We start from the raw sequence: 144179 nt of genomic DNA on the forward strand, positions 1-144179 counted from the left end.
ATATAATAACTGTAAGGAATCACAATATTATTTTCCCTGCCCTTACTTTCAAGACCTGTGCAAACATGTAAATACATCGGGACTGGATTGTCTATGCAGTTGTCTAATGACACATTGGCAATTAGTTTAGGCCTCAGCTTGTTAGACGCAATGGCCCTGCTAGTCAGCAAGTGTAAATCAATATAAAATAGGTGTTGAAAATCTGACGCATAGATTAAAGAGAGCTATATCTGAAGCCAAGAAATAATCTCTGGATATAGCACTGCCTGAATAAAAAAACAGTTCTTTGGATTAAATCTTCAGTCTGCAATGCTAAGATAACTTTAGAAAAAGAAAGCATCAACCTTGTTAAATAAACATGTCTGCGGTAGAGAGACCAGAACTTTTAAATAAAACAAAATAAATCTGTGAGCCAAACAAAAATCTCTTAAGAGGCAATCCAGAGTACTTTTTTTCAAACAACTTTAAAGTTTCTCTATATTTCCCCTTTTCTTCCATTTTCTAATCATGATAAGGAGATGATTGTCTAATACCAATATCAGAGCATGGCAGATAGATAGATGAGATATTACACTATAGACATGCCTGTGGTTTGGCTAAGGTCCACTGTTTTTATAAGAGCTTCAGCTCTATGCCTTTCCGTATATGACTTAATTGCAAAATGTTTGCAGGTGTAAAAGTCTGTACATAAAATTCAATGTTAAGATCTAAATGGGGCATCACAAATCCTTGGATAATGGGCCATGAAACTAAAATGTGCAAGCAGAGACTTTGCTTCAGTCTCAGCTCTTCCAAGAACCTGCAGCGGCAGAAATTATGTCCACCAAAAGTTCACTGCAATAACTGAATCCACGCCAATGCAGAATGCCAGCAATGCTTCATGTTCAAGAAATAGGTTAGTGCAAATACAGTGCAAATCATGCATGGATATATTTATGTGTATTTATTTACATGCATACATAATATACACACATGCATGCATAGAATAGATATATATAATTGTAAAGAATGAATATATATACTTTGAAAAATGATGTCTTCATCATCTTGGTAAGTTTTCAATTTCTCTTTACTATAATTTCAATGTAAATCGTTCTGACACTTTTGACTTCATAAGCAGTCAGACCAATGAGGTTAAATAGCTGATTTTTGTTGCCCACTTTACACAAGCTGGTGAAGGATGATGCTGGTAAAAGGGTACGTGGTATTCCAAAATACTGGAAAACCAGAGGGATGATGGATGAGTTGTGAAAGCCCAACGCTCCCAGAAGAAGCAGGCAAGCTGGAAGGTGATCAGGAGTCTGTCGAGACAGGTCTCTGCAGCTTTTTGTGTGTCTGTGGAAAGTTTGGGTTGATGCTATACAGCTCTGTGTATCCCATTGCGAGACAGATGTAAGGGACGAACATCCTCTAAAGCCTTGTGAAATCCTCTAGGATCTACAAGTGACATGAGGGATCTTTCTCTCCTGAGATCAGAGGGAGCTGGGGATGGGATTTCGCCCATGCCTGTTGCTGTCACTATGGGCAGCAAGTGGTTCAAGTGGTCAAACAGAGTCAAAAACGTGGACTAACAGAAATCACAAAACCTGGTGATAAACAAAGGCTGTGTTTGTGATGTACAGCAATTTTGGAAGCATTGGGTGTTTCAGTTTTATGGCAATCCCAGCAGTTTCAGAGCAGCAGCTGGCAAGGTTTCCCCTTGGTGAGCACGGTGGTTGTCTCCTGGTTCGACAGAGGAGCCAAAGCAAGAACCAGCCCTGCCATGTCCCTGCGCCAGAGCCAGGGCTGGGGCAGGCTGGCTGCCCTGGGCAGGGCTGGTTTCCTTCCCCTGCAGTGTCCTGGGAAGCAAAATGACTTTGGGGAAGGGAGAAGGGAAGTCAGTCCTCCTGCTTGAAAAAGAAGAGAAAGCTTGTCTCCCCATGCACATGGTCAGCCAAGATATCTTCTAGAGACGTTAGCCAGCCCCCATTTCCTGACTCGATGAGGCTGTTGAGGTGGCTGTCATTGAAACCCTACTCTGTGCTTCATTGTGTTTCCCTCCTGAGGAGGCAGAGGAGGATGCTTCAGCGTGGTGCAGTGTTGTGGGAAACTCCTCGGGGTACATATGGCTCTGCAAGCTTTCTCTGTGAGATAAGGGGGGCTCAGCAGCAGGCAAGAAGCAAGAAATCAAGGAGGTATCAGTCCCAGGCTGGCCATTCATGGCCGGAGAGAAAGCCAGGGCCTCAGCTGACAGCGTTGAAATATGTCAAAGCTTCCTTTTGCCGGCCCAAAGAGGTCGGGGAATTATAGCCCCATGGCAGGAGGATTTGCTGTCCTCCACAAGAAGTCACTCTGGACAAAATAAAACCAGCCTCCTTGCCAAAGAAGCCAAGGCAATTGAGAAGGGCAAAGGAAGCTCCTAAATGTTTGCTTTCTGGATTTTGACTGCCAGGCCTCTCAGGAGAGTCTGGACTCCTCACAAAAATGCTCGATGGGAAGAAACTCCCTAGGAAGGGATTGTTCTGTTTTGTTTTGAACTCAGAAGCCTCCACTTGACCTGGGAGGCTGCCACCTGCCACCTAAGGAAAGCTTGAAGCCTTCCTACAAAGCGTGGGGTAAAATCCTACTCTGGGTGTACAGAAGGCCTTCAGAGGCATGACTTTCCCCAGATATAATCTTCTTGCCACACTATATTTTGTGTTGAACATAAACTGAGTGGTTTGGAGCTTTTAATGACAAAATTTTATGGAGGTTTCTCTGTCCCCTCCCATCCCCTCTGTGGCTTTTACTCCAGGTTAACATGAGGTTTTCCCTGGAAATCACTTTCTATGGGTCCTATGTGTCTGTTATAACTTTTTTTTTTTTTTTTTGGTCCAATGACTCTTTGTAAAAAAAGATACATAAACAATCCAAAAAGGAAATGGAAAACTGGTTTCCTTGCTTAGAGATAGGAGACCTCCTCACTGGCTTGAGCATCTCCCTGTCTTTCACACTCCCTGTTGTTCCCTAAATCTTGCGTTTTAAGCAGTACATCCTCAAGGAGAGAGGAGAGACTGTTTTTCTCCTATTGTTCATTTCTCCTGGTCCGAGCCTTAATGTTCCTTCCCATGAGTATGCCCTCCCCACTGGGGATGCTGGACTCGTCTCGGGCTAGAGCAGCATTGATGCCCACCAGTCCCTCTGCACATACCCTGACACTGGGACGCTGGGCATAATGTGGGCTTGCACGCATCCAGCTTGGTGCTGAGGGCTCGTGGCTGTTGTAGTGGGGGGCTCAGCAGTGTTGGTGTAGGAGCAGTGTGTGATGGCTTCAGTGCTTGCTGCCTGCTGCAGACACCCTCAGTGCCGCAGTCTGCAGGTTTGAAGGTAATTTCATGGAAATTCTGAGCTCCTAAGTATCAAAGTTATTTAACGGCTGTTTTGTGGATATCTCCTTGGGTTTATCACCCAATTTTTGTCTAAATTCTCTTTTAAGGATCTGAGTGCTATTTTGGAATATTGCTGCTAAACTGTCCTTGCCTCAGTTTCCTTAAGTATATAATGGAGGTTACAATTTTTTCCGGCCTCACAAGTTTATTGTGATGATGCATATGTTTAAGGCACTCAGCTTTAAATGAGGCAAAATGAATCTTCTATGTGTTTCTGATAAATAACCTGGTTATTTTGCTGGTTTACTAAAAGATACTGCTGATCGAAACCCTATAGCCTGGATCAGCAACTGTAGGAGCCTGCAGATGTATTTTGTATGCAGTGCAGTAAAACAGAACAGGTACAGTGCTGAGACTGCTAAAACTCTGGTCTAAGTACCAGCTTCTTTAAAAACGTCTTCATTAAAGATCAAATCTGAGACAATGTGAGAGATTGCAATATGCTATGATGAAAATTTCCCCTCTCTATAGAAGGAATAAAGCTGATTTGATTTATTAATCCAGAGATACAAAATAAACACAGACTCTGTTGTCTACTATTTGCAACTCCCACAACTCCCAAGGCCACAGCATGAACTGCCCTTAAAGTTGACTAGCACTACAAAATGCAAACACAGAAACAGGCAAAAACCTATAGGCAGAACTTGCCCTTTTTTTTGCTTAGTGGGTTGGCAATGGAAAATCGCCTGTAAGACGCACCACAGCAATTCAGCTTCAGCATAGAGCTGGGAGCTTGACCTCTTCAGGTCATGGTGTACGAACTGTGCCCATGTCCTATTTAACTGATGTTCTGCTTACCACTCTGTTAAGCACCAGATTTGGAAAGTCTCCAGCTGGTGTGGAAGAAGGAAGGGAGTCTATTTGCCCCTATTCATTCCCCTACCGCTGGTGAGAAGAAGGCAGGATTTGGCTCTCTGTTGGGATTTTAATCATTACTCTTCAAAATGGGTACAGAGCATTTATAATTTTCTTTCTGCCTGTCACATGCTAAGTGACATTAGGGCTGAACTGTGAGAAGAGCGAGGTAGTGGTGAACTGCTCTGCTTGCAGCCCTGCAGTAGACACTAACTTGTTTCTCGTTCAGCAATGCTCCCCCATTGCAAACATGCTGGTGACAAATTTTTAAATAACATGTCAGTGAAAGGATTTGAGTTACTCCATGTTAAGCACATCCTCCTTTTGAATTATAAATATTGTTTTTTCCCCACTCCCATTCCCAGTTTGCCCAACAAAGATGATCTTTATAGTTTTGAACTATGGAAAAAAATTGGACTAGTGAGCCAAAATAGTTCTGGCTATCAGTCTTCCAGTTTTAGATAACAAATACTATGCTCATAACCAGCACATGTAAAGAAATGTATTGACTAGTGATGATTCACAGACAGAACCAGACTGCTTATGGGCAGCTTGTGAATGCAAGGAAAAGCTGAGTTTGTTTAACATATTAGTGTGCAGATGTTATCTCTACAGATAGATAAGCTGAAACTCATAAGGACTAAATTGCTAGCCAAGAAAAGACAGAAAAATGCAATGGCAGGTCTGGGGAAAGACTTTGGATCTGCTGTCTCCAAATCATTAGCTCTACCAAACAACAGTACCTCCCTCTAATTAATTATTCATTGTTAAGTGTGCAGAAACAGCTGAGCAACAAGCACATTACACTAAAAGATGTCTCCTTGGCATCTTTTTGGTCATGCAGGATGTGAGTTAATATTCTTCCATTTTGGCATTGAGAGAGCCTGTATATGGTAAAGAGCAGCTGTGCCTGGTCTTCATGAGTGATTAAAGGTGAACAATCAATTTATTATTTTTGCTACAGATCTTGTTGGCAACCACGCGAGTCGTGAATTGCCTAGTTGTTTTTGTCTCAGTACATGTAATGTTTTCAACATGATAAATAACTTTATTCACATACTTACCTCTTTTCTGCCTTAGCTCTGTTTTGCTAAACCATCACCTCTCTTTTCAATCTTGTCTTTCACAGGGGAAAGTTCCAGACTCTCTTTTCATTCACAGAAAAGAGAAGGGGAAAAAAAAAAAGCCTTTGATTGTTTTCCATCTATATAGATCTTCACATCACTAAAAATAAAGACCTGGACTGTGTCATTAAACATTTCCTTTCTGCTTGTAAAGACTCTACCTCCTCCCTCTTGGTATTTGCCTTTAGTATTGCATGTTTGCAGCTTCCCAGGCCAGCTCCTATGAGCTATGGTCTCAGCTGCGTGTGTCCCTCTGAGTCTGGCTGTTTCTCTGGGTATGCCAGGTGCCTTCAGTGGGGATGCTCTGCAGCCATATAGTGTGTAAACGCAGAAGCACTTCCCCGGCAGGAGGTAAAGGCCACCTTCATTGGGGTCTTTCAACTCATCCAAGCAAGGAGGGGAAGGCTTAACGTGGCTTCAGGCAGCCTGGATGCTGCTAACTTTGCTGAGTCACAGGACGGCGCGATGGCCAGACGCTCGTGAGGCCTCCAGAAGGATTGGGGTGCCTTGTGCTCACAGTCACCCCTGAAGCAGCTCTTTAAGAACGGCACAAATAGTCTGTGTCTCAAAAGCTCCTGCCTTCATATCTAGTTTATTTGTGTCTGTCTTACACACAAACACTGAATAAACTGCATCTGCCCATGAGACCTTATTGCTTGTCCCTTTGCTTACATAGCAGTCTTGCTGCTTCAGCAAGACTAAATATTTTGAGCATTTATTTGGTCCAAGAATTATTTGTGTCCCACATCTCCATCCATTCTGAAACAGCTGTCCATGAGTCAGTCCGCTTACTCTCAGCCCTTCCAAAATCCACACATCAACCCCCTCTGCCAGCAGAGAAAACATGTCCCCGTGTTGCCCACCGCTGTCAGCTGCCCAGATTCCTGCACACATAAAATATCTCATGTGGTGCGCTCCCAGGTACACAAAGAAATGACACGCATCCTCAAATAATGCCCATGGACAAAGTCCAAAGGTTTCCTTCTTTTTCACCATCCTCCTGTCCCTGCGCTCAAAGCTCTTGCTCCAGCTAAGTTCACTGACCTTGCCAAAATCTTTCCTGCGCTTCCACCCTTGCTCAGCTCATGCTTACCTTCTTTTTCTCCCTGTCCCACTCTTTGCCTCCCAAAACCAGAGTCCCACTGCTGCAGGGCCCTTCTGGGAAGCTCCATTTGTAGGGCACTGACAAGCGCTATGCCATGTAGGCTCCGATTTTGGGTTGCCAAACGTTCTTTACCTGGGCTTCTTCACCTATCTGAGCTTCTTCACCTCGGTTTCATCCTTCGCAACTGCAAACAACATTTCAGGCTGTAAAACAGTTAGTGGCAAAGGGGATGGATGGCATCTCGCTGGAGTAAACCAGGAGTTACTCTAAATCTGGTGTGTGCTGTCTGAGTGGAAAAAAACAGGCCTGTGCACAAAATACTGCCGAGCATGAAAGTTTAGTGTGCTGCGCCACTGTGAAAACCATGACCTGTGCACCTCATGTGATAGCATTGCTAAATGAGCTTTGAAAATAGAACATTTTTCTAGTGGCCTCTTAAAGAATGTGGGTGGCAAAACAGCGACAGTAATCAGCAACGTTAATTGCAGTCACACATCAGTTTTCATTGGCGTTTACCAACTTTCCATATAAAAGACATTGTTACGCTTGAAGGCTGAGGTCAAGTTAGCTAATCATTCACAGAGTGTTTACTTTCTCCCAGGATTGTCTAGCAAGAATTGTACCTTATGTTTTAAAGCTATTTCAAGCAAAGAGCCTAGAGTGAAATCATTTAATTGATTTAAAGATCTTTATAGCTGACCTGCCAATGAAAGTGATTCAGATAACTAGCTGGTGTGCTGTCTGGTGAATTAGCCTTGATTCTGTGTTACACTGATTGATGTGGGGAGTACCTCTGAGGCATTGATCTGCCTTTTTCCAAAGCGTTGATTTCAGTGAAACAGCGTTACTACATATTTAAAGCCATCCATTACGTCTGTTGCTAAAAATCATGGGACTGTGAGTCAGTTGTCTCGGATGACTTATGGTTCTGTCACTGATTCACCGAAAATGAATGTGTATACTGCACCCAGCATGAACCGAATGAAAGCTCAGATGCAAAAAGCAATCTAAGCAAAGGGCCAGGGGGTTTGTCACTGACTAATTAGGGTAAATTATACAGCTACAGTTTTATAAAGCTGTTTTATACGGCTGTAGAGTTTCCAGTTACCCTGCGTACTTGTTCAGAACGGACTAACAGTTCCTTTGTAATCCTGTGCCAAAGGTTATCTAACTGTACAATGAGGGAATAATGCATTTTCCCAGCTGAAGAATGTACAGGCATAGTAAAGTGTTTTGAAAGGAGTATTTTAGTCGTGTTACAGTGAGTTTGTTTTTTCCAAGTTTTGGAACAAGACTTTAATAGATATATGGGTGAAATTAGACTTTCAGTCACAACATGTCTCTTTATAGGCCAGATACAGAATGGATTAAAAACCAGACAACTATAATTTGTGTTTAACTCTATGAAGTGGTAAAAGACTGTAGGGAAAACAATTCGTGATTCAGCTTTGTCAGTAAATTATACTTTTTCCAGCCTCATTAACGACCCATACTAGCTAATACCACCTTCTGCAGACAAAGGTAACCTTGTCCCAACTTTATCATCCAGCCATTAACAGTGGTCGAAGGCTGGAGAACTCCTGCCCCTGGCACACTTCCAGAAGCTCAGCACCAAACCTGGCTGCTGCCCCCGCGGAGGAGAGTGCTTTAGCTCAAGACCATCACTGTGGCTGGGCTTCCCTTCTTCAGGGTCTGCTCTGGCTCCTGCCTGCCACCCATCTCCCAAACGCCCGGTGCTGCCTCCCAGCAGTGCAAGAGGGGCGAAGCTGCCCCGGGCAGGCAGGGGAGCCGTGGGTGGCAGCAACAGCAGCGGCACGGAGGCAGCTCTGCAATGTCGTAGGCAGCGACCCGATGCCAAGGCGCTCCTGCATCTGCCCCTGCAGCTCCTCCGTGTCTGGGGCACTTACTGCTGGCTCTCTGCAGCAAAGTCATCATTATTTTATTTTTTTAGATGCACTGGTGCACAGCCCAGCTTCACACATCCAGCAAAATTAATTCCTTAGGCTCTGCCTTACTCTAACTTGCCCTTAGGGAACTAGTTGGTTAGTTCTTCATACTTCATTGTGCAACACTGTGGTTACGAGCATTTAGAGATGGAGAATAGGGACAGAATTTACATCACATTTTGTAGAACTGACTCTTGTCAGGACCCAAATAAGGACAACCTTTCTCATCCCTTGAGGAGTTCTTGTCACACACTGTATCTTTGCTTGCTTCCATGATGATAACTACCTGTGACTGTGCTGTTGGCTTTTACATACCTGCTGTACGGACCACCATGATCAGTGGAGCATGTCCTCCCATGCCATGGAGGAGCAAGGGGATCTCTGCTAGAGGTTCTCTACACTGAAAATCCCCAATGCAAAGGGGATTTGAGTTTGCTTGGGATCCAGGGCCAGTTGGAAGGACTGGCTTCAAGACAAGCTGCCAGGTAACTAAATGGGCACAGCTGAAACTTCACGTGCTTTCTTACTCAATATTGTGACAAGAGCTTTCCTTATATGTTCATGGTCGACCTTCACTGATTGCCACTGCCGCTTTTGGGTTTTCCCAAGGCAGTGTGCATGTTGCTCTTGACACCACTGTAGCACTGGTAGAGAACTGGTTATTTACAGCCCCTGTGCTCACCTGCTATTTCGCAAGCATCAGTCACTGAACAAGTTCTGTGATCAGGCTGTTTCAGGAAGAAAAGCATTGCTACTACACGCATCCATTTGTGTCTGGTAGTCTTGAGTCAATTCCGCCTCTCTGATCTTCTTTTCCCTACACCTTATTTTTAATGCATTTTTCTCCCCCTGTTCTGTCCTCTCCCTCCCAAACCTCTGTTCCTTCATTTCCAGAGAAAAGCAATCACTCACATCTTGAATTAAAAAAGATATGTTTCTAATTCAGGCATATTCACCTTGCTCATTGCCAAAAGTCATTATGCAAATCATGGAGAAGTTGGAGGTTCAGAGCGAAAAACAAAAAACAATGCTGATGTTACAGGAATCCTTTATGACAGGAAGGGGAAGTAAACCTACAGTGTGCTACCAGCTCTCAAGACTGGCAGAGAAAACGGCATGAACATTCATGTCTGCTCTCAGATATTTCCTCAAGAATGCTTGAAAAGAAAATTATACAGGACAGTGCCTTGTGTTCACACTGGGCTGGGAAATGGACTCCAAACTGCAATGGGAGAAGAGTGGGGAGTCTTTATGCCCTGTGGTTCTCCTTCCTGAATCACTTTGGCCACAAGGATACAAAAGGCTTTGTTTTACCCAAAAGAGGAGGAGGGGGAAATCTTTGAAAAAGGCAAGTTTAAGCCAACTATGCTAGTTTTAGTACCCAGTGCAACGCACAATGCAGGGCTTTGTGCAGACTCCAAGGAGAAGAACATATACATGTATTTAAATGGGAACTGAAAAATGCTCTGTCAACTAGCCAGGAGCTGGGATTTTTAGGGATCAATTTCCTGAGTGAGTGTAATGGCATGAGAACAGTTAGAAGATGATTCAGATCAACATGCTGACCAAAGCTCTCTGGAACAGAGGCTTGACCTGGACAGTTGATCTATAGAGTAGATCTCAACTGAAAGAGATCTCTTTGTGAAGTGTGTTTGGATAATGAAAGCACAAGCAGGAAAGGATCTTTTTTAGGTTTTGTTTCTCCTGGAAACACTCCCTTGTAGATGTCCGTCTAGGTAGACATACTTCTGGGATGTGCTTGTATCAGTAGTTACCCCTTCCAGCTGCTTATCACTGCCAATTTACTGGACGAGCCACTTGTGGGACTGTTGTTTATTTTCCTCATGGAAAACCAGCTGGATTACATTCATTGTTCAGCTAGTTGGTCTGAGCTGATTTTCATCAGCAGCTGACTGGAAGTGTGCTCCCATAAATTGCCCTGCCTGTAGGGTGGTTGGCAGTCACTGACAGCCAGAATAGCAGGGGAAAGAAGGTGAGGACAGCGGAGTCGAGCAAGAAGATCTCAAAAAGATGTAAACCCACCAGCCAAAGCCTAGAAACCCTATATTCCCTCACTTCACTCCACCATGGTAGCTCCCTAGACCCTAGTGTGCCAAGCTGTGAACCGTGAGCCTTGATAATTGCCACAGCAAACGGAGAGAGATTCCTGGGATCTAGATACTAGGGAGTTAGAGGAACACCCCAATTTCAGCTTGGGACAAAGTGGAAAGAAAGATGGGATACACAGGCAGAAACTGTCTTCTGCAGTTCCGTAACTCTTCTGCACAACTCTTGCTTGCATCAGCAGCACTGATACATCATGAATAATGGTAGGCATCTTTTATATGGGAACACCTTTTGTATAGCACATCCCTCACCTGTCTGGAAAGTATCCTAAAATAAGTGACAGACACTTTTGAATGAGCCACTGCTCCAGTACTCCTCTTGAAGATGGGTCATGGTACAGCCAAGAGCAAAAGATGCCTGGGTCCAGAAGGACAGGCCATTCAGAGCAGTCATCTGGCTCTCAGGAGAAGGCTCTTCATACTCAGCAGACAGTAATAACTCCATTTCTCTTCTGCTTCAGGCATATAAATCCAGACTAGGAGAGCAGTGCAGAAAACTCATGCACCTCATGTTTCCTGTTGGGTAGGCAGTCCTTGTTCTGCATGTTTGGATCATGTTTATGCACTGTTTAGGGAATCTTTTCTCTGGATTTCATAGTGAGGACTGTGTATGTGAAGCCTAGGGCTTGGCATTCCTGAGGTCTAGCCAATGTCTGGCCACAGGTCCTCTGAGAGCGGTTTGTTTTGTTGCAGGGTCATCCCTCACTGCATGATGAAATGTGCTTCTACTGCCTTGTGCTGAACACTGGAGTTTCTAGACACTGGTCCTACCATGGAGCAACATGTTTTCAACAGGGAAAACACTGGGATTCAACTAAAAGTAGAGCATATCTCAGTGGGTGATTACAGTCATTTACTTTCCACAGTATTTCTTCTGTGCATACAGCAGTCCTTGTCCCTGTGAAGCTGAAACATTAAATAGGCTAATGAACCACTCCCGGCCTTTCCTAACATGTAGGCACCCCTGCCCACCACATCTCCCAGCAGTTAACCATTGTCAGGGAGAATTGGCTCCTTCGCAGAGAGCCCAGCAGAAGGGAGGCCAATCTCTTCCCAGTGTGGCTGAATGAAAGAACCTGCTCCTTACCCTCTTTGTAGCAGCAGGGTGTGTGCATATCAGAAAGAGATAAACTAAGCTGGCAGAAACTGTCTTCCATCATTTCATAACTCTCCCATGCAATTCGGCTTGATTGCAACCATCACCACTTCAGTCATGCCACCGGATTGCCACAGGAGCTGAACGAGAACATCTCCTTCCATGTGCTGCCCACCTCGGGAGTGGGCTTGGCTCCTTCGCATTGCATGGAGCAGTGACAGAGTCTGTAGAAGGAAAGCACTGAGGCCACTGATCCACCTGAGTGCCAGTGGTGTCCCCCACCTTGTCTTTACACCAACAAATGCTGACTCCTCTGGGCCAGAGTGCCATTGCACTACTTACTCACTCAGTAGCTACACCACCAGCTAAGGTACCCATGGGAAATAGTATTCTTAAACCCTCTGTCAGCTGCTCTTCCTTCCCAGGCTAACATGTTGCCAGCTAAACTGTCTTGAAGCAAAGCTGAGAAAAACGTGTGTTCTGCACATGTATCTAGCAAATAAGCAAAAAAAAAAAAAAAAAAATTAAAAATCTCTAAGTTCCATCTTCTCCCCTCTGCCTGTGGAAATCTGCCCCTGATTTCCATTAAGTTTCTCACAAATATTTGTAAATCAGACGGTCAGTCCTCTGAGATTTTGTGGTCCCCTGGTTTGAGTAACTTGAGGAGCTAACGTCAGACCTGTAGACCTTGTTAACCTAGCATATAAGGAGGGCCTCTATGAGGTTAACTCCAAAATTTGTGCTTAGATGCTTTCCATAATTTTGAATTTATGCTTGAATGGAAATTTTAGGCTGTTCTTACACAGCTGTGCACCTCAAAGGCGTGTATACACAAAGCCCACACTACCTACCTGCCTTTGCTTCACTTTTAGACAACCTTCTTCCTTGTATCCCTCTTAGACAACCTTCTGTGGCTGATAGCAGACGGACAAGCTGGTTGATAGGATTTATCTTTCTGCCTTTAAAATGCTACGGTTTCAGTGAAAAGTAGCCCAGGCAACCAACCGTATCATCCCATGGGGCTGTATTTACACCATTAAACACTTACCCACTGTAGCAAGTGATCCTTGCTTCCTATCACAAGGTCCACCAGGGTGGTGATTTTATAATATGAAGCTGAGGGCACATCCCATGGGGAAACCACAAGAGCCTGAGGGTTCAAAGACAGCAAGGATGATGATAAAGGCAATGCAAGGCATCTGGTTTGGTCTCACCCTCACTGCCAGTGGGGAAGGCTACCTGGGGCAGGTGTCACCCGCACCATGCTGGCTTTTTGTCTCGGGCAGAGCTGGTTAGATTGGTCCATAACAGATCCTGGGAGAGAAGTGTTTTTGCTGTGTGGGCAGTCAGAGGTTCATTGCCTCAGTTTCTTCCCTGGATGGTTTGTATTTAACAGGACAGACGTAACCCCAGAGCACAGGTGGAGATCAAACTGTGCAGAGTCTATTCTACAGTCCTCTCTCTCAGGGACAGAGAAGACGCAATCCCTGTTTTTTGAGCTGCTTAAAGTAATCACCCCTCATGGTTTTTAGATGCAGAAACCAAGTGCTATGTTACAAAAAAGCCCACCCTGTTGAAGATGCCTTTCACCAAAAGCTTTTCCTTTCCTACCTTTCTGCAGTTGGTTGACAGAAGGCCTTAGAGATTAGCTACGTTCCTGTGAGCTATTTATACTGAAATATTTTGTGTTGAAAGATGTAAGCCCTTTGTTTCCTCTGTATGTACACAGTGATCCCTGAGGGCACGCAAATCCTGCTTTGTTTTGGATCAGATACACTGTGAATTACTCTTGTAAAATGCCCTGAGTGCACTTTTATGAGTCAGTCTCACCTTTATGCTTCCACATGTCACCAAGCACTCTCAGATGTCTGTGCAGCTTTCCAATTCCAGATTACCCTACTTAAATCAAGTCTAATCCTCACTTGGGATGAAGTTTCCAAAACATTTTCTCCAAAACAATATTTCTTGATAATTTTTCCAGGCAGAGAAAGCATTTAGCTCCCTGGTTGAGCAAAATAAGAAAACCCTCCAGTAACATGATGGGCCAGTTTGGCTGGCTGATGTGTTGGATTAGGCAATTCTTATATGTAATGAATCCCTCATATCCTAAATTAAATGCATGGGGCCATACAATATTCTCTGCTCTTGTGAATGGAGAAGGACTATGTTTCCCACACATCCCAGGTGAGAGGATCTGAAAAGGAAACATGGAAATGACAATGGTACAAAAATCCAGGCAGGCAAATATACGGATAGATCTCACCTTAGACATCCCTCCCCTTCCTCCCTGCCTGTAGCAGAATAGCTCGTCTGCTGGAGCATATGGTCAGGCTTGTGATGCAACCTCACAGAGGGATCCTGGCACAAGTGCCCAGGTAGGGATTTTTCTGTATGTCTCTGCATTGTGGCGACCACCTGCAAAGATGGGGATCTGAACAACCAGCCAGCTCCATACCACGCCAGCTTGATAGGACTTGAGACCCTCTGACCAAAACTCTCATGGGCTTTTCAGCCCCATAAGCAAGGACTCTGTCATAGGGAAAAAATCCAGAAGTATGAAGTCTAAATATTGAGTTTAGAAGAGAAGTCAGATGACAAGACAACATGGCCTTCCTTGTCTCCAAGCCAGAACACTTCTCATCCTCCCCTCAACTCTGTGCTGAATCTGACAAAACCAGAGGCAATGGGCACAAAGTGAAAGAAAGGACAATTCAACTGACCATCACGAAACACTTTTTTTACTGTGACGGTGACTGAGCACTGGCAGAGGTTGCCCAAGGAGGTGGTGGAATCTCCCTCCTTAGAGATATCAAAAAAACCACCTAGACATGGTCCTGGGCAACTGTCTCTAGATGGCCCTGCTTGAGCAGGGCATTAGGCCAGATGACCTCCAGAGATCCCTTCCAGCCTTCACCATTATCTGTGATTCTGTGAATCCACTGGAAAGGTCCCTTCCCCTGCAGCCTCCCGCACGCTGTGTGGCAGCAGGGAAGCTCAACGTTGCAGCCCTCTGTTGCAGTCTCCAGCAGGCAGTTTTATGTGACCCAGTATGACTCACTGGAGTTGCAGGTCAATGGCCAAATTCTTCTTTTTGTCACACCCATTTAGGCCTGTGGGCTGCAGTGAGTGGGAGGGTAATGGAACTGGTCCAGATACATTTTATTAAGCAAAAATGCATTTTAGTCCAAGCTGTTACAAAAGTGCTCAATAAACAAAGCACACTTTAATATGATGCCTTGAAAAGGTCACCCAAAACTTATTCCTTTGGGAAGAGAATTAATTTAAACAAGACTTGATTAAGGAATAATACCATCCTAAAGGGGATTTTGCTTTTTCTTGGACAGCATAGGTGGCCATCAGTTGCTGAATCCTTCCTTGGTTGCACAATTTAGTGGTACAAACACAAAATGCTGTTATGTAGTGGGCACTATTTACACTGCTAATTCCCCTGAATTATGCTACGGTTTTAATCTAAGTGCTTCCACACTTCACTGGCACTATGTTTTTAAGAATTAAATGTGAAGGCCTGTCTCTTCACCTTAGCTTTGATTAGAGCATTTTATTTTCCGTTACTTGCAAGTTATCAGTACCACAGTTATTAGGCATGCTGCAGCCTTAAAAGGCTTCTTCAGATCAACTCAAAACACCCTGAACATTCTTCCATGTTTTTATGATATTCTTTGGAGAACCTATAATGATTATTTTCCAGATTGAGACAGCAATACATACCAAATGCCCCTACCCATCCCAAATAAAAATATCAACCAAACAAAAAACCTATCTATAAATGAAATTTCATTATATGGTCTTTATGAAACTTTTCCAAGGCCAACACATATGAGGAAGGATAGCAGATGAATCTCAGCCGCACTGTAATTTTATTCTGTTCTGTAAAGCAACAGTGCTGTAGGAAGAAATGTCACTATTGTTACACATGTTGCTGCAAATTAACAAAAGTTAATTCTAACCAATAGGTTTGTTGTAATTGATTGTTTTTACACAGAACTGTTCGAAGGTATTGCTGATTTTTTTGAACCAAACATATTTATGGAGAGTAAAACAAAAGATATTTGTGATTTGCAATTTTTATTTTACTAAGTGGAACATTCACACTCTTTAGATTTCTGATTTCTATTACCAAAGTGAAATCCTCCACTTTTAAAGATAATAAAACATCTAGCTATATTTATACAGAACCTAGAGAACAACTCCACATTTTTTCTCTGCTATTTCTGTGGCTTCTTCCTACCTCATGTGCTGCATAGTCTCCTCAGTCTACCAGCCCTGACTGCTGGGATTGTGCCTGGCATTAAACATTTAACAGAGACCTTTTGTTGCTAACTGCATGGTTATGACAAATGGCAGATTGTTAAAGCAGGATCTGTGTTATCAAAAGTCAATCAAGAGCATGCCAAAAACTCTGGATCCTTGTGCAGAATTCATATGTGGAATTGGAGAAAAAAGACAACTCATAAACACCTGCCAAATAAAGACAAAAAAAGGTTTCATGTGCACACAGACGTGTGCAACTGGAACCAGCAAGTGTGTCACCAAGTGTGTTCTTGTTTACTTGCTTTTGCTAGAAAAAGAGGCAACCTTTAAAAGTTGACGCCAGTGAGGTGAGCCCTGAGGACTCATGGAAGGTGTCTTATCTCCCTTTAACAAGGTGGAAGAGAAGAAGAGGAACAAATCCAAGGAAGACAGTTGAACATGGAAAGCTACTGGAACAAATTATGAAATAGCCTGTGAGCACTTGGAAGATAATACGGTGTTAAGAAACAGCCAGCATGGTTTTGTCAAGAGTAAAGCATTTTAAGAGAATTTAGTTTCTTTGACATGGTAGCTCATTATATAGGGTTCGCGTGGCAAGGTTTTGGCAGCGGGGGGGCTGCAGGGATGGCTTCTGTGAGAAGATGCCAGAAGCTGCCTCTCATGTCTGACAGAGCCAATGCCAGCTGACTCCAAGATGGACACGCCGATGTCCAAGGCCGAGCCCATCAGTGACGGTGGTAGTGCCTCTAGGGTAACAGAGTTAAGCAGGGGAAAAAACTGTTGTGCAACTGCAGCTGGAGAGAGTGAAAAAACGTGAGAGGAACAACTCTGCAGACACCAAGGTCAGTGCAGAAGGAGGGGGAGGAGGTGCTCCAGGTGCCGGAGCAGAATCCCCCTGCAGCCTGTGGTGAAGACCATGGTGAGGCAGGCTGTCCCCCTGCAGCCTGTGGAGGATGATGGTGGAACAGATATCCACTTGCAGCCCATGTAAGACCCCACGCTGGAGCAGGTAGATGTGCTCTGAAGGAAGCTGCATCCCCTGAAGAGCCCAAGTTGGAGCAGGCTCCTGGTAGGAGCTGTGGCTCAGGGAGAGGAGCCCACGCAGGAGCAGGTTTGCTGGCAGGATCTGTGGCCTATGGGGGACCCACATTGGAGCAGTTCATGAAGAACTGTGTCCTGCGGCTGGGACCCCACACTGGAGCAGGGGAAGAGCATAAGGAGAAAGGAGCAGCATGTGATGGACTGACCGCAACCCCATTCCCCTGTGCTGCTTGAGGGGGAGGAGGTAGAGGACTCAGGAGTGAAATTGAGCCTGGGAAGAAAGGAGGATGGGGGGAAGGCATTTGTAGTTTTGCTTTTATTTCTCACTGTCCTAATTGGCAATAAATTAAATTAATCTTCCCCAAGTCAAGTCTGTTTTGCCCATGTCAGTAACTGGTGAGTGATCTCCCTGTTTTTATCTCAACCCATGAGCTTTCCATCTCATTTTCTCCCCCTGTCCTGTTAAAAATGGGGAGTGAAAGAGCAGCTTGGTGGGCATCTGGTGGCCAGGCAAGGTCAACTCACTACACTCATCCAGCTGATGACAGGGAAGTGACTGAAAATTTATTGCATTTGTAATAAAACTTTGGGTAAGACTTCACTACAACATTCTCATCAGGAAAGCAGGGAGGCATGGTCTAGACAAACCTACTATGAAGTAACCACAATATTCAGTGGCGTGACTCAGAGCCGGGTGCAATAATTGCTACCCAGCAAGGATGGCAAATCAAATACCCCCTCTCAGTTAGTGATTTATATCACTGCAAAACAGAAATCCAGCTTACAGAGCAACTGTCATCAACCTGTGCAGGCAGGTTCAACAGTCAAAATGATCTCATTAAACAGAAAGAACAGCCTGAATTAATTAATTTATTGCACACTTAGATAGGAGAAATCATAGCCCAAATAGGAAAAGAAGAGAAGCTCACAAGGCAGCAATAGTGTAGAATAGGATCTACAAACTGAATATGAAAAAAGTATGATACTTGGGCAACTAAGCAAATGCCACCCTGGGACATATCAGCAGGAGAACTCTCAGTCAGACACAGGAGGCAAACTTTGCTAATCATTTAGCCCTCCTTGAGTTACACATCTATAGAGATACCCTTCAGCACATCTGAATTCCAGTGTTCGGTGCCAGCTTTGGATACTGCTGTTAAAAAGATGTAAAGAAAGCAGAGAGACTTGAGTGAAGAACTATGAACATGGCAAGCACTTAAGGAAACAAGATTTATGAGGAAATCTTTTAAAAATAAAGGCTTTTTTTTTTTTTTTTTTGCTTTTCAAAAGACTAAAAGGGCAAGATAACCAGTGGAAATGTCACAGCAACACACAGAGAATGAAAGCCCCAAAACTGCTAGCCCTCCTGTACATGGAAATGTTATCAAGTGTCACACATTAAAAAGAAAATTTGTTCTCCAAGTTCCCTCAGTCTATGATAAGAAAGAATTAACAGGAAGGAAAAATAGAAAATAACATCTTAAAGTAATGTATCTCAGAAGACATTACCTAGAGAACCCCAAACTCTATTGCTGAAGGATTTTAAAACAGAATTAAAAAAATACCTTGATAAGGGATGGCTACATTTACTTGATCCTTTTTCCAAAGAGGCAGACAGATTCCCATTTTGAGTCCGCTTCAACTCTAATTTTCTATAATTTGATATGAAAACACAAGTTCTGTTCTTTCCACTAGAAGCTGCTTGGCAGCCTTCTCATTTTAAGGGGAAAAAAAAAAGGAATATTTGGAAAATGCTGAGAATTTATTGCCAACTCTGGTTTCCTGTCAATAGAGTTTCTTACTCAAAGCCTTGAGGCTAATAGCCTGTTTTTTCAAATGTATACAGTAAGTCAGTACTTCCAGTAGTATTTTCATCTAGCATCTTTTTTAATCCTTTTTTATGCAGCAGTGCAGTGCTTTAGGTACAGCTTTTATATGGTTACAAATTCAAGAAACTGCCTGAGCTTCTCTAATCCTCTTTCTATAGGAAGCTGGCTGAAAACCTTTTTTCCAGTGTCTTACAGGGTCACACCCCCTGTTTTCCAGGATATCTGCACCTCCCTTCTCCATGTTCTCCTGTGATGGTTGTGCCATTTTTCTTCTACAAATAGTTGCATCATCAGTAGATTGAGGACAAAGCAATAAACAGAAAAAGACATGTTCAGCTTCCAGAGTTACTCGGTTGTAGTGTCTACTTTGTACAGTGATATATGCCCGTCTTGAGCCCCAAGCCCTTGTCAGCTGAGCTACCTGCTTCCTCAGTGGAGTTTCCTAGACTTAAAACCATCTTAAATGCAGCTAAACTTTCTCAAAACCACAGCTATCCCTTGCATTTATCCTTAAAGTGATAAACAGTCTGAAGAACACAAAGCTGACTTTTATGTCAGCTACCAGATGCCCTCACTTTTCTTTTTTTTTTTTTTTTTTTTAATTTTCTTCCTGCTACTACATCCCTCCCTCTTATGATCAGGAAAACAAGATATCTGTCCCCATTCAAAATAAAAAAAATGATTGAACAAAGTACCTGATACAATGTTCAAGTTTTCCTCCTAACTGTAGGCACCTCAAATCTTTGGTCAATCATTCAGGCTAGGAGAAATATGTTGTTCCTTTTCCACTTTATAAGCAAACCTCCTATATTAAGGAACTGATTTAAGTTTAAGTCTTTAAATAGAAACACATATAATGACAACAATGAATCACATTGTTATTTAACTGCAGGAAGGACTTTGGGTGTCACACCATGAGCAAACGTTTATCAGAAAAAGGTGTATTAAATTAGTGGCTAATCCTAACCTTAAATATTTAGCAGATCTGCAGACTCACTACCATGCCTCTGTGCCCTGGCTCAGCGTTTCTGCAGTACCAGGGAACGTGCTAACTGAGGCCCCTTAAGATTATTCCAGGGAGGTTTGATACTTTGCCAGGAAAACTCTTGAGTACATAGCTGCTGGATGTTGGCAATGGGCATGCAGACGATGTGGCTCTAAAAATGTCTAGTTCAGTACACTGCAGCTGCTGGAAGAAAAGGACACTTCCCCTTTTGGTGAAGAAAGTTCTGTTTTGACAAACTTCTAAGAAGAGGCACTGGCAACTGCTGAACCCAGGACACTTTTGGTACCAGCAGCTATCATGAGCCACGTTGTTTGGGGGTTTTTCTCCTTTGGGCTTTTAGTGTGCTGTTGGCTCTGTGTGATCATCCAGACAGGGAGTACCAGTTACTCTGCAACACTGACAGTGGCTGGTCCCCAACAGCCAGACACTCCTTTGAAGCCACTTGGATATAGGTGAGGCTTCATTTTCTGCAACACCTTCCCTGGACAAGCAATTCTGATAAGCTACTCTTGCAAATTTGCATGAAAGATGGTCCAAGCCAAAGATGTGGATTGTCTCATCTAGAAAAAGTGCTGAAGGATTTAACTTCACCTTGAGGCTGGTTTCCAGCAGCCAAGGTTACAAATCTTGTCTTTTGGGGGTAGAACCTACTAGATTCCTCCATCACCTGATTGGTTAGCACACAAGCTTGTCATTACATGACCTGTTGCCTGAGCTTATGAAGAGGTGATGGATCAGAACTGTGCAGGCCTCCTGCAGGTAGCCCAGGAATCCTTGGGACCCTTCCTGGAAAATCATCACACTCGCAGAAGAAAGAGCTGAGGTCTGGCTTTCATGTCTGCATCTGGAGCTGTTGGCTCGACCAAGACTGGGGTTAAGCTAAAAACACTGACTTGATGAAAGGTCAATAAATAATGGGTCTCAGGCAGCTCAAGTCTGTTTTCAGCCTTTGCCTTGAGCTTCTAATAGTGACAGACAGAAAGGACCCAGTGCAACTCCTTTCACCATTGAAAATAAACTGCTGTAAAGCAGCTCCACAGCTGCCCAGGGTGGGGGTAGGATCTGTCCCTTCTCCCAGCCTGCATCAAATGCCACAGATAGAACATGAGATTAAATTTGGCTCCTGTGGGCTTTTGTATCTTGGAAATAATGACAGTGGTAACCCAGTAGGAAGAATCAGATATGCCAATGGTTTTGTAGACAAAGAATCTAGTTTTTGAATTTGTCTATGCTACATAATACTATTTTTTAAAGCATGTTCCCCTATTTACTGTAATTCACAGTTTTAAATAGTGCTACAGACAGAGTTTGATGCTCTTCACAATGTGTTAACTACTTGTGGTCAAGGCTTCCTTTCTGAGTTAAGAATTTCTTTCAGGATTTATTTAAGCTTCTAACGAGATAGCTTTGAAGTTCTCTCCAAATATGGCTTGAGATATCATGTTTGAAAATTGACCATAAAAATTGCAACAGATTTTTGTCCTCTTTTAAATTCTGATAATTTCTAAAGAGCTGCTTCTGAAATGAAAATAACCTATGATGTGTGGGACAAACAAAGCAATAAATGCATTCCAGTAGGGAAAGCACGTTAAACAGGAAATCTTACATTCAGCAACAAATGTTCTTCGTGTCATCCCTTATCAGTTTGCTCAGGGTCTTTTTGAGCTGGAGGGACACAAAGTGGTGTACAGGCAGTCTCTTCAGATATGGGGCCTAGAGCTCCAAATGGTACGTTTCAATACATTCATACTATTCTCCCAGAGTGAAGTCGGTATTAGTCATCCTGCTCAAATCTCTGACCTTGTGGCTCAGATGTGTTTGTCACCAAAGGTCAGGCAATCCAGTGAAAGCTTCATGATACAGGGTGCTATTTTCTGGTGGTTAGACTCTTCCTTTTTGCAAGGCTCCTTGGTACCACAGACCACGTGTAGGTGGATTACTACATTCAGGCCTTTCTACAAAGTGTATCTACGTGCACTCAGAATCTACTCATCCCACAATACTAATATTTGTGTTAGCTCCAATACTTGTAATTAGTAATAACCTTGAAGTATTCAAGACAAACTCTGGCCTTGATCCCCTATCTAGAAGATGATAGGGAATGTCTTCACCATTTCAGTAATGAGCATTTTTGCCAAAAACTGTCTCTCAAGATTAATTTGTAGTAAACTGTAGCAAAGCAGGGTTCCTAACCTTAGCTCTACCCAGCAATAAAATACCAATGCTAAAGAATAATAATTAGCTATGTTTGTAAAGCTTTGCTACACGCTATTAAACACCTGTGTCCTTGCATCCATAGATGTTGTATCTCAGTGCTGTGTGATGAAAAGCTGAATTAAATCGCCAATTATTCTGGCAGGCACTTACAGAGTTCAATGAGGTAACAGGGCTAAACACAACCTTGCTGCCCAGGCTTTCAGAAAAGCTGCTTTTTCAATTTGATACTGCTGGTGATCAGCACGCTGGGCCGAGGATACGGGAAGCTGCAGCAGTAAGTGTGCACATGTATTTCACTACAAACTGTGGGAGCTCATGCCCACAGAGCTGTGATCACTGCTAGGCATTACTAGCTATGTAGTATACTGTGTAGTAAACAGAAATGTGATATAACAGAGTACTGTATCTTCTATCAAGGTTATCTTAGGATAGAAACTGAAAGGACTTATGGAATCATAGAATGGTTTGGGTTGGAAGGGACTTCAAAGATCATCTAGTTCCAACCCCACTGCCATGGGCAGGGACACCCTCCACTAGACTACGTTGCCCAAAGCCTCATCCAGCCTGGCCTTGAACATTTCCAGGGATGGGGCATCCACAACCTCTCTGGGCAACCTGTTCCAGTGCCTCACCACCCTCACAGTGAAGAATTTCTTTCTAACATCTAATCTAAATCTATTTTCTTTCAGCTTAAGGCCATTACCCCTCGTTCTATCACTCCATGCCCTTGTAAACAGTCCCTCTCCATCTTTCCTGTAGGCCCCTTCAGGTACTGGAAGGCTGCTATAAGGTCTCCCTGGAGCCTTCTCTTCTCCAGGCTGAACAACCCCAACTCTCTCAGCCTGTCCTCATAGGAGAGGTGCTCGAGCCCTCTGATCATCTTCGCGTCTTGTGCATCCTAGCTAATAAACACAACTAGGCATTTTTTTCTAGTGCTACTGTTAAGAGTGGTTTCTATTGTTCCTTCTTACTCGGCTTGGCCTGTACTTTTCGTTAAAGTGGCAAGCCTTAGGACTTTTGTCTAGGTCTGTTCATTGGATACCCCCCAAGACAGCCCTGAGAGTCTTCAATGGTTGTGACATCCCTGTTTTTCTCAGCACATTTACCTGAATCCCTTCCTGCTCCAATGTGTAGCTCCCGATCTGGTGCCCCTGAATCAAGTCCTATTCACCAGTGAGCTCTTCCCTTTTCAGTGACAACTGGAGCTAGAAATAGGCTGTGCAGCCACGCCCTGTCAATAACCTTCATCAATGTTTTCTGATCTAAAGCCCACTCTTCTGTAGCTCTGCCAATGCTGATCTCCCATTTGTTTAAAACACATTTGCAGGTTTTAAGTGAGGTTGACTTGCTCATATTAAACCTGAGGTGTTTGCTCTATTAGATACTTGTCTGAGCATTAAGATGTGCATTTTAAACGACCATTGTTTTTCCAAAATTGCCTTTGATTTTTAATTCTGAAAAATTATTCTCCAATTTTTTTTGGTAGAGGCTAGTTTGTTCAGTCTAGCAATGACATTAAATGTCTTATGTACTAGTTTCCTGTAGACAAAATCTCGGAATTTTCCACACCTAGACCTAACCCAAATCATCCCTTGCTTACTACCAAAACTCTATTTGTTCTTGCAAGATATATCTTTGATTCTTTTTGAGAAGAGCACTAAGTCCATCTGCCCTTTGGGCATGGGATCACTCTATTTACTGCTAACTGATACAGTATCTCAGCCCTTCTCCATATTTGATTTCTCTCTTGGGTTTTTAAAACTCTTAGCCTGCATCCCATATCCAGAGGACATACTGCACTGTAGCATTTCAGACCGACAACTAGTTATTGTGGCTAGTTAGATAAAGCCTCCAGAGTTCACCTTTTTAAGCAGTCTTGGCACCCTTCATTGTTCACTTTATTTTATGGTGGTAAACCCAACGTTGCTGTGATCTACCTTATGCCTTCTTATGCTGGTTTTCCTTTGGGCCCGCTACTTCCAATGAGCAGAACTTATTTTTGACTCCTTAGCATTATGTTAGTGTCTTAAACTTCCGTCTAATCTCAGGTCCCTTGTAGCTGTTGCCCCATTATATTCTCTGCCACTACAGAAAAGGGTTTGGCTTCATCATCCCTGCAGGTTCGTTTGAAACAGATATAGGCTGCTATTAGACCACCCCTGAGTCTCTCTTGCCAAGACGAAACAAGCCCAGCTCCCTTACCTTCTCCTTGAAGGTAATGTGCCCTAATCCCCTACCTTTGCAGCTCTTTGCTAAGCTTTTTAAGGTTCTTGACACCCTGATAGGTCCAAAACTGGTCCCACCAGGGATGAGTAAAGGAGGTAATAATTTCCCTGGATCTGCTGGGCACACTTCCCCAGATGTATCATAGAATCATAGAATCATAGAATGGTTTGGGTTGGAATGGACTTCAAAGATCATCTAGTTCCAACCCCACTGCCATGGGCAGGGACACCCTCCACTAGACTACGTTGCCCAAAGCCTCATCCAGCCTGGCCTTGAACATTTCCAGGGATGGGGCATCCACAACCTCTCTGGGCAACCTGTTCCAGTGCCTCACCACCCTCACAGTGAAGAATTTCTTTCTAACATCTAACCTAAATCGACCCTCCTTCAGTTTAAACCCATTACCCCTTGTCCTATCACTACACTCCCTGATAAACAGTCCCTCTCCATCTTTCCTGTAGGCCCCTTCAGGTACTAGCAGGCTGCAATTAGGTCTCCCTGGAGCCTTCTCTTCTCCAGGCTGAACAACCCCAACTCTCTCAGCCTGTCCTCATAGGAGAGGTGCTCCAGCCCTCTCATCAACTGATCAACTGTATCTCAATGTGCAATTTGCACTACATGTAATGACAGCAGACTATTGCCTCTTACTCATTCTGGCATTGACCACAAGCCCTAGATCCCGTTTCATCAGGTCTTGGCTGTTCAGTTCCCAACCTGTGCTGATGAATGTGGTTATTCCACCCCAGGCACAAAACTCTGCACTTCTCCCTCCTGGATTTCAGAAAGTTCTTGCTGGCATAATTCTCATGTTTCTCAAAGTCCTTCTGGGTTAAAGCTTTGCCACTTGTTATATCAATCATTTTCCCTCACTGAGCACCATCTTGAATTTGCTGCAGGGTGCACACCCCTGGTCTCATCATCCAAATCATTGATGAAGACATTGAACAACACCAGACCACTGTGACACTCCACTTGTTACTGGCATTCCGCTGGATATTAAGCCATTGATTATTACACATTCTCACCCTGGCAGTGCAGCCATTTTTCAAGCCACACTCATGCATCCCATGCTTTCTCAACTTGAAAATAAGAATACTGTGGGTGACGATGTCAAAAATGTTACCAGAGATGATGTATATTATAATCACCACTGTCTCTCCATTCACGTAGCCAGTCTTTTCATCAGCAGCCCTTTTTCAGTTGTTAGGAATCTCCACTAATTGTCATGTTTTGCAGATGATTGATAGACATCAACCTGGCAATCACTCATCTCCACTGGTTTCACTAGCTGGATGATTCCTACAGCAAAGAGCCTCTCTCCTTTTCACCTTAGGCTGAGGAAAGCTTTCTTGGAGGTTGTGGTGGGTTGACCCTGGCTGAGGGCCAGGTGCCCACCAGAGCCGCTCTATCACTCCCCTCTTTCATTAGACAGGGGAGAAAAGGTATAACTAAAAAAAACTTATGGGTCGAGATAAGGACAGGGAGAGGTCATTCTCTAATTATCATCACGAGCAAAACAGACCGAATTTGGAGAGGGAATTCATCTTATTTATTACTAAGCAAAACAGAGTAGAGGAATGAGAAATAAAACCAAATCTTAAAACACCTCCCCCCACCCCTCCCATCTTCCCGGGCTCAACTTCACTCCCGGCTTCAACCTCCACCCCCCTCAGCGGCACAGGGGGACGGGGAATGGGGGTTGTGGTCAGTTCATCACATGGTGTTTCCGCCGCTTCTTCATCCTCAGGGGGAAGACTCCTCTCATCGTTCCCCTGCTCCAACATGGAGTCTCTCCCACGGGCTACAGTCCTTCACAAACTGCTCCAGCGTGGTCTCTTCCATAGGGTGCAGACCTTCAGGAGCAAACTGCTCCAGCGTGGGTCCCCCAAGGGGTCACAAGTCCTGTCAGCAAACCTGCTCTGGCGTGGGCTCCTCTCTCCACGGATCCACAGGTCCTGCCAGGAGCTTGCTCCAGCACGGGCTTCCCACGGGGTCACAGCCTCCTTCAGGTGTCTCCACCTGCTCTGGCGTGGGGTCCTCCACGGGCTGCAGGTGGAATCGCTACACCCCCTCATCCTTCCTCCATGGGCTGCAGGGGGACAGCCTGCCTCACCATGGTCTTCACCATGGGCTGCAGGGGAATCTTGCTCCGGCGCCTGGAGCACCTCCTGCCCCTCCTTCTGCACTGACCTTGGTGTCTACAGATGTTCTTACATCTTCTCACTCCTCTCTCTGGCTGCAAAAGCTCTCTCTAACTGTTTTTTCTCTTTCTTAAATATGTTATCACAGAGGCGCTGATTGGCTTGGCCTTGGCCAGCAGTGGGTCCGTCTTGGAGCCGGCTGGCATTGGCTCTATCAATCAGACACAGGGGAAGCTTCTAGCAGCTTCTCACAGAAGCCACCCCTGTAGCCCCCCAGCTACCAAAACCTTGCCACGCAAAACCAACACAGAGGTATGATTTGGATCGCAGTTGGTCTCTCTCTACTCTATCCTGTGGTATCTTGAGAACTCCTTCATTTTCCTTTTGCTTTTTCTTTTTGTTAAAAATACAATAGTTATGTTTTCTTTATGGTAATGCCTTCAAATTTGTTAAAAAGCTTTCAGAGTTGCTCTTGAGTTTTAACACATCAAAAATTTCAGCTGCTGCGAGAAATAAGGTTTCCTTTTGGCACCCAATTTCAGGCAGATAGAAGCTGAAATGTTGCTGAAATTTCTCAGTGTTTTCCACCTACCCAGAGGCTGCCAGCAGAGGTGGTGCTTCACCTACTGCAACTCTTCATCAGTGAGAAGTATTTGAGAAGCATTCAGGGCTTGAGATGTTTGCAGGCGCTGTCCTCTGTTCAGTGTCTAACTCCAGTTGGATGTATGTGATGATAAAACCTACAGAGGACCCTGCTCAGTTCCTCTGGATACGCATAGGCTAAAAGGGGACAGGGTGTGAGCTCGACACCCAGACCCTTGGCTGCTCACACACTTAATTGCTATTTTGCTCCCTGGCTCTGGTCTGGCCTCTTCCCAGGAGCTGTCACCAGGCAGTATGGAGAAGATCATGCTCCAGCCTACGCAGCCCGCCAAGGCTGTCCCACCAGGCTCTGCATCCTCCTGCACACTCATACAGCCCCATGCATACCCTAGGGTATGCAACACATCCCTTCAGCTTCATCCCATAAAAACATCACTCTTGTGGGTTGCAACACCTCCCTTAGATTATTTCAGAGCCTTTGAACTCAAAAACACGTGAAAAACACACAGACAAAAACAAAGATCATGTCTTAGGACCACAGGGACACCACTTGTAGCACAGGAGAGCCAGGACCAAGTGCCATACGTGTGTGGGGTCAGTCTGCTGCAAAGGACTGCTCCTAAGACATGAAGCCTGAGCTGAGCCACACCACTTAGTAGGGTCTTGGCCATTTTATATGTAGCAGTATGGACACAGCATCTGTTTGAGATGCAGCTTGTGCAGGCCAAAACTTAACACCAAAGTGGAATTTTTTTGTGACTCATTTGATTTGCTAATCTGAAGCAGATTTACCGTGTCTTGTTAAACAGGGAACAGCCTTTAAAGCTATTAAATGGATGAATTTCTCATTCAGCACTGGCTGTTTGATTCTGAGCAACTGTTTTGAAATGGCTGGTAAAAAGAGCATGTTGAGTTTTGCTGCAGGAGCTGCAATCAGCTTACCTATTGCTCTCTTCTCCTGTCCTTACTCCCTCTGTTACTTCATCTTAGGGCAACACACACAATCTTTGTCAAAAGATGCCTAAAGCAACCCCTTAACCAGACTGCAATCAAAAATTGCTGTTTGTGTCCTCTCTCCTCTGTGGCACCCTCTTCTTTAAAACTTCTGTAAGAAGTGAGCCAACCTCTGTCTTCTCTGCCTGAACACAAGAAGTCTCCTGAGGTATTTGTTTCATAAATGTTTGTATTTTATGTCCAGGAGCCCAAGACCATGAACGTGGTCCAGGCCTGTTGGTGTGGTCAGCTCTGAGTACACGGTGCCAACCAGCAAAATCACTTTGTGCTTCTTTGACTGTGGGTTCAAAGCTGTAAGAGCAGCATTTATAACCAAAAACTTTAGAAAACAGCTGTAGCCATCTAACAGATAGCAAGTGATACAGGTCATTTAGGGCCTTGCAGAACCAGACTTTCTCTTAGTTAATTGCTTGGCTGTGTTATTGCTATGTAAATGTGTGCTCAGGACAAAAGGACATATACTTTTAAGTGCGTTTTCAGGCAGAGGGCACATGTCATTACTACGTTAGGAAGATTAGACAACGATCAGGCCATTTACCAGCTCTTCCTTATCAGACGTGAGGACACAGTTCTGACTCGTACTTGCTTAGCTGTTCCATGAACCGATAGGCATCGGCCAGCCTGTTTTGCTTGAATTCAAGCCATCTCAGCCCTGGTAGGTTCAAAAGTTCAGTTGAGATGTGAGTTGGATGTTCCTTCAGAAGCTGTGAAAAAAGGAATGGGAAGGATTCTGGTACACTCACATGTATTTGTGCCTATATATTTGTGTGTACAGCAACGCCTTGGCCAGACTGAGTGGAAGAGGTGAGGGGGGCGGAATTACTTTCCAGATTTCTACCTAGCAAAGAAGCTTCTTTAAAAATATAATAACCAAAGATGGGAACTAAAGGGAGAGAGGGGAGCAGTTGTACTTCAGTTTTGGAGTAATTTTTCTCAGCCAAATAATGACCACAGAGAATCAAAAAGATGTCAAATTGCATTTGGTGCCTTCTGCCCTGGTCAGTACAGGAGTGGCAGCATGTTGGCTGATGTGACCAGCACCAAACTGTTTGGAATCAGGAGGTTTTCTGGTGGCTTCCAAGTCTTGTTATCTCTTGCTTCAAATGGCCTAATTTATCAGAGCACATACGTATACCCAGCACCTCCCTGGTCACACCTTTCTGCTAATGAACAAACTACTGCAAAGTCTGTTTTTCATAAATGACTTAAAGTCTCCTTCACAGTTCTTGTGCAGCCCTCAAATGATTCTCTTTGAATGTCCCTAATGCTCTGCCTCTAGAGTGGATGTGAGCAAGGTTTTCCTTGTAATGCTCAACTATGTAGAATCCCCATTTTCTAGCATGTGAAAGCAGCTTTTATGAAAAGACATTTACAACCTAAAAGTACTTATTTAAATTGGTCATTGAATTTGCAGAGAGGACAGCAGTTGCAACTAATGGCCAGGTTCTACTCACTCAGAGAATGAGGATGGAGAGTCCTGGTACCCCAAAGCATTGGCCAGGCAGATTGAGGGAGGATTACAGATGCAAGAAGTTGTAGAAGACCAACTGTGGGCATAAGTTGGGCTCTGTTAAATTCTCTACTCAGCCAATGCTTCAGAAATTGATTTAGCCACCTGCGTAGCTTGTCTTCTTGGAGGTAATTTTGGGAAGAAAAGTAAAGATGCTACTTCAAGAAGCGCAAATGGCAAAGGGTAGTAGTTAATGCTGAAGGCAGTACTTTCTAACTGGTTTAGCCAGAAGAAACCCTTTCTGATAAATGCAAAATTTCTTGTTGGGAATGGGGAGCTTGGAGAAGGTTGCTTACCTCAGAGAGAGTTGAGAAAAATCCCCCTTCATTTACAACTTTGCAGCATTTCATTTCTTCTGCCTCTGACAGCTGTGTAGGGTTACAGCACTGCTTCTAGTTCACAGTTAAAACAGGTGTCTGTATGTCCTTGCCTGCTCATAGTTGGCCATGAAAAGAATCAACATAAATAAAGAAAAAAATAATCTCTCATGCCAGCTCAGTAAAGCTACACCTGTAAGGGAACATACTGTGTTTATCTGTATGTTTAACATAGATCCCTAAAGAAACAAGCTCTATGCACTTGTACACATGTGTTTAACAGGTGGACAGGTCTGAAGAGCGCAATATTCCTCCAGCAGGCTTAAGTAACCTTGTGCAAGGAGCTATCAGGTACCTATAAACCCAATTCTTTGATCTCCCAGCAGCCCCAAAGAGTCTTCTGTTTAGCCCATTGGGCAAACAAGAGGGCGGGTGAGTAGCTGGTCACCACTCACGTCCTGCTGGGGCCATCAGCAAGCACAGGGCTCTTCACGGGCCACGGGGTACGGTGCTCTTCTGCTTCTTCTGCCCAGTAGTAAGCAGGTGACAAAGAAGTGAAACACAAAGAGCTCATCTGAATAGACAACTTGAGACTACATCAGGACGGAATATTAGCAGCAGTGCATTACTCTCCGATTGTAGTGAATGCGCAAGCTGAATTCACCCAAATCTCTTTAGTCTGAAACGTGGGTACCACCGGGATCTTTAAAACCCCTGTTGGGTTGCCACCAAATCAGGAAGCACTTTGCCACTTGGTGTGCATGAAACCACGGCCATCCTGGGAAGAGGAGTTGCTCTAGATCCTAACTGAAACCCCAGTTGGGATTTCTTCCCTTTTGTCTTAACCTGTGCAAGTTTCAGAGAGTCCCTGCTGGCTTAATCTTTGTATAAAAGATATTTGTATAAAAAAAATATGGCTTTGAAAATGGGTGCTCTCTTCATGAGTTCTTGGTGTGAGAGACAGGTTTTAGTCTAGAAGTTGCAATTTGAACCTTTTCTGCCTGGAGGAGGAGTGGAAGTATGCGGCATATCCCCTTCCAACTGTAGCAGGGATATGAAACTCTCTCTCCACCTTCACAATGACATCTGTGAGCTGCAGAACAAAATTCTTCCTTTTTCCTGTCTGGCTTGATGAATTTTCATTATTTTTACAGAATGCATTAGCTCCAAGAGGAGAAATTGCAAGCAAAATGTTGTGCAATGGGTATATAACCACCCTGTAAATTGTGGTTAAGACTTTTTTCTGGTAAGCAGAAGAGCTGTGCTCAAACACAACCGAGTAAGTATGGTATCTGAAACCAAGTCCCTCAGATGCCTGCGTTATCTGTGCGTTACGGACTGTGAGGCAGTACTGGAGAAAGCACTCACTCACCATAGGTACTCATCTCTTAGAGACAACTCATAGTCAAAAACCTTATGTGGAAATAAACATAAATTCTATTTTAGACCTTGTCTCTCTTGGCTTTTTCTTTTGGATAGCTTTAATATTTACCACTCATCATGTTGACTTCTCAGAAATCCAGTTCTTAGGCACTTAGTTGTCCACATGCATTGGACCGAAAGCCTGAGTGGTGAACACAGGGCTGGGCAGCCCTGTCACTTCACAGCTAAGTTCTGCTGTGAATTTAGCTCATAGATCCCAATTAACAGAACTTTCTGCAAAAATGTTCCCTTTGGTAAAACATTACACCAAAAACCTCCCAAAGAGACATACCTTTTCAAAGCAAAACAAACAAACAAAAAAAATCCGCTCCATTCATCATATGAACTTACAGATAAGACCTGGTCTTCTGAACGTATTAAAAAAAATGTACTTCTTTTGCAAATGGCAGGAAGTTCATACTGCAGGAGCAACTGAATGACTCACCTCACATCTATGCTTTTGCTGAACCAGATAAACTGCCAAAAGCAGTTCTCAAACTGGAAATAAGTACTTATGTGGGGATATGAATAATATTAGGCAAATCTCTGACAAGGGCATGTGAATCTGCGATCCGTGGTGTTATTTATTTATATTTTTTATTGAGGTCAGTGCCCTTGGTTCAAAGCTGCATTGGATAATTTTTGGAAGGACAACAGATCCGTATGGCTACATGTCAGCATCATCAGGGGATCCAAAGGCAACAACAAAAGGCTGTAGTAGAATAAAATTCCCAGTGGATGGGGTGTGATATTTGATGGGTCACACAGGGAATTCTTTTGACATGAACCAGCAAGCATTAAGTTTATTTTTCATAAAACATGTAGCTTAATCCAAAGTTATCCCTTCTGTATTGTTAGCAAGAACAAGGGAACACCCAGTTACTTTTGCAGTGACTAATAATATTACCACTGCATGAACTTAAATAGTGTGCAGAGATCTTTCTAAAGAAATGCACAATATTATTTGTAAAAAAATAATGCTGTCCTCTTAGTTTATTCAACTTTTTTCCTTCTGTCTTGCTGCAGCACAACCACTGAAATTTCCTGTGTTAATGCTGGCTGGCATGGCAAGAAATATAATGTCAAAGGAAAGAATTGTCTCATAATTAAAATCTGTTTCCATAGCATTGATGTAGAGGGAATTGCTACCCTTCAGTGGACTTTGGATCATGTCTCTAATCTGGTGGTTCTTCATTTGCACCACCCTCTTTCCCCTGGAGCCTTGTAAGCATTGATTAGTTAATGGCTTTAAAGTGCTATTTAAATGCTGAAATATTATTCCTGCCAGGTATTAGAACACATAGGCAGGTTTCTGCTCAGCACATACGATTAGTCTTTCTCTAGCATGGCCGTATGCCATTTCCCTTCTTTGTGCAAATGTGTCTTTGTGTGTGCGTTACCTATGATAACCTAATTTAGTAAAACAAAATAAAAGAGTAAATCAAGGCCTCGTTTACTTTAGCCTTAAAAATCTTGGGGACCTATGCCGTGATCTCAAGTGAAAGCCACAGACAGTGCTGGAGAGGGTCAGTGCTTTCAGATTAGTTTGAACAGCCCGCTCACTGGTGCAGAAATGGACATCTATGGCTGGGCAGCCGCTCCCTATAGAGATGCTCTTCTGAAAAGGACAAGTGCACACCAGCTGCATAAAGCTGGTTTATTAAATAAAATGATATTTACTGTAGGAGTACTCATTAGGTTTTCAGTGGGCCCATGTGGGTGGCAGCTTGTCTTGTCTCCCTAGCACAGTGGTTCCTAAAGTACACACGTCTGTACACGTACAGATACCAGCACATGAGCCACTCAGCGGCCATGGGAATGCGGTGCGAGCGGTCGTGCAGCCCAGCACAGGGTGAAAACTCACTGAGGCTGTGGCTGTTGCATTGTCAGTTGTGCCGCCCTGGAAAATGAAGCCTTGAAATTCCTGTTTTCCCTACCTGTCTTCTAAGTAGACTTTTTCAAGCAGAGGGGAACGATGTTCCCCAAGCTTTCAGCTGTGCTCCTTTCTGGCACACGGCAGGATTTGGCTCCCCGAGTACAAACTTTAGCAATTACATCTTGACATAGTAAAATACTTCCTAACTTGGGTTTTTGGAATGACTTCATTTTCTTTTGCAATCCACCAATCACCGTGAAAAGACACTGTAAATCACCATGTTATTCTCAGTCATAACTAGCAAAAATAGCTGGGAAGAGTGCTTGAGCTAGGGAAGGCTCAGTTTGGATGCACACATTCCCAGGCTCTCCTGCTCACGTGGGCTGGCAGCTACTGACTCCTGGGGCTTCTACCTGCCTGTCTCCAACATTTTTGAGGATCCAAGACCGCATGTGATCTACATGACAAACAAACTGCAAAGGTCAAAGCAAAAGAAAACACTTCATTCCAGTTCTCCAGTTCATTCCAGACTCAGTACTTGCTTTTACTGCAGAAGTCTGCATTTACTGCACAGGGAACAGTTCATTCCATTTGAATCTCTGGAGCTTTCAGCCCCTTCCCCAAAAAGCAGCCAAGCACAGCAGACTGAAAAACACTGCTTGAGGATGGGCCAAACCACACAGTTCAGACACTGACCCAGATCTGTTTTCTGAAGGACTGAACGTTTCTGAGCTAGGATTTTGTTTCATGACCAGATGAAGGAAGGATTAATCCATTGGAAAATTTGTCAAGCCCATGTTCTTGTTCTAGCATTTGCACTTGTTCCATAACTTAGGTACACTGAGCTAGACAGATCTTCCACAACAAACAGAGCAAGCCAGTGATTTGATGACATAATTTTGAAGACATGACTTCAAAATAGGCTCAGTTGCAAGTTAAATTATTTGTGACAGTTGCAGTGGTTTTCTGGCCTCACAATTTAAAATGAGTATGAAAAAGGTTAGACCTTTTATGATTCAAAAAACAAAACAAGCACTCACAGAGCAGCCCTGCCTTAGAATGACAAAAATTTCTCGTGTTGTTTTAGAAATACTTTTCATCCTTGCAGACATTAACTAATCAAAGGTAAGACAACATGATAAGAAATTTCCATTATTCTACACTTAGCAATACTTCAGAGTTATTGCTGCACAATATAGTCTCCTGTGGTGAAAAAGGAACCAGACTTCCAGGCTTGTTTTTCCAACAGCAGCACTTTCTGACTTAGGTGCAGAAGCTGGGTTAGGAGGAGAGAAGCTAATATGCATTTGAACAGCAGCTTTTATAGACTGGACTTAATAAGCTTACTATTGTATAGCTGAGAAAACAGAGGCAGAGAGTTTAACAGAGTTTCAGACTTTCAGGAATTTCTGAGTTCCTCTTCAGGCCGCTGCATGAGGGAGAATGATAACATGCTGTGGATTTCATTAGTTTGTGTCACACGGTAACCTGCCATGAAAGTGAGGTTGTTAAGTGAAATCACACACATGGGGTAAGTGTGCTTTACAGAAGAGCCACAGAAAAAGCAGCTCAGGCTGCCACAGTTTAACCGCCCCTGAGCGGGTGGCTACACGCAGAACTGTGTATATAGAGATATTCTTTACTCAGCAGGGTAGGGCCTCTTTTTGGAATAAACGATTAGCTGCGCTTCTTGCCAAAGAGCTGTTCGCCGGGAAACTTAGGCAGCACTTGCAGCACCCGCTGCACCCTCTGAACTTCGTTAGAAATGTGTGAAGGCATTATTTTCTTTCTACTGCAATTAGAGTTCCTTCCTAGTGGTCATGTCGGTGTATGAGTGTAAGATTTTGCAATTCAGGATCTGGTAAAGAGATTGATTTTTACATAGTAGGGCATATTTATCCACACAATTTTGACCACCTGTGCCAGGAGCTCGCTGTTGCGGTCCTTTGCTCAGCGCTTCCCAAGACTGCCTCTCTTTTGGTCTCTTTTGGCAAACCCCTTGCACACACTCACCTCTCCCCACCAAATTGTGTGAAACCCCTTCTTCTCGGCACGGTAACGCTCTGGAAAGCCGGGAGGCAGGTCTCATCCGTTCACTGCTCCCAAAGCTGGCCCGGGATGGGGATGCCGGAGGCGAGCCTCCCCCGGGCAGGGCTGCTGGACCTGGAGGAAGGGGGGACCTGGGCTTGCGGGTCTGCGCCGGCGTTCCCCGCTGAAATTTAGGGACCTTGTGCAGACTGGGCAACCGGGGCGTAGCCGCCGCAAACGTCTGCGGGCTACGGAGGGGGGAGCCCTGGGGCACGGGGAAGGGCGGGCGGAGCCCCGGAACGGGTGGCGGTCCGCCCCGGGCTCCCGTCGGGGAGGAGGTGGCAGCGGCGGCGGCGGGCAGCACCGCCCGGCGGGCGGGGCGCGGGCTATAAATCCGCCCCGCAGCGGCGGGCGATCGGCGGTCGGAGCGCGGCGGTAGCGGCGGAGGAGGGAGAGCGGTACTGCAGCAGGTAAGGAATGGTCCCTCTGTCCACTTGCTTGCTTACCTACCTGCCTACCCATCTGTCTGTCTGACTACCTACCCATCTAGCTACGTACTCATCCATGCACCTACCTGTGCATCCATCCACCCACTCACCCACCGCTGTTGGCCTTGCATCCCCTCTGAGGGTACATGCTTGCATCACCCTCCTCCTTTCTCTTTTTCTTGTAAGTAAATCCTTTTTCCCTTTCCCCCTTCTTTCCGAGGAGGGATTTGCTGGCTGCTGGTGGAGGAGTGGGTGGCTCTTAGAAGGGTGGTGGCTGTGTGCTGGTGGAAGGGAGTAGCGGATGGGGTGCCCGAAGCCCTACCCTGGCCCTTCTCAGTGGTGAGAGTGGCTATTGGGTACTGCTGCCATGGTTTGGGCTCCCCTGGCAGCAGTGAACAGGGCTGGGCTGGAAAACAGCTGTGAAATGAAGGCACATACTTCTTCTACAGAAGTTGACTACTGGCGCTTGTTGCTTGTGTCTCCCTGCTCTCACAGCTCTGTGTTGGATTTGGAGCAGAGGACAGACTTGACTGTTGTCCAGCCTTTACTAGTCAGTTGTTTCAGTGTTGTTATCGTCCTCATATGTGATGAGAGGTGCAGTTTGCTGTTGGTGCTTCCAGGCACTGCTCAGGTTCAGAGCGCTTCATGGGAGTGTTTGCAATGGAGCCACAGCTATGTGGTGAGTCTGATGAAATAAGTGATTTCAGTTCTGCTAGGGAGGATGTTTTGGTTAACGCTTTCCACTGTGTTATGGTTTTCCTACAAAATGCTTGCAAACTGGCATCGCTCGCTGTTTTATGAAGACCACAGTGCCTGATTTTGTACCCTACCCCCAGAACAGGACTCCCTTTAGGCTTTGGATAGAAGTATTTACCAACTATGTTATTTGGATGTTTTTCTCCTCAGTTGCCTGTTTAAACAGGAACTGTATTTTGAATGTAGAAAATGCAGTTGTGTCGTAGAAGAGGTCAAAGACAACCTGAAGCCTTTTGACCAGATTCTCTGCAAGGTGTTGCACTGTTTTGACTTCCTCTGGCTTTTCCTCAACTTTTTTATTGTATGTCCAAGTGTGTCAAAGATAACACAGCTGCTGAAAAACCCACTGTTCAGGGCAAGCAATGGAAATAGCCTGTAAACAGGAGCTATCAAATGCTTTGGGCAAACACGTGAGAAGCCTGCTTTGCTGTTTTTAGTCTTGGCTGTTACGGGCATAACTTACATCAAAACTTCAGCCACTGGCATTTAGCTAGTGCACTTTGAACGTGGCTCTGGGAACATGTGTTTTAAAACTTTGTACTCTTTTAACCACAGCCTAATGTAGTTTGACATAGAATGGCTGTGTTTTTAACGCAAGTACTTGGGTAAACAGCAGGCAGCTAATGCTGTACGATGTCCTGTGCCCAGCAAGAATTTAATGACTGTGGATGAAATGGTAAAACTCAGGAGTAGGTGCAGCAACAATGACGTTTTCCTTAAAGGTTTGTACAGTTTCCTGATAAGCTCTGTGCCCTTCATGAAGAATAGTGCATGAATGTGTTCAGGAGGAACTATGTGTTTTGACATGGAAAATACAGATGCAGTGAAAACAGGTTTTAATGTAGTAATGAGGGGCTACTTAAGTTTCTGTAACTAATATTTTTCAGTATAAACTGATCAGATGCCATGGCATAAGGGTTTAGGGAACTGGAGACTACAACATCTGAATCTGAGCTCCTTGTGCTGCAGTTCAGCAGATACCTGAATGGGCTGGATTTCAACTCTGAAATGAAAATTTCTACAGTCGGTGGACTGAGAGATGAACTCATCCCCTTGAGAATGGGCACTCTGCAAAAGTGTCTGGCCTTGAACCAGGCTGAGGGAAAAGGGTCTAGAAGGTCTTGACAAGCTGGGGTTTTCATTTCTTTCCGTTAAGAAAAAGCGTCTGTGTACTGATTCCCTACAATCATTGGCCATTTTACCCAAGGTGACAGCAGGATAGAGATGCCATAGCTGTCCACAGAATTTGGCAGCAGCCAAAGAAGTTACACCCGCTGCTGAGGGAGCACCGCCACATGCGCCTGCCTGGGTTTGGGAACCAGCGTCCACACCACCAAAAAACAGACTCCCCTGCACAATGGCTTTTTTGTTCCTGCCAAAATAAAAAGGAGTGCTAAAACCGTGACACATCATCCGGGTAGATTGTATGAATGCTCAGTAAAAACAGCAGGATTCCCCAATTTTCTTTACTCCAGTGGGAGATATTCTGCTCTTTGAATATTCTTTTTTTGCACCATGACAGTTACCTGGGGCGATCACAGTGGTCCTTAAAAACACTTACAAGCTAGTTGAGTAATTTGCTCTGGTAGCTCAGGTGGGATTAGCAGTGAACTGTTGTGAAAAAAATTCTTTGATTCAGATTTTTAAACCTAAGCGATTAATTTGTTTGACTGAAGTGCAACATGCATCTTCTCATGACCAGCTTAAGGGATTTTGGCAAACTTTTAACTTCCCATAGAAAATACTGTGTTTTCACTTAACCTCATTAGAGCCTGAGAATCTGTTGCGCAAAACGTGGAGCATATATGTAATGAGACGTTTCCTGCTTTTATTGTCTCAAAATAGACAAAGAGTGAAAGAAAAGATACAGAGGGGGCAAAACTGGCTCGAAGCTCTTCAGAATGAAGACAACTAGAAACTGTGAAACTCTCAAAAATAATACAAATTCTAATTGTGGTGGATCAGCAACGTTTACATCATGCATAGAGCTGGAAGCTTAACGCAGCAAAGCCCTGTTTGCTGTCAGGGGAAAGTACAGCCTGGGAAACCCACGGCCTGGACCAGTTCTGTCCCAGCAGTATGCAGCAAGAGTCACTTTCTGTAGTTACTCTGGTTTGACTGCTTGAAAGGAAAACCCTCCGAAACCCGAGAGATGCAACTGCTTGATATTAATAGTGAGGAAGTGCTTGGTTCTTGAAACCAAGAACAACTTCCAGCTGACACACTGTTTACATCTAACTTCCACATTGTGTCACAGCACCTAGAAATCTTAGCCGCCAGTACAGAAGAGCCCACATTGTCCTGTCACTCTTTCACTAAATAAACAGTATTGCATGTAAACTGCCCTTTAGCTTCAGCTTTTAGGTGTAAATTTGTAAGTTTAGCTCATGTGCGATGGTCTGCCCCTGCAGCCTTCTTGGTGAAGAGCTCTCCTGGACTGTTGTGTGGGGAGCAGATCTCCATCCATCGGCAGGTCAAGGAAGCAATAGCTACCCCTCTGCCATCTGTCAAAAGCTCTGTCCCAAAAGTTGCAATTAAATGACTTTCTAGTGTTGGAAAGTCATGGGGAAATATTCTGGAACCGTTTAAAAGTCTGAGAGTAAGGCTATCCTTTTTTTCAGGTTTGGTGGCATGTGTTGCTACAGATGACTAAAATCTGGGTTAAGCTTCTTGGAAATCAATGGCTATGAATATAATGGCTATTGAGCTTGGTGTTTCTCTCAAACAGTGGTGTGTTTTTTCCTCTCTGTGTCACTTCCAGAGCCCTGGTAACTTCAGCGATGCCAGTCAGCAGGAGGTAATCCCTATTGTTAATTCCCTTTGGCTGCAGAGATGGAGCAGCAGTAAGGAACCGTTCAGAGCTGCTCCTGAATATGTGATCATGAATTGTTAAAGTGTTATTACGACATAATTAAACTCAGTATTGAGTGTCCATGAGAATCAGTACCTTTATTTGCCATTTAATCTAGCACAGCAAGTGCTCAGAGAGTAAAGCCTGCATTACCCAAGTTTCAGACTCAAATGTGCAAGCTCCTACGTTAGACGATGAGGGAGACGAGTTTCATTTCACTTTTAGCTAAGGGCTGCTGCAGGATCAGGCCTGTTTTGTTTCCCAACTGGCATGAGAGTGTTGTCTTTGGATAATGCCTAGCGGTTTGTTGTCAAATGGGGTGTTCGCCATGCAGAGGTGCTCCGCAATGTGCTTGCTGATGCACAGCTGGACTGCCTGTGCTGACGAAATTTTCCACAGCTGTATCTGTTTGCACAAAGCAGGATGTATGACAATTTTACTGCTCTTATTTTGTGTGGCTGATCACGTTTCCTATGTTTCTTTTGGGTTTTGTGCTACTTCCTTTCAGTTAATTGTCACAATTTTAATATATCTTTTTCATCTGACAGGTTTTTTTTTCCCCCTTGATAGCTGGAAGTTGGTCAGTGCAGATCTTCCTTTTCAAGCTCTGTTTTTAAAACTGGATATTCACTTCTTTTCCAAGCCTTTAACTGGCTGCTTCCTGTCTGAACTAAGTATAGCTTCAAAAGTATAGCTCTTTTAGTTTCTTTTCTACCATGGATGTAGCAGGCCAGTCTGCTAGTACTGTATGGATGACGTAAAAATTAATGGAAAGAGCAAACCTTAGGAGCTAGTGCAGCATGACAACCTAACCGACTGGAAAACAAATCTTTCCATGTGCTTTCAATCATTCCTTGGGGTTTTTTTGTGTTGCTTTTTTTCTGTCCTTGCCATTTCACCACTCTTCCAACTTGACTTCTTTAAGAAACTCTGACGTTTTAGGAAACAAAAACTAAGTGCTAAGGATCTTAATCTGTAATGCTCCTGACAAAGACTCTGTAGGTGGAGGCACTGGTGTTCAAAGCAAAAGTGTAGTAATATATTTTACGTATACATGTGTGTGTTTATTGGTAGGCATAAGGTGAAATGGAAAAGTAATCAGCAACGTAGAATGCAACTTTTAAAGGAACCTTTACTTGTGAGCACAGTAAGCAGACATCCAGACAGGAAATGCACTGGAGGAAGGAAGGATTGCTCTTGCTGTGGGGTTTTCGTTTGCTTCCTTCGAGAAGCTTATGTGTACCTTGGCAAACTAATGATGTAATTTGCCTATAGTCCTAGAGTGCTCTAAACATTTTGTATGTATTGTGTGTAACATATCCCTGCTAAATTTTAAGATGCATTTGTGTCCTTGGACAGCATTGTGACATACTGATTTATGTGACTATTGTATGAAATAGAGGCATTGCAGAGTTTTATGATGGCTCTTTATATTTTGGCAAATTCAAAATACTATTTTTTCCTAGATGATATAATTTAAGAACATTGTATTTTTTTTTTTCATGTGAAATGTAACTTCATAAAGGTGTGTATAAAATCCTGATCTTAAATAAAAACTTGGGTATGCATAACTCCAGCCCCTCTTGTAAACAAAGTCTGGAAAGTGGTAACTGTAAGTACTTTGTAATAGATGCTGACCTGGAGCATGGATGGGTAAGGTTTTGAAAAAAGTCAGCTGAGGACGAAGAATTGCTTTTTGCCCACTTTGAAGGATTTTGAAAGGCCTTATTTTGAGAAGCAAGGAGTATTCTGGCACTGCACGGTGCTGACTTAGACACTCCCTCCCCAGTCCCATCTGTGCGATACAGGCAGGAGCGTGCTCAGCCCTTAGGAAGATCATATTGTAGCTCCAGGTGCTGAGGCTTGCAGGCAATGGAAGACTGTTATCCAAATCTAGTCCCAAGTAGTTGAGCATGTACAAATGCTTAAATTTGGGTAATTTTATAATGGGAAGAATGAAAGATATGTCCGTAACACCATGGCCATTTGTGCAAAGTTTGAGTCTGGATTAAGATCTAGAACGCTAAAGTTCATCCTAGAAAAGGGGACTGGGGAGCTCCCAGGAACAAAATAATATCCATAAATTATACTTTCCTCCTCAGGACCAAACAAAAATCTCTGATACTTGTCATGGAAAACTTCAGCCCAGACATTTTGGCAAGGGTTATAAAGAGAACTTGTAACAGCAATGAACAAGCAATTTTAATAGGTAGTAGAACAAGTTGTATATGTACTCAGAAGCTGTAACCCGTATAGTGTAGCCTAATGAATAAATATAAATTAAGACACATCATCAACCTTAGCTGTGATGTTTTGTAACTTAAGTACTCATCTTTGCAACATCACATGAAAATGCCGAACACATAAAAAGAAACCACTGTATATTTGCAAGGGTGCAACCTAGAGAGTGGGTAACATTCCTCATCCTCTGAGTGTACTACGAGCCTGTCCCTTCTGGAATAATCTTACTGTGGTTTTGCCTCTCACTTGCACAGAACCACCCACTTTTTGAAGCAGTTGCAGCTGGGCAGAAGCTATGAACTATTAAAGCATGGCAGATTGAGAATAGGTGGGGGTGGGGAGCATGGCCTGTCACTGCTGAGCTGCAGGAACAATAGCTTGTTTCTTGTCTGTTTAGACTGCAATCTTTGTGGCAGAAACCATCTCTTCCATGTTATGAAATGCTTAATGCATCTCTGCAGTATTCATTATTTAATCTGCCCCCAAAGCCCAGCCTAACACCTAGGTGCAAGGCAGGTGTCAGGATCTGTACCAATGCGTTGCCTTTAATCTCTGCTTAAGACCTTTATGTTTGCAGTCAGTTGAGGGAGGACTGGGATGGACGCAGAGCAGGACGTTGAGAGGATGCTAGGAGGGTGCTGGGGCAGTGGAAGGAGACAGGCTGGCTTGGTGGGGTGAGAAAACGAAGCCTGGGAAGGCAGCTGATTCCTCTTCTTTCCACCCTGTGTTGCTGATGCCCACAGCCTCGAGTCCTTTCAAGCTAAAGGATGATATTGGCACCAGTACAAATGGGAATCGTGTGTTTCTAAATAAACTAGGCTTCCACTCACATACTGGATTTCTTATGAAAGCTCTGGGGTCCCCAACCTCCACCCTGTGCCATTGCACTCTGCAAGGACTGAGTGGTGGCACTTGAGGAGGCGGGTTGGGATGACAGCAGTCTTTGCAGCTAAAAAGTCCTGGCAATCACTAGTATTTTTAATCTCTAGAGCAGCTTCACATTATTGGAGATAACCACTTTTCACAGAGGTATGACCAGAAACAGTTTAGGTGCCAAAGCTAAAGAAGCATGAATTTCAGAGAACTTCATTAGGATTTGTAATCTGTCATTCATGGAGTTGTGGTATTATAGTGTAGGTAGTATTAGAAAAAAATCCTTAAGACATTGCAAGCTCTCCATTTCCCTGCCAGCTAGGAATAGAATAGCTGCTCATTACATTGGGGAGTGGGACGATACAGGGGTGTCCAGCATAGGGGAGATGGGGACAGCAGGCATGTCCTTTGGCTAGCACATCAACCCTTCCCACAGCCAGTTTCTACTGCTGTGAAGCACAGGAGGATCCCGAGCTTTCCAAGGAACATTCCTCATTGTATCCCACAGTGAGAGGATTGTGCAAACTGAGTTGCAACAGTTTTCTTGCTCAACATCTGTGGAGTAGACAGAAGGGTTGCTCCCAGCTCTCTTTGTTTTGATGCTACTATCAATGTGCAGCTGCCAGAGCGTATCATGCGTGTGAAGAGTAACCAGTGTCTGGTCTGAGGAACTGGTGGTTTAAAGGCTGTGTCTGATCCCAAAGCGATTGCAGCTGAACAGCTCTGCATCCGTACAGCCACCGGCGCCAGTGGCACAAGCGAAAAACAGCCAGAACAAAAGGACTGGAGGCAAGCCTGGAGAGCTTGTCTTTCTAATGGCACGAGAATGCTGAAAACACAGGCGAGCGTAGCTGCAGGACACGCTGCGGACTTGCACCTGCACGTTGTTCCTGGGAGCCCGGTGGAATCAGCTGCTGGCTCTGTCCTTGCAGTCATCTCCATGCGGTTTCATCCGCTGTTACTTGGCACAGGGCTCAAGTTCTTGGCTAAAATGTTTCAGTTTCCTAATCAGATTGATTAGCACATAGCATGAGTCTGAACTTAAAAATGGCTAAAACTTTAAGCCCTTCTTGGTTTTTGGCTTTGAAAATCACTGTTACGCTGTATTATGCTCTTAAAACCTTTTTTTTTTCTTTTTTTTTTTTTTTTCCCCTTCTCTTTCCTGGACACCAGCCTGAGCTCTTATTTTCAACTAGAGCCTTCAGTAAAGCATGCTGGTGGAGCAGCTCACAAAGGGGGTTGAAAGGAAATAAAATCAAATTGGTTAGAAACAAACAAAATAATTGAGTATCAACAGTGTGCTGTGCCTGAAGAGGGGTGGGTGATGGCGATTCACGGGGCGTCTGTGAATCGGAGACCACCAAGCAACGTAGTTGTTGCAGTTCCCAGATATTATTGAATTTAATGCTTTAGCTCCTGATCTTTTCTGATTTGAAACTTTAGGTTATTTAAGGCTTATGCTCTTAAGCTTCCTTTGTGTCAGGTTATTAACTTTTAGTTGCAAATTGAGATAATCACGTCTAACCAGAGTCTAACGAAACCCAGAGACTCCCAAGTAGTTGAGTGTCTTCAACTTTTGACACTTGCTGCTCAAATTGTTTAGTCAGATGCTATGTAACTTAAGTCATCTGTTTTGTTTTTTTTTTAAAGGGGAGGAACTTCTACTAAAACCTCTTTCTTGATGTATTGTGTAGAACTATGTCAGAAAAAAACAGTAACTCAGTACACAAAGGACCTTGTGACACCACGGTCTGTAACAAAGTGCGTAAACAGGGCTTGGTGTAGGCAGATGCTTATGCATGAACTCTCTTGAATGCTTGTAAAATGAATAATTTTCGAATTAATCATGAACAGGAAGATTAGATCTGTCAAGTTTATTGGGAAATATCTGAAATGTAAACTGCACTTAATGAGAGTGCACGTTGCGGACCGTAACCATACATGTGTGCTATTAGCTGATGTCCACTTGTCTCTGTAGTGGAGACAAGTTTTGTCAAGCTGCTCTCCAGTTTACAGTAACCATCACTTTTTATTTTAGGACCAGTCAGACTAGTTTATAGCATTTACTGTTAATGACTGGAAGGGGTCTGACTGACCATATGTAAGGCTGTTTGAGCAGCACAGTAAATTTCCTTGCTTCATTGTTAGAGGCTTGAGCTGTTAGGTTATTTTTCTGACCTGGAACTGATGGGGATCTTTGCTAATCAACTTCTGCAGAGCTCTGCAGACATCTTAGCTCTCTCCATCCTTGCCTCATCCCTGCTTTAATAGTGCTTCGAGCTGCTGCAGATGTACAAAACCTCAAATTGCCACCTCTGTCCTTCCTACCTACTTTGATGCCTGAGCTCTGAAGACACTTGTGGCTTTCAAGGGATAAAGTGCAGAGTGATGTGCCTGGCTTGGAAACACTTCCCATGTGTGGCCCCAGAGCTCAAATCTCACGTGGTCCCTCTCTCCAAAGAGGGCAACACCAGTTCTTGAGAGCTGTAGCCATCAGTGCCCATGGCCTTCACCTTCCTCTCTTTGCCATTAGACGCTCATGAGTATTTAATCCCATGCATAAAGTGCTTGCTCAGCCTGCAAAGATGGGAATGCCATCAGGCTGCTCTGGTGAGGTTACCCTTCTATATATTAGTACTCAAAAGGAGAATAATCTCTGCTGCTAGTGTTTAAACAAGCTGTTTTGAGGAAATTGCCTTCTTTATGAAACATTCAGGCAGGAGTCTTTTCCTGTTCTTTGTTTTCCATGATAGGATGTAAATAAAAAACCATGAGGTATGAGAGCAGAGGTAAATCCTGTAGTGCTGGTAGCGGTTCCCCTCACCCCCAGCCCATCATGGACATGAGACCATGCTTGATGATGCACCTTGTGGCACAAACTTGGACAACTATATGTGTGTCTTCAGCAGAATAAAGTTTGAAACAAGGTATCTTTCAACTTCTTTAGCTTCTGTGCTTGGAATGAATTAAGTCATGTATATTAGGATTACCTGATGTTTGGTACTTAGGATTGCAACATTGCTTGTGTCCGAGGATGGATGCCCTGATGTGTGGCTTCTTGGCTCCTTTGTTGGGATCCCTGTTGTGCAATGCCAGGCTGCCCAGCCATCCTGTATCCCCTGCTGCCAAAACAAGTCTCCAGCAATGGCTGTCCCTCCAGCGATGATGCAGAGGGACAGGGATGATATTCTGAACCTTTAAGAGCAAAATAATCAGGCTCAGTAAAATGATTCCTGAGCTACCAGCCTTGGTTATGACACTTGTTCTGGTGGTTTTGGAGCAGTGGGTTTGGGCTGGAATGGGTACAGAAAATCATCTTTGAATGAAATTAGTGAACAAAGTATTGCACAGATTACTTCACTCCTCCCCACGTCCCCCTTGTTTCCTAGAAGTTGGTTTCCTGCCTTTCCCGCTAGTTGGCAAAGGTACATAATATGTCATCAGTTTTAAAGCACTTTGCCAGCTGCAAAGGTGCCTTAAACCTTTATTTTTTTTTCTTTCAGAAGTATGATTGTTTTAAAACTTATCTTCTGAGCAGCAGTTGTAACCGATATCTGGGTGCAGGGTGGTGGGTGCCTGCTGGGTGGAGATGGCTTGTTCCGGAGAGAAGGACTTGGGACCTCTTAGCAGGCTGAATTGGCCAAGTGAAGTGCAAAAAAGTTGGTTTTATCCAAGTTGGCAACTTTACACTACTGCTTGCAGATATAAATGAACTTTGTCTTTTGAAAACTTCTGTGAGGCAAGTGCTTTGAAATGCGTATAAAGGAATGCTTGTATGGTTATCTGTTTAGGAGAGTTATGCAGTTACATTAGCTTCGAGCTACCCCGTCACGTAAGGGAGGGAGCACAAAGCACCTATTTAGAGATTATAAAATTTGTGCTGAACATGGGTGGTACAAAACCATTTCCCCAGCATCTTTCCCTTTGGAAAATAAGATGTTTTTTACAGCGCTGTCAGATAGCAGGGCTTTGTTTGCCAGCTCTGGTGAACAAATAGCATGTTGTTGTGCCACCTTATCACAAGGTTGTTTCTTGGTAGGAATGTTTCAGGTGTTTCTGATGCAGAGAAGGAAACCCCAGAGCTTGGAAATGCCTGTTCTGAAAACATTATGTGGCTCCAAGATCTGGTATCTTTCCAAAAGTGAGAACTTGGTACATGGTGGGCTTTTGTTCAGCAGACTTCATGGCAGTCGCGTAATCTGCTGCTCAGCACTTCCTACTGCTGGTTCTTTCGGAAACATAGAGCAACAACTTTGAACTACTATGAAAACAGGATTGTTTTTTAAGGCTATAAAAGGCATCCATCTTGTTCTTCTTGGCACAGGGGTTTTTTTTTTTTTGGTCATTTGTAGTCAATGCTCTGAGTCCCTGAAAATCTGAAACTATCCCGTGTAAACAACTTTCTTCCACAAACACTAGCTGTGGCTTTGTTCCCCAAGCCGCTTCTTACTGGAAAACTGCAGGGGGTCTGGCTTCTTACTTTCCTCCCCATAGGCAAAACATGGAAAAATCTCTTGTGCTTCTACTCCCTATTGCAGAATTAGGTGCAATGTTCAGCTGTTACTTCTGTCTTAACAGAATTTGCTGAATTGCAAAAAAAAAAAAAAATAAAAAAAATTCTATTTGATTTAAGTTCAATTGCATGTAAATATTTCTGACCTTCAAATATTGTAGCAGCATTCATTTTTCCCCTCTGCCATGCACAATTGCTCACTGTGTAGAATGGCAGATTACATAGATGGCTGTAATTATGAAAATATGTAACACTGTTTCTAAAATGTCACTTGCAGTTGCTTGAAACTTTGGCAAACTTGTTTTTTGCTTGTTCTTTGTGATTAAAATCTGTTAGGGGCAAAACTTAATGAAAAACTTGGAGAAAAGGGGTGAATCAGAGTGACTGCTGGAGAATTAACTCTGTCTTGACTTTCCTTACTATTTCAGTATCTCTGCCTTGTTGTAAATTTGGATTACAAATTACTAGCAATGAGGTCAGTTTTCTTCTTGTCCCTATGCCTCAAGTCGTGGGGCTAAATTCTTCAGGTGGGGCTTAATTCTTTACCAAAAATCCACTCAATTACATAGCTAGCAAGAAGGATTCCTAAAATCTGAAGCTGTTTGCACGTGCATGGACACCAGTGCCTTTTCAGCATTAACTTTTTTAATCCGTGTGTGCCACTTCGTAGCTTCCTGCAGCATCCAGACATCCTGCAAGCTTTTGCAGTAGAGTATCTTTGCCCAGGGAAAGGCGCAATGAGTTAACCCATGGGTCAAGGTAAAAATGCTGCTGCTGGCACCACTGGCTCCTGAATGCTCCTGTGGGCTTCAGAGCCCCTCTTGAGCACCTGGTCACTTATGTAGGCAGGGTTGACTGGCTTAAATCCAATTTAAGTCAGAAGGTGGGAAGTCATGGTTTAAAAAAAATAGAGCTGAATTTTGTTCTGTAGTTTTATGCTTATCTTCAGGAAAATTGTTAGTAATTAAAATCTCTGCAGTTATGCTTAGTCAATTCCTAAACACATTTCAGCCTTTTGGCTTGCTTTATGAGTATACTTACTCATATGCTTCACTTGATAGTTCTAAACTTTTCTTAAAAAGTAAATAATTGATTTGTTTTATAGTAGTGTAGTTAATACCTTTCCATTTTTGTCCAAAGATGCCCAAACCAAACATGACATGCGTTTCTCCAGCAGGCCAGAGGATATGTAACAAACATACTTTGACTCTTGTATTTGTTGTCTTGCTGTTAAAACAGTTCCGGTATCTATTGAGAACCATTTCTGGTCATTTATCAGAGCTTCGCAGGGAACAGCCCTCTGCCTCTGGCACCTTGTCTCTGCTGAGAGAATGAAAACACGCCGTTATTCTTTTTAACTCCCCATTTGGAGTGATATGGTCACTGAACTGAGATGCCTCTCGGTCCAAATGCAGAAGATGCACTGTGCCAGCAGCACAACCTGCTGCTCCATCTGCCTCAGCAGTCACCTCTTCTGGGGTTGTAGTGGGTACTTCAGCGTAACATTTTTCAGCATTTAAGTTAAAGATAGTTGTAACTCCAGTTTAGTTTAAACAGAAGTGAGAGCAGGAACTTGGGGTCTGCGCACTCGGGGCGATGTGACTGTGCTGGGGCTGCCGTCTGGCCAAAAGATTTCTGTGGGCAGTATACATTGGGCATCTCTGATCTCGCTCCACATAAATAAAATGTAAAAAAGAATTTACTCGGCTTTGCGGTCGCTCAGGTTTGGCCATATTCAGGTTCCCGGTCAAGCTTCCCGCAGACGAGGGCTGGGTATCACGATGCTGATCCTGTCCTAGAGCAGGATATAGCAATATTGTTCCTTACTTTGGCAGTTCTGAAAATAGCATTATAGTAGACACCTTGCTGGTATCCATTTAAAGAAGTACTGGTTTTACTTTGCGTGTTTCTTTGTTCGGATCAAGGAAGGTGTTTCTGTCCCAAAGAATGGAGGACATTGATCTGAGAGTAAAATGGTGCTAATGAGTGTCCAGTTCAGTTTTTCTACAGTAAAGATCTGGGGGATGGAGAGGGAGCCTCCATAAACAATTAGTAAATAAATTCAGAGACAAGTATTCAAGCTAACTTCAGAAGAAGGTGGTTGTGCAGATTTGGCTGTGCCCCTTCCACCTGTGAAATGACAGCGTCCATGGCTCTGCTGGCCCCTGCCCCGTTTCCTTCAGGATTCTCCATTTTAAAGCTGCTAAACTTTTGTTTGATCTTGCAGCCTTAACATGTCTTTAATCTCATATTGTGCAAGGAGTGTGTATATAAATAAACTGGGGAGGCATTTTACAAGAGATTCATAACCTTCTTGCAAAGATCTTTTAAACTATAACCCGAGACAGTGGGTCGGTGGGGGGTGGGTGGAGCAGGATCTCATTCCTGTATTTAATCTTTGATGCAAGCTGAGAACAAATCTCTTTTCATCTCTGCAGATATCAGCTACTGACCATGTCAACAGAGTTCCAGGATGCTCACCTTGCAGAGGTGAAACCTCTGGTGGAGAAGGAGGAGGTAATTATTTTACAGCTTTTTAGTGCTTGTGTGGTTTATTTCAGGGCTGCTGTTGGAACTGCACGTGTGTTCTTAGATTAATTCTAACATATCGTGTAGAAGAAACAAGTAAGAGGAACTGGAGATGGAATAAGAGGGTGGGTTTTTTATGATACGAAACTGAACCTTAGTTATTTGGTCTTTCTCAGTCTTTATTTTTACTTTTCTCTAGTGTTAATCTGGTGATGACACTTTTTTCTGAATAATGACAGCTCTGTGTGTCTTCAGCTATTTTGAATGGTGTCAGTTGGGCGATCTCATGTAGATCCATCTATACCTATAGATTTCTCAATGTAGAGATACAAACTTTGCTCTGTTAGCTGTCTTTCAAGGAGGCACAGAGAGAGCCTCAACTTTTCCTCTGGGCACATCTGGGTCCGGAGGTACGACTCTGCCCCACGTAGTCCTCTCCTCACTCAGCCGCGCTGAGCTGTGAGTCACAGCCAAACTGCTACCAGCTCTGTAGCCAGCTGCGTGTGCGCAAACCGCAGCCGTTCCTCCGGGTTGCAGCATAGAAACATCTTCAGCCTTTTTTTTTTTTTTTTTTTTTTTGTTTAATCCCGTTGTACTTCTTTCCATTTGGTTTTGCACCATTTTGCTCCAAAAATCTGCCCACAGTGGCTGTTTGACTCTGTCCGATGGTGGCAATACGCCGTGCTTTGGTATGTTCTTGGCAAATAGTTCACTGTAATATGTGGAGGAACCTCTCAGGTTTTTTTCCTGAATCAAAACTAAGATTTTTCTTTTCTTCCCAATGACTGTAATTCTTGACAATGATGTATATAAACATGTTGTGTTTTTTTCTGGGTTTTTTTTTTTACACTAGAACTATTTGTTGCTCTATCTGCTACTTTCTTTTTTATTCCTTACCTCTTTTGCGTAAACACTTCAGAAAATCATTTCCACTTGTGACTGCAGTGAAATGGCTAGAAAAACTTTAAACACAGCTCCTTTGCCAAGGACATTTCATGAAAGCAGAGCTTGTTTGGATACCAGTGAATGCAGCACTCAAACTTTTCAGAAACTAAGATCCCTTTTTAATGCCAATATTGTTCAGTTGTAGCAAAGCGAAGCAGATACTAAGCAGAAGTTCTATGGGTACTGAAACACCTTTGCTTCAAAGTTTGGAAATATCTTTAAAAACTTAATTAACTTCCTGGGTTTCTGTAGCATGCAGATCAAAATTGATATCTTGACAATTAAACCTATATGCTTTTATTCATAATGTTACCTTAAGTTTTGTCTGCGTGGGGAAACTAGCAGAGAGTTTGATTTCCTCTGTGGCCATTCTTAACATAGAGTGAAGGAAGTTATTTAATATATTTTTAGAAAGTGGAAAAGATTGCCCTGAAGGACACTCAGTACATACTAAGGGTAACAGTTGCATCAGGGCTTGTTGTGCCTAGGTTTCTCCTACAGCTGAGTCTTTCTTCCTGGACAGTGATGGAGCCTTGTTTCACACGCTGTCTAGACAGATGCCATATCTACATATTTTTTTCAACTCTAGACCCCACTGGAACACCAGTGTATGAAACTAGCTATGTTTAAAAGGTCATGAGACCAACAGTATAGTAAGATTAAAAAAAAGCAGATTGTCTAAAGCTCAGGCTGTGTAAAATAAATTCCACAATCTCAGTCAGCTCTTTAGATACCTATTTGTATCATAAGATGTTGCCTAATTACCTAAAGGTCAAGGCTCTTGAGTCCCGTCATAGTTGCAGGTTGGACTGCAAAGCTTGGGGGTCTGCCATCTGAGACAGTATTGCCCAAAACAGCAGCTCTATTATTTCTGATGTCTTCCAACCTAAATTTACCTGGGCTTCTGGGGCTGTGTGACCTCCTTGCCAGATCCTAAGCTTTTTATCTCTATACTTCTTCTTCAAGCTTGGGCTTCTCTGTCGTACTCTGCAGCATAACAGGCGTCAGTTTGGCTGCTCTTGCCTCTGTTTGCAGTCCTCCAGTGGAAACATGAGCTTGATTTCTTCCTTGTATTTTAATAAAAGGAGGTGACTGCAAGACACTTCTTCCTTTGAAGTTAGGAGCCTTTTAGACTATTGGAGATGGGGAGGATGTCACCTGACTCCTTTTCTGGTGGAGATTCTAGACAGACATAGGAGCTTGTCAGTAGTAGCAATTGCTAGTTCAGTGCTTTACTGCTCCGTCTCGTCCAGTGATTTAACAGTAACTGAAGATGCACCACCTTTTTGTGCTTTATTTCATTGGTCTATAACCTAGTATTTTACTGCTTTAATGTTCTGCATGAAGATTAGTGAGTAAAAGGTCTTGGGTAAATTTTGGTGTTCAGCAAGAGAGTTTTCATTGAATAAAGGGGATGGGACAGAACTCTCAGCTGCAAAACTGGTGGGTTGGAGCACCCGTGTCCCAGCGCAGATTTCTGTAGCTGCCGAAGTTACCTGCATTAACTCTTCAAAATCTCTTCACAGGCAATCACTCGCCTCCTTCCAGACTTTGATGTTCAGGCAAGTAAAGCTACTCTTGTCTTCTCTTTTTTTTTTTTTTTTTTTTTTTTTGGTAAAAGGGGAAACTGAATTGACATTTGAGAAAACAGCAAAATGATCAGAAGTGACTGACCGCTCACCAGAAATAAAGTTACTGTGGGAGAGGGGTCTGAATGGGGCTCTGACGTAGCGATCTGAAGGGGACTGCAGGAGGTCTTTTCAGACTGAAGCTGAGAAAGTTTCATCCAAAAGAGGTGGCAGAGTTGCAAGCAGCTCTATTCTTGCTAAGAGAATGAAATTCTTCTGCGGTGGCAGTGAAAGCAAAATATTCCCCTCCCACATAAACACACGCTTTCCTCTATTAATTTGCTTTCATTAGTGGTGTGCATGCATTTCCTCCAAGGAAATGTCCCTCTCAATGTATCCCGTTATACCGTTGAAAGTTTCCAAAAGATTCCTGGAGCCTGTGGAGTGGTGGAAGGCGCTAAGCCATCAGTTTTGCCCCTAACACTGGTAGTTTCCGTATGTGTATTTACAGCCAGAACATGAGAGTTCATAAAGCACACCAGCGGGTGAGATGGTGGCTTTACACTTTCTCCGTGTGTTGTGCTTTTGAAAGGTGATTTCGTAACTCTTAGCTCCTCTCGTATATTATTTTATTGCCGTTTGGGCTTCTGACTGCGAAGTTTGTCCTCAGTGGTTCTTCAGATGTGACTAAGGAGATGCGCGGCTGTCAGAGTCAGGCTGGGCTGAACTGGGAGGGAGACCGGCGAGGTTGTATCTGCCTCCCTGAGCGGTCAATTCCCATCGCTGCGGATGGGAAGCAGTATGTGCTGGGAAAAGAGGCTCGATGGGTGTCTTATTTTTATCAAGGAGGTGGAGCGAGGGAGGTTGTGCAGGAATAAGGAAAGCTATTAAATTGTTCTAGTCTCCTGAATGTGCAGGTGGAGGTCCTTCGAGGAAATAACCCTTCTGCGCATTGTGGCATGTTGCACTTTATTTGCACCTGTCTATATTTTTATTTGCACCTGTCTATATTTTTATTTGCACCTGTCTATATTTTTATTCAATGCTGTACAAATTGGTTAAAAATACAACACAAACTCAGCAGCCTTTTCCCTGGAAATGGAGACAGTGATCTCAAACACCTTTATTATCTTTCAATGGCTCTTATTTCTATAGTAAACCTGTAGTTTACATTAATTCTGCTTCTTCCCCCTCATTCTCTCTAATGATGAAATCTACTGCCTGAAGTCTTGATAAATGTAAGTTCAAGTTGTCATCATGCGGCTTCCTGCAGGACTCTGCACAGCATGGGAGAAGCTTTCTGTTTGGGTCCAGATTGATCACTTGTTCTAAATAAATCTGAATCCGAGATTAAGTCTGCTAACAGGAATACTGCAGTATTTTGATTAAGAATCCAGGAGTGACCCATATTTCATTTCTATTCTTGGAATAAATTTGCTTGGTTTGTAAACCATGTGTATATATAGATGATTTTTTTTAACTTGCAAGATCAAATTCTCTAAGCTTTTTTAGATTTTTTTTTTTTGCATGTTTTGGATTAACTGTCGCTAATCCAGACCAACGGTTCTTGTCTTTTAGCCCTGTTCTGCCAGCTCTTATTTTTTTTAATGATCTTTCTTTCTTCGAGCTTAATCTTTGGTTGTTCTAGTTCAGGAAGGAAAAATGCGGAAGGACGGTCTCAAGCCGTTACGTTAAGAACTGCCTTAAAACCACAAGTCCCCTACCTATGTGTCTTTAAGTTCTTCTGTGATTGATTTATGAAGAAGGTGGTTTGGAGCGGTTGAGAGAGCCTCGATTGCTCAATTCATTGGAGAAGTTCATGCGCGGCCTTGGAGCTCACGAATTCCGGTGTCGGTCCCGAGTGACCGAAGGTCACTCGGGACCGACACCGGAATTCGTGCGCTCTAACGAGCACCCTGTCCCATGAGCCACACTTGTGAAGAGGATGGACCTGGCCAGGAGAGGAGGTGATCAGCGCTTGGCAGGCTGGACGTCCTTATTTAGTACACAAGTGTGGATGTGGGTGTCCACCGTATCACTTGCAACATGCTCTGCCCTTTCGAGGACAAGTTATGCAGTGTTCACAACCGTGTTTCTGCTGCTAGTGAAAAAAGTAGTGACTGCCTGTGAGGTGTGTTAGTTCCAAGAATAAGTTTTATCTAGTTATTCAGATTTGGAAAGAGATAAACTCTTATTTCACATGCTGTTTTAGACAAACTTGAGTTAAATGTACTTTTACATTTTTGAAGTAAGTCATTGTATCATGCGATACCGCCCTTCTGAAAGCACACATTGCAAGACGTGTATGTTGTTGTTCTCTGGAGGAGAGCTTTCATGGAGTTACTAGGGGAAGGTCAAAATGAGAGAAGGAAGAACTGACAGCTCTGAACTACCTCTAGTCAGCACTATATGTCTGTCTGTATGTCGGTCTGTGGCAACTACCTGAACATTTCTTTTTTTTTTTTTTTTTTAAGATTTTTAAGTGAAGGTCCCCTGCCTCCCAAGAAGGGGAGTGTTCCTGATCGAACCTGTTTTAGCACAATTAACGATAAACTGGCCCAGCACAGTGTGCCCTGTGCTGCTTTATGTTGGCTTAATGCCAACCACGTTTTAATTGTATTTTCAGTTTGTATTTGCCTGTTCTCAAGTTTGGTAGCATTGGAGTGGATGGAGAGCTGGCTCCTCGTCACTGTATGTAATTCTGAGCTTTGTGTTTCAGAAGTGAGCAGTCCATCAGGAGACTGCTTTCTCAATTACTAAGCAAAACTTTTGGAGCCATGCGGCAGCTGCAAGTGGCAGAAATGAGTTTGTCCCTTGCAATTCGTGGCTTACGGCTGTCTATATCCACTGCATTGCAAGGACCATTTCTGCTTTCCTTCCTCCTCCTCCTCCTGCACACAGGAGAGAAGGAAAGAGCCGCCTTGCAACAGGAGGCAAATCTGCTGCTCCTCATGGCACGATGGGGTGGTCATCATGCAGATTCAGTTTGGGGCTTTGCAGTGTGTTATACGAGTTTCCTCATTCTTTTAGGTCTCTGAAGGAAAAGGGTGGAAGTGGTTGTGGTTTTGAGCTTTTGCAGAGCAGTGTGACTCAGTGCTAATCAGACTAGGAAGAATCCCTGGGCAGAACTGTTGCAATAATCTGCTTCAGTTCCTCCACCAAAGTTTTGTTACTGGCTTCCATTTCAGCAGAGTCACTTATATTTACATCTACAGTTACCGTACTTATTAATGTACCCAACTCAGAACCTGAATTGGGGAGCCTTTTTCTTACTACTGCTAATTTAAAACAGAAGTCTTAACAAAAAAAAAAAAAAAAAACAAAAAAAAAAAAAAGAAAAATAGCTGGAATGGTGGGCATTGGGGTTTTAGAAGAACAGAAGAACATAAGATGAATTGAAATAACTATTTTCGAATAGAAAAAGCTAGCGGAAAAATGCTAACTAACTCCAGGGAAAAGGGGATTGGAAATCCAGCAATTCAATACCACATTAAAAGCTCAAATATTTTTGATCCTCAAGATTTTAAAAAAAAAGAAGTGAAAAATAGCATACACAGGTATTAATTCATATTACTTCAGAAATTTAATATACTTAAAATATACTGTCTCCTAGCAATTCAAGTAATTTAAATCCTCTTTAAAAGCTCTTCCTCAGTTCTGAGGCAAGAGTAGGGAGGTATATTTAACAGACATAATATTATAAATTAAAATAAAAGCATGAGATGGTAATTGAGGATTAAATATATCTGAAAGCTTTAAAATAGTCTTGATGGAATGCATTATTTTACTGAAATCCTAAAATATTATATTTTTTAGCAAAATGTGCAATGTATGTGTGGTTTTCCTTTTTAGATATCTAAAGCGTTTTGATTGCATATCCCATACTTCAGAAAACAACCTGGTCTTAAACACGTTCCTCAATCCACACCTGTCTTAGCCAAGGTAGAGAGAGGAAGGAATGAATGAGCTCTCCTGTGTTATGGACTTACAAATTGACTCTAACCTCATGACAAAACACCAAAAAATGTCACTTGACCCAAAAATAAAATCTACTTTAGAATGGATCAGCTCCTGCAAACTATGATAGCCTCTCTTAAATTGCACGTATCGAAAGTATTTTCGTGTGTGTTTTTAGGGCACCGAGATAAGACTGCACCTCTGTTAAAGTGAGAGATGTGAACAGATGGTGTGCTTGTCTTTATCCTTCTATCGGATTAGTGTACCTTGGATTTTTTTTCCAAGATAGTGTTTTAATACAAATCAGTTGGTGAAGAGCCTCTTACTATAATGTTGATGTTGATTGGGATGTGCTGCCATCTGTTTTCAGTGCTCTGCGTTTTGAAAACATCCATCCCTACATCACGTAGACAAATCTCTTGATCTTTAATAAGATCAATAGGCATGTGAAGTTGTTGGTTTGATGTCACCAAAGAAACTGGTCTGAATTGATTGGTTTTTAGGAGAACCTTTTGGGTATTTGTCGTTAAGAATTCATGCTAATGGAAAATAGCACAACCCACTTGAATTAGGGGAGTCTTACTGTGAAGATAATGAGGAATAAAACCAATTGTTAAACTGACTGATTTATGCTAGTAATTAGGAGTATGGTCACCAGTCATCTCTGAACTATTTTTAGTTGGCACTGAGTTTGAACTAGACTCAGATTTCTAGTTCCAGAAGAATTAGCTGTGGAGGTCAGTGGGATGTGCAGGTTCAAGGGTCTGGCTTTATCTACTATGGACAGATTTTTTTTTCTATGCACAAAGGAGGAAGATCCCAAATCTTGAAAGGTGATCCCTCCTAAGAAAACACATTCTAGGTTTTCAGTGCTGTTACCGAAAGCATCTAGCAATAAAAATCTGACGATACAAAATGCCTATTAGTCTCTAAGTGAGGAGGAAATAATTTCTATATTCCACACTCAGCAGATGTGTTACACAATATAGCTTACGCTCATTACTGGTGTTAAGGCTGCCAAACTATCAATTTTTATGCTTTGTATAAAAAATTATTGAAGTACAGAAGGAAGATAGAATGTGGAAAATATTATTTTCTATTATAATTATTAATTGTTGTTATTATTAAGTGGTATCTATTGCTATTGCAAATCTTTTCTGGAGTATTGTATAATGAATGTATAATCAATACCCTATTTTCTGCCAGAAATGAAACGTACAATAACATTAGTATGACTGATGTAGGAATACTTTAGACTAAATGATGCTTATCTAGTTAGAAAATACTAGATTTCAAACATTTAAAGTCCACGTTTTTGTTGTGGAGAATCATTCTGACTTACACTTATTTTTCAAAGTCTTTTGTGTTCTCACTGGAAATTTTAGCCTTGACTTTTAGGAAAGAACTTGCTTCTGATTTAATTTCAAATAAGTTCAGGGTGTTCTAGCATTTGAGATAACAAAACCTGAAATGAAGCTAAACTTATCAAAACCTGATAGAAACAGCAACAGGAAAGATTGTACTAATTCCCAGGTTTTAAATTTGGCACTTTGTACATTGTGTGACAGAGACTTAGTTCATCTTTGATGTCTGAGCTCTATTGAATAAGTACTTCTCCTGGTCAAACCTGACTCAAATCCTATTTAAGAATGACGTCCTCATGAATTAGTCTGGTTTGGGTTTTCTAGCTGGGTATTGTGGGAGTCATAAGCCTGCGCAGGATAGTAACTTGTCTATATAACCCACTTTCCTACTGGGACAAAGTAGGAACCAGCTACTGTCCTCTGACTTGCTGGATTTGTCACCCTGTTTTGCCTAAAGATGGTGCTGGATGTGGAAGATACAGCTTACCTGCTAAATAATGCGGTGAGTATGCAGAGAATTGAATCTCTAAGGAGACATAAAAGCTGAAAATTAGTGTTTCAATGGAGTGTAGTTCAGATAGCAGCGATGCTTGGCTCGCCTGGTGCACAAGTGTGTGTGGGATCTTGCTTCGTTGCTTAATTGTAACTTAAAACTGATGTGAAAGTGTAATTGCAAGGAAAATAGGTGAAATGTGGAATGGTGTTGCCTGGCATCCTTATTTTCAACAAAATGTGTGGTGTATTCCATGTATCAAATTAAGGAACTGAGATTTAGATCAAATTACTACCTCTGATCTCTGAAGAGCTTTTGGGTTTTGCTCTGCAAAGGTTTTCACAGAGGCTGTATGCTCCTGATTTCTACAGCATAATTTTTCATAGATTTGAATTTAACTTGGACTTTGCCTCTGGGCATTACTGCACGGAGCAAGCCCAGCAGCAGACAGTGCGCTGTGCTGAATGACGTGGATATCTGTGTCCTGCACAGTAAATACTCTGGTGAAATTCTAGGACTGGCTACTAATGATATACTGTCTTGACAGTTATGTGAGTGCATCAGTACTGTCAGTAAGTGTTAAAAGTAACTGTTGTTTCGTGATTCTCTTTATACATGTTGGCAAAATAACAAATTGTTTATGCCCATCTGAAGTTCAAGTGTAAAAGAAACAAAAAGCTGTTCCATGTGGATGTTAGTACAACCCAAGTCACATCTAACTTACATAGACATCCAACAAATAAAAGATGGTACTCAGGTGGTCTTTGATTTGATAATAAAGGTGTCCTTAGCCTTAAGATTGTTAAATAGCACAAACTCCTGTTATGTCAAGCAGTATACTTCTTAATTTTTTTTCTCTGATCATCATAACAACAATGTTGTGGAAATGCTGTTCTATAGCTAACTTTTGACATTTTGGGGTTCATGCTCAGGTCTATACATATCCATCCATAAAGCTAACACATGCGGCTCTCGTGTTTATTGGGGAAGGCTGCTGTAATCACAAGGCCCCACAGTGTGATAAGTCCTCATGGCGAATACAGGCTACTTAATACTGCTTTCTTTGGGGAATACTAGTTATTTGCTGAGTTAAAGTCCTTTTTCCAAGAAAACAGAATTATTTTCTTTTGACAACTTGCACTTTTGCAAATGCCGCTGGTCGTAGTTGTAAGCTGTTGTTATTTTAGGTGTCATTGCACCAAACTGCTTTTTTTTTTTTTTTCTTATGCTGCCTTTTAATGAGGTTAAAAACTGTTTAGCTGTTCCCGCAGCATCTGGTTAGAGCTAGCAGCTTAAGTGCTTCTGTAGCTGGCTGTGGACTGGGGTAGATGACAACTGGATGTAAATCATTAGCAGAGAGCCCCCACCCTGGGGAAGACCGGGGTGCGTGGGCACGGGCACTGCGGAGACCCCGGGGCTGCGGGCAGACCCTGGCTGGGCAGGACCTGTGCTCGTGGCCACGCAGAGGTCTGCTGCAGCGGGTGGACAAGCCGCTGACAGATTCCTCCTGTTCTTTGCCAGGAGCAAGATGTGGAGACTCTGCACGGCTCGGTCCATGTCACCATGTGTGGGACTCCCAGAGGGAACCGGCCGGCTATCCTCACCTACCATGACATCGGCCTGAATCGTAAGTAGATTTTTTTTTTTTTTTAATAGCCCAGGTATTGCCTGATTCTTTAACACTACTGCTGTAATTAAAGGTGTGGAAGTGACGATAATGATTAGGAAACCTTTCCCAGGTCCTTGCTCACTTATGTGCATTGCAATCTGTTAGATGGTACCTAATTCCTCTCTTACAGCAAGTTTAATTCTCAAGGGTTTTTTTATCCTCCCAAAGTAAATAATTGGAATATTTCACTTAAAGGAGTAAAAAATTCTCTGGTAGCTCACAGTGACCGTGTATAAATGCTATAACAACATCTGCAGGGGATGGCTGAGGGTGTATTGCCAGCAGGACTGAAAACGCCGCTGCTGGTGCTTTGGCTGAGGCTGCTGTCTGACAGCCAGCCTTGGGCTGCCGTGGGCTGATATGAATCACATGTCAAATCAGGATGATGAAACCAGTGCTGGCATTGTATCCTCAACCAATATTAAGAAAATAAGTGCCTTTTTATTTTATCTGTCAGATCCAAGAATATAATGACCTAATACCCAGATCGGAGTTCACCAGTACTGCTTATTTCACACAAGTTATCAATATTTACATTTTAAAACACCTGCAGATCTTTAAAGTCTGGCTATTGCTGGGGGGGGGGGGGGGGGGGGGGCAGATATTACTCATAAGAAAAAAATCTGTTTTCTTGTGTGTTTTTTTGTGGAACTGGCTTTTTTGGGGAATTTCTGTGGATCAGGGCAGAGCTTAATCTGGGTCCCATCTCTGAATAAGACTTTTTTCCTAAAGTCTATCTTTACGGTGAATAGACTTTCTGTCCCTCTGAAAGGGGAGGAACCTTGTCCGAAACCTGCATATTCTCCTAAAGTGGACTTTAGCTAAAAATGTTTTATATTCTGCAATGATTTTGCTTGTAGGCTGTAGTTTGAGGACATTCAGAAACACCTACAGAATATTGAACTATTGTCAAGGCATCTCAAAGATGGTGCTACAGAATTCATGCTTTCCACTTCAGGAGAAAAATACGCTAACCCTCTCCCAACATTAATATCGCTTAAAAATCAGAAATCAAATCACCTCAAAGTTGGGAGCCTACAGCCCGGAGAATCCCAGAAGGACGTTTTTGTCTTCAGCTGCCTGCAGCAGCAGATCATGTAATGTTTATCTTGTAATATTTGGGCAAAAGCACAAGTCACAATCTCAGCCTTGGATACTTTTTTCCTCCATCTGTTTTGACACAATCCAAAGAAAAATGACTGGACAAGTAAATGGCTGATTTAAATCTAAGCCCAAACCAGGGATGAATACTCTTGACTGCATTTTATTGCGTTTTTATTCTTTTTGACTTTGCATAAATATTTTTTTTTTTGAGATTTTGGTGTACCAGGCAAAAAGTTCCATCAGGTACCAAAATAACATGGAAAAACATTAGTTGGCTGTGAGGAGTGAGCTGTTCAGGCTTTTTGATTCAAGGAATTAAAGCAATGGTAGAAATAAAGGATTGCCACTTTTCCCAGGCTATAACATGGCTCACCCGATTGAACCAACTTTTCATTAACCTGCAGGACAGGTTAATAATAATTTTATTATAGCTGCAAACTTACTATTTCCCCTCAGCATAATTATTCGGTATTTTCTTTTCCTTCTCAAGATAAAACTTGCTTCAATCCTCTCTTCAACTTTGAGGATATGCAGGAAATCACCCAGCACTTTGCAGTCTGCCATGTGGATGCACCTGGTCAGCAGGATGGAGCACCGTCCTTCCAAGCTGGGTGAGTTGTCAGGGAAACAGCCCGTGCTTTCAGAGTCATCCTTTCTGGAAAGAGAGTCTTGATCTGCAGTTTAATTAAAAAGCAAACACAGTAGTTGGCTTTTAAACTTAAATCCTGACACTCTAAGTTACCGGAGTTCTGGGAGCTCTGTTGTGTTGTGCCAGTTCACAATAGGCTTTGGGGGGTGTAATTTTGTGTGTTATCTCTGATAACTAGACTGCTTGTAAAGCAGCTCCTTGACAGATGCCTACATCTGTCAATTTAAATATCAAGTTACCTGGTTTGTCATGACATCCTGACTACAAATACAAAATGAAATTGTTACTATACACAAGATAGGCATTAGCCACCATATAATGTCCTTCCTAAATCCATGTTTTTTTATGAAATGACAGCGTGGTAGATGTTAGTAAGTAAACTTGATAACCTACCTGGAAAATCCAAGTTGTTTGACAGTAACAAAGTGGTGTACCCCCATGGAATATCATAGATAGCTGCATACTCCTGACTCTGTATCATGTATGATGCCATAATTCTTGGAAACCTTATGTGCCACGGGTACCGTCTTTGCCAAAATGCTTGTCCTATTTAGTTCAAATAAGACAGGTTTGCCTTAAGATGCCCCTTAGATAGGAATCAGCTTGGTTGATGAAGGGAGCAGCCAACATGCTGAGGTGATGGTACAAGGCAAGGAACAGTTGTTCTGTAAGAGGCAGGTATTAAGAAGCTTATATGTACTCTTATTGCATGAGCCAGTCTATTTCCCTTCTTAATTTTTAAGCTGGTCTGATGCTGAGGAGGTCACGATGGTCCAGGTTCTCGGTAGTGTTAACTGCAGTGGCCCACTTGTCAACCAGAGCCGCCTACAAAGCTATTTCAGTCACTCCCCTTTGTATTTGTTTGAATCATGAGCTTTTAAGTGTCTTAACCCTCATGTTCTGAACAAGCGTTAATGCTTCTGAGTTGTGAGTTGTCATGGTCTATGCTAGTAAAGGCCACTGGTTAATAACATCATGGTGACAGCACAGGAAGCTGTATTATCTGTCCTAGCCCTCCAGCTGAGAGACCAGCATGCTCAGGTTAAGTCATAGCTGTTGCAGTGACATTAGCTTTTGTCATGACAAGGTTTAGTTTCCACACAAGAAAATCTTAAGAAAATAACTTCAAGTAGTTTTGCACTCTTTGGGTTTTTTGTTTGGCTTTATTTTGGAGACTAAACTAGAGAATCATCAGATGTAGTTCTGATGGGAAGCAGAGATCTGGATACATCCTAGGCAGATGTTCTCCAGCTCCTTTGGGTGGATTTTTTCCCATGTGTTGCTCAGTTGAGATTTTGCTCAATTTCCTTCTCTCAAAATCTTGTTTCTGCTCTGCAGAAGACTAGGAGCATTAACTGACAGCTGTTTTTATTGAACTTCCTCAGCAGCTTCATAGCCCTTCCTATGCCTTCATTTTCTCCATCAATATTAATAGAAAGCTATCCCCATTTATCCTATGGTAATTTGTGTGTCCTTGAAAACAGGCATGCAAACTATTTGCCAAAGATCTAGATCTCATTGCTGCAGTCTGTCATTCTGCAACACGGGGAAACCTTTTTGTGGTGGGCCAGAAGTACAAATGTAGTGAATGTGGTTGGAAACTCAAGTTCGAACTTTTTTGTAAGTTTTTAAGTGTTAACTTTTCTTGGAAGAGATTCATTATGGTCTGTTTTGCTCTCAGCTGGTCCAGACATCTATCATCCGGTAACTCATATAAAGTACCATATAGATTATGCTCATATTCCTGCTAAATTACTTAGTTGTGCTTGCTCCTGATTTAAATTCAGCTCATACTGTCAAAGATCTCGTAATGAGCACATTCGGTATTAAATCTACAGTGACTGCTGTGTCTCTAAATATCCCAACCTACTCTACTGGAAGCGTAGTAACTCTACAAACACATACTTCTTGTAGGTATGTGTATCCCTCCATGGATCAGCTGGCCGAAATGCTTCCTGGAATCCTGAAACAGTTTGGGTGAGTACAGAATTATTTACTCATTTTCTTCATTCTTCTCTCTACGTGGCACACCAGAAGAGCAGGGCAGAGCAGATATTTGCTGGCTATCAGGCATTTTGTGTGCTAGTTGTGGTTGTTTTTTAATCCTCTGTTATAGATGGATCACTTTTGCCTTTGTTTCTGAAAGAGGTTATTTTTTTGGCCTTTTTTGAAATGTCTGTTTATTTTTAAACAGGAAGTGACTTTGAGTGAAATCCCTTGTGCCTAATTTAGGGGCTTCCTCCAGCATTTTCTGTGAGTCGCCCTCACAGGGGCAGGGCACGGACAATCTGTTCTTCCCACTGTAGCAACCCACATTTTCCTGTGTGGTTAGCAGGAAAAAAACCAAACCCGTGGTGCCATCTGAAGACACTCACTGTTTGGTTACTGTAGCTTGAGTGTCTTAGGGGGTCAGCCCGACCTCCTTAAGCCTCTACTACTACCAAGTGCAGATGCCAGGTTGCTGATGTCGAAGGACCTGGTGGCAGTGTTCCCCTCTTGTCTACCTGGAACAAATTAGGTGTGTGTCCTCCCTTAAAGCTGAGATTTAGCAGGAGCGGTAGCTGAGAAAGGCACCTTCTCTGTGGAGCTGGTGCTCCTGGTACACAACGAAGAGTGTGGGTGGACACCTCCAAGGGGTTTTCCTGGCATTCAGGGTTAGACAGGCTGGACTGCTGGTGGGGGTTTTAGTCTCAGATCAACACCCCAGTTCAGACATTGTTCAGTTGTAGCCAGCTGTTACAGTACCTTGGACCAGTTTATCTTACTATCTTAAGAGATGTGGTTTTGAAACACCTAACGTTAAGGCACAGGGTTGCAAATTCTGCTCTTGCACTGAAAAAAATGCTAATGTAATGTCAGTACCTTGAAAATCAATTAAACTGGAGTGTACTTACAAAGCCTTGATTTAATATTGCTAATGAGAATGAAAACTAGGCTCAGGTATTTTCCTAAAAGCATTGTATAACCTGTTTTTCTGAGTGGTTTTGTCTAGTCTTCCCTTCCACGTATTTTCTAAGACCTTGAAGGCCATGCTTTAAAACCAGTTTCAGTTAATGCAAATATTTGGTTTGTCTCTGCCCTGTTTGGTTATGAAGTTTAAACTTAATCGCCCCAGTGGCTGGATAGCATGAGAGGTTTCCCTGCCAGCCCCCTGTTAGAGAGGAATCGGCGTCCCAGTTGGATAGCTGTACTGGGGAGGGCAGGGGGAGCCTGGGGAGGGGGGAACTTTGTATTTAGGCTGCAGATTTCAGGGCTGTATCTTAAAGCTTTTCTGGCAGAGACTAACCATTTCCTTCCAGAATCAGAACAATGCTATGGTTGGTCAGTATATTTACTTAAAGATAAGTGAGAATTGTGTCTGCCCTGCAATGCATGAGGACCAGTGTCCTGCAAATCTGCCAAAACCAGACAAGCTGCTGTGTCAAGCTCCTTACTGGGACCAGCGGCATTGCTGAGGGTCCACGGTTTGCCCGAGCTGCCACCCACCCTTCTGTAGACAGACACTGGCATGTGAAAGAGGAAGGCTGCTGATGTGGGTTTATTTATTTTCGGTGCTGTCTTACTCATTTGTCTGTTATTGCTGTGCAGGCTGAAGACCGTTATAGGAATGGGAACTGGAGCCGGTGCCTACATCTTAACCAGATTTGCTGTAAGTTTTGTAGAGCTTCCCTAAAGCCTTGAACCTGATTTCCCTGACGTGGTGTTGCCCCTGTGGCATGCACAGATAATTCCCGCTCTGCCGTGCCCATTTAAGTAAGCAGTTAAGCTTTTAAGTGAAATACCACAAACTGCGGGATAGCTAATCCAGAAGACCTAGATTTTCCATTTTAAGGCCTGGGCTCTACCCAGTTAATTTGCAGAAGGTTTTTTTAATGGGAGTTCTCTATTTAAACTGAGGGTGGAGAAGAAGTTAAATCTTAATGTTCTCCAGCTGCTCAGTTGAATTGCTTTAATGAAAATTTTTTTTCCATACATATGCTTTTTTTGTGCAAGATAGAACTAGACCTACCGCCTTCCTCCCCAGGAGATAATTTGCTAATTTAAATTTTATGCTGACTGTCAAGTTGCAAAGGATATGTGATGAATCTTAAACCTTTTCTTTTGCAGTTAAACCACGCAGAGATGGTGGAGGGATTAGTGCTTATTAATGTAAACCCTTGTGCTGAAGGTTGGATGGACTGGGCAGCAACTAAGGTAAACATTTTTAAGTTAGAAAAATAAATCATACTGAGAGGCTGTCAAGCATGAGGAGCTGGGCCAGCTTGTGTGTCAAGGCATAGCTGCAGACACAAAATACCCCAGGCTAATTCCTTTGGGGTTTATTCTTCCATTTACAAACATACCTCCTGCAGGGCTAGCAATAAAAATAAGTACCTTGAGGAAACAGATACCCATGGTATAATGGAGCTACTGAGTATGGACAGTTCTGAAGAGCTGATCACTGCTGGGGAAACCTGGACACAAGGTGGTTTTGGAAACAACTTTCAAGTAAACTTCAAGCGTACCGTAACATTCAGTTCTTTCTTGTCCATGGCTTTGTTTACCAGCACAGTCCAAAATGCGACTAGAGCACAGAAAAATGTTCAGATCGACATTTTCCAGGTTTCAGTCGTCTGAGTCGTAGATGCCAAAAGGACTCAGAAAAGGACATTAGCTACGGTAACTGTGGACAAATTGTCCGTACAACCAGACTTTTAAGTGAAAATCTTCACACACAAAGAAGCTCCTGTTAACTGTTTTCTTTTGTAGTTGTAAGAAAGATTGCAATGAGGGAAAACGGGCACTGAGAACTGTTTTCAAAAATCTTCCTGGAACCAGAATATATTTAAATAAGTAGAAATGTTACATTGCATGTCACTCAGCTTTAACCTGTTGAAACATTCTCAGAGTAAACTGATGGAAGGCAGTTTGTATCATTAAGGGTCATGTGTAAGTGGATGGCAGTTGTTATAAACAATCTGAGAAGTACAAAAATTAGCGCGTCATCTTTTAACCACACAGTCAACCCATTGTAAGTGTCTGGGATGATATTAAATGTAATGACAACCTTGTAATACTAGGACAAACTTTCCAGAGCTGGGATGTAACATTCTTTCAAGGCTTAGTTTAAAATAACTTTGCACACCAGTTTATTTTGATAAGTTTGATCTGGAAGTGTATTTAGTAACTCCTCTATATTGAGATGTACCAGTTGACCCATTTTGGTTATCTCACCCAATGTCTCACTGTAATTAAATTCTTCCATGTCTGTGCCTCTGCCTTCCACCTCTCTTAAGTATTGCTGACCTTCGGAGTACAGCAGGTGCCTTGTATCCTTCTGTCCTTCCAAAGCAAGAGCACGTACTCTGGGACGTGAGCTTTAAGTACCAGCTCCAATGTATTGTCAGCAGTGTTGCAGGGAGTGATTCCATATATACTTATGCCACCTGTAGCATGTTCCTTAAATAACTTTACTAGTAAAGACATCCTATGAGAAGGACTCAGACACCTAATGGTATTCTAGTTGAATTTTATGTGTGTATGTAAAAATCAATCCAGGATATTGTACATATAAGGACAGCAGAGAAACATCCATTGGTCTACTTGTGGGTAATTTAAAGGTTTCAATTGTTAAGGGATTGTTTTAGTATCAAATACTTAGATAATCTTGCTGTTCAGATTTCAGGTTGGACAAATGCTTTACCAGACATGGTCATTTCACATCTTTTTGGAAAGGTAAGTGTGTTCAAAAGATTCCTCTGATGTGTTCAGTCATCGGTATTTACCTCCTGGGGCTGGGAGGAGGGGAGAAGCCTTGACTTAAACAACAAAGTACCAGGTTGAACTGTGAGATAGGATTCATACTTGTGTTCCCAATATTTTGCTGCCGTGGGACTTGCTGTGTCCTGACAACTCAAGTGCATCTCAGTTTTGACAGCTCTAGTAGGTGCAGCTCCCTGCGTAGACAGCCAACACTTAAACATGAGTGTAAGCATTGTGTGTGCTCATGCTCTGAGCAGAATTACCCCACAGATTTTTTATACCATAATGTACTTGTAACTCTGGAAAACCTGGTTATTAGTACTAATGGTGCTCTTCAGTGCAAGCCTACTTTATTGGAAAGTGATACGCTGTTTTCTGAGGCTACTTTGCTGTGCTTGAAACTGTTAGTAAATGCAATGGAAAACCCCATTACAGCAAAACAAGGAACTAATCTATAAAGACTTTAAAACTAAACTGTTTGAAAATGGTAGTGGTTGAAGTCTTTGAAGCTTAGTTATTTACTATTGCGAAAGTGAGTTCCACATTACATATGTTTGTAAGCTTTCAACATCTGCTTTACCCTGGAAACATTTATCGAGCTACTTACCCTGAATCTTTTTTTGTTTTAAAACCTTACACTTGTCTGACTAACCATCTACACTACAACTACATGTTTTGCACTTGTAAGATCCTGACATTACAACATACTAAAGTTTTAAAGCGAAAAATACGGTACTGTAATCAGAGGCTAATGTTAATTCTGGGTGACACCACTGGGTGCTAGAAGCTGTCCCTTCCCTAAAGGTACACTCATGTTGTGCAGATATGAGTCTGATACACAACTGCTGTGCCGTGCCTTTAGATCCTTTCAGAAAATAGCCCCTATTCTGAATGATTCTGTTTCCACTGTAGGAAGAAATTCACAGCAACCACGACCTGATCCAAACTTTCCGTCAGCATATTATTAATGATATGAATCAAACCAACCTTCATCTCTTTATCAACTCTTACAACAGGTAAATACATTTACCTGATTTCTAACTGGAAACTGTTTTAAGAGACTATCCAGCTCTTAGAGCTAGTATTACTTGTGTGGTGGAATTACTTGTGTTGCCCCAGTATAAAGTTCTGCTTGACAGTGCCTTTAGGGATCTCAGGTGGTTTGCTTATGGGAGAAAGATGTACATTTGTGGGGAGATAGATGGTACACTGGGCCACTGATACTTCAGGCTAAAGTGGTTCTGCATCAGTTGTGGAGTGGTATCAGATTAACATATGTGAGTGTGCTTCCTCTAAACTAGAAGAATATGGAAGTATCTGTAAAATTTCAGTGTATCAAGAGCCTTTGTCCTCCTTTTTTTTTTTTTTTTTTTAGTCGGCGAGACCTAGAGATTGAACGCCCTGTTCCTGGAATAAATGTTGTCACCCTTCAGTAAGTATTTTATTTCCTACCAGTTCCCCTGTTCATGATGTGAGCTAAGAGGGTGCATTGCATATGCATTGCAGAGCTGTAGCTGAATATGCTTATGTACTAGAAGAGGATCTTGTAACTTTGTCTACGAGATAAGAGGTTACTGCAAGTCACAGACTGCCATTAGGAAAACTTCCCCTCTTCAAACATCAGAGTCATATTAGCTGAAATGGGAAGTTAAATAGTTTCTGTCACTGTGTATCTGCAAACTCAGGCTTACAGAAGAAGTACTTGGAAAGTAGATGTACTTAGTTTCATCTGGAAATATGTCCCAGTTAATGAAAACTATAGATCTGAATGCACTTAAGCCATGCCTATGCAACCACGAAAACATAAACAAAACCAATTGAAAAAAACCACCAACAAACGTTCAGGAAGATGGAGCACGTATGAGAATGACTACCTGCCAGATCTTCTGCTAATAACTTTTTTACTTATGCTGCAACTTGTGCAATGAAATAGTTCAAGTCCTTCTCTGTTCAGCTGCTGATGTTTACACACAGGAGACTTTGAGACCCTGCTCCTCTGCCAATCTGGTTGAAAGTGGATGGACAGGTCCAAAAGTTGGAGCTCAGGGGCAAGGGGGTGGGGGTAAGACTTTGATGCTGATGCTTGCTTTTGATTTCTTTTGAAAGAAGGAGTAAGAGCACTGGGGTCTGGCTGATTGCTATGAGATGGGGAAAAGGACAGGCTCTCAGAGGAGGTATCAGAGCATGTCAGTGGATTTGCAGCTAATACAGTGGATTTGATAGATATTCAAGGTGTCTGGAATACAAAACAAATCATTTTCACACACTTAACTGTCTCATCCTTCCGGTGACACAAAATGCAGCTTAGGGCAACTCCGGGCCAGATCACAGAGATAATGCCACTTTTGTGTGCTTCCTTGCAGATGCCCGGTCCTCCTGGTGGTTGGCGACAGCTCCCCGGCGGTGGATGCCGTGGTGCGTATATCGAGCCGTCTTTGCCATCGTGCCTACGGGCAGGCAAACCAAGAACCTGAGCTAGGCTGGCAGAGCTCGTGCCCGTGCAGCAGCCTCGGGGCTATCGATCCAGCCGAGCTGGCTCTCCTCTCTCAGACCGCGGGAGAGCTGCCATTAATTCCTCGCTGTTTGTCCCCTCTGTCTGTGCGCCATTATTTCATAGCTACCGCGTTAGGAACAATCGCCACAGCAGTTCCAGTGAACCGCAAATATTTTCCTTTAGAGAGGAATCTGCTGCTGGTATTTTAGCTTGTTCTGTGGTGTTGGAGCTCTGCCCTGGGTCACTATGGAAGCGAAGAGCTTCTTTTTGACCACTATAACTCGCTCCAGATGACTGGGTGACTTCAAATGTTGTGCCTTAACGGGCATGCCCAGTCTGCTGGCCGCTGGCCATATGGCTGATCACCACTTGGGACGCTACCAGATGACCCCGAATCACAAGATAAACAACACTTGTTGCCACCAGAGTCCCAGAAACGGATTAAAAAACCCCCTCAAATTCTCAACTAATGGGTTTGTTTGTAAAAGGATAGTCAGAAATGTGAACTGACCTACTTGGGTTAAAGATGTATATATGTATACGTAGAGGTTTTGTACAGAAGCCTAAGATACCCAATTTAGTCTGTATTAAACCAGGAAACAAGATATTTAATCTGTTTTCATCCAGGTCATAATTAAAATTTTGAGTATAATGCCTTACGCTGCTGTTTTTTAATACAGGTTGAATGCAACTCAAAGCTCGACCCAACAAGGACCACGCTTCTGAAGGTAATAACACAAGCTGTTTGTTGGTTTTTTTAAATAAACATTCCCCTCATTTAAAATCAGCTGGATTGACTAAAACAGCAGAACCAGAGCAATCTGCTGCAGTACACGTAGCACGGTGAGAATCCAGTTCTGATGTGGAAAGGCAGTCCCTTCAGGGTAAGAGTATTTTAGTGGGATAAATGAGAGCAGGGGCTTCTTGTCAAGGTTAACAACAGGGAACTTCTCAGCTCCTCCATTTTAAAACACTAGGGGTGAGACTTGAAATGCTCAGTATTTCACATACCCATAGTGAATTTTACTAGAGGTGGCAAAGTTGATCTTGAGGTATTTCAAAAGGTTTGAAAAAAGCCATCAGTAGAGTGGAAGTGCAAACCAAGTCATTCTGTTCCTGGGCTTGCCTGTCCCTCCGCTGCAGCGTTGGGTGAACTGTCTGTTCATCCATCAGCCACGGTTTTGTCATCCTGCCTTTTTATGAGGACACAGTCCGGAACATTTTACTGTTGGAAATGACTCTCTCATTTTTCAAAAAGCTGATAAAGTGCACTTCCAAACAGCAAAACATCATACAAAAGCTTTGGCTGATACTTGGCATTCAGAATATGGGTCCAATCTTCAGCTCGTTACTGATGAAGTAAAATGGAATGAGTGCAATCGCATGCAAACGGTGAAACAAGTTTGGTCATGCTTCTGCTGGGAACTTTTACTGCATCTGTCTTTATTGGGCTGGTCAGTGAAAATTATAATAAACAATGCTTTTTTAATGCTTTTTTTGCTCATAACATTGAGGAATTACACTGCTGACCTACCACGTGGACATGGCAGACTCACACTAAAAAAAAATCTGACACTATCTCAGATCCCCCCTCAGTGGACAGCCTTTGCTCAGTCCAGGGATGCAGCCGATGCCAGATTCTTACAGGCCTGTTTTCCTGCTAACTAATCCTAGATAGGATTTGGGGTTTCCTGTCATTTACAACTCAACTGTTTTCAGCTTGTGGTGTTCTTGGAACAGGACTGTTTTTGTTGGGTTGACTTTGAGGGGTGGAGTGGCAGGAAAAATGAAGTGCTCCAATAATATTGCATGCACTCAAGATAGCTTTTCTAATTTGGCTTTCCCTGCTTCCCTTGGCAAGTCAGGCTGATGCTTGCCATCCGCAATCTCAGCAAAGCATTTTTCCCTCTCATCTCTGAGGTTTAGGTGTTTGTTCTCTCCCCTGTTTGTCATTCAGGTCACTACTGAGTCACGTTATTGTAATTCAGAGCTGAACTTGTAACCAGGACTAATAGGCTAGTTTCTATGAAACTGGTAATCACTGCCTCGTAAAAAAAAACCAAAACATTTATTTGTAGCTTCAGCCAATGCTTTGCCTGAGGGTCAAGACACTTTGGGGTTTTCTGGGGTGCAGTCGTAGCTTTTCTAAAAGTTTAACCGCTTGCTTTGATACCTTCAGCTATGTGTGTGCGTTACTCACACAACAAAAGGAAATGTTTTTCTGCCAGATAGCTAAAAAGGTAATTTTAATATATCCTGAGCATAAATGAGTTCCTCTGGCATTACACTAACTGGCTGTTTTCATCCCCGTTTCAGATGGCTGACTGCGGTGGACTCCCTCAAGTTTCCCAGGTAGGATTTGGCTTTTGGAAATCCTACTAATCCTGTTCTGCAGTGTGTCAGACTGCAACAAATGGGTGTTTTCCTGTAGGGTACTTGCTGTTCCCAAGTGTTAGCCAGAAGGATGGTTATGATTTCACGAATAATGATGTCAGTCGGTCATCTGTGCTTTCTTTTTTTCTTTAAAGACCAATGAAGCGCAAAATTAAGATTGGGAGGGGATATTATTTCCACTAATTAAGTCTTAACCAAGTAAAGGTCTGAGGTGGGAAAGCAGAGGTATTATTTTATGCCTATCTACTAAGCTAACATGGATTAAGGCTTCAGCACTAGTGTTTTAAAAACATATTCTTATTTGGACTATTTATAGTATAGATCAGGAAAGTGGGAGGCAGGAAATAGCAACACTGTGTTCTTGCATACACTGACCCGGCTTGACTGAGAATGAACTGGAGTTTCTGAAATATATTTAGGCATAAATTTCAAGGTTGCTATTAAAACCAGGCTGGGAAAGTTAAAATTCACTTATGTTCTAGTGTTGCTTCACTAAAACAACTGACTTGTAAATCAGCTTCAGGATGTGATGTTTTTCTAAACAGCTTTCTAAGCAATATAATGTGATGTTCTCGAACTTAAGGAAAAAACTGAATTTGTCATTACCTGCTGCTGAGAAGTCCCTGCACAGGCAGTGTGCGCTCTTACAGTGGGAAGGGGGGAAAAGGCTTTTTAAAGGCACGAAGCAGTATGTACATCATTCCTTTTCGAGAGTCCTTTTCCTGAACGGATTCAGATTAAAAAAAAAAAAAAATTAACAAAAATTTAGGCAATATTTGCCAGGATAACAATTGAGGTTGAGGTTTATTTGGCCACTGTCAGCAGCAGAGAAAAATAGTGAGTGCTTCATTGCAAGAATGTCAGTCGTACGCAGTTGTGCTTCTGTGTTCCTGCTGTGAGCGCTTTTGCCCTCTAAACATAACTGTCAGCTCTGACTAGCTGAAATTGTTCTCTGCTGACTTGGAATTGCTGAATTACCAACTCTACATGAAAAGCCATGTATATCTTGTGAGACCAGTTGTTTTACTTTGGTTTATCTGCCCCAGTACCTGCACGAGCCAAGTTTTGGGCCAGGCTTAGACCACTTGAGTCGCTTCTCTGGAAATCTCATTCTCATGTCTGCTTGGTAAAATGATGGGGCAGGGGAACACACTAGGGAGGGGAATGGTGAAATTTTCTCATGCAAGTGAAAATTTCAGCCATTCAGTAGAACCCAGAGAATATTTAAGGTGTCTCTATTCAGATAAGGCATCTATGGTTTCTATAACATTGTAATGTAACTTGCTGAGCACTGCATACAATAATACTCTCTTTTGCAGCCTGCCAAGCTTGCAGAAGCTTTCAAATACTTTGTTCAGGGAATGGGATACAGTAAGTATTGGTTTTATGGAATGGCTACCAAAGTTTGCTGGGCATCTAAGCACACGGAGTCTTATGATCCCAGATGTGTGATCTTTTCCCAGTTGGATGTGCATTTGCAAGGGGAAAAAAACACCTGTGGCATCTGGGTGAAGGGTTTTCAGACCAAATTATGTTATTCAATAGTAGAGAGCTTTGTAGACAGATTTACTTTATGTTGATATTTTTAAGGTGGATATTTATAATAGCATCCCCTCGTTGCATCACAAGAGATCATTTGCATGCTGCAGACTACATTTAAAACCTTGTTAGTTCAGACACGTCTTTAATTTGTAGCTGTTCGTCCTTCATGTATGTGGTTCTGAGAACTGCTGTTGTGTAGGTGCATTGCTGGCCTGGGCTGCCAGCAAAGGTTAAACCTCCAAAAGTATTGGGAGGTCTGATGAGTCTCTAGTTTTTGTCTGGCTTGCTGCAGGCACAGCAACATGCCGTAAAGCCCTGCCTCGAATCCTTCAGGCCTGGCCACCAATTTGACCTTAGTAATTCGGGCTCCTTAACTGTGTGCCTGGAGCAGTGGTGCTTGTACACGTGCAGCTACCATGGAAAGTACGTACTCAACCCTGATGGCTTCTCCAAGAGTGGTTAGGGCTGGAGAGGAAGGCAAGGGCTTCCTTCCAAACCCACGAAGCAAGGCATTAACAAAAGACTCTTCTTCCAGTCCCCTCTGCTAGCATGACCAGGCTGATGAGGTCCCGCACAGCTTCTGGCTCCAGCGTAACCTCGTTGGAAGGACAGAGGAGCCGGTCTCACACCGGGGAAGGCACGAGGAGCCGGTCTCACACCGGGGAGGGAACGAGGAGCCGATCCCACACCGGGGACGGTGCCAGGAACCGCTCCCACACAGACACACGCATCGAGCTGACGCCAAACTCAGCAAGCAACGCTGAACAATCAAGCCCCAAGTCCATGGAAGTGTCCTGTTAGATGGCTGTGGGAGGTTCAAACTGGTCACAGTGTGAAAAAGTAATGGATGCCCCCCGTGTATCACAAAAACATAACTGGTATTAATCTCAAGCTATTCTGTAGGATGAACTCTGTTCACCAGGGTCTGACAGGGACCAAAGAAAAGAAGCATCTCATTTGCTCTGTCGTTATTCTTGTAACTCAGACAGTTGCTGCTATTGTGCCCTCCTTCAGTGGATGCCAAATTCTAAAGGATACTTGCCAAAAGCTGATGTGGTTGTAAACACTTCAGAGTCAAACCAGACTTGCTTAATATCCTCCTTTAAAATCAAAGCTGTTACATGCCCCTTTATCTCTTATTCGCTTGAAGTAAACTGGCACAATTTGAGACGAGTTTCAAAGAGGGGGAGAAAAAAAAATCACTATTGTGGATGGCTTTTAAAGAAGGAAATGAAACAAATGTGTTATGGCCTCATGTTGAAGCTGGAGTCGAATTCATTGTATATAGCTTGACTTCAAATGATAGAGAAGTTAATGTATCGTGCATATATAGGCCTTCTAATTCAATAGTATTCAAGCCTGTTTTCCTATGTACAACAATATACTACTAAAATAGGCGATTTTAATGTGACTGAGACAAACTAAATCTTTAAGCTTTTTTTATTTCACTTTTTTGAGATTTAGTTCCAGTCTTCTTTTCCTTCCCCCCCTCCTAGACCCTGAAACCTGCTTAGCCAAATGAGGACAGGATTTAAATTTAATAAGCAAGGTAGCGTTTCCTCTTTGGGATTTTGGGCCAAAGGGTTTACCATACTGCAAAAGCTGGTGTAGTTGTGACGAGTGGGGTAGCTGTACATGCCAGCAAAGCGGAAACAGCTTGATTTTTCCTTCAGACAGCTTCTTATCTTTGCAGCTCAAGTTTTTTTGTGTCCAGCACAATTATGATAAATTCGGAATTCTGTAAGCAAAGCCAGATCCAGCTGTTCTTTGTCAGGAGAGATGAATAACTGTGGGATGGCATGTAATTAGATACTGTACATTCAACTGCCACTAATTACTAGATTTGAAACTCTGAGATCTCACTGGTGCTGAGAAGTGTGTGTATTCCACAAAGTGGTGGAGCAGCAACGCTGTATCTGAAATACAGCGTTTAATGATTGCAAAAATGTAATGATCTGCTGGTTCTGCATCTTTACATAGTCTCCTGATACCTTGGGTTACTTTTGTTGATGCTAGTGGCTTGATACCTTTCTGACAGTCAGATTTTCACAGTTGGGTGTTCTTAAGTTTGTCCTTTTATAGGTAGTGGGACAGGATTTCCTGAGCTCCAGTGCATACCTGCTGCATTGCAGTCCTCACACAAACAAGACGACTCAAATGCTGAGCAGTTAAATAGCAAATGTTAATACTTTGGGATTGCTTGTTCAGAAGAACACCATCTAGGTTACTTTATTGACTAACCTCAGCTCTTGTGTAGAATATCCGTAACAGTTTGTGGGAAGAAAAGACAATTTCCAGAAAGAATAAAGCTATTGTGTAAAGTCTATCAAGAAAAGTTTCTTAATGAAGTATTTGTATTTATTTCAAAACAAATAAATTTGTAACTTTGCAGTGTCTGGTGTGTTAATGTTTTACCAGGAGTACAATAGTCTTTCTCAGTGGGAGTATATTCTTGTCACCCCTTGTATCAATGATATCTTTTCTTTTGCCCATATCTCTGCCCCTCCCTACTTTTTGTGCTCAGGGATATTTTTTTTTCCCACTCCAGCCTACTATTTACACTAAGAAAAAACAACACACTCCAGTGTTAGGTATGACTGGCTATTCAAAGTACTAAAGAATACTTTTGCTCTAACAAATGCATAACAAAATGGAGGGCTTGGTATGGAGTACTATTTGCTCTTTGAAGTTTTCTTTTTCTCCCTAGATACAGTAGTCTAGTGCATAGATCTGTGGTCTGAACACCGGTTTCCTCACTGGAGTTGGTGCCGTGCTCATTTTATCCTTTCTGTTCCCAGTCTGATCTGTAAATCTGTTGATGTATGACACGTTCCTCACCCATCTCTGGAGGTATTTGGGCCTCTTGTCTGAAATTCCAGATGCCACTCTGAGTTTCTAAAAGCTGTTCTTGGACCTCTTGCAAGAATCTAACTTCAGAAAAGGAGAGAAAAGATTAACCTTTCACAAATTAGTTTTAAAGGGACTCCCCAAATACAAGAGGGAGAGGAATCTAAAGGTGCGGGAAAAAATTAAAACATTGTTTTATTTCTGTCCTTAAAGCAGAAGTACAGTTGTCCCTTTTCACCTTAAGCTTCTGTTTATCTCAGTGGTTTCCTGCTAAAAGATTGGGGTGTTTTGTAACTTGAGCAGTATCTGCCCTTCCCAGGGAAGCATCCCTCTGCGGGTTTGGAGGGTCACTTCCGTGTGTCACGGGCGGGCTGCGAGCACTCACGCTGTTCGGTGCCAGCAGTGGGTAGGAGATAACAGAGCCTGGTCACCAAAATGGCTCTGCTGAGCTTTCTGTGCTGGGACCTTGGTGGGAACGTGGTGCCTTTACCTAGTGACTGATTTAATGTACTGGGGTTTTCAGGGACAAGTGGGTTTGTGGCTTTGCTGGAACTATTTTGGGCTGCTCCTTTCTCCTGTATCTCAAAAAATCCTGTGATAGGAAGAGGCAAAAGCAAATATTTGGTGTGTCTGAGCCAAGGCTCAGCTAGATGTGATGATTCAGCAGTTGTGCTTGGACTGATACCAGCAAAGGGCTTTATTTGGTTAACCACAGCCTGTGCCAGTGCCAGGGAAAACGGGAGGAGCCTGTGCCAACTCTTCTTACAAAAGAAGGGCAAACTAATGTTCTTCACTGAACTTTTCTGGGAATGGCTAATCATTCCTTCCACAAGGACACCATGGTGTGCCTGTCAAGCCTAGGCAGTTTATTTTTGTTTAACGGGGAGGAATGCCTCCAAGCCTCCTCGCAGCACAAAGCGATCTGCAAGCACTTCTGAGCAGCAAGGAGTTGCTAGGACCACTATAAATGTCAGCTTTGCAACAAAAAGTATTCAGTTGGCAAGGAGCAGTGTGTTACCTGTACAGAAAAGCTAGAAGACAGTACAGAGGAGTGGCGTCTTACCTTTTACAAGGAGTTACGGCTCCTCTTTCCCTGCAGTACTGGTCTCCTGGCATTTTTAACTTGGGCAACTGAAGAGTTGCAAGTGGCTTGCAGATTTATTGGAAATTTTTATAGAAGTCCTTCCTAGAACTTGCAAATGCTGACTTCTGCATTATTCTTGGAGACAGAGATAGCCTGGATACTGTCGCATCATTGAACTAGAAAAGATGAGCTGGGGTTTCACCTTTATCTCAAGGGATGAATGGCCACCACGGAGCATAGAACAACTGTGGCATAGAGGAAATTCAGATTGGATAATGGGAGATTATCCAAGACAAGAAACAGTTTATCCCTCACAGTGCTTTTGAGGTTATAAAGGGTGGAAGAGGAGAATGGGCTCTCGGGGACCAAGAGGCTTCCTGATGGCATTAATGTATCTGAGTCCCAATCTCTGCTGTAGTGGTGCCCTTCAAAACCACTAGTGGGAAGGATGTCATTGCTGAAATCCAAGTGCTCTCCACCTCAGTCTGGGCCTCCACATCTTACTGTACAAAAATCTGGCTAAACTTCAAGATGGCTTTCCACTTCCCTTTCCTTGCAGAGGAGGGGGGGGAGAGGATGTGCCAATACCATGTCGTCGCAGCAAGACTTTTGTGCTGAAGGATGCTGCTGTCCTCTTTAAAAGTCTCTAGAGACTAAACAGCTGGAAACTTTAACCTAGATGTGTTTTGGGGGTTTATAATTAATTTCATGTGTTGCAAGCAATGGACTGAGCTAGAGAGAAAACAGTTTATAGCAAAGCTGCTTATTTTTTCTCTCCAGTGCTGGAATCCTCTTCCTGTCTGTTTTTGCATCTTGTGCAGAGTATCTGTTGCAATCCTCGATGTGCCGGTAACGCAGCGTGTTGTTTCTACCAACACAACACATATTGAGCAGCCTCTTGCAAGTGCTGCTTGCAACTTGGTCCTCTGCCTTCCCACATGCTCTCTCCTTTTTTTGCACTGTTTTGCACTATTTCACATTCACTGGAACTGCAAGTCGCTCTGGGTCTGTATATATGAACAGCTGTTTTGGTATGTGGATTTAGTGTTTCCACTGAGCCAAATATAGACTTTATGTTGATAGCTGATCACTGCTATGCCTAATGTTTAAATAACTGAGAGAAAGGATGTCACGGTATTTTAAGAGCTCAACCCTTCCCCCTCGGCCCTTTGTAACAGACAGATACAGCCTCTCACTGTTTCTATCTATTGCTTCATTAAGGGCTCCATTCATTGTATAAACAACACAGCTGGTGACCAGTGTTGAGGGAAAAAAAAAAAAAGGGAAGGAGAAAAAAAAAAAAAAGGCTTCTGATTGCAACTGCCAAACAGTTCAATGTCTGTTCCCTGCAACTCAGCGTGGGGATCGTTTGCTCTCCCAGCACCTCCTGGGGGCTGGAGGAGAGTTGTTATTTGGATGGAATTACAGAGGCAGCCCCCCCAGCCCGTACACCCTGCATATTTTTGGCACTGTGGGATGTGCATCAGACACTGGATGCAGACATCACTGGGCATCTCCAGAAGAGCCCAAGGGTTGGGAAAAGGGGTAGCAGGCAGCTCTTACTTCCCAAGCAGTACCACCTGCAGCTGAGCTGGAAAAAATATCCTTCGGTGACCCGCGACTCTCTGCAATTGCTTATGGCTGAAGTGGATTATGGTATTCGGGTCAAGGTCAGCGTGCGAAGGGGGCTGGGAGAGGGAAGGGCTGTTTGCTGGGCGGTCGCACTGGGGGAGGCCTGGGGCAGCTCCAGGCAAAGCCAACATGAACGGTACCACTTGGAAGAGAGCAAGAGCTGCCACTGGCCTGGACTTTGCAGCCCTTGGGTCTGTGCACATGTGCGTGAGTACGTGTGTGTGCGCAGGTCCCCGCGAGGCTCAGGACCCTGCACGCAAGATGGGCAGCGAAGGTGCGTTTGCAAAGCTGTGGTTTTGGCCCATGTGGTTTTGTGCCCAGCATTGGCATGGGACATGGACAACCTACTTGTAGGGCTTGGCCAACTTGCTTGTAGGGCTTGGTGAGCCTTCCCCGAGCAAGGGTACCACTCAGCGCCTTGCACACCAGTGAGATGCACGCAGTCAGGCACCCTTGCCTTACCTCAGGCGTACTCTTGCATCGCTCCAGCTGGGAAGTTGTTATTTATTGACTGATTGCAATGGTTTTTCATTGATTTTTAATCATAACCAGTGATGAAATGGAAAAAAAAAAAAAAAAAGTTTTTTTACAGCCAGCTACCGATGTTGAACTTTGATCCTGCGGTGAGTCCTTCCATGCTGCTCATGCAGGCATGAGCAGATGAGGAGATCTCACAGGGGTAGAACCTAGCACGGCTGCCCCAGGATCTGCATTTTATTTGCAAAGTGCAAAGTACTTAGGAGATGATGGGCTGCCCAGCCTAGTCTAAACGTGGTGGCTGAGAAAGCAGCAGGAAGCCCTTCGTGCAAGATCGTGTGCTTTGCAGCTGCTGCATGTACAAGCAGAAGAGGCAGAGGCCAGATGGGACGTCTGATGCCTGTAGAGGCATCAATGTGGTACCCTTGCTGAAACCCATCGCCAGAGGCACAATTGGCTGGAATGTGCTTAAAAATGCAGAGGACTTCCCAGCAAAAAATACCAAACCACAACACACTAAAGGAGAAGGCTGGGGAGAGGGTGCTTTCTTGCTTAATGTCCCGGTAGCCGTAAGCAACCCCAACACAGACCCATCACTGTGCAGGACAGGAGGCCACTCACAGTGTTTAAGTTCCTACTGAGGCAGGTAACATCCTTCAGGCTGGAAGGCGAATTTGATTTGTGGGAGAACTCCACAAGTATTTTTTTTCTAGAATTAAATGGTAGAATCCTTACTGGAGTTAGCTCTGAGGGTAAATGCAGGAATATGGAATAATGATTCTTTAATTTAAATGCTTTTCCCTGTGTCTTTAATAATCTTGTTTGAACAATTTCTGTCTTTATGGCTGCTGCAAACAGGTTAGTCCTGCAACCTCTCAAGAGAGCTGATAAAGAAGACATGCTTATGCAGGTTGACTAACATATTCCACTTTGCTCAAAGACTCTAGACAGGCTGTCCCAAGACCAGTAAGAGTGCTGGGGAGGCAAAACCAAACCCTAGAGCCAGAAAAAGACCAGAAAACAAGGAAATTGGGGAACACCTGGATTTCCAAAGCTGCCAAAATATTCACACTTAAGGAAATGCTCTCAGAGCATCCTTTTTCACCACATTGCTGGCTCTTTATTTTTATTTTTATGTGTCCTTCAGTTCAGGTCTTTGTCACACATTGCAAATGCATACTTGGACATTGGCCAGGTGAGGAGATTGGAAAAGGAGAAGAAATGTCAGTGGCAAACATATTTCACCTTCTTTTGCTTGTCTAAGCTTCTAAATGAGATGTCAGTCATAGATTCATTAATCATTTACCACTTATGAGGTTATTTAATATCTTTAAACCATAGCAGCAGCATGCCACCTATAAAACCTCACCATGATGCTGTATGAACAAGTAATGTGTGTTACATAGTTGGTGTAACTCAGACTGACGCTGCCAAACCAATCTGTTTTTCCCATTAATTTTTCATATATTTCAGCATATGAAGCTTACAGAAATAACTCTGTAGAACTGTTTAAATTGGAAAGTCACAATTTGAAAAGGTATGTGTATGGATATGTGCCTGTGGTTAATAAAGGCACTCTGTCTCCATCAGTTTAATAAACTGCTTGTCCTAAAAATCCTTCAAAAAACTGGGAGAAGAAAAATCTCAGGGTTTAATTTACAAGATGACACCATGTGTCTGAATATTGTGTTCTTCCTGGAGTATCACATATAGGCAGCACCATCCTAGTGAGCACATAAAAAATAAAGCAACTGCACCACGCCCTGTTTCCAGTTGCATGCACGCTGAAATGGTGTTTTAAATACTAGTCAACGCTCAAGGTAAAGGCCTCTTTATAAGTCACATTCGTGCTTTGTTTCATGCTGCAGTGAGTGGCTATCCTGCTTTCTGGGGCTCCCAAACAAGGCAGCTTGAGGCACCATACTGACTCTGAAAAAGTCCCTATGGATGGCTGTCCTGGTTTCAGCTGAGAGGATTGATTTTCTTCATAGCAGCTAGTGTGGGGGTATGTCTTGGATTTGTGCTGGAGACAGCATTGATAATATAGAGATGTTTTTGTTCTATGGACCTATTGTTGAGCAGTGTTTACACGGGGCCAAGGCCTTTTCTGCTTCTTGCACTGCCCTGCCAGCGGGATGGCTGGGGGTGCACAAGAAGTTGGGAGGAGACACAGACAGGACAGCTGACCCAAACTGACCAAAGGGATATTCCATACTATATGACGTCATGCTCAGTTTATAAGGAGCTTGGGGGAAGAGAGAGGGGGGGCGGCAGCGTTCGGAGCAATGGCGTTTGTCTTCCCAAGTAACCGTTACGCATGATAGAGCCCTGCTTTCCTGGAGATGGCCGAACACCTGCCTGCCCATGGGAAGTGGTGAATGAATTCCTTGCTTTGCTTTGCTTGTGTGCGCGGCTTTTGCTTTACCTATTAAAGTGTCTTTATCTCAACCCACGAGTTTTCTCACTTTAACTTTTCCAATTCTCTCCCCCATCCCGATGGGGGGGAAGTGAACGAGCGGCTGCATGGTGCTCAGCTGCTGGCGGGGGTAAAACCATGACAATGGCTAATGGCTATGGTCACTGGAGCTAGCTGGAGTCTTGCCATTCATATCAGCATGAGCTGACCTTCAAAATCCCATCCTCCATCCTTGTCCCAGCCTACGAGGCCAACAGGATGATTGGTGTGAGCAGGACATGTGTCACACTGTCTCAACTTAGCCTGGATTGCAAAGTTGTCACTCCCATCCTTTCTCAAGCCTTTCCCTGGATCACTGCACCAGAGGGGTCTAGCGCCAGCTCGGAGCCTGATGTCTCCTTAGTGGTATTATTGTTGATTTCTTGGATGATGGTACCGTTTTCAGGTCCCAGCAGAGACCTGGGCCCATTGTAGGAGGCACTGTACAAACGTACGTTGACCATCAGTTACTGCTGGAGGAGTTTTCACTCTCAACAGAGACGATGAAGAGTAGGGCTTTGTTGTTCTGGCGCTCAAGAACTGAGGAAAAGCAAAGCGAAGGGTGGGGTCCATGAAAGCCTTGAAGGATCTAACTCCTTAATGTATTTAAACAGCAACCATAAAAGTACTTTTGTAAAGACACGTGATTTGCCCAAACGCACAGTGAGCCAGGGAGCTGAATCTAAAGGCTGGTCTACTGCCTTAGTCCTAGGGCTAATCTTGTAAACATCCGTTAAAACCATGGAGTTGTAGTGCACCACAAACTGCAAGTCAGGTTCACTGGCTACAGGTGTTGCTCTTCCCCGTCAGTGCCACTGGACAGACAAGCAGTTGCACAAGCAGTAGAGCTAATGAGGCTGGTTTCCTACAGACTTGTGTCCAATGACTGCAGAAACTCCTTTACAGCAGTGTAACAACAACTAGTCCCCTTCCGTGATGCCTTCAGCTCTCCCTCCTCCATGGCTGGTTGTTTCCAACTAGTGCATCTGTTCAAAACCCCTTAAAGCATTAAAGCTGTTGTGGTTGGGCCACGCTGCAGACATGTCGGCTGCCTGGCAGATGTGTACGGACTTGGTAGGAGCAATGTGGCGGGGCTTTCCGCTGTCCGGCTATTTTATTTCATTTTTTATTTCAGGAATCACAATGTTTCTGAGCTATGTAATGTTCTGCCTACTTTTTTTGACATTTCCCACAAAAGGACTGGCCGACAGACAAACAAGTGGATGGCACGGTTGCATACGCCTTGTTCCCTCAGGAAACCAGGCTAGAAACAGAAACATCTTGGGTGCGTTGGGTGAGATCTGTGGTTTCCTGGCATTCACTTCACTAAAAACCGACACACACTGGAGCTGCTGGTCATGCCCTAGCTTACAATAGCGTCTTTTATCTTGCAGTGAAAACTCTGTGTTTCAGCCACGGCAGAATTTGATTACGGTGGTTACAGCGTTAGCTAATTGCAAAGCAAAGCAAGCCTATTAAGTGCCACAGTTCTGAGTATGTCTTTTCATCCTGTTTTCTTGTTTCCTTATGTGTACATGTAAGACAGAGAAAGAATGGTTATACATATAAACATACATTCTATCTGCACTCTGTTTTATACACCACAGACTGCACCATAGAAATATGTATATGCAAATATAAACTTATATATTAATGGACATGTTTTTATATATAATATTATCTACAATATTATATAAATGCATACACATAATATTTTCTATATGTGCATATACACATATATAAGTATACGTATGTATACATATGTACAGATATATACATATGTATGTGTGTGTGTATACAAAAAAAATATATCATATTTTAAGATGGGCTAGAACTAGGACACAGGATTCCAAGTCATACTTAAGGGATCTTATTGAGAAAGAGATCCTAGGATGGCTTCCCTACCAAGTGCCTCAATACAAACTGCTTTCCCTTTTGGAAAACCATGCTCAACTTCTTGGCTAAGGCCTCTTTTTCTTATGTCCCCATGATCTTTTTTTACCAGTGATGGAGTTTAAAATTCAACATTCTCAATCTTGCAAATGCTGAGCTCCCGTTTGGGTTGAGGTCACATCATCTAGGCCAAAGGCAGTAATGAGGGTGAATCTACACAGCTGGTGTCCTCAGGTTCCTTATCACCAGAGGAACAAACAGGAGAGGTGCTTTGCACCTGCACTGGAACATGCAGACAGGGATCACCCTTCTTTTCTGCCACTGGAGGTTTCAGGGAAGCTTAAAAAAACCCCAAAAAGTAAAAGCTTTGAATTAAGGAATAACCTAACTCTATGAAAAAATTATGGGCCAAATCCTTGTATACAAAAATGCTACTGAAGTTAACAGCTTTTGAAGATATACAGCATTTCTCCTAGATGTTTTTACATAGGGGTTGCATTATTTTCAGCCTGTTAACGAGAAGCTTTGATTTATCATAGCCAGAAAGATTTATGTCTCCTGGGAACTAATCTAGCTTCCTCTGGATTATCAAGATGAAGACAGACAACTTGCCAACTGGAACTGAAGTAAAATAAATGATTGATTTAAAACAGTTGCATCACCCAAAGTTCAGCCCTGTACTGGTCCAGTCTCCAGTCTCTTGCAAGCAGATGCTACAGTTCCCCATGCAGAAACACATTTCTACTGCTCAGCTCTCCCAAGTGAAGCAACAGCAAACGTGCCATGGTGCATGGGGGCTGTACCAACAACTCACTGTTGTTGGTACTACTACTAGTGCTACTAGTGTAGTATTCTTTCCTTTGGGCAATTAAACTGCTGGCCTAATAAATGCCAGTGCCAACAGGATTGCCATTTAAATCATGGAATCTGTGCATAGAGGCATTTCTGGCTGCCATTAACAGATGGAGGTCTATTAGAGTTGAAAATCTTGCTTGTTCAAGGCCTCTCCGAAAACAGTGTGGCAAAACAACAAGATTTAACATCCCTACTCAGGAAAAAACAAATTGTACATTGGCAGTGGATGAAAGATTCTCCTTTTTATTTTAAAACCTCTGTAAAATCAGAGCAATGGGTCAATTCCAGCATTCAGCCAATTTAATTAGCAATCTCAGAGTAATCGTGGTAATGAGCCAAGTCAGCAAAGATGTCATTGGGGTTCTTGCAGTTCAGGTTGCAAAAACAAGCATTGATCCACATGATTTTCCAGGAAAACTCAGTCCCATCTGGGCACTCAAACCTCACTTCAATAGTCTTGGACTTGTAGGGTGTGCAGCACCTGTTGTCTGTGCAGACGCCGCAGTATTTGGGTCTATATTGACTTTTGCTCACACATCCTGAGATGGTGTAGTTCATTGGTTCATTGCCCCTGTAGACAGCCAAGCACTTCTTCCCAGGCTAAATCAGAGAAGAACAGAAAAGGAGACAGGTTAATATTCATTGCTGACACAGGGAGTATGTGCAAACAACCTTCCTGATACTTAAAGGGTTTTGAAGCCATTAGGAAGCATTTTACAGCATTGATCCAGAAGGTGTGACAGATTTATATGTTTAGACATATGAAGCCAGAAGCTGCAAGTAGGATAGTTGCAAAATACAGTTCATAGCCCTGCCCAGCAGTGCAGCATCACTTTTCCACTAGCTGAGTCACAGGTCTGTCCAAACCAGTGGCAAGCACAGTGGACTTGGCTTGCCTTTCCTTGCGAGGACCTTTTGGCTGGAATTAAAGCTCTCAGGGGCAGGTTTTCATACCGAGATGTGGAAACACAGGGAGGACACATTTCTGACCTCTCTGCAGCACAGTGAGTCCGTAGGTACTCTCTAACAGCCTCCAAGATCAGAAGTGCAGCCCCCAGAGGCCTGAACACTGCCAAACAAAGGCTGACCCCCATGTCCCGACAGAGCTCAAGGGGCACACGGAGAAACAGTCCCCACCTTAATGTGCTTGGTTATGTCCACCTCGCAGGGCCGCATGTTGCACAGGCGGTTTTCCTTCAGGAGCCGGCACTGGTCGTTGTCGTTGGAAATCCTGGTGGAGATGCCCAGCCCGCAGGTCTTTGAGCAGGGACTCCAGGGCGAGGTGTGCACGATGCAGTTCTTCTGCCAGGCTTCATCCTCTCCCTCGTACGCTGCAGAGACCAGATTAACCCCACGTTATTCAGCTGGGGAAGCTTTCCATATTAAACACCCTCTCCGTGGCTCATTACACATTCAGGCCACTAACCCAAATAATTAAATCACAGCGAAGTGGCTCAGCATTCCTGTGAACCTCCTCCTCCCTTTGCTGCTGACCTACTTGTGTCAGACCCTCCAGCGCTGCAAGCGCTTGGGGCCAGGGCTCATTTCTTTATTTCCCTTCACAGCCTCGCACAAGGGGGTCCTTGTCTGGGACCCCCAAGTGCTGCCACAATACAAACAGTTAATTACAGAAGCCTGTGCCAGCCGGTGCAGCAAAGGGATGAGATCTGATCTCCCCATGAAGGTTTATTTCTGAGCCCATTCAATTGTTTCCCTGCAGCAGAAACTGGTCGGCAGTCTTTGCTGGATGGCTGAGGGGCTTGGGAAGCAGCCACAGCCTTTCACTGGGAGGAAGAGCAGCTTGAAAAGCTCTCAGGGAGCTCGGCAGCCACTTGAAGAAAGGGTGGGCTCTGTTTTGACAGCATCTGGCAGCCCCAGTTCAGGTTCTTTCACAGCCTAGGCCAAAGTCCCCGCTGGTCTGCAGCTCACAATGCAGCCCACAGGCAAAACTCTGATAGAAGCTCTGCTGCCTTGAGCTTGCTCACTATATTAAAACTAATAAATGCTAGTCTCACGTCTATAAGGCTTCTGCTTAGAAAAGACAGGCAAGGATAGCTGCGTTATGCCTGTTTTGGGACACAGGCCATGAAGACATAAGGCCAGTTTCAGTAGTAGATGTTTTGAATTTGGACCTACATCACAGTTCAGAGCTACCTGGGACAGAAGTGAGGGCTAAACTCCAATGGGTTTAACCCAAAAAATGGAGACTGAGGCTTTGTTTTGTGCAACAAAAATACAGACCAAGGATTGGGAAAAACCCTACCATCAAGGAACCAAAATCCTGGCTTACAGCAAGCATGGTATGTCTTCTTGAACTCTGCTTTTGTGAGGTAGTCTATAACGTGAAGCTAATGTGGCTAATATCACTACATTGCATCACAGGGTGTTATGAGGATAAATTTATGACATATGGAAAAGTAAGCCCATCTTAAGCATTTGGGACCATGTTTGAGGCAAATGGTACCACCTCTCTGCAGTGGGCTATATGATCCCCACTATGAATGTGAGTGTGAGGAAAGAAGATACCTTATGTGATATATAAAATAGGTAGTTCAATAATGTTATCAGTCCAGAATTGCTAAAAAGCTGTACTAACACAAAGATAATTTAGTCCAATTTTAAAATTGGTAGTGAAACTTCTACTGCAATAACTTTTCGAGGTGTTTTCTAAGTTTGGGACTACTAAGATACAGGGGCTTTCAACTCATGCTCCTAAAGCAATATAACCCAGACAGAAAGCCTTAGTCCCACATTAAACTGAGCCCATTCTATTTTCCAGAGGGCCCAGACTGAAGAAAAATAAAAATAATAATTTGAAGTAAAAAGGACTTGCGACATCTTCAAAATGCCAGCAGATGTGTGCTTCAAAAGGGGCTTTGTCACACAGTCATGTTTGATGAATCTCATATTGCTGCTAAGAAGTTCGAGCACACCAGGGGTGTTTGCATGTCCTGTCCTTCACTACATGCTGTAGAAGGGTCTCTTTCTGTACCTCGCTCACACAAAGACTAGTTGCCTGCCCGGTCTGGCAGTACAAGCTGATACTTTGGTTGCAGAGCCTCTCACTTCAATCCCCTGATGATGGAGAGGTCCACCTCACTCCCACCATACCTGCAGAGGAGATGTGGCGTGGAGATGTCTTCCTGATTTTCTTGGAGTCATCACAAATCCACTGCTCACAGCACTTCCCTGCCATCTTAATCAGCTTTGGGTTTGGGCACCAGACAAGGGGAGGACGTGAGTTTGTGCACATGGGAATACAGCCCACGGCCCCGTTAATGCACGTGCAGTTGTATTTGCAGTTGGGCTGAAATGTGTCCCCATTGTTATACCTGACTCCATTTAGGACACATCCTACACCAACAATCTCTGAAAGGAAAGAAAAAGAAAGACACACAGAGCACTGTTAAAATAACGCTGGCAACAAACAGCGCTGATGTGTTTCTTTACCAAGCTTCTCCGTGGGCTAATGGAGCCAACGTGGAGACACGGCAGTGGTGCGGGGCCATGTATTCAGCATGATGCTGAGCCAGATGTGATCACACCATTTAGAAAACTCTTTTTATTCTGAATCACAGAAAAAAAAAAAAAAAAAAAAAGAATCTTTTAATGCTTTATGGAAAAAAGAAGTTAGAAAATAAAACGAGCTTTATACATAAATGCTCACTTAAAAAATCATTTCATGGCATGCTGATAAAAGTTATTCATAGCAGGATCAATAAAAGTAATTAAAAGAGTCATTGAGTGAAATTTGAGGTTTTCAGGGACATATGAGAGGTCTACATGGAGTTGCAAATATGACACAGCTCTGCATGACACCTGTACCCTTCTGAAGCAGAAGGGGAAGGACAGCTGAGGCAGCAAAGGAGCACCAAAAAGGGTGCTGCATTCCTATATTTAGGCAACTAGATCCCACCCAGTTTATCACAGAACAGTTTTCTTGGAAAATGAAGTAACTCATTATAAAACCATGAAAATTAGTATTTTACGTACATTTTAAAATAAAATAAAAAAAATCAAGCTTTTTTGATTGCCCATGAACAGGAATCACATTGATTCAGGAAACAAGACACAATTTGTATAAAGTAGTTGTTGTTGTTTCGAAGTTATGGACAGTTATTTGGAACCAGTGGCAGAAATCTTCTAACAAATTCAAACTTCAGTTTCCTGTTTGGTCACACGGAGGCAGTGTGCGCTCACCGATCAGGTCGCTTAAGTTTAAGTCTGGTTTGACATGGAACTGCAATGTGACTGCTTCAGGGCCAATACAAATTGAAATGCTGGATTAAAATTCTGCGAAGGCTTCCTATTTTTAGAATGGGTGGAATGAAACCATCAACTGAAAAATCCCTTTTTCTGCACAAGAATGAGACTTGTTGGAATTCGAAGCACAGATTCAGCTTCCAGTTCATGCTCAGCTCCGCTTTTAATAATGCTTAAGCCCTTGTATTGAAGAGACCACTCAGTGCTGGAGCCAGAGTTGAGAATTCAGTTAAACTTCTAGATGTGCACACGGATTATGACAGTTCAAGAAAATGCTGTATTTCCTGGTGTTTTGCTACCAGCATATCCCTCCTGGACTGTGCTAACTCAACCTCCTTGAGGTCTCATGCATCAAGAAATTAATCATGAGAACATCCCCCCACTACCACCTCAGGCGTGTGCTCAGCACCTTGCTGTCTCTGCTTCGGCGTGGGGAAAAGCAAACCACAAAAGGAGAACTGTAGTGACTCCCAGCGGGCTCCTGTCTGATGTCCGGGTGATCCTGGGACACACCTCAGCATGCCAGTCCAGATACAGACTGAATTTCCCATAGTTTTACCATATTCCGTTTCCCAGCACCAGTTCCTAGCTCTTTCGGGATCTTTATGTTCCACAAATTATATTGTTTCTGTAGTCCTGCATGCACTGGAGTCTCTAGACCTAACTTTTGTCTTCCATCTGCAAAGCAAACTCCTCACAGCAGTTAGTCCCCAACACCCAGTGGAGGAGTCCCTTCGCACACCCTGCGGTCAGGACAGTGGTGGAGTGATGTATGACCTAGTGCACGAGAATGAACACGTCAGCAGATCCTGTCATGTACATCTACCTGGATGCTGAAAGCAAGGGGAAGACCACAGCTTTCTATGGCAGCCAGAGATAAGCCACCCCACTTCCTAACCATGGAAAGACCCTCACGTCCCTCAGCTGTGCACGCCACAATGCCCCTCACCATACAACCACAAATGTCACATAATAGGGGATATATTGTCATGGCAGTAGGGATGTGCAAGTGCATTGGATTGGGAATCCTTCCAGCCCTGGCTGGGGAAGCTGTGGATCAATCCTCCTGCATCACAGTGCTGTTGCCACAGGCATACCAAATGCCTGCGATATATGGGAGGTCTACAAAAACAAACAAAAAAAATCCAACTAAGCAAGCAAGCATTTAAATAAATAAACATGGAGCAATGTGAAGGTCTTTAAAGAGATCTAGGAAGGGTGAGGTAGCTTTGAGAGAGCATGCAGCTTGTTTTCCTCTCCCAAGGCAGGGCCAGCTGCAACGTCGTTCTTGACAGATGTTTTTCTAGCCTGTTTTTACAAACCTCCCACGAATGCTACACGCACACCAGACAATACATTTGAATGATCTCATATCCTTTTATTAACCTTGGATCTTTTCTAATCTTGAAAATCAGTTTAAGCTTGCGGCTCTTTGCACATACCTTCTTTTGTTATTTTGCCCATATCCTACAAAAATCTGGTTAGACTGCACTTTCTGCATGCTTGTTTTTCGTGGCTGAGCTAATGCAAAGCCAAGTTCATTTCTTACTACACTTCCTGTCCTGCTGAGGAACAGCAACCCCTAGTATCATTTCTGTGAGGAACTGCCAGCTACCCTGAACCTCTTTACTCCTCAGACTTGCCCCTTGTGAAACTTCTGCTGATTTTCTAAGTTTACTGAAGTCCACTGTTTGCAATCTTTTCTCCTTCCTGTGGATCAGTTATTCTACCTATTCGTCTCGCAATCAGCTCTCTTCCAGGTTTACTTCCACCTTTACATTTTCTATTCATGGTTATATTCCAGCCTAGAAGACCCTCCCTCAAAATGGCTTTTTCCTGTTTATAAATCTAAAGCCATGACCAATATGTTCTAATAACGTGCTAAACAGTCAGCTTCCCCTCTGATCAGCTATCTGTGTGGTTGTACCCATGATTCTTTCCCTTTTAATCATTCCCAGAGTAGTGATTTCCAATCATTTATCAGTGGATCAGATTCCCCCTGTGCTCTGGATCTCAGAACAAGTGAACGTATCCTTGACACACAAAACACTGCCTCATTTCTTTCTCCTCTGCTTCTTGAATAAAAAAGTTCCAGTCACATGAATTATCCCACAAAGAGTTTGTTGTGACAGGCAGGAAGAACCTCTTCTGCTCCATGGCAGCTAACATGACTGAAACCCTTTTAAGATTAAGGCTCAGACCTCAATTTGTCACTGAGAAACTTTGCTAGGAGATGACTCATCCCTGACCCTCTTGACAGGATACCATGTGCTGTTGTTCCTAGGGAGCCACTATTCTATTCTATTCTATTCTATTCTATTCTATTCTATTCTATTCTATTCTATTCTATTCTATTCTATTCTATTCTATTCTATTCTATTCTATTCTATTCTATTCTATATAAACCAGAAGCATCTCCTTAATGTCATGGTTTTTTATTACTTCTCTTTAAAGCCAGCTGCGTACCTATCCTTCCTTCATCCCCAACCCAGTACAGCACCTCCTCCTGTTACAGGGAGTACAGCATCATCTACTTGCAAATCTGAAGACCTTAAATTCTGGTTGCTCCTTGCTCTTGGCTGCAGCCAACTCAAAGAGCAAGAATTCAGATGTCATTTCTCATCCAGCCAACTGCCCTGAGAATGAGGACAGCTACAAGGAAATGGAAGATGATGAATGGCGCAGCTGATGAGCGTACAGTCAGGTATCTAATGAGATAAATCTCAGCCATTGCTCAGACCAAGGGGAGCTGCCAATGTATATCTAAATCAAAAATATATGTACATCACTTACGTGCACATACTCCTATTTCGTACCTAGGTCTGTCTCCGCTGTAGTCACAGTACAAGCCCCTGTGGAAATCACAGGTGTCGGCCTCAGTGCAACTTTCTCCACGCTGCTTGGCACACGTCTTGCAGCAGTCGCAGCCGTCTGTGACCAGGCTGACGCCTACCGGGCACCGAGGTGGGGACTTCGGACACTCGCATGGCCACTTACAGTACTGAGTCCGCGTGTAGGCCTCTGTCGCGGCAGGGACGGTGGGGGTCATGGTGGTGGACGTCTGGGCAATGGCCTACAAACACAGAAACACAGCTAGGAGAGCGTTCCGGAGAAAGGGGGGCTGTGAATCCTCAATAAAAATCCCCTCAGGTCTAAAAAGACTGTAAGGAAACCAAAGAATAAATGTCAAAGAGCCATGGAAAGGGAGCAGTCACCGCTCTCTTGTAAACCCCTTCAGATACCAGCCGAGGACAAATGCTCTGCAGCTTGGACTAGCACCCAGCCTGCTGGTACTCCACCTTTTCCAGACCTCTCCTCTCTACACAGACGTCTCTCCCCACACAGGAACAGAGGCACACATGTCAAGATCCCTTCTTCATGAGAAGAAGCTGTGCCATGTCTCCAGTCTGTGTCACCCTGTGGTGCTTGGCTCTAGCAGAGGATTTTTCCACCCCATAGATGTTGTGCCTGTTCATTGAAAGATGGCTCTTGGCTACTGAAAGGCTTCCTCAGGCAGCAGCAGCTGCCCTTCAGGTCACCGAGCAAAATAAAGGTCAACATGTCGCAGTGTGAAAGCACGTCATGTGGCCCTGTTTGGCCTCGTCTTCCTCAGATTTATTGACATTTGTGTGGGTCTTGGAGCCAAAACATGGAATCCCATAAATCCATGAGGGGATCGGGAGCAGGCCTGTGAGCCCACCACCTTCACAGACACCCAGTCATGAACCTCTGTGTTGTGAGAATGATCTGAAACCCACAGGCTTAGCACTCCACCACCGACCTCCTGAGGATGTCTTGGCCATTTCATCTCTTCTTGCAATACCACTAATACCACAACAACTGCCGCCTTACACTGTCCCAGTCCTTTGACTTGAATAGATTTGAGGTCAGAGACAGGAAAAGAAAACCTCTGAAACCAAAATCTGCTTAATTGTCTATGAATGTCTTGATGCACAAGTTCACCCACCTCTGTCTGAAAAATGCTTTGCTTGTCTCCACCCCTGTAACACAACACACGCACAGTTCAGCTCTCTGACAGAGTCCCAGTCCTAAGCAATGAAGCTACACTATGGCTATATTTTTTAAAAAATAAAATAATAGTAATAATAATAATAATAATAATAATAATAAATGTAAAAATAAAGAAGTCATGCATTTCCACTAAGCACTCTGACAAACACTCTTATCCCTCCTTTGCAGTGTCCAGACTACCAAATCAGCAGAAATGCTCTCTGTGAATCCTAAAGTAGTAGGCTCTTAGGTCTGTCTGTGCTGGGCTCTTCCAGGTCTCACACTGTAGTTCCCATCATGTTGTCCTGGCCCACACAATCAAACAATTGGGATATTTCTGCAGTGATTTTCCATCTATGCCTTTTGGCACATGCTTGTGTTCTACATGGAGTCACTATGGGACCTATAAATCAGATGAGCGTAAATGAAGCTTCATAATGTTAGTGTTTCTCACATTAGCCATGCACAAATATTTGCCAGCATGGTGAGCAAGGAAGGAAAACTTTTACGGGGAGGATAGCGCCAAGTTTCCATTTCCTGATCTCAATTTCCTTGTCAAATAAGAAAAAACAAAACCACAAATTAATTAAAAATCTGATAATCAGATTAAAAAATCTGATCAGGGTAAAGCAAGGTAGAAAAAGGATTTCATGTAACACAGTGATGCTACTCCAGTAGACATATTCAGGTCACTATTACTGAGATAATGGAGTGCCTTAGCTGATAGCAAAACCCACAGATGGCAGAAATTCATTGCCTTCTGTACTCTCCAGTGCCTGCAGAGCAAACTCCGGATGGCATTTAACAGCACCAGCCACGCTTGTGGTGCAAGAAGGGTGCAAATCGGCCCAGTGACAAAGCAAAGATGTGCCTTTTCTACAAGGATCGCTGCACAGAAAACCCGAGCTGCACATGGAGGTCAAGCAGGGCACAGTAGCTCAGGCACAGAAGCAAATGGGGTTATTTACAGGCTATCAACAGCAGCCAGAACATGACCCTGCCTGGGCATATATGGTCCAGAAGCCCTTTGCCATGTCAAGATGTGAGGGATGCAAAGAACGAGTGTGTAACCCCACAAAGTTCAGACAACAAGGAAAGTCAAGGCTTAGAAATTACTAAGACCATCCCATCCATTCCTGGCTACCTTGCACTGCACTATATATTCCACAGTGTTTTGCCCTCTTTACAGTTTCAGATGTCTCAAACAAAAAGATTTCCACCACCTCTCCATGAAGAAAATGCCCCAACCCGAGGCTTTGTGGGGAAAAGCCCCCTCAAGAATTGTGAACCCACAGCCGATGAGCTATCCATCAGGACACCTCTGCAAAGCCCTTTTACTGTCTTCTACAGCTTCCTTGCTGGCAGGCTCAAATTCTGTTAAAGTACATTTCTAAACCTGCTACTGCTGTACCTGAAGGTGTATTTAAGTATCTAGTAATTAGTTACCCTGTATTTAAAGCATTAAATTGTTAGCACACTGCTAATCACTGCCAAATAGGCAATGTGTTTGCTCTGGGCATAATTCCCAATTCCATTAAGGCCCCCTTTTCAAACAGTTGGCCTTAAAGTTGGCTTAAAATCACACTTAAACTCATATTTAAACTAAAACATACCAATATAATTTACTTCCACTTTAAGGCTCCTTGATGCTGCCAAAATTGTTAAAAGAGGGACATTCAGATCAATGAAAAGCCCTGGCCTTTTAATAGTATTTTTCATTCCGCTCACAATAATTTGAGTAGGTGCAATAATCTATCACTTGAGAAGAGAGGCCTCTTCAAGTGCAATAAACCTATTTACTTTGTTGCTGGTCGGTAAAAAAATGCTTAATAGTTAAATCCAGATAAGCAGACAAAAGTCACACACTTATTTAAAGAGCCCATTGCCATGGCCCAACCCTGTAAGTAAATCCCTTCACAGTCCCTTGTTTCTATTGTCAACATGAGCAAGCAAACAGCTTCTACCCTGTGTATACATAAAAGTGTCTGTGAAACAGCACACGTAGCGAAGAGGAACCAATAAACCCTCTGATCCTGTTTTTAGTTAATATGTGAAAGACTGCGGCTGAATTTTTGTAAAGGACTGGGTAGCTGGGAGCCATTCAGTGGCTTGTGATAGACAAGAATTTAGAGTAAATTATTTAATAGCCCTTCTTCTCGGTCTAAAGCCTGAAGGGGCCTTTAAAGGTCATCTAGTCAAACCTCCTTACAATCAGCAGGGACATCTTCAACTGGATCAGGTTGCTCAGAGCCTCATCCAGCCCGACCTTGAATATTTCCAAGGATGAGGCATCTACCACCTCTCTGGACAATCTGTTCCAGTGTTTCACCACCCTCATAAAAAAATTCTTCCTTCAAGTGGAAACTGTTGTCCACTGACACTAGAACAAGTGCACAACCTGTACAGCTTCCAGTCCCTCCTCCTCTCCCCTCCTAAGCCACTCAGAGCTTTGCTACAGGAGAAAAAATTCTGTAGATTTATAAAATTCTTGGCTTTTCCTTTTCCATGGTCAGCTGTCATCACTGGAATATCTAAATCCCTTTGGAAAAACAGCCCTACTACTTGAGTGTCCCAGAACATTCTGGGATATAAACACTTTCTTATTAATAGGCATGATGGTTAAGTTATCGTGAGTAATAATGCTTTGTAAATACCACAATAAAAAGAACTCTTTCCACAGGTGCTATCAACAGGAAATTACACTCTAAGGGCCTTCATCATTGGCCATCCCTGAATAGTAAAAACCAACCAACCCAACAAAACCCTTATGTAAGTTAAGGTTTCAGGAATCATGCCTTTAGGGTCAATACAATGTATAGGAAGACAATGGCTTTGTAAGAAATTCAAAATGAAAGTGAAGAGAAACTTAACACCAAAAAGCACAGTGCTGGGGATTGGAGTTTATTTTAAAATGTCAGGAAGATAAAAGAATGTGTCTGTTGGGAAATTAATTTTTCCAGGTACTGGTAATTAACTTGTTTTGTATAATTACTCTTCAAACTTGGGGTCTGCAGATTTGTTATCTTGGATGCTAAGGACAAAACATTACACCCCAAGTTATTCATGAGCTCTAATTATGCTGCTTTTGGAGATACAAGCCCATTCTCTTTAAATCAAGATCAAGCCTTTCTCACCCTGCCATGGCCAACAGCTATCTATTAAAATCGTTCCTGATTTATGCTTGGCAAGCTCCAACATTACTTTCTTTTTGCATCTGCAAAGAATAATATGTCGCTAGCAACAATCTGCAGCTAATTTCTGTGCTCACATTCAGGAGGAGAGAAGGAGAAAATAAAAAAAAGGCCTCACTGCCTGCTATGGCCAGAAACTCAGTATTGTTAGTAGCCATGAGTTTTACTATTCAATTCTCAAAGACACGAAATGGATAGCAACATTTTAACAGCATGTTCCACCTACTGGCAAAATATATTTTCAATTTGTTGGAAAATACTGTAATTGTAAGTTTAGTTTAGTTTTGAAAACTGGAAAGACCAAACTACAGCTTGAAATGAGTGTATACAGTCCAAATTGCAAGGCAGCCAGATAAACAGCAGCACTTCCACATAAAGCATGAGGAAACCTCCAGCTTTGCTTTTAAACAGCAAAGCCCTAGATGTATTGCTATATATTCCTTTGCTTCTAGTTTTTATAGGTGTTTAAAAACATATTCATGTGTATTTATTTCACTGCTTCAGTGGTGAGAGATCTTGCTGTTAAAACCTTTTTCCTGTCAGATGTTTTTCTCATGACGATGAGCCGGGCGAAGGCGGGGAGAAGTTACCCATGTTCTTGCCCTCCTCTTTACTGATGGGAAAAAGTCCAGAAAGGATGGCAACTTCTAAATTCAATTCCTCTGGCTACTGGCAGAACTGGGGAAAGGGGTATGAGAAGTTGGCAGGCAGAGGTCTGCTCAAACCATAGTACCATATCACCTCCTGCTGTTTTCTCCTTGGTGGTAATTTGCTCTAAAAGAAGGACGCAAGCTGTGTTTTGCTGGGCACATGCTGTTGGATGGATTTTTAATTTCCTACAGCAGAACACATTAAAGGGATATTTTTAACCTACATTTCTGATACTGCCTTTCTGAGCAAATGCCAGATGTCATTGATGGAGGGATCCAACTTGATCCAGATTATCAGCGAGGAAATATTTATTAAAATGTCCTCCTCACTATTACGTGATCAAATCAGCTGATTTGCAGACTGACCCAAACATCCTTCCCGGTGGGAGCTCAGGCACCAAGGCCTGACAGCATCAGCCTGTCGCTGCTTACAAATAACTCCAGATTTTCCGGTTGGACTGTCCTAAGCAGAGACACTGAATTTAAAACACAACTTTAAGCGGACACTTAGGGCTGCATCTCCCAGGAATGGGTTGTGCGTTTGTACGGTCCCTCTGCCAGGCATCACATCTGCTTTCTCCTGGTTCCACCTACCGGCTGAACTATTTAGACAGCACAAGCAGAAACGCCTGTACAGCCAACTCCAACACCATGTACCGCCCTAAATGTTCTCACAAACTAAAATAATGTTTAGAAGCACCCCAGGAGACTCGCATCCACATTCGCAGAGTTGCAAACATCCTAATACTGACCTGATGGAGCACAGTTCCCAGGGGAACAAAGTGGCTGGAGCTTAATAAAGAACTAAGAGCGAGAAGACAAAATGAAACATAAATAATCTATTAAATAAAGCCACATACCCTTCCATCCCTCGGTTGCATCTCTGGGCAAGCATAGAGATTTCTTAGTTTCATCCCAGAACAGACAGAAGTTAACAACTCATAATGCATGTCAGAGAGATGGGCACATTAGCAATGAAAAACAAGTTCTGGCTTATATCAGCGGGCTTAAACCAGGCCCTGAAGGTAGAAGTTTGTTTCTTGATCTTGCTCAGCTGGAACTTCTGAGTTGAATATTGCTGAATATTTGCATTATTATTACACCCAAACCAGATGGGTCAACAAAGAACCAGTTCTTACAGCAAGATCAGCAGTAATCGCAGTACCATCAGGACTTCCTCACTGTTATACTCTTCCTACAAATCCCTAAGTCCCCATGAATGCTCGTAAACTATCACAAGGTAATACTAGTGACAAGCGAGGCAGCATCAGGACAGAAATATAAATCAGATTCCGCAGGACATGTAACGTAAGAGGAAAATACGATTATACAGGGCCCAGTTTCCCCAGAGCACACATGATCTTCTAGATACCTCATTAAAATTGATCCCAGACATGATATCTTCAGAACATATTGTAAAATAACAGACTCTGAACCCAGAAAATATAAGACAGTTTTATAGATGTCAGGTGCCAGCTGGATTTATTCTTGCTGTGCACTGTAGGCTGAGCACAAAGGAACGTTCTGCATGAAGCATAACATTCAATAGCCTACAAAAATAAAATATCCACAGTGAGTTAACCATTAGCATTTCTGTGGATCTGTGAGTGATAAACAATCAACTTCCCATAACATTATTTTGGGAAATATGTCTGTGGGAAGAATGTAGGCAGATGTTTGGAATAGTCTTTTCTAACTCAGTTTAGACAATTACAGAGTAAAGATTACATACATTCATGTCTTTGCCAAAATATTGCTTATACTGGCAAACTCAGTGTGGCCTCACATTTTCTTCACATTTTTCCATGGAAGGAAAGAACTTCCCTGTTAGAAAGCAACCTGATGTTTTATAAATGTTGTCCCAGTAAGAGTAGCACTTGCTTAGAATAGAGTGACCTAAAAATGTTTGGACATCATTAACAGACTGACACTGCTACCGCAGACTCCACTAATTGGGATATTGAACGGCATAGTTTCTGTGCTCTAAGAACATTTTAATGTCTTGCACTGCACATGTTCGGCTTGTGCAGCTAATGAGCTCATCCAGTGAAAACTAGCTTGAACTAGAGTTTGAAAAGTGACAGGGAACATCTGGAGAAGCAATGGAGAAAAGTCTCCAGAAGGGACAAGTTAACAGACTTCAATTATAGGAAAATGGAGAACAGAACAAATGAGAGTGCATTTGGACCATGCAAGGTCACAGGGTTACAAACCATCCTAAAACTGTACAGAACAAGATGTTGACATACGAGCCACGAGCTGAGTAACAAAAGCAGTATCACAGTTCCCGATCGCAGACAAGAGCAGACTGCTTTGGCAGAGGTTTTATTTTGCAATTAGCCATGTTTTGCATTTGCTTATATCTCCTGCATTTCAGCTGTGGCCTTGAAATCAAAGGGAAGACGCCTTCTGTCCTCTTACCCCTTGGGACATTCTGTCCCAAACTGGGCAAAAAAAATAAAGTAAGTAAAATTAAGAACCTCCACCTATTATTTTTTTTCCCATAGCAAGAACAGCACAGGTTTTGTGGCATTTTTAAAAGTCATTTTGGTGTTCAAAATAGAAATCTGCATTTTCAAGTATCAACAATTTTCTATTTCTATTCCAATGCAGAACATTTTGACTTAAAACAACTTTTCATTTAAAATTTTAATTGTTATTTAAATTCTCAAATCTGAAACAGTTTGCTTGACCTAATATCTGTGCTTCCCTACAATTGCTAATGAACTGATGAAGTTATGCATCCCTGTTTCCTTTAAATAGCAATTTTCCTCCCATGTCAATTTTCCACTGCTGTTTCCCCCTAAAACTTTGGCTTTCCAAGTTGGTCACTATATTTTCCAACTGCCAAAGTGTCTTCCTCTTTGAAATCCATCACAGAATCACAGATTCACAGATTGGTAGGGGTTGGAAGGGAGCTCTGGAGATCATCTAGTCCAATGCCCTTGCTAAAGCAGGATCGCCTAGAGCAGGTTGCACAGGATCATGTCCATACTAAGGGCTAGTTAATTGCTCTCATTTTGCCAGTGTTTAACAATTTATTTAGTTGGAACATATGAAAGAATCTGGTCTTGATGAGATCTCAATAGGTTAATTCACTGCCTGGAATACAGTTTTGAGCCCTCACTTTAAATGGAATGTCAAGGAATTGGCAGTCCAGAGGAGGGCGACCTAGATGGTCAGAGACCTAAAGGTCATACTCAGGACAAGATGCTGTAGGAGCTGGGCTTCAGTAGTCTGCCAAAGAGCCTAACGGTTGATCTAGTACTAGTCTGCTCTTCCCAGTGTTAGCAGACTAATGGGCAGCAGCCACAAAATGTAGTTGGGGAGATTTAGTCCGAACACCAGGAAGGCAACTTCTTCACTAGGAGAGTGGTACAACACTGGGACAGGTCACCTGGCGAGGCTCTGAATTCTCCATCCTCAGCTGTTTGATTCAAGACCTCCAGAGGGCACTGACAACCAGCGTTTCTGGCAGCCTGTGATTGCATACCTCCCCAAGACCACACGTGGAATATGCCCATAAACCCACAAGACCAAGAAGATACCTTCATTAGTTCAGTCCTGCATGGTGCCACCGACAGTCTGGTTCTGGCGCAGAGAAATAAGAACTAATCTTTGTTAAATGGTGCATTTAATACTGACAAAAGAATTCTACTTTTCAGGTCCATCTCCTCTCACATCACAAGCACAGCCAAAAATGCTGTTTGGCAGCTAATGATTATTTTATCTGATAACAGGAAATGTACCAGAAGTCTGGTTTTGTAGCTGGAAGATTTCAAGATAATTGAAGGAAAAAGAAGCTGCTGCTACTGCTACATTAATGCCCCCTTTGGAACACATGGCATGTATAGATTCATCCAAAAACCTCATAACTACCATTTAACATAGTTTTGTATCATTATATCAAAGCCATCTCAGGACTCTTAATGAAAGATGAGCAGTAAGACTTCATTGCTACATCCCTATGGTTAAGTAAAAAACAGATAGAGCCTACAACTTGTCTGGAAGTGTTCAAGGCCAGGTTGGATGAGGCTTTGGGCAACCTGGTGTAGTGGAGGGTGTCTCTGCCCATGGCGGGGGGGGGTGGAACTAGAGGATCTTTGAGGTCCCTTCCAACCCAAAACATCCCATGATTCTATGAATAAACAGCAGCATTTCCAGGTAAAGAGTGCCATTGTGAAAGGATACTTTTGTACCAAGCATGGCATATTTTGAAAACTGTAGCTTATATTAATTTATGAGGTTTGTTAGACAGAGAGTGCAGATGGAAGACATACAGGTCAGCAACATCCTTAGGGCCAAGAGAAGATGCCAGACTTTTGCACATTCTAGGAGGACCTGAAGCTAATTCAGAGTCTAATTACGGAACATTAGGACCCAGCTTGAAATTATATATGTTATCTTACCTTTTGCCAGACAAAATCATGGCAAAAGCCTCTTGTAGCATCTGAAGTGAGTTAGCTCTGTATGTGCAGAGAGATCAGTAAAGCAGCATTTGTACATTTGCAGCAAAGGCACTTTCCTGGTTTCAGCTGAGATGATAGAGTTAATTTTCTTTCTAGTAGCTGGTATGGTGCTCTGTTTTGGATTTAGCATGAGAATAATGTTGGTAACACACTGATGTTTTAGTTGTTGCTGGGTAGTTGTAGTGTCTACACTAAGTGAAGGACTTTTCAGCTTCCCACACCCTGCCAGGTGCACAAGGAGCTGGGAGAGCAGAGCCAGGACAGCTGACCCAGGCTGGCCCAAGGGATATTCCCTGCCATGGGACGTCATGCTCCGGGTATAACTGGGGAAGTTAGCCGGGAGGCGGGATCGCTGCTTGAAAACAGACTGGGCATTGGATTTTGTTTTTTTCTGCATGTGGTGAGCAATTGCATATGTGCATCACTTTATTATTATTATTAGTAGTAGTAGCAGTAGTAGTAGTAGTGTTTTTATTATTCTCTTCCTTTGTTATCCTATTAAACTGTCTTTATCTCAACCCATGAGTTTGTTTTTCCATTCTCCTCCCCATCCCCTTGGGGATGCGAGCAGCTGCGTGGGGCTCAGTTACCTGCTGGGGTGAAACCATGACAGGCATCTACATCAGTGTCTGCCACAGCCTGGTTATCTGATTTCGTTATAGTCTGGCCATACTTCTGTGAAGAAACCAGCTTTTCTTCACAGAATCTTGGAATCCAAATGTTCAACCAGTGTCTGACTAGTTCCTGAGGCTGTTTTTAGAAAACCAAACCAGGAAGCCACTGAAACCCGGAGTGGGGGAGGGGTGTCATCAGATTGGATCTTACACTGAGCAGTGGAAAAGAATAGTGGTAATACCGCAATTCTAAGTACCAGCAATGCCAAACCCCATCCGTGTGATTGCTGTGTTGTGCTTGCAAGGTCTTGTGCCTTGGTCTCCATGACTCCGCATGGCCCAGCCAGGCTCTAAGGTACTTCTGGCTCCATCCTCTCTTTCGCTTCCCACTACAGAGACAGCCTGAGGGCATGGGGAGAGCTTCTCTTCTTTAGCAATGAGGATGTGGAGCAATCAAATGTGACCCCTTCTTTCTTTCTCCTGGACTGCCAACACCTACTCGTCTTCCCAGCCAAAAGCCAAAGCAGAGGTGCAGTATATAGAGTTCACAAATGATGAGAGAACATTAGAGGATATCTTTTGGTCCAAAAGGGGAGAAAGTATTACCAGAAAAGTGAGAAGAAGAAGAATCTGCAAGATTCACCACTGGATAAGAGCTCCCTTGACCAAGACCAAGTCCCATTCAAACCAGAGACAATAGGAACTAGAGATCAAGTGAATGATGAGAGATACAGAACCTCTCTCATATAGCCACCAGAACCACTAGTGACCTTTGTTCAACATGTATAATAATATCACTATACTCAGAGGCTTTGTGATACTTTCACGTCTGTATTGTGAAAAATTCAGCTGACATCACCCACCATGAGATCCCCTGACAACAAACAGATAAACTTTCAAAGATCACGAACTAATGCTTATTGCACTGAACTTTCCATACCCAGAAACATCTGTGCAAGACTTTACTAAATCATCAGTGCTCACTGCATGCAGGTAGAAATGAGTATACAACGTACCAGACAGTGGAAAAGAAGTTTCTGTGATTGGTAGAGCTGACATGGAGTTACTGATAACATTGTGGCAAATACAGAGAGCTTAGCTTGCTTTCATAAGGCTATGGCAGTGTAAAGGAACCTTAGCCTCTGTATGTGAAAATAACATTATTTTTTAAAAAAATCTGTGTTATTAGGTAAGTGGTTTGTATTATACTAATTTGGACAGATATAGGGAAGACTGAAGAGATGGTAAGAGCTGCATCCCTCCTCATCAGTGACGGTACAGTGTACAAAGTCTGACAGGAGAAAACTCAAGGGCTTGAAGGAAGTATTTATGGTGTTAAAAACTTGCTGAGATAGGAATAGTAGTATTTAAATTAAGGACGGAAAACAGGAGTTGAAGAGAATGGGATGCATCCAGAGAGGAAGAGGTTGGACTGATGTTCTGAACAAGTGCCAGGCATCTGGAAATCTCTGAAAACAGGACCATAGGGGTGCTAAGATATATGGAAAGTGAATGAGTGTTGTTATCACACTGGACGTGCAGAGGCAAAAGAGACTCACAGTCAGGAGTAAAACCACAAAACCTCCCTGCAAGTTAAAGTCATGTGAAATGGTTCAAGCGGGGGGCGGGGGGGGAAGGGACCATGAACATGAAATAGCCGGCGTGCCCATGTTGTCACAAAGAGGAAAAGGGAACTGATCACCTTCCACCTCCACCACCATCAAACTCTACTGGCATCTTGTCACATCGGCAGCAGGACAGAAACAGCACCATGGCCTACGCTACTTCCAAGAGTCAAGTTTTCTGTCTTCACTATATATGTAAGTCCCTTCTACCTCTTTCAAAATCCTGGAAAAAATTCCCATTACATTTCTCTGAGTGCTATAAACTGATTCACACGAACAGATGCACATCCAAATAATCTACTTCAGGTTCAGGGATCTGAAGGAAGGTATAAAATGATACACAACACAGCAGATGCTACTTTAAATCACTTCCTCAAGGAACTGAAGTATTGAATTCCCTGGGGACACATTATCTTCCTAATCTCTTTTCTTTCTAAAGCTGATATAAAGCTTTTAGCCATATTACAGGGTACCAATGTCAAAAACCTGTCTCTTAAAATCCTCACAACAGATTTAATTAGGCATGTTGTCACTATGTTTTAGAATGTGCCAAAAAGGATCTCAAAAAGGAGTTCTGAAGTCCTTTGCAAATGTCTAAAAAGAGGACCAAGCAGCAGAATGCTAAGCACACACTTCTGAGCATTTTTTTCTTCTGACTCAAAAAGCAACAATCTTCAGAATAAAAACACACACAACACACACACACACACAAAAGAAGGCTGAAGACTTTTAAATAAAAACAGTAAATTCAATAGAAATGTAGCTGCAAGCTCTGGATGAGTTCAGATGTGCAGAACATTGCTGGAAGGGAGTCTGCACCCATGCACACCAGGTAGACAGCAAGCCAGAAACAGGGTGACCCATAAGCTAGAGAAATTATGAATTGCTGTAAGCTCACACTAGAAGTTAAAGCAAGATCAGCACAAACAACCTTGCCAAATTTATGGTGAGGTCATTTAGCAGGAGTGTGGTGATTAGCTAGAGGCCTCCTTGTCCCAAGCGTTGCTGAGCTTATGTGCCCCAAAGCCCTGGAAGAAACCCAGCTTAACTGAAGGAATTTTCTAGCTTAACATGTGGATCAGAGACATTACTTGTCAAAACATGTATACAGAGACCCTTAACACAGATTATATTGGAGATCATGAGGGCTAAATCTATGCAGATGGAGGAAACCAGTAAACAAATCGGGAATTTGTTAACTTTTCTAGATGGTAGTCAAGACTCTGATGTAGATTGGAGTACAGGTTTTGTAAGCAGAAAGGAGGAGACTGCAAATTGAGTACATTCAACGTACTCATCATCAGATGTACCAGATCCAGGACACTCCTGTGCTGAGTTTTTTATGATCTGTTACAAGATGCAAGCCTGCCCGAATAATTTATAGTCTACAAAAAGGAGAAGAGCTGAACGAAGCAATCTCTTTCTCTGACATCCGGGAAACTGAGATCTAGTGATAGTTTTACCCAGATGCTCAACTCAGTCTCAGTGGTAGTCAGGTGTGCAATGCCGCACAGCACCTGAGCCTAAGGAATATGCAAAAGGACATCAGAAGTCAGCAAATGGAATACCATTTAGCATGAAACTAATCCCTTAAAGCTCGCACCAATCTGAGATAAATGAGTTCTTCGTAAGAGACTCTAACCTATCTGGCAATCACGTTAGAAATCAACGCCATCATTGCTTTCAGTCAAATGAAAAAGTAATAAAGCAATTCCAAAGAGGGCATCTAATAAGACATGGAGAAGCATGAAGTGTTTTCACATTCTTATTAATTTTCTGAATGCTGTCATTAACTTCACCTGAGCTACAGGCCCAACCAACCAACAAACCAACCAATCTCCACTTCTTTCTTAAGAAAGGAAAAGAAATGCTGCTTTCAAGACAAGTTTATCAGGAGGACAAAGTTTTGGAATACACTGCCATTTGAGGTCAATTTTTCTTCTCAGTGAAGAACTTTTTTCTTCTCAGTGAACATAGAACCTACTCAGTTCTTTCACAACCACGAGGAAATCTGATCAGCCTTCTCCCAGAAAAGGCAAGAAAGAAAAAAGTCCTCTCACAAGAGGGTGGAGAGGCCTTGCAGAGAGATCTGGACAGATTGGAGAACTGGGCAATCACCAACTGCATGAGGCTGAACAAGGGCAAGTGCTGGATTCTGCACCTGGGAAGGGACAACCCTGGCTGGGCGATGAGACGCTGGAGACCAGCCATGCTGAAAGGGACTTGGGGGTCTTGGTTGACAGCAAGTTGAACATGAGTCAACAGTGTGCCCAGGCTGCCAGTTGGCCAACCGTATCCTGGGGTGCATCAAGCACCCTAGGCGGTCTAGGGGAGTGATTGTCCCACTCCACACTGCGCTGGTGCGGCCTCACCTCGAGTACTGCGTGCAGTTTTAGGCACCACAGTACAAAAAGGACATAAAGCTATTGGAGAGTGTCCAAAGGAGGGCAACAAAGATGGTGAAGGGTCTAGAGGGGAAGACGTATGAGGAGAGGCTGAAGTCCCTTGGTTTGTTCAGCCTAGAGAAGCGGAGACTGAGGGGAGACCTCATCGCGGCCTACAGCTTCTTCACGAGGGGGAGCGAAGGGGCAGGTGCTGATCTCCTCCCTCTGGTGACCAGTGATAGAACCCAAGGGAACGGCATGAAGCTGCGACGGGGGAGGTTTAGGTTGGATATCAGGAAAAGGTTCTTCACCGAGAGGGTGGTCGGGCACTGGAACAGGCTCCCCAGGGAAGTGGTCACAGCACCGAGCTTGACTGAGTTCAAGAAGCGTCTGGACAACGCTTTCAGTCATATGCTCTGATTCGGCTGGTCCTGTGTGGAGCCAGGAGTTGGACTTGATGATCCTTATGGGTCTCTTCCAACTCAGGACATTCTATGATTCTACAAAAAAAAAAAGACATATTCACTTTTGTTTAACTAGGAGCATAGCTGGAGAGGAGAGTGGGAGGAAATCAGTTTTGATCGGGACCTGGAGATGCCGATGCAGTAAGACATAGTTACCAATAAGACTACTAAAAGAAGCCAATGTAAGCAGCTTGCTTTTAGCAGCAATTGCTTAAGAGAAGGGAAGTTCCTTTCTAATGTAGATGACATAGCCACATGGTTATTGCATATGGATACATTGTGTGCATATCTCATAGTCACTGCAAAGGATAAATGGCAGCCAGAACAGCATGACTAAAATATGAATGCCTTAAAAGAATATTGATGCTAATGAAAAGTCAGATGACAGTCAAATTAATTTAGAGCTAGTCAACAAATAAAACCCACTGACAATCAACTGCATATGCACAATGGCTTCTGTCCCTGAGCAAATCACCAGCTCACTGTCCAGTGTTGTATGAGATTGCAGATTTGGTTATAAGCAGCTACCACATTTGCAAGACACTCAGTAGAGTCAGGGGGACCTTTTGCACTGGTGAGATTATGTGTCAAAGGCCCAGGTCTCCTCAGCTTCTCCATGCAAATAGCTGCACTTGCAGCTGCTGGATGCAAACCCTGGCCCCCTCTCTGCTGGCAGCAGAGGAGGAGATCATTGCGCTGACTACACAAGAGACTGATAACTTCTCTAGATAGAATGCCTAACATTAGGGCTGATAAAGGTAGAGAAGGTAAACTCAAGACTGAAGGACTGGTGCATGACTTTGCTATTTGAACTCAGCTTTTAGCCTCTCTGTGTCTGCAGAACAGGGGTGGTAACGCTTCTTTTGCTACAAGAAACAAAACCTGAAGATTATGAGCTGCTCAGACCATGGAGGAACGTGCAGCTGCCGTCAAGGGAGATGGCAGCTAGAGAATAAGGGCAAGGGAGACCCAAGAGAGTTTCTCTATGAAGATCTCAGTATGGATAGGGAGAGTAAGGAAAGCCAGAGCTTCTAAAAGGTCTATAGGCCCATGCTTATGCTGGTGATGTGCCTGGGAAGAACAAATTTCGATCCACTTATAGAAAAATCAGTATTCAGCTTGTAGCATATGAATTTTGCTGAATATGACTTTCAGAAGTGTCTGGAGAACTTCAAAAGCAGGGAGACACCACAGCTGAGCACCTTCAACCCATTTACTTTAGCAAAAAAGACCAGGTTTCTCCATTTTGTTCATATAAGAGGAACAATTACCTGGCAGCGAGCATATTCCTCAGTCTGGATACCAGTGGCAGACAGGTTTCACTTAGGATGCCACAATCATATGCAGCCAGGTCCCTACCAATGGGTGTGATATCACCAATGTCATCAATTAAATAGCCATACAACACCAGAATGAAAACCAACACAGCTGTGATGAAGACTTTGTTCTGGTATGAAGGGCTGAAACACCCTTGGCATGTCATTTATCCCAAGCTAAGGACCAGTAGACACTTTCTCATCTCATGTAATAAAAATTCTGTTTACAGAATTTTGGTACATCAGTCTTCTGCTGATGGTCTTGCCAGAGAATTTATTGATTGAATTTTAATTACTGTGAATTAAACTTAGGGTATAATTACTTTCTCCTCCATGAACACAATACCAGAATGTGGGGGTTGCAAAGGAGAGAAGTGTTTTCACCAAAAGCAAGAGGAAATCCTGTTCTTTTTTAGTAAAGTAAACCACAACAGGATGTGAAATGTGTGAGGATGTGCAAAAAAAAAAAAAAAAAAAAAGAAGAAAGAAAGAAAAAAAAAAAAGGCTGCTCTGGACAGAGACAAGAGCAGACATTTGCTTTAAGGAGAAAAAATGAGGATGCTGAAGCAACACAACTGTGAGATTTGAAGGATTAAACTGTCTGTTTACTGAGCCATCGAGTAGGAAACACACAGCTGTATCAACAGGAAAGTGGAATCTGGAGGCAGAAGTGAATTTTTTAACTTGTCCTTTTCTTCCTCAAATCTACCAAGGAGATTAACAGTTGAGATTTAATACAAGAAAGAAAGACCTCAACTGTGCAAGTTCTGCAGTAACAGGGAGGGGAGAGAGCAGGCTCCAGTGTGCTGGCAGCTGGACGGCACTTATCAGCAATTGCATCCACTTTCCAGGCCACCAAGAAGATATAAAGCCTATTCAAGGTTCAAGGAAGTCTCACACGATGGGAATTTACTGGCTTGAGGATGACTGCCAGGCCCGAAGGTCGAGCTGAGCCAGAAGCAGCCAAATCGCTGTGGACCAGACCTCCCATGACCATCCATCTCTCAGCATACCCCCCCACATTTCGCCTGGTCTCCAGGGCACTTTTCCCCTCTGTCCCCTACTTTCCTTGGCTGAATAACCCTATGAAGTTATAATTTCAATTTTGTATTTCTCCATTTCTTCAGCCAAGCTCACAGCCTCAGAGGAGTGTCTGAGGCTCATTGGTTTCAGTTTGGATTCAGACACAAAGCAGAGAAAAATAAAGAGATATTAGAACACTTGTGTGAATCTGGTCTCAGGTTCCTGACCCTACACAGAGCTCCCATTAGCTTTCCAAGAAAACAGTCGAATTCAGCATTTTAATTGTAACACACAAGGGTTTTTTTTCTTTTCCCCCTCTATTTCTGTTACAGAAACTATCTGTTGATGTACTGTGTAAGCCTGGGACCATGTTCCTTATCTGAAATCCCTCTAGCCCATCAGAACAACAGAAAAAGGCAGGAAATGCATATGGCTTTATGAGAAGGTGAACAAAGAAATCTAAGTTTTTTATTCACATGGCATTTGGGGTATCCTTCCTACTTGGCCTCTTTTACTGGAAAAAAACAAAACACAAACACACAAGCAAGCAGACCTTTTACAAAGAGATCAAGACAAAATTAGAAGGAACATTTGTTTTCTCCAAATACATTAATCTGGTAAGCCAACAACTAATAATTTCAAGGCTGCTACAAACTGCACTGTAGCTGAGGGGAGTTTAGGGCTGACCCTGGGGGACCAGGGTCTCACACCCCATATTCACAGAGCCCACAACCATTAACTCCCCAAACCAGAAGGAAACGGATACTGCCTGCTTTTTCAGTGGCAGAGGATGCCTGGGTTTTACATTCACTCTGCTACACTTTCTTCTTATTTTTCATCTTTAAGAGTGATTTAGATCCATATCCTGTTATGTTTTGATTCTCCAGGTGATTGCCCAATTCAGGGTACATGCTGATCTATCATTTCATGCAGTAGATATTAATACTATCAGATAATCCATATAGGTAGCAATTTGGCAAAAAATGAGTGAAAACTGTAGGGAGTGTACATCACTTAAGCTTTAATAGCATTAAAAGGAAATGAGGTGACCACAAAAAATGATGAGATTAAAAGATTCAAAAAAGCACTTGGGGCTTTCCACAGGCAGAGGCTGAGAAGCCAGGGCAACTGCTAGGAGGCAGCAGGTACATTCGTAACATTAAGATCATTCGGAATGACTACTATTCAAATATCTCATATTGCTTTATTCTACATTAATGAGAAGGGAATAAAAGAATGGTTTTGTTCCAAAACAGTGCTTCTTCAGCACCGAACTGGAGTTCATGTGGAAGTTCCCATCCATAGATGCTCTGAGATCTCTGCAGCTCCGAATTTAAGAGAAGTTTATTTTTAATAGCTTGGCAACTTGATAGTGTTCCTTAAAGACAACATTGAATTCAGATTTAAAATATTCACCTTGATGTTGTCTCATAGTTGTCAAGTTTCCTTACCTTGTCATGCACAATTTCTCTACATCTTGTCTGGGTTAGTCTGGATTTCCATGGAACACCACATTACAAATGCTACAGACCTGGAATGGGAAGGATCCTTCTTTTGGCTGCTACCTCATGGCTAGGAACATAATTCTTTCCCTTTCTCAAAATCAGGAGTGGTTGGTCCAGAATATTTGGCTTGCAAGACTTGGATAAAGTTGGTAAGTCGTCATGTAAGTTCACACGGCCGTTGCATTGCAACACAGTTTTGCAGCAGGCATTTGCCCGTCTCCTACTTTGGAGCACCATATCAAGAGAAGGCCACCTGAAGCTGTGGGTGCATGGACATCTAGGACACTAGTCTAGGTTTAACTGCCTTGGCCAGCCCCATGCTGTAACCCCAGGAAGCAGTGTGTCCTTCATGCTGACAGGATAACAACATGGGTTCTCCCACCCACGTTTTGGCTGTCCATAGCAGTAGCTGAGCAAAGCATCAAGGATGCGGAGCCAGCAGGATCGGAGGGAGAGACAGCCAAGGGGAGCTTGGAGAAAAGACCACCCATGTAAGTCTCCCATGCAAGGCTTGAGAGATGGGCTGATCCAAATGACTTTTCTAAGGGACATTTGCTTTTTTAGGAAGACCTGTTACAGGGCAGCAGTCAGCAGAGTGATGGCTATAAACAGCATCTTGCCCCACGTGCTGTGAAAAAGGAGGAGAGGGTGGTGATCAGTCCCTGAACAGGGGGAAGAGGCTGTTCCTGAAGAGCTGGCCCAGAAACAGCAAAAAGCAAATTCAGGCGATGGGAAGGAGGGGGCTCACAAGAGGTCAGAGCCAGCTCTCAAGCCAGCCTGGGCTTTGCACAACAAACACTATTCCAGACACACTTGAAGCTCAGATCCTGTTGTAATATGCAATGGAAAGCCCCCAAAAGCATCTGTACCTTCCCTCCCATCCCCAAGAAAAGCTGACACATTGAAAATGAGGAAGGAAGAAAAAAAGAGAGAGGCCAGTAGATATGTCCTTGGCTTTTACAAGGCTTTGGAGACAAAACCACTGCTTTTGAATTAAATACAGTGGAAACTACAAGCGGGAAAACTAGAACACCTCCTGGCACAAAATCATGAAAAAAAAAGGAGTGAAGTTATTAGTATAGGAAAATTATGTATTGTGCTAGAGAATGAATCCTCCTACCCCCGAAGTCAGTGGAAACAGAACTGAAATACAGGGCTTTGGTAAAAAAAATGCCGGAGAACAAATGTAAAATAACTGGTGCAAGCAGCAAATGTGAAGGCTGATGTACTCGGAGGTGTCAGCTCTCTGGATGGGGATGCACACACGGCGCTTGCAAGGATGAGCAGACCATGTCACGGTCTGCTGCCCGGAGGGATAGCTCGTGGTGGAAAGCAGCACCTTTTGTGAGGAGGAAATTATTGAATAAACTTCTTTTAATCTGGGGCCCAAGAGGTGAAGTGACTGTCCCAAAGGCAGACAGGATGTCTGTGGCAGAGCCAAAAATAGCAGTTAGATTTCTTGTTCCTACACTGTAACCATACCATGATCCATCCTCCTACACACAGCTAATAAACTAAGTTCTTTAGTTCTTACTGGATGCAAAAAAGAAATCATTCCACTGAGCAGCCTCTCAGATGCTGTCAATTCAGCAAAGTCAATTGCTTAGTGTTTTATCTTTCAACCATCACATGCACCCAATGCCTGCAAAAGGGCAAGACTCCTTCACCTCTCAAACACCTTCAAATCCAACAGATCAGTGATGATCAGGAGTTTATAACTTGATGTATTTGTGCAAAGTGATGAAATGGGTCCTTCACAAAATTCACTCTTGCTTGTATGTAGCTATGATACCTGCTGGGGCCCAGGTCTAAACCAGCAAGGTGACAAAATTCTCCTTTCTGATCCAGAGACCTGTTGACACTATGAATGGCATAAAATACAGAAAAAAACAACCCCAAAACCAAAACAAAAACCCAAAACCCCTTGCTCAGGCCAGGGTATTGCTGCAGCTCCATCAGAACTCACTGACACTGGAGTCCTGCACCCTGGCACTGAAGCACTTTGGCAGGTCACAAGGAGAAATCTGCTTAAACTTCATGTCCATCAGCACCCACATGCCTCCAAAAACCACACCATGCAAACACTGCCACTTCCCCATCCTAACCAACCCCAAACCGGAAAGTGGCAACATCTCAGCCCTTCAACAGTTAACGTTGCTGCTTTCATACACAGAGGAAGATATCAGCTATGTGTTTTGTCTCCTGGAGGATAAAGATGAATTTCTAATTATATGAGTGCTGACATTTTTGCTTGTCTCAGAATAACTGGTGTTGGCCGCCTGGAGCCCACAGCAAGCCAAGCAGGAGTGGGAGCTGTGCGCAGAGCCTACACGCAGGCACAGGGTCTGTCTCCGAACTGCCTGACACGCGAGGGCAGTGTTGGTGCACAAATGACAAGGCTGTGGTGCTCCCCAGCAGCCCTGCACAGCACCCTGCTTCTTCCGAGCATCCCCCTGGGCCAAGGCTGCTCCACAGACACGATTCCTGCCAGAAAAGCCACATTTGGGAAGCATATGGGGAGGGAGGTGTTAAGCCAAAATATTTATATCCGCACAGCTCCCGCTGTAGAGGACGTTTTTCTAAGAAAGCTTCCCCTGCATTTTACAGGGTGAACAGTAAAACCAGGATCAACACCTTTACGGTCATATAGTCACATGGGAATGAGACAAACGCAATTCTTTAAATATTCCTTTATAAAATGGTATAATTATCAAGGATGCAGAGGTTTTAAAGGGATCTCAACTGTGCTGCCATAATATCCATTTATTCAAATACTCCAGCCTCCCAGATGATACTCTGGAAAGCATTTTAATATTGCTGAGGTGTCGGGGGGGAACAGTCAAAAACGTTGAAAACTACAGAGGGACTTTTTACAAGGGTATGTAGTGATAGGACAAGGGGTAATGGTTGTAAACTGAAAGGGAGTAGATTTAAATTGGATATAAGGAAAAAATTCTTCACTGTAAGGGTGGTGAGGCACTGGACCAGGTAGCCCAGAGAAGCTGTGGATGCCCCATCCCTGGAAGTGTTCAAGACCAGGCTGGATGGGGCTTTGGGCAATGTGGTCTAGTGGAGGGTGTCCCTGCCCGTGGCAGGGAGGGTTGGAACTAGATGATCTTTGAGGTCCCTTCCAACCCACACCATTCCATGGTTCTATGATTCTATGAAAAATATGGCACAAGCATCTCCTCAAGTGCAAACAGATTGCCTATATGATACTTATGGAATAACTGACACAAAACAAAAATACAGGGGGGATGTGGGTATATGCATATGTGTACTATATATATGTGTATGTAAATCACACAGAATTAGGTGTATCATCTCAATGAAGCAGAAGCATCTTATCTGAGCCTGAAACCAGGCACATAATGCATTGTTCTGCCACAAGCTCAGGAGCTCACCCACACGCAGGCAGCTTTGGCGGGTGAGGAATTCACCAGGTGCATGAGCACAATCACACCACATCTTTGGGGAACCCCAGTGCACTGAGGAAGCTCAGTACAGGTTTTGGTGTAAAATATGGAAAAATAAGTCAAGCGACCCCCAGAAATCCACTGCCTCATAGACATCAGTTTGCAGCTTCTTTGACCCCTTTGTGAGGTTCGTGGAGAGCTGTGCCTCATAGAAATGTTTGATTAACTGTAATTTTAAAAATGTACACTTGGCATTCTAGTAAAACAGTGAAAATTAATAGTGAACGATCTACATAAATAAGCTGCAGTGTTAAATAGCAGGGATGACATTATATATTTAACTACAGTCACTGCAATACCTAAGGTCAAATATGGAAGAAAACCTCATAGAAAGAAGCCAACTGCATTTGCCCTCATTCTCTTACATCAGTGTGTATCAGCCCACACACAGATGCTGTGGGTATGACCTAGTCCTCTAAGACCAAGTTCCAGCAGGAAATACTGCTGGCAGTGCTTATAAATAAATCACCTGCTGAATGGCCAAACTAGTTAATGGAACCTGGGTATTTTCCTAATTAATTTTCCACCCTTTTTCCCCTCATAAAAATGTAACCAAAGGGTTTTATAGTGTAATCCACTTGCAGATTCTCAGCACTGGCTGCAGTTTTTGTGGTTTGGTCCTTCCTTGCTAAACAGCTAAAATGACCCAGCTGTTACTCTAAAGCCAGGGAATTGGTAGCCTGCGGGCAGCCAAGTACATATGCCAGCCGTTCGGAGGAGCGCTTAATTCCCCCCATATGGATTTTGATGTCTCTGCCTTCTTATCAACCCAGATACAGAAAGTTCCCTTTGTCACAGCAGACATAAGCTGGTGATCATAAATGGGAGCTATAGCCTGCTTGGCCATCATACACATCCAGGAATATATTGGTGGACTTCAAAAACCAGAAAGGAGGATCCACAAGTCCAAAACCCACAGATGCAGAGTGACCTCTTGCACCACAAATACAAGAATGCCAAGGACACCATTTATCAGGCATGGCAGTGACAATGACACAAGTGTTTAGAGCACAGTCAGGAGATGCTTTAAGATAGTGATGGCACTTTCTGGGGAAGTCACCAGTCTCTCTGCAGAGCCCTGGTACATTAGTTGTCTGCCCAGTGCAAGAAACCTGGCCCCTTCATGGAGTAAAACAAGTTCACCAGAGTCACTGCTTCAGCTGAGCAGTGTTGTCCCCAAAAGGCATCAAACTCTGTTTACCAAAGCCATGCTCCCTTCTTTTCTTTATAACCTTCCTTTCAAGCATATGCATATGGAGGTGAGGGAACTTCAGCAAGACAATGAAACAAACCCCCACTCATCTTGTTATCTCTTGTTACTCAAAAAGCTTCAGTGAGAAAACACCAAAAAGGAAAGCAGGATGGTAGTCTGGCAAGCTGGTAGAGCATGGAAAGGAATCAAAACTTTTAAATCACTCAGAAATTCTAAGAAAGGGGAAAGTGCAACTGTTCACATGCAGCTAAAAAATTGCTACATCCTAATAATTTAAAAATAAAATAAAATAATAAAAAAAAATCCCTGAGTCAGTCAGTGCCATTTTGGTCAAAGTTATTAAGTCTATGTGGGTTACACTGTTCTTGGTGGAACGTAGCAAGTTTTGTGTCAGATAGTATACAGAATTACAAAGTTGCTGACTGCTACTGACTTCACTGTGTTCTTTCCATTATATACAGGTACTACATATAGTAGTTCCATGTTTCTAAATCTAATGTAGCTACTAACTCAGTCAAGCTAGACAGTTGCATGCAGACATGTAATAAGAAAACCAGTGCTTCATATTTACCTGGAAGCCTTTCACTGGAGAAAATTTCAGTATGCTAGGAAGGGAAAGGACAAGTTCATCTTAAGCTGAGTTGGAGTTTGTTTCAGCTCTAAGGAAAAGGTATAAAAGCAGCCAGAGCATTACAGGTATTGTGAGTTCTGTTCACCTGAGTGTCAATGAAATGCTAGACCAAATGACCTTGCTATGCTTTCCCATCACCAAACAAGAGACATTTTGTCTCATAACTCCTTCCAAATCTGCAAGGCAAACTCTTAGGAGAAGGTCCTTTTGCAAGGCTGGAATTGTTCCATGACAGCAAAGACCTAACTGTGCTCATGTCCAGCAACATCAGGATCCAGGTGACTCACAGCCCTCCATGGATGATGCATAAGCCCACAGTTATTTCTGTAAATACCTCTCAGGTTTCCCTTTGGGCTCATTGCATGCCTTCCTGGAGTTCATGAAACTTGGCCTTCCAACTTGCTCATCTCTCATTTGCTTTATAGGTTAAGTAGAATGACAGACCCAGACTAATAAAACAGAAGAACAACGTGGGAGCTATTGAGAAGGAGAAGAGGAACACAGATATGACCACACAGTCCTGGAATGCATTACCAACCCAAGTATTAGAAATTCATTATTCAAGTTGTGCTGCAAAGCTTAGCTTAAGTGTTATCTTCTTCCACAGCTGTCTCAGCCTAAAGGCTCCTCTTTCCTTCCCCATCCACAAGAAGAATTACTTGTAGAGCAGAGCCAGCTGTTGGCACCCACACAGGTAAAAATGCCTTTTCTCCCTTCTACTTTCCCACACCTAGCCCAGATGTAAGGATTACAAGTCAAACCCTAGCCTTATTAGAAGGCACAAGGGATTAAGAGGACTCCAGAAGCGTCACCCAGGATGCCAGAATAAGCAACAGCCAAGAGGGAAACACATAAGGTTTCAGTATGGATGCAATAAATAACAAGGGCACCAGTGGAGGTACCTCCCAGAGCTGGGAGACCACCAAGGTGCAGGAGAACTAGTGATCCTCACCCACAGCTAGGAAACCCAGAGCAGCACTGGAGAACATCTGCACAGAGCTTCTACAGCAGCAGAGTCGGAGTCCCTTGACCCAGGAACACATTTGTGAAAATAAAGCCCTGTGGTCCCACTACCAACCTGCAGCAATGGGAGGCTGAAGGTAACTCAGGATGCAGCAAACCCCGGGTAGGACAAAACTTGGAAGAGGGAGTGATGGGGAAATTGGGTGCTGTAAGTCCAGTCCAAGAAACTTAGTCTGAATTCTTGGTGGACATCAGAATACAGAAAGAAAACAAATGGGTAGAATTTGTTTAGGCCCATCACTGCTAAGCTGACAGCTGTCAGTCAAAGTTCCTATTTAATAGAAACAGAAAAGTATACTTTTAACATAAGCACCCTAAGAATGAGGATGGCTGAGCTATATCACAAGAAATCAAAGGGTGAATTAGGAGGAACATCTACCTGCCTACCTGCACCTCCTGGTGACAAACTTAAATCTGAAAGAGTGAGGAAACCTTACCCTGCTTTCTAGTACACAACATGAGACACTGTCAGGCTTGATACTCAAATGAATCTTCAGCTGAAGCTGTGGGCGTTCAGCTTTCGCCAGGCCACAGCTGCCAATGTTCACATACATGAACCTATTTCTTTTTGTTTAAAACAGCTTCATTTCCACTCATGCGTGAGAGCCAGGGCTGTCCTGACAGGAATGAGCCCGCTGGGACACTGAGGCCATCCAGAAAGAGCAGTTCTCAGTAAGCTGAGCACTGGCAGGATGCTAAAGCAACTTTTAACATACCAACGTGGGAGCCCAGAGCTCCTGAAGAAATAATTCAAATGTCCCATGTGAGCATGGAGAACTTCTGAAATTTTTGACCAGTGCCTTTTGCTAGCACCTGGGGAAGGTGGGAGAAACTAAACACACACAACTCTTTCAAAGGACAAACACTCAGCATAATCGTGTCAATCTTATGCTTTTGCTAAAATCCACAGCTATCATTTTTAACTAACTCCTTTCCCTGCAGAAGCCCCACTGGGCAGAGAACTCGCACGGGATGCAGGACTGCTGCAGTGTGAAATGGGACAGGACCTCCCCGAGGGGACACAAACAGGCAGTGGCACAGCTGCGAGGAAGACAAGTCCTGTCCCCGGCTCTGTCTTGGCGAATGCTGGCAAAGAGGCTGTTGCACACTGGCAGCCGATGGCTATCAAAGTGTGTATGTGTGTATTTAGAGGGCATCTCCACTTCGTCAGAAACAGATTTGGGTCTGGACATCGATCCATGTGAAGCACAATCAGTGCTACCTTCGGTAATGATTTCCTTCTGCAGGTGGATTTGTGAGGGAGGACTGCTGAATAACAGAGCAGCTTTGGGAAAGCCCCACGTATGGTGCAACCATACCCACGGGGATTATGTCTACCAGCTTCGAGCCACAAGATACTCATTTGCATAGCTGAATCTTCAGCTGCTATGATCAGAGTAATTTTAATTGACACCTACAATTTATGGAAGTGTAGGTTAGGAGCCTTTCTACAGAGGAGCGTATCAAGCCTGTCTCTGGTAACAAGATGCTGTCAAGCAACAGGGAATGGTGGGAAGGTGAGAGGCACAAGACACATCAATTTTGAACCTACGCTGCCTAAGATTATCTGTGCATCATTATCCATGTTGCAAGCCTGTAGCCTTCCATTGCGAAGCACTCCATAAACAAACCTCAGCTCACCGTGCCTGGAGAGCCACAGGATTTTTGTGGGCAAGAATAAAGGTGCCTGGAACTTTTAGCATTAGACTATATATGACCTGCTAGCAAAGCAAATAGATAAATGAATAAATTAATCCATAGCACTTTTTTTTGCCTTTTTTTTTTTTTTTTGGTTCAAGTTTGGTCAAATTGTGGTTTCGCCTGGAAGAGCCCAAAGGAATGTAATCACTTTTTCCTGCCACCACATCCAAACATTTTACAAATGAAATTCTTGGCCTCATATCTGTGCCAATAAATCTTATAAAAACGAGAAGAAAAAACCACACATTACAGTTCTCAAACCACTTTCCACGCAGCCTGAGGCAGCCCTGAACTTGACTCATTATCAGTGACTATCTAGTGAAATCAATGCTCACAAAGGAGATTGTGCCTATATAAAACCATCTTCAAATGTCTCTCTCCTCCCTACCACCCACTAAAGCCAAAGGCCTGGTGTTTGTGTGCCATGATTGTTATCACATCAACTAAAAGTGTCAATGTCTGCCTACTAGTTGATGTGAGGAAGAGCAACACAATTCTTTGCTATTTACCTGCTGCTTAACAGCACCATTGAATGCATTCAAGGATTGCATTCACCCCTCATGCACATACTGCCCATTCCTCCACTTCGCATGTTTTAGAAACCTCCAGTGCTGTCCTTCTCCATATATAATCTCCTGTACTAATTTTCTACAAACTGCAGAATTTCTTTTCTAATCACTACTCTGATCTGGGACATTTCGTCTCATTTGAACAAGGGGTCTCGTATCTGCTGAGTCGTCATGACTAGAGGCTGAAGATCCAGGCTCTGATTCCTCAATGTGCAGCTCTGGAAGGGGCCAATGCACCCAGCCTTAAAGTCCTTGCTGCAGAAATGACTCAGGCACTGAGGAATCTCAGTCTTGTTGATGGTACTTGGGCTCCCATGGTCTCTGCCATTATATGTATGAAAAAAAAAAATAATCTTAAGAAATGCTTGAAAACTTATGCCTGAAATTCCAACTATGCTCAGTTATTTTTCTCTTTGCAAACGCATCACCTGTAGAGTTATGCCCCAATACAAAACCTTGTTGATAAAACTGGTTAAGAGCTCAGTAACTCTGTAGCTTAATATGGTCGTGGGGGGCAGGAGACGCTCCCACAGAACCTGAGAGCCACCTTCTGAAATGCCCCTTGAGACTTGCCTGACCTTCCTGTATTAACTCCTCTGCCTTTATCCCTGGAACAAGTATATGTATTGCAGTTATATTCCAGATAGTCAACCCTCCTCTTTCCCAGTGGAGCATCTTTTTCTGTCTATATTTCTTCATATATGTGAAGCATGACAAGTCCCCATGGAGACCACCAGGCTTTGCCTGTGCACTGTGACCTGCCTGATGCTATCACCTGCCGTGGATGCCTCTGCAGTCTTGGAAACATCTTTGGTGGCATCATCTGTTGTGATGATGCCACCAAAGATGCAGTACAATAGACAATGAGGTGGGGTGGTGTCAGACCTCTACCAGCCCTCATCTGTTATGACCCACACAACTTAGCTACAATATCTCTCATGAGCAGGGTGGCCATGCCAGCTGAACATTCACAATATCCCACACCAACTGCAATATCCCTTGCTCCTTCAGACATCCTCCCCTCAAGCAGACCGAACTAAGCCTGCTCTTCTCCCACAAGTCCTGTAAGAATTACATAGGCTAATGCTGCCTCCCAGTTGCTCTCCCCAGCCCCTCTCATTGCTCCATGCTATACACTTTTTTCATCCGTTTCCCCACTCCCTTACGTATGGCAGACAGAAATCTGACCTCCATCAGCCTACCAACCCCATATCACATCCCAGTTCAGGTGTGGAGAAGACCCACAGAAAGCCAGTTCATTGCTGGGGAGAAATCATCCCTACTCAATGGTTTCTAAGCACAACCTTCTAAGGTGCAACTCCATGCGTGTGTTCAGGAGGTGACAGTGCCCCTGGGATGCTCCAGAGAGACACAGCCTCACCTGCTCCATTCAATGGAGAGCTTGAACTGAAAAAATTCAGACCCAGGACTCTTCGTAGGCTATTTTTGATACTGTTTTGATCGCTTTTTTAGACACTCTTTAGACCAAACATGCTGCCAGCAATATTTGGATTGCACGCACTTACCCACCCCCACAGCAGGCACATGCATGCACTTGCACATACTTTCATGCTACAGCAGCTTTTTGTACAAACATATTTCATATCAAGGGGACCCAGGACAACCACTGTAAAATTTACAAGGCTCACATAGATCTCCTCTACTAACACTGTTTGGGGGCCCCCCTGCCTCTGTGTGACTTTTTACTTGCTCAACAAAAATCAACTGAGGTAAGAATCAACTTACCTCAGAGAGCCCAAGAGCTGCATTTTGTTTGTTTGTTGTTAGTTTTGTGTCGTGTTTTTGTTTCTAGAAGAGGCACCATTATCAGTCCATCTCCACATTCATGCAGGACTTATCGCTTTGCCATCTGCTTTCACACAGGTGCATCTGGTGTACCACACCACGCGTGCTACCTCCTTGCTTTAAAGCCTCGCTTTATCTCGCAACACAGAAGCCAACCCCCGATGCCAGCAGCCCTGCAAAGCAAAATCCCCCCCCCCCCCCCTTGTGCAAAGCAGTCGATGTTACCCCTCTCCAAGCAGAAGAGATGCTCAGACAGATGTCCGGCTCAGGGAATGTCCCAGCCTCAAGCCAGGTAGCCCAAACGGGTCCTTAGGATCCACCTCTCTTTTGGGGTCCCCAGGTCTTCCCGAGCCCTGAGTCCAGCACTGCCTCCCGGGATGGGGATGAGGAGGGGGTACACGGCAGGGCCCCCTCAGTCCCTCTCCCGCTGGGGACCGGCGCTCCCCGCACCCACTGCCTGCCTGCCGTGGTGGTGGTCACCTTCCCGAACACCCAGCCCTCAACAACCAGCTCTCTCCCCCGCGGATTTTACACAAGCCGCAAGCACGCACCGAGAAAGGAAAAGCAAAACGCAAACATCTTTCTGAAATGAGTGGCTTTCCCAAACAGGTTTTTCCAAAGAAGAGTGGAAGGAAAGCAGCTGCTGCCTGCGTGGATCGGGCAGCTACAGAGATCGGAGAGGGGGAAACAGCCCCCTCCTCCTCTGCCGGCCCCGAGGCAGCCCCGGCAGCGGCACACCTGCGGGGAGCGGCCGGCGGCACCGCCCGGCTCCGTCCCGGTCCCCGCTATGGCACGGCACGGCTCCGGCCCCGGCACTGCTTCGGTCCCGGCCCCCTTTGGGCACCGCCGCCCGTCGGGGATCTGCCCTTTCCCCTCCCACCCGCTCCCCTAACAGCCTCAGCCGGGCTGCTTCGGGCAGGATTGGGCGATCTTTTCCTCCTTCCTGTGCTCCACAATACAAATCAGTAGCAATAAAAGGAAAAGAAAAAGAAAAAGAAAAGAAGAAAAAAAAAAGGAAAAACCCCCACGAACCACACTACAGGTTTCTGTGCAGATCCACCTGGATGCTGAGCAGAGATGGACTCAACTCAGACACTTCTGCACCTTTCCCCTTTCCCCTTTCCTTTCACCTTTCCCCTTCCTTTCCCCCCTTTCCTTTCCTTTCCTTTCCTTTCCTTTCCTTTCCTTTCCTTTCCTTTCCTTTCCTTTCCTTTCCTTTCCTTTCCTTTCCTTTCCTTTCCTTTCCTTTCCTTTCCTTTCCTTTCCTTTCCTTCCCTTTCCTTCCCTTTCCTTCCCTTTCCTTCCCTTTCCTTCCCTTTCCCTTTCCCTTTCCCTTTCCCTTTCCCTTTCCCTTTCCCTTTCCCTTTCCCTTTCCCTTTCCCTTTCCCTTTCCCTTTCCCTTTCCCTTTCCCTTTCCCTTTCCCTTTCCCTTTCCCTTTCCCTTTCCCTTTCCCTTTCCCTTTCCTTTCCTTTCCTTTCCTTTCCTTTCCTTTCCTTTCCTTTCCTTTCCTTTCCTTTCCTTTCCTTTCCTTTCCTTTCCTTTCCTTTCCTTTCCTTTCCTTTCCTTTCCTCCACAGCTCACTTTTCCCTCCCCACTCCCACATCTCCCACCCCCCCCAGAGCTCACCAGTGCCCACCTTCCCACACGCATCCCACTCGGCTCTCCCAGCCCACCGTGCGTTAAACCCAAGTGTGTTCGCAGAAGACGAGTGTCTCCTGCAGTTTCCAAACTCACCTGCAAAATGCTGTTTGTTGCTAGAATCCAGGGCAAAAGCCACCTCATCCCTGGAAGCCGGGATTAAATACATTGATTGAACCCAGATTTAGAGCCGTTTTGAACAAAAACACAACTTTGGGGAATGAAGAGCAATCCTGAACTGGCAACCTAGCCTAGGCACTCTGCCTTTTTCTCTTGGCTCTTTGGGGATTTTATTAAAGACAGATCTGACGTCAGGGTGAAGGACAAGCCCTGCATTTTTCCTCTGGAGAAACTTTTCCTGCCTTCACTTCTTCATTTTTGTGTGTGGTGTTGTCCCACCTCCTGCATTTCAGTGTATCGCCGTTAGCCAAAGGGCTCTTAAAGGGAAAGCTGCAGCGCTGTGGTCCATCGCACTGCGATTTTAGCGCCGTACAGAAATGCTCAGAGCTTACCTCTCACGTTGCTCATGGCATTCAGTCTCTTGCAACTTAGTACGGCAAGAAACACTTAATCTGGCTTTACTGATTGTGATTAATAACCTGACGTGTATACAATTATGCACAGATGATATTGATTTATTTCATCTTTTTTTAAAAAAGTGGCTTCATTCGAAGTGCAGAAGGATGTTTGTCCTGCAAGCACACCCCACGGGAGGCAGTCTGCCAGCTGCCTCGAGATCCCCCATCTTTACAGAGAAACCCACCTGGGAAATGAAAGGAAGGGCACACTGTCCCCTGCCATGCTACACATCCCTTCCATGATTTTGGTGGAATGTATCAGAGTATGCATCAGGTCCTGGGCCCAGTTATATTTCTATCCTGTGCCAGCAGTGGGCATAACAAATATTGCCCATGGGAGTTTAAACCCCACCCTGAACAGAGCTAAACTCTACGATCACCTGTATCCCTGTTAATGTACACTCTGATTTTACCTGGGTCATCTCTCATGTGTTTTTCTGTGTTTACCTAGGCACAGGCACAGTATTTTCCCTCACCTCTCTAAATCTGAATTTGAAAGAATTTAAAGTCTCTTTCATCCTTAAACTGAAATAGAACAGTATAAGGAAAATGAGTGCATGCAAAGGGAAGAAAAAATCGTATTAAATGGCTTCACAGATCTTAAACCCAAGAAAGAGTCAAGACATGAGCTAAAAGAGATGTCAAGATAAATTTAGGAATAGGCAAACCTTCCTGCTTGGTATGGCAGGCAGAGAAGTGATGGGTGGGTGAATGCTCTGATGGCTAAACTGGAACTCAGAAGGTGCCTTAACCTCTGCTCAGCCTTGGCTACCTCCTGTAACTCAGGTGTGCCAGGTCGGGTTGGGGTGAGTCACCCCTAGACCCCCCAGCAGCCATCCCAGCCCTCCAGGGGAGCTGGTGCTGCGGTGGGGTTTGCTCCCTGGACCAGCACAGCTGAGTGCTCAGGGCCATGGGGAGGGGAGAGCGAGGAAGCTGTGCTCCAGTAACATGTGCTCTCGCAGCCACTTTCACCCCTTTGTGCTGTGTGATATGACATGGACAGTTTAATGGTTTTACACCGCTGGACCAGGGAGCTCTAGAAGGACCAGATTTTTTGCTTGACAGTCTGAACACTCACCCAGCTGCCCTGGGAAACGATTCAGCCCGAGTTTGACTGCAAACCAGAGGAAGTGCCACCTTCTCTCTTCCTCCTCCAGCACCTTCACCCCTACCACAGCCCCTTCCCAGGACATACCACCCTGAAGACCAGGATGGGGCTTGTATTTTCTGTCAGGTTCCTCCAGGGCTGTTTCTGTTCTCCTTCCTCTACATCCTTCCCTCTCTCTCCTCATGTCCTCCTCTGTTCATTCATTCTGCATCTCTCTATTTCAAATAGTTCTTTCTCACCCCTCTCTGTCACCAGCACACATCCTTCCTCGTACACCAGCAATACTCAGTCACAGGGACCCTCTCTCTCCGCTGAGGAATCTAGCCAGCAGCCTGCTATCTTCACGTCACCTGGGCGGTGTTCATCTGCACGGGGCTATCGCTCAGTGCCTGACTTTGGGGTCCAAATGTCTGAACCCTTTGTGAAGTGAAAGGAGCATTTAGAGAGTGCAATTCCTCTGACCTAGGTGAGATGGCCTCTTAAAAACAAGGTGAAACTAGGTGGATTAGCCTAGGGTAATAGGCTCGGATGTGAAGTAGGTGGCTGATACCTCGTACAAGTTGTGCTTGCTGGCTTGGGCCATGCTAGCAGTCCTAGCAAAAGCAGCTTCGCAAATGGAAGAGGAACAAGAGTTCAAAGCTCCTGGGTTATCAGACTTCAAAATTAAGGGAAAGAACACTTTATAAATTACACCAGAAATGGCAGTGTGTTGGTTTTGGTTTTTCCCCAAAAACATTTGGTTATCTCACTCTCTTTTGATTATTTCCCCTGCATATTTCATTCCCCTCTGTGAATTTCTTAGCTAATGCTGTGGTCAAGTGTGTCAGCAAGGATGGAGTCTTTGAAATGTGGACATCTGGCTGCTTACAGCTCCACAGCTCATCTCATGTCAGTCATGGGAGTTTGTCATGTGGTAATCATAAACCAGACACTTTGTCTTAGCTTGGATGAGATGGGGATCAAGGAGTGGGTCTGCAGCTCCAGGGCAGGGGTGCTGAGACATCCAGCTACCTCAGCAGCCTTTCTGATAGCGATTCCTGTGTGGATATGTCACATCGGGGCACTTACAGGTGTGGCTGGGTGTAAGGTTATTTCATTAAGTCTCAAATGGACATTTAGGCTCTTCTTTAACTCGGTGATGGCAGCAGTCCACACCTTGACTTCTGCTCTAGGTGGGTCTCAGTTCCCTCACAGAGTGACGATGCTAAAAGAGATCATTGTAATCCTGTATCACCCTGCCTTAATCCTGGGGAGTCTTGTATTGGCCCCAACAAATGGAGGCTCTAAAGACACTTCTCTGTCTAGTTCAAAGACGTAAATTCAATTTAAGATCTTCAAATGACGGAAAATCTGCTTCATGTTTTGGTGAGTTCAGTTACATTCACTATTAAACGTTTGTGCCATGTTTTCAGTCTGAGTTTGCTAGTTTCATCTTTCTGCCAATGTCTGCTTGGCTGATGAGAATTCAGTACCTTCTTCCAACATATAAACACGCAAGGGTTCAGTAAATCACCGCTGACTCTGCTCTTCAATAAAACAAGGCAGCCACATTACTTTTAAATGTCAGCGTCTAATTGGTTTTCTGGACCTTGAAGCAATTTTATAGTTTTAATGACTTTTGTCTCTTTACCTTTCACCTTCCGTGGACATTATGTCTGCGAATGCAACTATCCATCACTGCAGTCACGCCAGCCACAGTGAACTGGAAACAGGTAGCACACCCCAGTGCAAACTAGCTCTGATTCTGTTAGTTTAACACTTTAATATCACTCCTTCCTCTATACATCTCTTTAGGCCTCTCAGCCACATAAACAGGTTTCTCAATTTGACTCCATTTTACAGAGTTTTTAGACTAAATAAACTGGGAAATGGATTGATTTATTTCATGCTGTTTGATGTGCCTGACACTTTTACCAAGGGCTGTGGCTGGCCAAAGAACACAGGGACTGCTAAGAACAGAAAGAGAGTTCAGGGAGGATGGATGCTGCTTTTGCTTGTGAATGTGTGGCAGGAATAGCTCCTTGCCTGTGGTGGATTTACCCTGTAATAAGTGAGATCAGAGTCTGCCTACAAGTCCAAGGGAAAAAAAGAACACCTTGGAATTTCCTAACTCATAAAAGGTAAAGGCTGAGCCATGAATCTGGCTTTTAAACAAGCCAAACAACTAGCTGTGTTAGTTTTTTATCAAGGTGCCCTTTTTTTCTGCCTTTCTCCTTGCTGGGATGATGGAGGAGACATCCCTTCCATGCAGGATTTGCATGCTGAATAGCAGGGAACCCACTGGGACTGCAAACAGCAGCAGGGCCAGGAACCTCACCCACTTCAGGAGGCACATACTGGAATGGGAAGGGAGGTGGGGGAGTCAAACTGCATCATCTATTATTGTTGTTGTTATTACTACTTAGGTGATGGGAAGGAGAGTTACATCAGCCTGGCCCTTTGAAATATCAAAGAAGCTTTAGAAACAAGAGTATGAAAACATCTGGTTTAGCTGACTCTTGATAACATCTTGATAATTCAGTCAACCCCACTTCAACACAGGTGAATATCTCATTTCCACACAGTTATGGGCCTTTGCAGATGAGACTTGACAACACAGAGTGCAAGAAGCTGCAATACAGCAGGAGGACTCGCTTTTTTTTGGTCTAAACAGTCTTTCCAAAGACGAAGATGGATGAGAATCACAGTGCAGTTAGAGAGCCAAAATCTTCTTTGCTCCTGTTCAGCCTTGTATCCCTGGTATCATGATGCAGAAGGTATCAGCGAGGACCTAATGTGGTAAATCCACCACTGGATTCCCTTAAAATTGCCAGATGAAGGGAGGCACCTTGACACGTTACTCAACCCAGGATCCATTACTGAGTAAGCAAGCACAATGCTTGCGGCTTGCCCTCCTCATGCCGGCATACTTGTAAGGATGATAATACACCCAACAGCTAAAAAGAAAATCAGCTAGTTCAGGTAAACCAGCCTGACTGTCAGCACTCCAGGACTGAGTGATTATTTCTCCAAAGAGTTGGTATAAATCAGATCCACTGGTGTGGGTGAAGCTGCAGCTAAGTCTGAAGAATGGAACCTTCAATGTTTAATTCATTCATGCAGCCAAAACCATTTATATTTGAGTAAGAATACTGCCTTTGGGGAGACATGACTGAGATTTCATCTCCCATAAATAGGCTCAGATTTATTAGGACAGGTCTTCAGCTGGTGTCAATCTGTGTGACTGCTGATTTCAGCAGTATTAATCTGGCTGACAGCAGCTGAGCTGTTCCAGTGTGACCAAAATATGAGGGTTTGAATGACAGTAGCAAAACAACAAGCCATCAAAATACTAGTTTCTGTAAATTCCCATATAAAAAAATTGTAGTACTTTATATCAATTTACAAATATGTGTTATATTAGATTTCCATTTATTGATGCCAGTAACTTCAGATACCGTATTTTCTTCATTGCCTTCAAAAGCAATGGCCTGACTATTGTGTTCATTTATTCTTAAATTCTCATAATTTCCTGTTGGGCATTTATGTGGCAATTATGCGGGCAAAAAGGATATTCTGATGGTTTTGAGCCAGTACCAAGAATTCGTGACAGCAGCAACAGTATTCTGGGGTATTTATGTTTTTCCTCAGCAATTGTCTGTCGCAGTGTCTGCTCTGTAAAAACATCAGTTTCTTAATTAAAGATTTCAAACAGAACTTAGAATAAAAAAAAAGAAAAAAACCACAAACAAACAAAAACAAACAACAAACCACCACATAAATAAGATGCCAAGCTCTGAGAAAAATTAATAACTAAAATAAACTGGCCACAAAGAGTCAGGAACCTGCCAGAAATATGAGCAAGCTCTGATAAATCCTTGCTGTAGAGAAGTAGTCTTCTGGAAATAAAGATTTAGATAATATTTGCTAAGCAGTAACAGAAACTGGATTAATAAGACATATTGAGTCTGAGTCTCAGCTGGTATAAAAAAATGAAGTCCTTGGAGTTGCATCAATCTGTGGCATTCATGGGTGCAATGCATTATTCATAAATATTAGTTCAACTGTTTGAACAAATGCAGGAAGTGCAGGGGAAGAATTAACCTTTGGGTTTGCCTTCTGCAGATGTTTTTCTTGATGCGCATGAAAAGAGAGGAAAATATATTGACTAACAAACTATGAAAGGATGAAAGGATGAAGAATCCCAACAAATATTGCATGCATTCCTGAAGCAGCACAGTCTGCTCCCTTCATAGGTTGTCCTGCTTCATATCATGGTCTCCTTGACAAGTAATTTTATGACATACTCCAAAAAATGACTTCATCCACTGCGGATAGTGTGCACACCCTGGTATTTCTATTCTCTAGATCAGTGACCACAGAATTACACAACTATGCATTCATCTGGGCCTTTTTTCCTTCCACTAATGCAGCAATATTCTCCAGTCTCTGGGATGGAGTTGGCTACATGAGGAGGGAAATCTCCTGTTCAGCTGAAAATTCACCGTGGCCAGTGCCTTTGCTCCCAGTTGGGTCTAGGTAAGACTGGAATCAGATTTGGACTTTTTAGTCCCACACTGAGGCTTCCCAGCACTGTAAATACGTCAGTGAATTTCCAAGATTGGGTTAGATTATACATATCACTGGTTGGAAAAAAACAAAAAAAACAAAACCAAAACAAGCGAATGAAATCGAATTAAGTGTAAAAGAATGAAGTCAATAAAACATAACCATCTCCTATCTCAGATGGGCTTGTTTTTCTGTTAAAAAGTAGGTCTACCCTTCTAGCCCACGTGTTCTTTTAAAATATTTTGTTAATAAATGCAGACAAATCACATATTTTTTTTCACATTAAAGAAAATAAGAAATAAGCCTTATGAGATGTTTAGAAAAGTTATGAATAGATCCCCAAGAGATCAAACCTGTTTGAAACATGAAATATTTGAGGACCAGTTTTCCCTCTATGGCCCAAGTATCCAAATTCTACATTCTAACTCTGCTAACATTTTATTCAAAGTTTCCTTGGTATTTGGTTAGTAAACGCTTCTCTTTCAACAGAGCTGCTTTCAGTCTCTGTTTCCTGGGGAAATGGAGCTTATGCAATTGCTTCGTACGTGTTCATGTCTGTCTGTCTGTGTCCCTTTGCAGCAATTTTTGAGCCCCTTGACCAAAATCAAGCCAAATTTGACAGAGAGAGAGAGAGAGAGAGAGAGATCTCACCGACAATCACATTCCTGTGCATTTTGTGAAAGGAGGCACCGAGGAAGAAGAGAGAGGCCATAAGAGTATCACACCTTTGGGAAAAGTGGAGTGTTTACTCACGCACTATTAGACGCCAGAGAAGCCACACAGCTGAGACGTCTCAGACGGCCGACTGCAGGAAAACAACTTCAGCTGGAGTTTGCAGTCAACCACCAGACACAAATCTGTGGGGAAAGTGGATTATTGATGTAGTGCTCACAAAAATACTACTACTTCAGGCACACGTAGTCCACATGCTCTCAAGTTCTCATCTTTCTATTTTTTTTTTTTATTTCTTGCAAGCAGCACTTTAAGCTTCCTCTCTTCCCAGCCCATGCTAATATTTCTCCTTAATTTAGTCTCACTTATAAAAGCAAAAAGGGTGAAAACAAAGGTATCCATTTTCACACTACCACCTTAGGAAGTAAACTATTAAGTCCACCACAAGTTCTTCCCTGGACTCTTTCAAAGTGCAAAGATACAGTCGCTTTCCAGTGGATATAGAGTGGTTCTGCCTCAAGAAGGTGAATAAATTGAGCGTCTGATATGGGCTGTTTTAGATACCTCAGCAGAAAGAGGTCTGAGCTATGGAGAGCATTCAGGATATATGTGTTTTTATTACCATTCGTAATTGCATCTGAAGCATTTTAAAAAGATTGTAATGAAGATAAACTGCTTTTCTAAGCCCTGGAGGGTGTTGACCACAATGCCTGCTAACCTTTGTTATCAGTTTTACAAAATTTGGAGCATTATGATTTTGTTTCCTGATTTAATTTGGAGCATGGGAGGTGATGTATCACACCTGGAGTGCCAGAGCATGTCACTGCCCCAAGCTCTGCTGTTTGTGACCAGCGTCCACCTTGCTCCATCCCTGTCTAGTGTGATAAAACTTTCCACCCTCTCCTGGACTGAGGGCACCAAAAAGAGTAATCACTGTTTCTTTCTGGGCTTATTTTTCCTTCCTCTTCCTCCTGTCAGCCTTTTGGAGCAGATGGGATGATATAGACTTGTATTCAATACGAGAGGAAAGGAGAAGAACACGGCCCTGAGACCACATGCTCAGGGTGCAGTTGATGTCTACCTTGATCCAGCAAATGCTTTTCTTCTCCATTAAGTAATAAAATGGTTTTGCGGGTTCTGGCAGTACTTCTTTCCTTTTAACATGGCTTTGGTCCATCTCCCTTTAATCACGCCTAAGATTGTTGAGTCCCTGAGAAACTGCTGGGCTGCACATGCTCAGCCAGGACAGGCTTCCCAAAGGGAATTTGGACAAGGAGGGCATATTTTGGGATGCTGTGTGAGACAGGCACAGCACAGGAGTGGGGAAGGAAAAGGAGAAAATGTCCACATGAGATCCACAGCACTGTGCTCCTGTGGCTGCATTAGTTATTCCTGAGTTTAAGCATCAGAAAAATATATAGAGGGTAAATCCTGTATCCCCCACAAATAACAACACTGTGGTTTGTTTGTTTGTTTGTTTTTTAAAGAAAAAGGAAAGCTAAAAATATAACCTCTACATCCATCAGCTCTGAAGAGCATCCAGTTTCACTGAGATGGTTGCACCTATTATTCGTAAGTTGGAACTCAATTTGACATTAGTAGCACCATTATATGTCAAAAATGAAACGTCTTCACCATGTTCCACAAAGTCATTTTCTGCCCTAACGCCATCATGATACCCACTCCTTACTTGACAAGGGAGAAGTTTGTTGACTTTAAGTCCCAAAGGGACCAACTTGACTTTGGATATCACAGGTTGAGGACTTGGAGGGTTGGTTCCAGTGAATCAAAGAGCCTTTCCCACTCTGTTCCCACTCCAGCAGCTTTTTTGATTTAGCAGTCCCTTTCTACTGGGTTACAAGGTGTGGTCTTTGCAGAGCTCGGGACTGTTATTTAGGGCCTATCATAGCACAGTTTCCATCCCTGAATAGTGTGTTCAGGCTGCAACACTATGGGAACTCTTTCAGCTGTAGGGCAGCCACCACCCCTGATCCCATAGGGTTCTTTAGCAGGTCGGTTTCCATTACTCCCACTCACTTTGACTCCCTGACCTCCATTTGGCCCGTCACAATATGACCCACACATCTCAGATTGTCCTTTGGGGCATCTCACAGAAACACCTCCCAGAACAAATGCAAGTACTCAGTTTTATAGGAGGAAACTGGAATTTCAAGCTGAAGTGGTCATTTTGACCATTAAGTTCTAGCTTTAATTTGGCAAAAGCTCTTTCTGCTGCCTTTTGCATTCTTACCTATTTGCTTTTTCAGTCTCAAATGCATTTCTCAGGCATGACATCCCTGGTTTCTGGTGGCAGCCCTTGAGGGACTGTCTGGCTGCACTCCCAGCACCTCACAGAGCAGGAGTCAGCATGGAGCCAGGAAAATGCACAGTTCGCCCCCATGACTGAGACACCACAAAGTCCTTGGGGGATAGATAGTTTCCTTTATTTTCAGTTACTTCAAGTTGTTGCAGGCCATGGAGGTGAGGGGTTTCCTAGGAAAGCCACCCATCTCTTTGCACAGTAGGAACTATTGTCCTCATCTTGTGTCACCTCCTAGAGCACCTTAGGAGGAAAAATTTCTGACCTATTTGAGGCCTCAGGGTGGCTGCTGAGAATACAAGTAAGGTAGGCAGCTCAGAAGACCTTCAATGTGTTTAAAGCCTCTTGGCTTTATTTATTCACCATGTGCTGGGTCAGGGTCCTTGAAATGCGCCTGGGGAAAGTGTCCACCTACTTCCCTTAGGGTACCAGCGGTGGAGTGCAGTTCCTGGCAAGGCACCTCCTTGGGTGGGAGCCACCACAACCTCTCTCCTGCCTCAGGACCCCAGGTTTACGGTTTTTTGGAGCATGGAAGGGCCTAGGCTGAGAGCAAGGCCAAGGCACTGAGCCTCTAGTGAGCAGACTCAGGAGCTGAAGAAGAAAAATGGGAGAGGGAAGAACGCAAAGGAATATGTCCAAGGCACCATCAGAGGGCTGGAAGAGACTCAAGGGATCCTCTCATACCTCCCTTGCCCCAAGGAACAAACTGCATTAGCTAAACTCTTCCTGACAGATGTTTTTCTAACCTTGTCTTCAGGGACCAAGGCCGCTTCCCTCTACCCACTCTGCAGTAACCTACTCCAGGCTTTCACTGTCCTCAGAGTTAGAGAGTTAAGCCTAATGTCTACTTTAAATCTCTCTTGTTGCAGTGTAAGTCCACTGTTCCTTGGGCACACTGGAGGAATTATTTCTTTCCTCTTCATTGCAGTATTTAACCAGTTTAAAGACAATACACATATCTCCACTGCAGCCTTCTCTCCTTCCTAGTTCTCCCACTCCTTGCTCAGACATCATAATTTGTTGCTCTCCCTGTAATCTCTGAGGTGCCCAAACCCAGGACTAACACTGGGACTAGACAGAGACTTCCTGTTTACACTTCCTGGAGGTCACTTAGTTCTTCTTGTCCTGCAATCCTTAGATTACTTCTGCAGGAAGCCCCCTATTCCCACCACACTGGTTGGTCCCACTGAGGTGAATGACTGTCAAGCCAAAACAGGCAGTCACCTGAATGTCCTTAGCATGCCTTTGGCTCATTGTAGACTGAATTCCTCCTTCCCACTCATTGGTGTTAACATATTAGTCATTGGCTCATTGCAGCTTTAGTGAAGGTTCATTTGTGAAAAGCATTAACCACTTCAGCCCTGCAGGCATTATTAGCTTTCCTTTCTCACTAAGTGGAGGACCGGCTTCTTCCTTCATATTCCTCTTTCTTCTGAAATATTAATAGAAAGCTTTTTGTTACCTTTCATGTCTCTTGCTAGTTGTATTTCATTCTGTGCTTTGGCCTTTATGATTTTGTCCCTACATGCTCCAGCAATTCTTTTATATGCAATTTTAGTAATCTGATCTAGTTTCCACTTCCTGCATGTCCTCATAGACCATCAGCCTGATGCATGCAATTGCCAGCTGTTACCAGCACAGGCTGCGTTTTACCTCCAGCCTGGGGACTGGGAGAACCGGGATCTTCTACCAACTCATTTTCACCAGGATGAGGTTACTAAGAAGAAATATTGTAGGATCATTGCTTCTGTGAACAAAGAGAAACCTCGGTGTTGCACTGGGTTAGATGCCTAAGAAAGAGTTGAGCCATCAGATAACCAAATGTATCAGCCATCTGTATTCATTTATCAATGTCTCTTAATTACACACTCTCCTTGAAAACTTGAGCATGGGAATTCTGAAGAGGAATAGGTAAATTAATGGTCTCAAACACACATTAGTGTGCATGAATCCTCTCCCAGCTTTTCTTAAAAGTTTTACTCTAGAAAAAAAATCAAAATGGCAGCACATCCGCACCAGCAAGCCCAAAGCATTTTTTTTGCCATCTCCCCTGTAAGCATTCCTGGGAGCTGCAAGTACTTATTGAGGGATAGCTGTTTCCACTGCACTTCCCTGTGGAGAAGCATGGTGAAGAAAGTGCTGGAGTAAATTATCTGCTGTTTGAGTTATTGTCATGAATGATAAAACAGATGTTTCATATTCATGAACTTTTCATGATCTTGGGCTGCTGACTGGTTAGATAATGTGAAATCCTATTACAGAATGGAACAAGGAGCTGTAGTGGGCATATAAGTCCAAAACCTAGCTTCTCATGATACAGTTTTTTCCACAGCTTGTCCCTTAAACCACACACATGGTAGTCCTTGCACATCCAGCAGCATTTCTGTACCCATTCTTAGCTGGAAGTGAGACTTTTGGCAAATTATTTGGAAAAATCCAGAAACTATATATTCCTTTTTACAGCTACTGCTAAGGCCAGTGCCCCTCAGTGTGCTCCGGGTCTTTGGGAGGTTTCTGGGCATGATTGTTTCTGTTGCCTTCTCCCAGGTGAGAACATTTATTCTTACACCTACCATTAGCATGCCCTAGGCTTTGCAAGAGACAATGCATCAGACCCCTTTGCACTGCCCCAGAGACACAAAGCAGCTATAAAGCAAGCCAAAGCTGTTAATTGCTCTGCTTCCCCAAAGCAACATAAAGGAGTTGGAGTACCCTGGAGAATCTGGCATTTACAGAGTAGTTTCTGTTGCATGAGAGGCATAACCCTTAAAATCATAGACATAATGCTCAGAGGGATTTTAGTCCAACTTTTCACACAGAGGTGGGCTCAAGGTTAGAGGCAGGTTACAATTGATGATGTTTTCTTATGTTTTTGTTTAAAAACTGGAGGTGTTTACGCAATATATTTCTGGAGACTGATTTGTACCTGCACATGCAGAATGGCTGAGTTCTCAAAAGAGATTTCCCCACCAAATCCTCAGTCTATTTTTTCTGCTTGTTGTGCAATTTTCATAGCTACTGTAGAGTGGCTGACAGGAACCAGCACTGGAGATAGTAGCAGAACTCCCTTCTCCCAGTAGACCCTGGGACTTGGACTAGGACTCACAAACTTTTGGGCTTGCCACCATATGAAAGATTGTAACCCCACACTTGGGAAACAGGCAAAGCCTTCCTCCAGCTGCACTGTGGGGAGAGAGCGATGCCCCATGGACAGCTGCCTCTCCAGCTGGCCTCAGCACACGTAGCGGAGCTGAATATCCCTGACATGCTCTATGTGTTGATTGAAGATCAACTCTAGATTATGTGACTGCTACATTCTTTCTTTGCAAACAGAATGAAATGTGATGGAGTTTTGGTATAAATGATTCTGATCTTGAGCAATTCCTTGCAGCACTTCCTTGCATTCACCCTACTAATCATGAGGTTAGGGAAATACTGCTTAAAAGACGCAGTAATGACTTGGAACCCAGCACAAGCAATAAAAAAAATTGCTCTGTTTTAGGAAATATTGTCATTATCCCATAAATATGGTTTATTTGCATAGTCTCTGCCTTAGCACATATGGACCAGGGAGAGGAAATTATATTACATCATCATATTGTCATGTGCGGTTGGCAGAAATTCTGGGAGATGTTCCTTAACTCCATATTCAGATCAGAGGAGAAAGGGGAAAAAAACAAGTGACAGGTAGAGCTCTATCAAGGTAGAAGGATTAATTTTTTAAATAAATTTTCATCTGAAACAGATGTATGATGATATAAATATAAACCCATCTTCCCCCACCTTGGCCAAAGTTTCTATGTGATGAAGTCCTTTGCGTGCAGTTTATGCATGTGTTGAAGTCATTTGCTTGGCTGTATCCTAAAAAAGCAGAGACATTTAGTTTACCATATGAAATAAAAGTAATTGCAGCATACGCCAAAGCAATGTGTTCAGTTTGGCCCTATATGCTACTCATATCACAACCCTCCACAACAGCATTAAGGGAAGATCTGTAGGACCAAAAAAGGTGGCATTCATCGCATCTGCCATTTTAGGAGGTAAACCTGAGCTGGTTGGCTGGGCTGCCATCATAGCCAGTTGAGTCAGTGGAATTTATGGTTCAGTTTATCCACCCACATATAGGTGTGTACTTCAGGAGGTGAACCACCCCCTCAATCCCATGGATGCTACCGATTGGCTCTCCATTGACCATACAGGGAGCCTGGGTTGGTTTGGTCACGTATAAACACCTTATGGAGATGTACACCATGTCATGTCAAACCCACTTATTGACTTCTCTGAGAATCGGCAGAAGTCACCCTTTCATGGAACTGCATGGTTTTGGGGTTTGGGTTTTTGTTGTTTTTTGTTTTTCAATATGAAATTTGCTACATGGTTGTGGGATGCTGGACTTGTCTGGGTTTATTGGTGCCGAATACAAGGCCATTATGACCCAGCAGAAAGGGCCCTGGGGAGGGTCCGACTTGGGCGAGAGCAGGGATTGAGCAACTTGCTCATCTTGTACTAATAAGCACCGGACCTGAACAGGGGCAGGAGATGAGCAATTTGTTCATCTTAACAGATGCGATGCCTGACGGTCTACTCCTCAATCAACTAAGTGACGCCCGGGGTGAGGGGGAGCCTTCACAGCTCGACGTTACTTTGGTAAAACTAAACAGACCACTGCTCCTCTGTACTGAACGCCTTTGTTCACCACCACTTCCCCCACTCCTGACCAACTGCACAACAAGCCTTGTTAAGGGCCAATCGACACACAATACCTGACTTAGTCCCACCTCACCAAAAGTATATATCTGGCATTTAGAATCCTCTTTTTGAGGACAAGAACTCCAACTATCCAGATGGGTGATGGGCCTGGACCTCTCTCCTCCCCAAGCAGGGACACCTCTTTGGTAAGACTTGCGCCTCCAATTATGTCGGATGTTACCCCGGGAAAAACTATCATTAATAAAAGTGCTGAACTATTAATTTGAGCTCAAAGTTGTCGCAGTAAGTTCATTTATCGATGGCAATCTGAACTTTTTATATCTGTCGCCTCAATAAATTACCTATTTTTTTCAACTTCATGAAACTGTTTCAGTGAAAGTCCTTGGTGGGGCTCTGACAGGCAAACGTTGACTCTGATAAGTGGCTACACACATAATCCATTAAACATAAACCGTTGACCAAGTCTGGGACTAAGACTGGACCTAGCCGCACCTAGGCTCCTCTCTGAGAAGGAGTTTAGAAAGCAAGGGGGTCCTTTCTGAACCTCGTGACTCAACGGGAGCGCCTCCCTCAGCCACACGTCAGACCCATACCCTTTTAGACGACGATGGTGGAAATGCATCACTGATGGATATGCAATGACAGATACATACATGGGGGTCTGAGGCACCAGCCGTGTTTGACCTGCTGGATTGCTACCATTAAAAGATGAGAAAAGGGTCAAAAAGAACAGAGAAAAATGTGGGAACTCTAACATATATATCCACATATCTTTCAACTCTTCATAATCCTTTATTAAAAAATGAGATATGCCTACACATATTAATGCAGTGGGCTCTGAAATCTCTGTACAGTAACATATAGATATACCTTGTGCATTCTAGCAGCTCAAAGCAGGGTCATTTTTATAGGATTAAAACTCACCTTTCTTGTTTCCTGTGACTTGCAACTCACAGAATATCACCCAGTTGCCTGCAATCAGGTCATGCTAAAGGATTATCTTGAAAAGCATCCAGCCATGGCTGAAAACAGCAGGAGACTGATCTGCCACCACTCCTCTTGTTGATTTGTTCCAGTGATCTAATCAGTCTCCCTTTGGAGAGAATTTGGAGAACTTTGCCTCTACCTTAAGCTTGTCTCAATTTAACTGCTAGCTGTTTTTCCCTGTGTAAATTCTCTTACTTTGTATTTTCTTCATGCCTCCAAGAGACCCCTCATTCTTTTACATAGTAATGTACATAAGCCAAATTTTCTAATAGCTTACTTCATTATGAGATATTTTCTTGCACCCCTCTAAGTTTTTTCTGTGGCTTTTCTCCTCTTCCTGCACAATTTTTCAACTTCCCTTTAAAAACATAGTTATCAGGCGAAGATGCAGTACTCTACTACACACTGCTGCTGCAAACCCAGCAAGAAATCATATCCCTTCTCTTACTCACTTTACTCCTCTGTGTATGTCTGATGATAATATCAGTGATGTCATTTCCCCCAGCATCATTCTTCAGGTTGAATTTCACCTGTGTATCCAATACCATCTTTAAGTCTGTTTTGGTTTGTGCTTCTAGGATGCAGGTGCCACCTTTATTCAATTGCATTTACTTTGAATGGGCCCAATTTACAAAATGTTTCATCATCTTTTTATTATTGCCTAGTCATAGAATAATTTACTAGTCTGCCAATATTTATGTCATTGGGAAACTCTAGATTCAAGTCCAAAGTAGCTGATAAAACCTTGGAAACTTTTGAACCAATCTCTGAGAAATCCATTTGAGAAAATCTACTCACTAAAAAAAAATAAAATAAATTAATAGCTGTCAGTTAAGTGGTTCTTTAATTCATTAAAAATGTGCTTTGATGTTGCACAGGGTATATTCTATCTTATTTTATTTAGAATATTATGTGGTACTAAAAGCCTAAAATATCTAGAGTATGTTCAAGCTATGCAGTCCTTAATCAGTCAGTTTACTGCTGTATGCAAAATATCAGTTTTGTTAGGTAAGAGCTATTTTCATATTAAGACGTCGTTAATGGTCATTAATTGTAGTCTTAGCCTTTAACCTCATTGTTGATTTATGAACATGTCTCTTTTTGATACAAATGGCTGGTTGGCTTTCAGCCTATCTTTGCATTGTCTTATTTGTCCTCAGCAAATATTGGCAGAGAATTAACATTTTTCCAGTCATTTGTAATTTCCCCGGTATTCTGAGATTAAAAGGAAACATCAGGGAACCAGAGACCGCATCAGCTTCACTTTAAGATGCCCCAGTCAAAGTTATCCAGGCCTGCTGATTTCAAAAAGATTTGTTTCATGTTCTCTGAACCACTAAAGGCTCAGAAAGTAGTTTATCATCCTCATGTGATCTTAGTGTATCATCCTGCTTGCTCCCAAATACAGACTAGAAGCATGCTACTTTTATTGTTACTAGCATTTAATTTGTTCCTGATACGCTTAAAAAACCTCTCTTTCTTCCTGCCTTTGGCCTTTTCAACTCTGGATGGTGTCCAATCTCTTTGCCTTCCCTTATCAACCACCTAATTAGAAAGAAATCACAAAACATATTTCCAACCTTCTTATTTGTTATATTCTCTTATTTTTAAATTGTTTCCACTCATTGCCATTACTTGCCAATTGCACTTCTAACTAAAACTGGTATGTGGTTTTTTGTTGTTTGTTTTTTTTTTTCTTTTCTGATGATCTGATGCATTCTTCATAAATAAAGTCCATTTGTTATTCCTGATGACTCTTACTTTTCTTTCTTTTAGTGCATTTCAGTGCGTTTTTGGTTGCAAGCCACAAGCTTAGGTAAACCTCACTGCTTCCATTTCTGCTATGGGCAATGCTGAACGAGTGACAGAGTTTGAAACGTCAGAAGGAAGGTCCCAGCATACAGGCATGTGTTGGTTGTGAGCATCAAAAAATTAAGAATTAAAAAAAGTAAATCAGTGCAAGCAATCTATTGGTGATTTTGTCAAAGGATCCACCTGGGGACATCAGAGCAGTACACAGGGCTTCAGTTTGGTTATCGGGAGACTTAAGGCACCGGTTGACCTTTGCCACTGCCCGGCTCTGTGACCACTGTCAACATTTTCTCTTAATTTGTCCTTTGAATATGAACAAATAACAATAAATAAATTGTATACTAAATATCTATGCCCAAAAAGAGTTCAGTGGAGGCTGCAGATGCAATCAAACCCCTGGTATTCCTGACTGTCTGCAGGCTTAACTTGCAATGAAAAAGTTTTCTTCTTCTTTGTTTGTTTCCTCTTGTTTGTATGATTTTTTTAATAGGCTGTTTCCCAGGGATTAGAGGTTTTTACCAAGGGAAGAAAGTAGCTTTCTTTTCATACATTGCTGTTTGTTTGCTTGCTTGCTTTTTTTAATATGTTGCTCCCATGGATTTCTCCTTTTTTGTGGTAAGCGAAGAGTCCCACAATGTGTTGCATCAGTCTCCGCACTGTGCACCAGCAGCACAGCTTGAACCACGTCTTGAGCGCCGCAGCGGAGAGCAGGGATAGACCTAATATTAACCACTCACAGGAAGCGTCTATCAGCCACAGCCAGCCAGGTGTTGAGAAGTGTTGCGCTGCTGAGCCTGATGTGGTAGGCACAGGTGAGTTTACAGAGAGATCTTGTCTGTCTTTTTTTTTTTTTTTTTTTTTTGCCTCCTGCTTTTATGTCTCTGAACTACTGTCAGTGTGTTTTTACTGGTGGGGCCCCTGTTATGGAGAGCATGAATATATGTAGCCACACATTCATGCTCCAGCACTGGAGCTGGCTCACAGAGTTTTCTTGAGAATCATGAAGGAAAAATGCTGATTTTTAAGACTAAATGCAACTCAAATGAATATGGCCACAATTCCACACAATTAAAAAAAAAAAAAAAAAAAAAGGCAAATCTCTAGACCTTAGACTTCCTTGCGGTGAAATTTCAAAGGCCAGCAGACAGCAAGGCTCTTCTGCATTTCTCAAAAAAACTAGAATAATTCAGGAAGTCTGAGAAATGTCTCTATATCTCTCCCTGTGTTATGACAAGGTTGAGGTAAATATTTGTATTGCTCAATTCTTATGGTGCATCACCATTATGGCTGTTGCTGAGCTCGTTGTGACCTACCAGCTGTGAAGGCCATGAGGAGATGCAGGGACCAGAGGAGGAAAAAATAATTTACCCCATAGAAGCTACTGGAATCTGTGGAGGATTCCTTCACAGATGATGGGATTACTGCTGGCAGGGCACATTCTTCTCTGTAAAGCAATCACTGGCTGATCTACCGAGGGCTGACTGACACCAGCTGTGCTCCTCTACTCTGGAACACTTTTTAGGAAACTATTAGAAAATGTGATTTCTGTAGTCATTCAAATTAATTGGAGATTGAACATTTGTATAGGAAATATAAACTCATGGCTGTATTTCCTGACTGTCTTTAGCGTTTTTTAAAATGGGTCTTGTTCAGAAGATGCTAAAAAACAAGTTTTTATTGGAACTTCTATTCAAAAGTTTTAAACAATGTGTCATCAACTCAAAATTCTGTGTCTGTGTCTATATTTTTTTTTCTGAAGCCATTTATTAATTAATTCCACATTTATTATCTTGTTCTGATGATTTCAGTTGGCAGAATGGTTCAGGAAGTTCCATCTGAACATGAGAAAAAACTTCTTTACTCTGAGGATGACAGAGCACTGGAACAGGCTGCCCAGAGAGGTTGTGGAGTCTCCTTCTCTGGACATATTCAAAACTCGCCTGGTTTCCATCCTGTGCAACATGGTCTAAGTGATGCTGTTCGAGCTGAGGGGTTGGACTAGATGATCTCCAGAGATCCTTTCCAACCCCTACCAATCTGTAAATCTGTGAATCTGCAAAATATGAATGGCACCAGGAAAGGTCAGCATGATCTATTGCTTGATGCAAATTGCTGAGTGAAGTCCTTGCCTGTTTCCACTCTTCCTTAGTGGATCTTGGGTGATACATTCACACTGTCAGATAACATCACTCAGAATTTGCTTTCAAGTCTACTCCCTTGATCATTCACATTGACTAAATATTAATTGTAATGTGCTTTCTTTTGGAGTGAACTATCTCTTCACTCAACATAAAACCTGTCATGGGTAATAGTTCAGCTTAAGGGCCCTTCTCAATAAACAGGACACATTAGACTGCAGTGTACTTGGCTCCACCTTCACACTGCGTCCTCCAATACAAAGAGTCCTCCAAAGCATGTAATGTATTTTGATGGCCCATGACATCAAAACACCCCTGGTCCACAGAGTGGTCCGCAAAATGTTTTGGACAACTGAAACAAAAATAATGCACATAAATGGATAATGATATCTTAGAGGCACAGGGCACCCAACGCCTGGAAAAGACTAGTGCTAAGTGCTATGTAGTGTGACAACTAGAAAGTGCCAGCACTAAATGATGTGGATACAAACTCTCTGCACCATCTGGCTGTGGGCCCATGTTCACTCCTTGAATGATTATAATAGATATATTTAACCATACAAATTCAGCCTGAAGTGTCTTTGCCTTGGCTGTGTAGCTTATGAAATCTTCCTACTTGACTCTGTGTCCAGGCCTCTAGGCTTAAGAAAGAGATTTTATCTTTCTGTTCCTCCTAAAATATTCAGGCTAAACATTTTTTAAGTTGAAATATGCAAACAATGTGCCCCAATCCACGTTTAACATACACAAATAACCCACTTCATTTTTCACTAAGCAGCTCCCCCAATACTGTAGAATATACCAATACCCATAAATGGTGAAAGAACCCTGGAATCCCCAGCAACCCTCCAAAAATAACAAAATTACTGTTATTATCACAATGTGTAATGGGAATACTATTTGAGATACATCATACTTTTTACACACTGCAAGAAGCATCCTCTGGTGCTTGATTCCCATCATTTCCTTTGGGAAAAGGTCATGAAATCAAACCCACAAACCTTAGGTTTAAATAACATTGCAGGCCTGGCTGCAACCCATGATGGTAATGAAAATGCTTAATTAAGGTTTCCAGTTTACTCCTAATTCACTCCACATTGCTTAAATATTACAGCATATGTCTCATATTGTACTTACAGTGAGATCTCTCAGGGACTGAAGAATCCTTCTACACCCAGGCAGTCTGGGTGAATTGCAAAGGATTTTACCTTAGTTGAAGTAATTCAAGGGCAGCCTAAATATGGCAATGTTATGAGCAAAACAGACTACTATTTTACTCTTGTTTCTTCTATGACTACAACATTAAAAGACAAAGCACTAAACTAAGATCTTAGGAGACAGGGATTTCTCACAAGGTTTCTAGGTGACTTTGGACCACCACCTAGGTCCAGATGTAGCCCAACTAGATTTGATTTTAGGCTTCCTATATTGTCAAAGGATGAGAAAGACAGAGAAAGAAAAAAAGAGGGACTAGACCCTTTCAGAGAGAAGTTCATCCCACATTAATGAGGATTGCACAGGTGACCGGCTTTCTATTTTGAAAGCTGAGGGAAACTTGGCCAGCTGCTTTCCTGCTTGAGGAGCTTTGGTCAAGTACATAAACTCAATAGAAAACATTTAGGCATATATCTTCAGGCAGGAGATCTTTAACTGGTAAATATTGGTCTTTGTGCCATGGGGACCACTGAAGAAAGATTCATTAGTGAGCAAGAGGTGCTGGGCAAGTGCCCCAACACAAGTCCTGTCAGTAGGATAAGATACTCATCGTCCTTAAACTCAGTCAGAGGGTATGGTCTTCACTGGTCCATATGCACTGGTTTCACGGAATGTTAGCTCATATTAGGAGAAGTGCAGAGGGAGGTGCTGATCTCTTCTGCACCTAATGTCCAGACTGGACATTAGGAAGCATTTCTTTACCAAGAGGGTGGTCAAACACTGGAACAGGCTTCCTGGAGAGGAGGTCGATGCCCCAAGCCTGTCAGTGTTTAAGAGGAATTTGGACAAAGCCAAACAACATGCTTTAACTTTTGGTCAGCCCTGAAGTGGTCAGGCAGTTGAACTAGATGACCGTTGTAGGTCCCTTCCAACAGAAATATTCTATCCTATCCTATCCTATCCTATCCTATCCTATCCTATCCTATCCTATCCTATCCTATCTATAATAACCCCTACGCTGTCTGCAGAAGAAGAGTCATTTTTTTCCAGCATCCAGCACATAGAGTTCTACTCCAGGTCCTGCAACAAAAATATGCATCTCTCTGAAAGATTGTCCAAAAAAGTGTCTAAAGAGTGGCTATATAGATGTTTTAATTTTTTTTTTTTCTTTTTTGAGACTAGAACACATTGGCTCACACAACCAACCACCCCCATGCAGAAGTATGTCCTGCCTTGAACTCCCATTGCAGGTTCACCGTGGCTTGTACTGCTGTTCTGAAGGGAGTCCTGGGATGTCATGCAGAGGTGCAGCAGAGTCATGCAGAGTGAGTCAATACCTGCCTGACTCTGGGCGTTCCTCTGATGAATGGTATATCCCAGAGAAGCACAGCAGTTCAGTTGAAGACAAGCTGAAGCTTCACTGTTGCAGTCCCCATTAGTGCCTGGTTCATCTGGTCCGCTCCAAGATTGCAATTTATCAGCTAAGGTCCTACTGCTCCTTGTAAATTACTATTTACCTCACACACACTTCTTTAATAACGGCTCAAGTTTACAGCAAGTTTAATACAGTGAAACATGTTTGACTTTGTAAAGCTGCTTCAGTGCAATGTTGACTTTTAATGACAATTGTATTTATTTTAACAGGGATAGCGTTTTTCTTTTCCCATGTCTTGCAGCATGATTAGGAGAGAAGCAGAAGATTAACCCTTCTACAACCAGACCATTAAACCCTGTAGTGCACCAAGCCAAACTGCAGAGCCATACACAGACTCTGCTCAGGGAAAAACCGATAAACCTATGAAACTTCCCCAAACCAGGTGCATCTTTGCACAGGGAGGACACATTTTGCTCAGAGAAGGTTGTGCCCTTAGTGAACACAACTATCATAGCCATGTTTATCATATCTTGGCTCTGGCAACTTCCTCAGTGAGTGGCTTTCCCTAGCACGGTCCTACTGACTCTAGAAACTAATTTCAGTTTTGAAGGGGTCTGTAAGCTATGT

The 144179-nt window shown here is 43.3% G+C and overlaps 2 protein-coding genes and 1 long non-coding RNA gene across 4 annotated transcripts in view; 2 read left to right on the plus strand and 1 right to left on the minus strand.

The window, feature by feature from the left end:
- The first annotated feature begins 807 nt into the window (after positions 1-807).
- Positions 808-75724, plus strand: NDRG1 (N-myc downstream regulated 1). Of its 2 annotated transcripts, XM_075743288.1 has the most exons (17): positions 808-812; positions 35605-35631; positions 49322-49400; positions 51884-51919; positions 59261-59366; positions 61003-61123; positions 63076-63138; positions 64750-64810; positions 65269-65355; positions 66820-66876; positions 67816-67919; positions 68279-68335; positions 69267-69318; positions 70078-70125; positions 71714-71749; positions 73111-73162; positions 73869-75724. In XM_075743288.1, the coding sequence occupies exons 3-17, from the start codon at positions 49338-49340 to the stop codon at positions 74132-74134; spliced, it is 1209 nt and encodes a 402-aa protein (XP_075599403.1). In that variant the 5' UTR covers positions 808-812; positions 35605-35631; positions 49322-49337; the 3' UTR covers positions 74135-75724. The 2 variants fall into 2 exon arrangements, with proteins under 2 accessions (XP_075599403.1, XP_075599404.1); XM_075743289.1 differs by lacking the exon at positions 808-812 and having other exon boundaries at positions 35498-35631.
- A 9074-nt stretch (positions 75725-84798) lies between these two features.
- Positions 84799-122535, minus strand: CCN4 (cellular communication network factor 4). Its single transcript, XM_075743290.1, has 5 exons — positions 122246-122535; positions 91633-91912; positions 87688-87945; positions 85714-85907; positions 84799-85176 (listed from the first exon to the last, which is right to left on the minus strand). Exons 1-5 carry the CDS (start codon positions 122291-122293, stop codon positions 84877-84879), a joined length of 1080 nt encoding a protein of 359 aa, XP_075599405.1. The 5' UTR covers positions 122294-122535; the 3' UTR covers positions 84799-84876.
- Positions 122536-139413: 16878 nt separating this feature from the next.
- LOC142600300 (uncharacterized) overlaps positions 139414-144179 on the plus strand; it is a 6214-nt gene continuing 1448 nt past the window's right edge. The window contains exons 1-2 of the long non-coding RNA XR_012833694.1: positions 139414-139696; positions 143428-144179. The exon at positions 143428-144179 is cut by the window's right edge and continues 1448 nt beyond it. This is a non-coding gene — a long non-coding RNA (uncharacterized LOC142600300). The remainder of the gene's footprint in view (positions 139697-143427) is intronic.

This window comes from Balearica regulorum, chromosome 2, assembly GCF_011004875.1.
Source record: "Balearica regulorum gibbericeps isolate bBalReg1 chromosome 2, bBalReg1.pri, whole genome shotgun sequence".
Classification (NCBI taxonomy): Eukaryota; Metazoa; Chordata; class Aves; order Gruiformes; family Gruidae; genus Balearica; species Balearica regulorum.

Coding starts and splice junctions, on each gene's coding strand:
- NDRG1 (XM_075743288.1), top strand. CDS start 49,338: ATGTCAACAGAGTTCCAGGATGCTCACCTTGCAGAGGTGAAACCTCTG. Junction 66,877..67,815: donor TTTCACATCTTTTTGGAAAG/GTAAGTGTGTTC, acceptor TTTCCACTGTAG/GAAGAAATTCACAGCAACCA. Junction 70,126..71,713: donor CAAGGACCACGCTTCTGAAG/GTAATAACACAA, acceptor TCCCCGTTTCAG/ATGGCTGACTGCGGTGGACT.
- CCN4 (XM_075743290.1), bottom strand. CDS start 122,293: ATGAGGTGGCTTTTGCCCTGGATTCTAGCAACAAACAGCATTTTGCAG. Junction 91,913..122,245: donor CAACAAACAGCATTTTGCAG/GTGAGTTTGGAA, acceptor CTGTGTTTGTAG/GCCATTGCCCAGACGTCCAC. Junction 85,177..85,713: donor ACATAACCAAGCACATTAAG/GTGGGGACTGTT, acceptor TCTCTGATTTAG/CCTGGGAAGAAGTGCTTGGC.